We start from the raw sequence: 144,179 nt of genomic DNA, 5'->3' as shown, positions 1-144,179 counted from the left end.
TTCACAATCAGTTTGAACATGTCTTTTTTTTTTTTGACTGAAGAAAACCTAAGAAGATCAAATGCCTCTGGTTTAGCTACATTTTTGCAACAAATGATGACTATGAAATATACCTTTTCATTCTTTGGTGAAATAAAACACTGTGGCTTTAAAGTGTACTTTATCAAAACTTATTGCATGAGCAGGCATTTCTTCAGAATTTCGATGTGTGTCTTGACTTCGTAGGACCCATAAGTCTTGAGCATTTAAAAATTCATTCTCTCACTCATTTTTTCATGTCTCTGGGCAGTAGGGAGGAAAGATTAAACAAGCATTATGGGTTGATTTATCTGATTTCCATCATGACATAGATCTCTTTCACAGAGAATGAGGAGGAGCAACTTTGCCTCTAAAAGCAAGACACCGTATTTATGACCACTACAAAGGGCTCTCTGACTGTCTCAGGGAGTAGGAGCAGAGACTTCACAGAGCAGTGAATTTCTTTGCAAAAAGATTAAACAAAGTTAGCTTATATTGTTCTGCAGCCCTTTCTGGGGCTGATGTATTCAAAACCATGACTTGAGCTGAAGAGATAAAGGGTCATTACAGCTTACAAAATATTACAAGTAGAATCAAGACATTTTCTTTCTGAAAAGAGCTGAGCAATGCAAACGAGCTAATCACATAGATTAGTTGGCTGACCTCTAATTACCCAGAGATTGTACAAGAAAGACTTGATAGTGTTCCCTTCACAGGTTCAAAGGCACTGACCTTAAAAACTCATCCCCTGCTGATTTTGAGAGAGCTCAGAGTCTGCAGCACACCCACTGTTGTAGGATGCTGCAGCTGCAGCCAAGCTGCTCTCTCCCAAGCTTCTGCTTCCCTTTCCTAGTCATGAGGTTGCAGGATTAAATGTGTAAGAGATGGCTTGAGGATTTATTTTGATTTTATTTCAGGCATGAGGTATTCACTGTTGTAAAGTGCATGACCCCAAGGAATGCTCCTTGCCACTGCTGTCAACCTCTATGCTAAAAGTGACAATACAGTCTGTAAACACATTGGAGAGTAGATGCCTTGTCAGAAGAGAACAGGAGGCTTTCATTTTGTAAAGGTTCTTCATTTCCAAAGGTCACCTTTTGCATACCATTTGTTTCTAATCCCTTGGTTGCTGGTTTGGAAACAAACAAGTGGCAGAAAAGAACAAGGAGGCAGAACAGTTTGAAGGGAAAAGGGCAGAATGAGCTCATGCACCTAGAGCTGGTAATGATTTCTGGTGCTGAGTGGTTGTTTTTGTGGTTGGGGTTCATCCAAGTAGTTTCTGTAGAATGGAGAGACATACAGTATATTTGTGTACCATTCAAGCATCCTGTACATTCAGAGCAAATGAAGCTGAGAAGGCAGTTCCTCATAGATCTGCTTCAAATGTATTGTTTGTGACTTTTTCCATGCTTGGCCAAATAACATTATTACACATTGCCAAACTCCTCAAAGCCTTTACTCTTCTGATGTAACAGAAATCTGGAAAGCCTCCTTAATGCTGGCTTATAATACACCCCTATTTTAACCTGGAGGAGGCATTTTTTCACAGACAATTGTTTCCTGTAATTAGTCTCTCTGCCGAGACTATCAGAAAGTGAATAAAACAATATTAATTTTAATGGTCATTTCTGTAACATAGGTACCTCCCCTGCAAACAGAGGGTGAAAAAATGGGAAAACTATAAAATGGGAATGAGAGAAAGAGAGAGATGTACATGTGGAAGAACAGCACACAGTTAGTTCCTGTGCATGTTCTTTCCTCAGCAACAAATAAGAAAATTAGACATCAGGAAAAAAAAAGAATCTAAAATACTCTCTCAGTGTGATTTCCTCTGGCTCTTCAAAAAGAGGAGTGTTGTTTTGCATTCCCCTTTGGTTTTCCATCTATTTGATTTGTGTGAAATTTGGGACAGAAAAGTAACCTTTCTTTGATACATTCTTCACAGATGCATAAGCAGTCACAGGATCAATGATGCTCCTTCTCCAACAAAGAGCTTTTTTGTCCCCAGGTTTCCAGTTCAAGGAAAATAATTCACAAAAATGAAAACAAGGGGCAAAAGGTATTACAATATTGCTAATGAAATACTTCTCAAGAGAGAGCTTAAGAAAAATCCAGCATCTTTAGCATTGGGTTTTAATTTCTCTTTGTAAGAAGGATTGAAAAGCAGATTCTGGATATTCTTTTTGGGCATAAAGAGAAATGTTTGGAAATTGGGTTGGTCAGTTGCTGATGCCAGTAGTGAGCATTCAGGACAGTGATTATATGGTCTAGGTACATGTAAGTGTCTTATTTTACGCCTGTGTACCAACAAGTGAATGATAGCACTATAAGAATATAATCTGTATAAAATATTAATGAATTACATAAAACATTTTGTCCCAAGCAGATTACATGTAATTACATGAAGAAGTGGAAGCATCTGCATGTAATCTACAGTCCTGTGAAAACAACAGGGGGTATAGGAGTAACTAAAATTTCTGAAAAAAAAACAAGGAAAACACCTCCTAGAACAATTCAAAGTTTACTGATGTCCATGTTAAGACACATTCTCAGTGCCTAGGACTAGCAAGACTGTACATCTGGGATCCTGCAGACAGACCTTTTCTGCTGTTTTAATTCTGGGAATTACTTTATTATCTCCTCACAAGTGAACTGCTCAAGACTTCTCCATTGCCTGCTAACAACTGCAACAGTGCAGTGTTCTATGTGCAGTGGCCACAACTGCCACAACCCACTTCCAGCAGATGTAACCCCTCACTGGTTTTAATAAGTCAGCTGTTTGGTTTAACCCTGTCATCTTCTTCTGCCCTTTCATCTGCTGCAGTTGTAGTGGCCATTCACCTACCAGCCCTACCCAAGAGCTGGCACTTTCCTGCCCACAATAGACAGCAGAGAAATCACCTTCAGTATCTTTTTCTTTGCATAGTGGAGTCCCACTTTTGTGTGAGAAGTTAATGAGGGGAGCCTTCAGGTTAGAAGTTGTTTCTCCTGGAGATGTAAAGTCTCATTTTCTTGTTAAGGCAGGAGGAGTCCTTCTCCACTCTCTGAGAACTTCAGGACACAAGTGGGTCTGTCTGCAAACTGCACACCCATCTCTGCATTGAACAAAAGTGAACCAGTGAATGTGAATACCTTCTCTTGAGCTTAGAGGAAATTTACTTTCTGATTGTCCTCACAGTTGTATCTCTAACATGAATTTTCTGAGGCATCACAGTGTACTAAGGGCACCATGGCATGTAAGATAGCTAAACCCTACAAGCCTTATTTTTCATGGTCATGTGACATCTTTGTAGAAACCTCCAGTAATGAGGTTTGAGGCAGTTCCTGTTCCTTTTTATATTAAGTCTGTAACCACAAGATGTCAAATTCATTATTTTCCTATGATCTGTCTGCATATCACCTATAGGAAACAGCTTCCAGCATCCTCATGTGATAGAGATAAGCAAGGTGTGAGTGGACAGACCACACTTTCTTAGGTTTCCTATGTCTTTCTGGGAAGGAGAAAGCTCCCTGGATTCATGTCTCTGTTTTGATATATTGCCCTTAAGATGATAAGTGGCAAAAGAGGTATAGCTGAAAATTACTCTAAGGTGAATTGACCGTAGCAGCTTTATTCTCTCGGGTTACCTCAGAATGTGGATAAAGGTTTTTCACACTTACATTGCATTTTTTAAGCCAGTTCAGAAGGAAATGGAACCTTGTAGTTGAATATGCCTTTTCTCACCAATGACAGAAGAAGCCATGAGAAGCATAGGCTGGAGGAAGGAGATGCAGGAAAGTCTGTGTCCAGCAAGAAAAGACAGAGAATTGACAGGTGCCAAGGGAAGAATGGTCTTGGCCACCTGGAGAAGAACCCCAGAAACAGCCACCCTTGGGACCATGTCACTGTGATTTCTTTTTGCCTGCATGGTAGCACAAGTTACCTTTGTAGGTTTTTATGAGTGGCAGTGTCTTTTCAGTGATGCTGAGGTTGACCACTCTCAAGTTTATTGACCAATATTGAGGTTGACCACTCTCAAGCTTATTATTACAGATATTATTTCAGATAAATTCTGAAACCCTAGATGTATTTTCAATAAAGAAAAGAATTTGCACATTCATTATGAAAAAAACCCAAATGCTTTGACTGTCCAAGTCAGGGAGTATGTGATGTTAGTCTGTTAGGAGAGAGGTTTCACATGCTGACTTTCGGAAGACACAAGGGGAAAATGCCAAACTAGAATTCTCAAGAGTACTTCTCACCCTGATAAGAGTAAGAGATACATATATTGAAGGAGAAGTCACTGTTATAAACTGTTGTCATTCCTCTATGACTGTTTGCAATGTTGAGCCCTTATTAAAACAAAAACAAAAACTAATTTCCTGGGAACACTCAATTAAAATAGCAACCCAAGTGAGAAAAAACCCCTATATTTACTTCTCATAGTGACAGAAACTCTTGCAAGTGTGTGGCCTCAGGGAAACTTTAAGATTCAAAAATCAGATTATATACTAAAAGAATAATCTTCATTATTACTATCTTTAATATTAACATTATCATTATTTTGAATGTTGCTGCATGTTTTTTAATGTTTGAGACTGTCAGGGCTCTATTTCTATGGATTGCATTGTTCTGAGAGAGAAGAAAAATTTCTATGTTTATAATTTAAAGTAATCAGAACAATAGCCAGAAAATTATCCTGACTGCAAATCAGGAATGAAATGTACCACATAAAGTGTTTTAATTTAAACCCCTAGAGCAGGTACAACAGAAAAGATAAAACCCATTCTATGAAAAACTAATTCAAGCAAAATATCTGCTTTAAATTGCTTCCTTATTTTTCTTCTAGAGTTGTTCCTAAAACAGGAAAGGATTTTTCAGTGCAGTGCGTTCATCCTGAGTGTCCTTTTTAATCTCATTCACAATACTCATAGCTCTTAGCTTCAACCAAGCTCACCCATATAGTTATTTCAATTTTAGTGCTCTTCATAGAAATATCTTGTTCTCCCAGCATCACAGCCACCAATAACATCAAGAGCAATCCAGCTTCATTTTTAGTAAAGGAAAAAATGTAAATCAGTTGGGAATAATTTTATTTGGTACAAATATCCTCTGGATTCCAGTGCCAGGTATAAGCTCTAGATCAACCTGTAGAAGAACAAAATGGGAGAGAAATTAAAATTCAAGATCTTCATTGATCTTGAAGTTGTCTGGTACCAGTCACCATGCTCCAGATCTGAGTTGCCCGTGAGTGCAGCCACCAGGAAAAAGAAATTAAAATCACCATGAAGCTGTTAAATCTGCTCAAATGCCTCACTTTCAATGTTCAGATGTGATGTTGTCAAAGGTTTAGATACAGACTCGTGATTCTAGAAGACCCTGTTGCACTTCAAAATGTTATCTTTAAGAACACAAAAGAAGACAAATCTTTCATTTAGCACAATGGATCATTTCAGTGCCTACAAAGCAGAAAAGAAGTTTCAGAACAATGGTTTGCAGTATCTGCCTTGTCTGTCAGTTCCATACCACTCTCACATCAATGCATTTGCTCTTTCCCTGCGGGTGAAGTGATGGGCATTTAGTACTGAGATAACTACGACTTCCTAACCACATACTGCATGAAAGTGAATCACTGGGAGCTATTGCCCAGAGGCAGTCAGACCATTTTGACAAGCATAAATTCACAATCTCAGACAGAAACTAAATTGAAGGCAGATATTTGTCAGCTTTTCCCTTTTCTCCACGCTTTTTGACCAGCTGTGCTATTGATCCAGGCTCCCTGGAGCTGTCCACAGCTGCATTTTCCACATTGCCTTTACCTGACTGATATTTATGATATGCCTTGGGACTACTGCTTACCAGAGGGAGTGATTTAGCAGACTGTGTATGGCAGGACTGTAGACCACGACAGGTGCACTCAACACTAGGTGGCTTTCTTACCAGAACTGATTTACTACTAAGTTCATGACTCTTTAATGAATTCATTTTAAGGTCTCTTTTCTATGTCATTGGACAAGTGCAGCCTTGTGGACAGAAAAACTGGTGACTGAAACGTTTCTGAGGGGAGCATTTTTTCTTACATGAGGGGCAAAAGCTGATATCATGGACCTTGACCTGTGCTCTCAGGAGAATGGTGGTTCACAAATGTTCAATAATACCCCTCTGTCTGGGCTGCATTTCTGCTGTACCCAACACCCTTTCATAAGTCAAAAGCCATCTAATTTTCTCTGGATGCTTCCCAGACACCAAGTCCACTTTGAAAACGGCAGTCTACAAATAAACTTATAAATAGAAAAAAAAAAAAACAACAAAACAACAAGGACCAGCACACCTGCCTTCAGAAACATAGCAGCCATCCAAAACACTCCTTGAAATGTGTAATATTCAGCCAAACCTCCAGACACTATCAGATTGGTAGCGAATAGAATATTCTTGATAACCCCAGTGACAGCCCCTAAACATTCAGCAAACAAAGCTACTCCTCCACAGACAGAGATCACAAATACAAATGAGTCTCCTGAAGAACATATGCAAAATGCACTACAGTAAAAGAAAAACCCTATTAACAGCATACTTAGTTATAACATTTCAAGTTAGATATGAGTCTGTCCAGAACATCCTGAAACTACCCCCTCTGCTAGATGATGATCATTTGAGAGAAATTGTCCTCAAAGTTTCCCTTTGAACTTTCCAAATTGCCTTTGCCTCACCAAATAGTTTATTAGAAGCAAAATTTCTTATGGCAAACGTATCCCAAACAGAGCTAGGCCATGCCAAAGCAATAGATTTAAAACTTGCTGACACATGTACATACCCTATAGAATAAGAGCCCCATTCCTATCCAAAAGAAACCATCAAAGCTTTGCATCCTAAATGTACTCATTCCAGAACATGATCTATTCTATCCAAAGCACCAAATGCCCTTGTGGAAAGTATGTGGGGGAAACCCCTCAACCACTGTGCACCACAACATCTTCATGCAGACATATTGTGAAAGACAGAAACAGCCATTGGTAGAACATTTCTCAAAATACAAGTACTTTCTGTTTGACTTCTTAGTCTTGATCTTCAAAGGCATTCCACAAAACACCTTCAAAAGATGAGCTTTGGATGTCAAATTCCTACTCCTACTTCATTCTTGAAATCACAGCACAATGATTTTATGTCACATTTTTTTCTATGCTACAGCCAAAGCACCTCCCATCTCTCTCTGTGATAGAGAAAATATTAACTTACCACTTCTGTTAACATATCTTTCATTTGCATAGGTACAAAATACCCTTGGATCACCAAATATCAAGCTGACTGTCACAATTCAGTCCAAGCTGCAAAACAAGTTTCACCCATCTTTATTAGTTGGAATGTTGCTTCTTCAGTTTCAGGCCCAAGAAAGGCCTGATCTTTGTTTCTTATCAGTTGCTCTAACCAGGGATGTCATCTGTCCCTGCAAATCTCTGCTTGCTTCTTTCATCAATGATGGTGTTATTGTAGCTGTGGGACTAGTCCCTCTATCTAAACAAACAAAAAGCAGACATGTAATAGGCTCAAGTCAATCTGTTTCTCTGCAAAATCCATTTATCACAGACAGCTCATATTTTTTTCAGAGGCTAGTTCAGTCCTTTGTATCCTTCATAGGTTTGTGAGCAAGAATGCCACTTTACCCAGAAATCTTCATCTCCAGTGGATTAACATGCCCCTCTAGAATGGTAAAGAAGGTATCCTTGCTGCTAGACACCAAAGGCCAGATTTGAATGAGGGAAGAAGCGAGAACAAGTGCAGTGTCAATCCTAACCTTCAATGATGCTGCACCACAAAGTAACACCTCTTGCTTAACACGTGTTGGTCAGTGACAACATAAACTTTCATTTTGTTGCTGTTTCCATTCCCTGTCAACATCACCTCAAACTTACTGCAGTTTTAATAGGACAAAAGAGGGGAACATAACTAACCAGAGTGACATTGATCCATTTATCAACACACAGAAAGAGAAAATAAGGCTGAGAGCAATTCTTGTGAGCTGCAGTTTGGCTGGACTAATGAGTGATTACACTCTACAGACTGGAAGAACCAACATGACTAGACTTTGTGGAAAAAGATGGTTTTAAATTATGCTATTTTGTCACGTAATCAGAGAGCAGTCTGCCTGTGTGGGGGAATTATTATGAGATAATTCTTGGAAGCTTGCTAATCATGTCATTGCTTTTCAGAATTCAGCTTATGCTCTAAACCCTCATGGAATTTATTAAGATGGACCACTTTTATGCTTCAGGTTCCCCCATTCCAAGGCAGACATGGAAATTGCTACACCAGGGAATTCTGACAACCTCTCTCTTTTGATAGCTTTGTTATCAAAAAGCAAAGAGTGGCTGGATGATTCAAGGGAAAGCATAAGCCTCCCAGTACAACACTAACTATAGAAAAGAAATTTTTTGCCAGACCATCATACATGCTATGTATGCTGCAGCATGAGGCTGTGACTCACTTATAATTTTTCTAAAGCATACAAAATGTAAAGCCTAGAGTGTTAGACTGTAAAGGACGTCTGCTTTTCTTCTATGTGGGCCAGCCAGGACCCTTCTCAATGTGAGAAACTGGGCAGCTTCAACTCATGAATGTCAGTGTCTTCACTAGGACACCTGAATCACTGGCTATTTCAGATACTTCATAAGCCTACGGCAAGGGTGGCTGCATAAGAGGGTGTCCCTTTCCAAAAACTGAATCTTGACGAGTTTGACTAGTCCATTATCTGTCATAAATCCTCAAAAAGGGTCCTTAGAGCATCCAGAAATAATTCTGAATCTGCATATTTATACAATTGGTAGGCACAAGCCTCTCCTCTTTCCTGTGGAATCATACATCTCCATTCTACATGGATAAGGTGTGTTATTCCCATTTAAGAGCTAGGTGAAATGAGAAAGAAGAGATCATTTGCCCCAGGGAACTCAAAATTTCCAGCTAAATATAATTTGTCCCCTTGAGTTGCAGAACTTCGTGGGTTTGGTTTTTTTCCCTCCAGGCTTGGCAATATGACAGAAAGACTCCTACATAGAGCAGAGCAGAGAGAACAACACTTTATTCTCCGTCCATTGCCTGCAATAAAGATAACCATTCAAGCAGAGCTGTCTGCACATAGAGAGGGATTTTATGGCCTCAAGGTCTCTGCTTCTAGCAGGTGCAGCCCAGGATACTAGGAAGGGTAGGAAGGGTTAAAACAGCACTTGGTTCTGGAAGATGTACAGGAATTGGAGAAGACAGAGGAATTTGCTGGATCCCGGAGTGCATGAATTTAATAACTTAAATTATCCCATTCTACCTAGAGAGGACAGGGCTTGAACTATTCACATGATAGAAGGGGGAAGAGATGAGTTACCCCAGGCTCAAGTGGACAAAACTGCACTGGAGAATTGGAGCTGATCTGGGGAAGTGTGCTAAGCTTTTCCTAAGCCCCAGCTCACCCTTGACAAAGGAAATCTGAAAAATCTTCTGCATGGAAACAAAACTTTTTCTTCCCTTGCAACAAGAGGAAAGTGAAGAGAGCAGGAGGATGTTTTCCACTCTGTCCCTTTCTTTTGCTCTATAGGTTTGTGTGACTTCAGTTTCATCCAGCTCAGAGGCAGAGATTATACAGAAATAAAGGCAACTTTTTCTGTTTCCTGCACACTGCAATGAGCAACACAAGGTTGTAGAGAGAAGCCCCATGAGGCTATTACAAAAGCCCAAAAGGCAACAAGATTTTCTGTGTTATTAGTTACTGTTTAGTAATTTTCTCCTGGGAACAGGAAAAAAAGGGCAACAGCAACAGGTCCTCACTTGTGAGTCCAGAAAACACAAAGGAACAGATCAACTGAATTAAGTTTGGGGGATTTTTAATTATCTCCAAATTTTTGGGGGTTAAAAGAAGCCTAAAGACTTGTGCATCCAGCCTCTCTCTAAACTCATGCTCAGCTAATCCGTGTCAGCTGCATCTTCCCTTGTCAGCTGCATCTTCCCTTGCCAATACAGAGGTGAGTGTGAGGAATTTCTGCATGTTACTTATTTAACTATTACCTTTTATGGGTCTCTCTGTCTCCCACTGACTTTCTGGCAGCAGATGGGTTGGCAAGAGGAAAACCTGAAACAATACTTTTCTGAAAGCTTTAAAACTTAGGCAGAGGGAAAGAACAGAGTCTGACAGAAGCAGCAGACACCTGTGAAGTCTGTGATTGGACATAGGCTGTTGCTTTCAGGGCTGCAACTAACACAGGGTACTGTCTCTGTTTAAAGTAGTGCCTACTTATCTCACTGGAATTTGGGAATCCACTGATCTCTTTTTCTAAATTGTGATTTTTTTTTCAGTGTTTTTCAGTCCTCACTTCTATGTTTACTGTAGGATTTGCCTGAAAACAATGAAAAAAATATTTTTTTTTTCCATGTAGTGGTCAAAACCAAAGATGGAAACAGGTCCTGCTCTTGTGGAGACTGTCTAAGCAGATGAAGAATAGCCATGAGTGGGGTACAACAAGATTCCCTCTTCATAGTAAACAGTGATTGTGCAGAGAGAGGCAGGGAGTGAGGTGGTCAATGATCAACTAACAGACAAGAGAACAATCACAGCATTAAGACAGGATCTGGGAGAGTGGATCTGAAGTGAACATACTGTGAGGGAACTGACTGGCGTAGAGGATTCAGTTACCCAGCACAGGACAGGGAGAATACAAAATCAAATTCTCCTTGTACCTGAAGCACCTAGCTATGGCTGGAGCATTTGTTGGCTCATTGTACAGCCTTCTGCACATGCACATGAGATAGTCCTTGTGCCGGGCTATGCTCCTCCAGGAAACCAATTAATGCTCATGGATTCCAGTTGTGCTTGTGAAGTTGCTATCAAAGTATTACTGCTGTGCTGTGAATGCTTATTTGCTGGTGTTTATTAACCTTGGCCAAGAAGCATCCTTCAGTCTGGGAACAACGAGAAGTATTTCAATTTAATGATGGTGATGAACAAGCTAAGGAGGTGATTACAACGACAAGAGCCTGATTTTTTGCTTACTCGAAGAAGAAGGGTTTGGAGCAATGGAAAGAATGAAAGAAGTCTCAGGTTATAGGAAATGTGCACATGGCAGGGAGGGAAGAAAGAACTTCACAGAGAGCCGTGTCAGAAGGAAGAAGTGGTAGACAGTGTTATTTTGCCATGGAGAACCTGGATTAGCTGTGAGACAAGCCAAGTCCAGAAAAGAAACCATAGGAGACTAACAACAGATGAAAGCACAGAGGAAAACCTTGAGTAGAGTCAGGAACTACCAGGAAAGACACTGGTCAGGAAGTTCATTATGATAGAAATGTTAAACATTTGATGGTCCTTGGAAGTAAAGAGCAATGCTCAGTTCTGAAACTGTGTTCAACAGATTTCCATGAGCCCGTTTCCTTGCAGTTACAAGTGGAAAGGCAAAACACAAACTTAGAATTTCAGTAGTAAGGTGAGATTCTGCAAAAATGCACATTTCAAAAACAGAGGAAAAACAAAGTTTCTAATGGGACAAAGAAACCTGACAAATGAACCTCAAGAAGAAAAATAGAGACTGCTCAGACTCTAAAGTCATAAAGATACTTCTGTGCCCCACCAGCAGGACAGCAAGGACACTGGAGGAAGCTCCTGCAAAATACCTTGATTCTTCCGATCTCCCCTCCCTGGCTGCAGTGAAGACTTCTGAAAAGTCCTCTCATAGCACTCCTTGGCAAAGTTGACTCCAAGAAAAACACCCACTTACCAGATCTGGGACTTTTCAGAGCCATTTTAACAATTCAAGCTATTTCAGTGTTTTAGGATGAGTTGTCTGAGGTGTGAGATTGTATCCAGCACAATGACTCACGTGGGTTACAACCAACACATCCTCCATGTGGGCCAGAAAAAGCCATGTATTTTCTTCATTGACAGCAGCTTGTCAGCACAACTGACACCTTGGTTACCAATCCCAGCACTGAGGCAGAAAGTTAACAGGCCAGTGACTGAAGCTGCAGATACCTGTCTGCATGGGTCTGGGATCTGATGTGTGTCCTTGGTGAACAGGTCCAGACCATTCTTCTCCAAGGAGGACAAAACACAGTTGTTTTCCCTATGAACACCATCCTGCCCAACACTTACACACCTCTCAAAAGGCAAAAGTGTCTTAGAAAGTCAAGGATGGAGCATGGTGAAAAAATAAAGATGGCTTTCACTGATGTTTCTGTGCCAAAAAGTAAAAGCAAGTGTTTTGTTTAGTATAGAATTCATTGATCTGATGCCATGGCTGCACACATCTAGAAAAGACTGCACCACTCTTGACATTTTATTTTAATTCAATGTGCTTACAAAAGGAACTTCTGGCTATTTCTGTTTTTCCTGGAGTATCCAAGCAGTGAGGAAATTCAAATGTGTGGAAGCACACCCAAGAACTGACGATCTCTTGAAGCAGAGATTGGCTAGAAAACTGGAGGCTCAGTTTGGCCAAACCTCATCAATCAGACTTTGTTTTTGCCAAACCAAACCCCACACCAGAAATGGGTTTGGAGTCAGTTTCCATTTTCTTGAAGCCACTGAAATCCTGAGGTTATTCAAAGGTCTCTCTATCACCCATCTTCAATCTAAACCTTTTTTCTGGAACATATTTTTTGCAGATTCACTCTATATGCCAACAAAGGGTGAGAGGCCAAGGTTGCCTGCAAGTTTTTCAGTGTTCCTCAGTTCTGGATGTGCCCCAGATGCTTCAGGAATAGCCTTTCAAGTGGTGGTTTGGCCCTTGTAGGCACAGGCGGCTCTGGGAGGAAGAGAGTCTCATGTTCGTAGAAAATAAGATTAAGAAACAAAAATATTGAACAAATGGCTTTGAATCTGGAAAAATATGCTCAAGTTGGGGTGAAAATTTCAGTTGTTTTTAAATGAGATAATTTGTTCTTTCCTGTACATCAAATGTAGGAAGAAAGGAGGAAAAAGAGAATAAAACAAAAGAAGAATTTTACTTTTTAATCTGACAGTTGTTCCTTCTGGAAAAATTATGTTTCTGTACTTAAAGTGTTAGACTGGAATGTAGAGGGCTGGGTTCAGTTTGCTGATGTGCCATAAAATCCCTGCATGACCTCAGGCAAGTAGCTTAGCCTTTCCCAGTACCCTTTGCAAACACTGGACCTAAGACTACTTCCCTCCTCCTTTTCCTATACTCTCACTGCAAGGTCTGTGGAATGGGCCTGACTCTTCTTATACTTCTGCACAACATTGAGCAGAAAATATCACTACGCTTCTAGTTAGAGCTCAGAAGTGAGTCGCTGATCCAAGTCATATTAATATCTATTACAAATTCTTCAAGGTCCAATTCTGGACTAGTTTGCAGCCCAGGCCATTCATAAGGCAGTAGGGGATTATATCTTATAAAGAAGTCTGTAGATGTCACTCTCCCCAAACAGGCTTTCCCTCTCTTCGCTTTGAGCTGTGTTGTTGGTTTAGGCTATTGTCAGAATGCACTTGCTCACACTTGTGGGATGTGTAGTTTAAGAAAACCCACAGGTGGCCCCAGGTTATTTTGCATTCAGAATATTTTGCACAAAATCCCAAGGATATGAAAGGGACTGTCTACCATTGTGATTTCACACGAGGTACAGGTCAAGCCATTACCTGGAATTCAAGATTTACAAGAAAGTTTTTTTGTGTTGGTTTGTTGGGGTTTTTTCGGTAAAACACTTGAGTGTGAATCTGGAAGACCACACACATGCGCCAGTTCCTCACCGCCCATGATCCAACATGCCACTAAACCCTTGTGGTTTACAATCAGCACTCACCACAGTGCTCAGTGAGAGCACTGAGTCTCTACTCATACTGAGGAAAAAAAAAACCCAGGGAATTCCCCAGCTCATGAGATCTTGCCCATCAAAAGTCGAGTGAAGGACTGGAGTATTAGGTTTTAGTAATGGATAGACTTCAAGTGGGAAAGAAGGTCCATCCCTTTCTGACCCAGAAGCCCTGTGTTTTCCAGGGCTGTCTTACAAACCCAGCACAGCCCAAAGCAAGAGACAAAAAGGACCGCTGGAGAAAGCCAACCAAGCTTACCAGCATTGGTGATTTTGACAATTCAGGACCAAGGAACATGAGATAGAGTTGCTTCAGTCATCACAGCTGTTCCTTATCAAACACAGATGACCCAGGGATGAATTTTATTCTAGGAGTGTCCTCTGACCATTCACTGTGGACAGACTTTTCACAGTACCTTTTAACAGACTGCAAAAATTCTGATTAAAAGGCCAAAAGACACAGGGGTAGACTATGCTACCAGCAGAAAGAGGGAATGATGGTGACATCACCAACCATCCCTGCAACTGCAAAGAACTTTACAAATAACTGTTGTAAAAGCAGATGAATCTGAAAGCAGTTCTGTGGGCTGTGCTGGCATTTGCCCATTGTTGATGCTGACATCACTGGGATTCTCTTTTCCAAAGTCCATATTGCTGTCTCTTTAAATGGAAGTTGCAATAGCAGTGAAGAGACTTCCTGGAATCTTCTCCATGAAAGGTCTCTTAGGACTGCTGGTCCAGAAACTGCTATTGTTTCCCAAGTTGCTACACACTCCAAGGAGAAACACATAACAGTTTGGACTTGATGGCCAGCAGTGTTCACAGCTAGGATTTACGTAGTCCTTGGAGGCAAGAACCTCATTATTGTGAACACAGAGGGACCTTTCACTGATATTGTTGGTGACAGCCAGGCTGGATCTAACATGTGTGTAAGTAAATATTAAAACAATTAAACACTATTAGTACAATTAAAAGTGAGTACTTAACATAAATAGCTGTAGGACTCAGCCCTCTTTGTGTCAGATCATGGGGAAGCACAAACTTACGTCCCAGTTTCTTGACAGAAGTTAGCTGGTCAATATCTGCAACTTACTGGCTCTTACACTCTGGAGATATTTGAATGCCCACGTACAGCTACCAGTGAATAAAACACAGCTTCTGCTTCAGCCTTTCCTCCTCTGAGTGTCTATCCAGTGCAGCAAGACTGACAAAGAGAGGCAATGTCTTTACTGAAAATAACCGACATAGCTGGGAAGAAATCCACCATGCTTTCAGGCTGGCCAGCCCTTCATCATTCTCCAGTGAGGTGGACCAACCTAAGCCTCTTGAAGATGCAAAACAGTGAAAAAATGAAGAGTGCACTGAACTTTGTGGAGATGCAAGGATATCATACTGATGTCAGCCAGGGGTGTTTGGGACTGGAATATGACGCTTTTTATCTCCCTGCCTGGTTTTACATTGGGTGGATAAATTAGCAGTGGCTCAGAGCTGTTACAGTGAGATCACTTAGCAGTTAATCTTTTATTTGGAAAGCTGTTCCTTCCCACAGAAGTAAACACCCACCTTATCAGGCATGCCATGGCAAAGGATGTTGTCCAGCTCCCCAGCTGCTGTCCTTCCTCTCATTAGTGGCTTCCCTCCCTTCGCAGCCGTTCCCACCCACCATCTGCCAGAACATGCTGCACGCCCACAGCCCCACCAGCGATGCTCACGGACATGGTGTGGTCACACCAGCCCAGCCTTTATCAGGAAACAGCCTGTTCTGTACAGGGATGGGAACATGCCTGGCAGACATGTAGTATGTCTGAGCCCTCTCCTTTGTGGCAGTTCAATGTCTGGCCACTCTCCAGAGCCCTTGGAGCTCTGAAAGGCCAATGACGAAACCACAGGTGATTCCTATTGATCACACAAGGAAATTACAGAGCCTCTAGGCCAGGGATAGCCTTTCACTGTCAGAGGCAGAACATATTTTACATGTCCCCTTACATTTTCATCTCCACTGGCAAGCCCTTTTTCACCATCCTTCATTAAATATTAAAGGAGCCTGCTGAGAGGAATGCCCCTGACAGTTATAATTCCTCTTCTTTGCAGGCAAAAGTCTAGGGCCTGTTGTTTTTTATTTGGTGGGTGCATCAGAAAGGGCCCAGATGCACTGGTTGTGTAAAACCATGTAAGTCCCATTGAAATGGCTTCCTGTTTGGATCCAGTGAATGCACAGAACATGCCATAGTGCTGGGTTTCCTTTCCTGCTGACTGCTGCAGACTATACAGCAGGGAGATTATCTGCTAGAAAAAAACCCTTTCTGACAGCGAGGTCCAGTGATGTACATTTTCTGAGGATCTGCCTCAAAAATTTCAAATCAGAAAGTTCCAGCAGTGACTGCACTGAAAAATATGACAGATATTCTTCATGGTCAGCAAAGGTAGTGTGTGTTATTAGGCAATATCAGTCATATAATTCTGTATATAATCTCAAAGCACCTTGCACAGTAGATTCTGTGCTTGTCTCACAGAGGGTCTACCACAACATTAAGCGTAGTGCTCAATCCCTACTTGTTTATAGTCAGTGTTCCAGCCATAAAGGAGACCCTCTCTCTCACTACTTAACAGAGTCCCAGGCAATATAGACACAATCCAAAATCTGTCAGAACCACTCCAACCTCTTATTTTTAGAAATTCATGTTTCTTTCCTGATATTTGCATCCAACTATTTGCATTTTTTTTTCCAAGGCAGAGGCTGAGGCAGGGAGTCCTTGTGAGGACTTACAGACTCTGCCACCGTACATGTCTCTAGGTCTTAGGAGCAGTAAAGCTGTTTTTTTCCAGTGACATTTTTCCATATAAGCCTCATATCTATGAATCTGTGTAGATTTTTTTTCTCCAACTCCTGATTTTCCTTCTGTTTCCTAAAGTCCTGCTGAGATCATTGTATATTCTCTGTCAGGTAACATACAAAATCCCCCTTCATCCTTGATTCATCCCAGCATAGAGGGATAAAGTGTTCATCTCAGTAGTGAAAAACAGAACCTGGCTCATTCAAAACCTTCATGGGACTCTCAGGTGCAACTGATATCGCTGTCATTCCTATCCCATATGACAGAGAGAGCAACGTACAATATGACTTACAGCATGCTACTTGCTCAGTGCTGCTGTCTGTGCACCAGCAAAGGCTGAGAACCACTGATCTCAGTAGGACAGTAGCCAGCTTGTGGTAGCAATACACAGAATGCAAGAAGGAGTAACATAAAGTTTCAGCTCCTCCTTTCCGCAACATCTTCCCATGTGGGACTACATGGACTACAACTAAAGCAATAATTAATCTACTGAAAAAGTTCCTTCTCAAACATCCCAGCCTGCCCATTTCCATTGGTAAGCAGAGCTGTGTCAATGAATTTATTATGTGACATCAGTCCCACCACTCAAGTGGCAACTTTTGTTGTTCAATAAGCTGCTCATTTCCCTTTCTCTAACCCAAACTTTATTAAAATTGGAAAGATGCACTCAAGTGTTTTTCCAGAGAAGACTTGATACTGAAAAGTAATTCCCTGTAGTAAGGAAATGAAGAACTGCAAAGTGCTTAGAGAGACATATTTAATGCCTTAAGCTCTTCTATTGAGCTAACAACTAGCATGGTCTTAACTTTAGGGAAATAAATTTATTCTTGGGCTCCCTTATTTCAATAATCCCCCAACAGAAACTCAGCTGCAACTTTTTCCTTTCCAGCAGATGATACAGGGAGGATTGTTTGTTTTAATTAGTTTATTTATTTTAATGATGGTGCAATGGCTACAAGATACCAAGGTGTTTTATGGAAAAATGTGTAGAAGAGCATCATTGCCCTCATGAAAGCACATTGATGAGCAGTGTACCATGAGGAGAAAGCCAAAGGATATAAGGAGGCTATTACTCCCTTAAAGGAGCAGTTATGATGCTCAGAGAAGGAGAGCTGGCAGAGCAACAGACAGCCACAGTGACACAACAAGGCAATAGGAGGGGGAGAGAGCAGGGATGGATATGACTTGGGAGCATAATAAATCAGACAGAGGTAGTGGGAAACAAATTTTTCATTTGCATTTTTCACATTTGCATTTGCAATGTAAATCCTTCAATTTCTAGTCCTTTCTTAAATGATCCTGGGTGTGAGGGAGAGCAACTAGAACCCAGCCCTGCGGACACACGTCCATCACAGGTGATGTCCCTAAGCATCGAGCTCATATACTTTCCTTACAGCAAAACCTGGCACCAGCCACGTGAACAGCCTCAATCAAGCTGCTCCCCTCAGCTGCTTGGAAGCAACATGGGGAGGCCAATGTGGTTGCTTTGTTCCTAGGCTTAGTAGAGCACAGAAAATGTGTGAGCATGCCCTCCACCAGCTACATATGCTCTGCCCTAGCAGTTCAAGCCACATGTTTGGCTTCCAGATGCTTCAGAGCACACACTTTCACAGCCTCCAAGCACATGCACATGAACTGATGCCTCCAAAGTCTATTCAACTCTCCCTGGCAGGGCTCCCCACAGAGAGATGAGCCTCTGTCTGAATTTTAGAGTCAAAAAGAAAAGGTGCATCTCTTTCTGGGAGAAGGCTCCAATAGTGCAGAGGGAGTAGATGGCACACTGGCTTTTACAGACTTGCCTTGGCCAAGGTCCTGACCAGTATCTCACACTAGACATGCAATGGGGCTTTGAAGACTGGACTGCCACCAGAGCTACCTTTTAACATCTCTAGCAAAGGAGGTTCTTCTCTTGACCATGAGCATATGTTTACTCATGCAACAATGATAAGGTGGAGAAGCCAAAGAGATAGCAAGATTTGTGCTGTCCACAGAAGATTATTGAAGGTTTAGAAAACAGTAACTTTGAAAACACTGAGTTCACTTAGTTTAGAAAAGAGAAGGGATTGTGGGTTTTCATAAAAAGTTGCTGCAAAGAGGTTGCAAAAACGCTTTTCTGCATGTCCCTGGCAGCATTGTCAACTCAGGTTAGACATTAAGAAATAAAAAAGTCTTATTGCCAGGAACTCTGAGTAGACATTAATGAGGAGGAAGGTGAAAATCAGAGTGATATCTGTCAGGAGCAGGTTAGGGAGGGATAATCTGGCCGCAATATTCTGTACAGATACACTGTACAGCTTTTTAGGTTCTGGTCAGCCCTGTTTCCCATTTTATTCCAAGATTGTGACGTTGCCTAGCTGTATGTGGAACAGCAGGAAGGTATCACAGAGCCTTTTTTTGTATCAAGCTCCTTCCTGCTTCAATCCGCCCCTGGACACATTCAGAGGCACCTAAGTAAACTATGCAAAGCTCAACCTTAAGGCTATACTTAATACAGATGAGGATACTTTGAGGAAGAACTGGCATAGTATAGAAGCAAAAACAGTCACCTTTGCCTGAAATAGATTTGGGGAAAAACTCTGACCCTTCATTTCTGACTGCAACATGTCTGCACTTTTTCTTACTGCAGGTACAATCCACCCTTTCAGAAAAGCCAGAGACAGAGATAAAACATGGAAGACTTGCTCCAACTTGCTCTGTTTATCTTGCTCAATTTGAAAAACGTTCAGATATCTGAACAGAATACATAAAGGACAACACTGGCAATGGCTTTAGAGTTTTACTCACCCACAGATATCAATCTAGAAGGTACACAGGGAGTTCATAAATAAATAACAACAGGCTTCATACTCAGCATAGATACAGATTTTATACCAGGAGTGAAAACAAGCAAATAGGCATAAGCTAAAGTCAACAAGGGCTTAGAACAACTGAATAATTATAAATTTTAAAATCAGAAGGGCACCTATGAGCTCTCATCTGAACATCCCATGTAAAAAAGCCAAAGAATTCAAATGAAGCTTTTAGCATCCAGTAAGTAAATTCTATTAAAACTAAGCCAGAGATTTTAAGAAGACATTCATAAAATATTCCAAGTTTGGGAAATCCAACACAAGTTCAGAGAATTTGTTGGAATGATTAATCATCTTCCATTGTTTAAAAAAAGCAGTAATCTGAAATTTATTTCTAGACTAAATCTGTGTCAAATTTACTTCCAGCTGCTAAATCTCATCATGCCTTTTCTGCTAGACCAGGATTATCCTAAGTCAATTGTGGTCAAGAAAGCACTCAACAGCTTAATGGGGCTATACTGTAAAGGAAAAAAAAATAGGTAATTCTAAAGAGAAAAATAACACACCTTATCCAATTCACTTGTTGTACCGCCTGTGGTTGCAAGCCACTCCTGGGGTCTTGACCAGCTGGGTGAAATACCATGTATGGTCAAGCGGAAGTTGCTCCAGAATGATTTGTAAATGCCAATTGTTTCAACAACACCGCATGTGATGAGCTCCAAGTTGGCTGCCAGTGGACTGTGCTTAGCTGGTCTGTTCTATAGTTCCTCACATCCAGGGAAGGAATCACTGCTACAGCATTTTATAGCTTTAGAAATGTCATTTCCCTATTTCCCAGCCAAGAGAAAATTACTGTTCAGCTGCAGTGATAACATTATCAGGTGCCCCCTTAAAAAGTTGATGCAATCATCTCTTAGGAAAAAATCCCTTGAAAGCACTAGACAAAAAAGAGGTAAGAAATGACAGTTGGGTGTAGTATAAAGTGCTGGTAGTGAACTATCATTAACACAGCAACAGTGGTAGAATCAGTGAAGCATTTTCCCCACTAAAGGTGTCTGTGTTTAGAGGTGTGCCTGTTCTGAGCTCCCACACAACACTGTCACTGGCTGCCTGCCCCAGCTTCCCTGCAGGGAGAAGTCCAGCCAGCCATCCTCTAAAAGTATCAGCTGATTCCCTGAGATGGATCATTTATTTCTCTCATCAGGAGGCAAAAGAAGAAGGAATGAAGCAAGAAGGCTAAGGGAGAAGATAAAGGGTATTGGCTAATCAGTGTTTAGAGGATCATACAAGCAACTAAGACAGAAGATTATGTTAATATTTTCATTTAGAAAGACAACTGCTGGGAAAGAGAGGAGTTTTTCTTCTAGATCACGTGGAAAATTCATCTTCCCTGGTTGTCCCATGGGATAAGAGACTAACTGGAGAGATCTATCTTGCTCCAGAGTTTGGCATATATCTGAATACAGCTTTGGACTGTGCTGATCCCTGCCAATGACACTTGAGTCAAACCAGATTGAGCTCAACCTATGCCTCCCAAAACATAGCTCTCTGCAAAGCCTATGAGCACTCATATTCTGACTTGTAAATGGAACAAATTTCCTCTAATATCATGAAGAAAGAAGAACTGGGGGTTGTGCCTGACTGCATCCCCTTCATGTCACTTTAACAGAGTGGCTTTTAAGAGCATAAACACCCGCTCAAAATTAGTACAAATGTTTCCTTCATCGTCTTCCTCTGACACTAATGGGTAAAACATATTTCCACAGCGCACATCCAGCATTCTCACCGTACAGCTCTCCTGTCACTAACAGCAGCCGATGCATTCAAATGAACAATTGGCAATAAATAAAACTGACAAGAGCAAATTACAAAAGCAGGAGCTGTGGCGTGGGGAATACTCTCAAGCCAGAGAGGCATTACAGTCCTTTCGCCTTTAGGTCACTAGCATCCACTAACACCCAGTTTGTCAAGCTAGGCTGACTCTTTCTTGTCCTTGGGCCTGGAAGATTCCTACAGAAATGCAGGGCTTGGAGCCAGCAGGACATCCCCCTCCCCTTTCCATGTGCTGGTGTTTATTTCTTTCCTGCAAGTCTACTCTCCACTCACATACTTTTTTCCTCACAGTTTTCTCATCTGACCTAAATTGTGAAAAATGGAATGATATTCAGTGCAATCAGCTCTTGAGCAACTTCACAGTGAAGTGCAGATTACACATATCTATATGGCAATATTTCTAGTTGGTGGTATTTGGCTTTACATGTTAATAAAACTGTAGTATCTTCCAGTACTCTCTGATCAGCATATTAACCAGCAGAACTTTCCAATCAGTCCTTCTGAGCTCCATGCAAAAACTATCCAAAGCTGCAGTAAATGGAATGTTGTCATAACAGGACACTTTAGTTTCTATGGTTGTTTTGAGCATTGAGGTGTATGTAGAAGATCAGAACAGATGTACTCAATAAAAAGTTTGGGCTCAGCTTCTTAAAGAGGATTTGTCACTCTGGGCCTGTCCTCAAGAACCAAGGTATTCCTATCCATCCCTCCACTGTAGCCAGCAGTTCCCAGAGAAACAAATAGTTTGTGTCATCTCAAAATAATTGGCTTTCACCTGCATATCCCAGAATCTGCTGTCTCTCTAACTGTCTTTGGGGAAGGAACCTCTCTGTTGAGACAGCCTGTCTGCACTTCCATCCTTTCTGATATCATGTAAGTGATAATATCAATAGTCACAATGCCAGGGATAAACTGAGCACTCCATGTTATGACTCTACAAGGTCATTTCTTAAATTCCTTCAGGTTCATTATCATACGTCTCCCTTTTCATAATGCATACACAAACATGTGAATAGCCAGCTGACACACGAGAGATTATTATCTATATTAAAGGACCAATATCATCTATGTATCCTTTCTCTCTTTGGAAAGTCCAATTGTCTCTTATAGAAGATTATAAGTTTAGGAGTATATGCACTGATTTGTTTTGCTTTCTTGGAAAAAAAAAAAAAAACCAAGGCTCTGTGTAGCTCTCTCAGAGACTGCAGTGTGTTATCTGCCAGAGACAGCAAGAAGAATAGTAACAGGTAATAAAAAGAAGCTACTAAGATCCAGACTCACAAAAACACAAGTACCCTTATTTAGATGAGTATGTCAACTAATATTAAGTACATAATTCTAGCCAGAACAGTTTTAAGACAAAACACTTTAATGAAACCTGATATCTGGAAGTAGGTTGTTGCTATTTTTAGGGCAAAAAAGAGAGAAAGATAATCAGAAACCAGATGAACCAGCCTTGAATGCAGTTACTTATCAAGATCCCGGTGGAAATTAGCTTTCTGTTCCTATATCTGTGTGAATCACTTGACTGCTGCATTCTACTAAGGCAATGCTGAAGTAATTTTAACTTGTCAAATTTTGACATAGCATTTCAATGACACCAAGTAAGATTCTTCAAAGGCTAATGTGTCTTAGTATGTCTTCTGCACCAAAGACTTGTGGTTTTTAATTATACCATATGCAGAAAAATCTTCCAAAAGAAGTGTGAAAATGTACTAATTAATAGGGGTGGAGGGAGAAAGATAAACAGTTAGACAGAAGATAATACCTCTATGTATCAATTTATGTTCCAGGGTAAACGATTTCCTGCTAAACTTGCAAAGCCTTTATAGGGGTTTATTTCACATCTAGGAGGTGTCACTGAGGCCTCAATGGAAACTGTGAAGGGATGAAGTCAAGAAACATCCTAGGAGGCTAGAATATGTCTAGCTTCTTCACAACCTGAATTCTTCCTGGCTTGAACAACTCTTCCTTGACTCCTTTCTGGGAAAGGGTTAAAAGGAAAGATTGAGTTTGGACACATTTATTATCATACCTTGAAAGTGAACTCACTAAGCAAGAAGCAGGAAGAAGGGAAGACTGATTTGCTTTCAAAGATTCTTGATTAGAACAGATATTTTCAATTACATGTGATTGTTTTATCTGAATATTATAAGGATCAAAGTCATTTAATCTGTCAGTCAGATCAGGTCTTCATCTCACATCTGGAAGAGGAAAAACAAACAAGTGAATGGAAGGTGCTGTTCTCAATTACAGTCCTCTAGGCAAATAATAATTATTTGGTTTGCTCTTGTTAAGGGATAAACCTCAGAATGATCCACAGAATTGGTCTATTAGAAACACCGGTTTGTGAATTTAGGCTTAGGCATCAATAAGTTACCTTTCCTAAGAGAAACACCCTGCCAGAACTGCTGGTGTTCTCTTTTCTGGTTTTAAATTTGCTTCAATAACAACAACAAAACAAAACAAACAAACAAAACCAAAAACCCTCCACCAAACCTCATAATGTCTTTTTACTCTCTACCTCTCTATTTTTATTTTTTTATAGAGGAAACAAGTGTTTCTAGCAGAAATCACCTTTGCAATTATCTTTTTTTTTTTTGGCAATAATTAATTTAGAGTATTTGATTCTGCTTAGTAAGTATAACTTTTAAGAACTTTTGAGACATGAATCTTCAGTGCACCAGAGGAACTTTTAAGGGCAATCTTCAGATTTCTGGGTTGTAACTTAATTTCAGCTTTGCCCTGATCAGGTGTTAAGATAATAGGATGCGACTGTGGGCATTTAGAAATGGTGCCAGCTTACAGAAACTATCTTCTACTATATTATATAAGAAGAATGAAAACTGGCAAGAGTTGTCAGCTAGCAAGCACATACCAGAGATGAGCTACAGCACTGAACTCTAGAGGAGGAAGGAGTTTTATGTTACTTTCACAGCACTTAAAAATAGAATTTAATGAAATTGAGTTTTTTCAGGCTCTGGCAATTTTCAAACAACCAGTAGATTCAATGGACAACTTTAAAGAAATCAACACAACAAAACTACGAAAAACTACCCATTATCACTAGATTTAAGTAGCTATCTGGAAGCCTGTACTAGCAAGGGAAAATATGCATGAGCTCACAAACTCATGAGGCTGAGAATCTGAGCAAAAGGCTCTTGTTTCAGAGTAGAAGAAAGTGCAACTACTGAAGTTTCATCAGTCACATCTCACACAGCCAAATCCCTCTGCTTCCACCTTTTCCATGTTCCCAGAGCACAGATTTGTCTGGACTGCTGTCAGGCTGTCAGAGATCTTGTCACAAAATACTTCTTTCTACCATGGCAGAGATCTGCTGAGCGACCTTTTCAACATGGGGGTGTCAAAGCAACTCTGACAACCTCATTTGTCTGACCAGGAATCCCATGTCAAGCCTTTGCTTTACCCTTGCCTCACTGGAATTAACAAACCAGTCCTTGTTTCTGCATAAATTACCAGTATATTATGCAGGCTCTTGGGAACACCCATTCTTCACATCACGCAGCCCTGCTAAGGACAGCAGCCTGGTGGAAAAGAAAATGAAATCAAACACTCCACCATCTAGTGAAACTCAAAGGTTTCAATGTGCCCACCCACAATGAGGCCAGTCCAAACTTGTCTGAATTCAGGATTGATGTTGGACTCACACAATGAGTAGGTAAACTTGGCATCTTGCTACTTTCCAAAGACTTAAGGCAATCAGCTGGATATTCTTCTTGGGAGACCATGTAGCCTCTTTGAACTCAACTATTGGAGCAGAGGTCACCTTGATGTGTAAATAGCCTTTCACTGCCTTTCAGAGTTTCTCTGTCCCAGCTTATTTAAATGGGAGTTAAAAGGTCTTTTTTGATCAAATATTTTATTCCACAGTGGAACACAGGTTGTTCAGGTTCTCTGTTGCTTCTTCTGTCAAGCCCTCTAACTTCATAACTGGGCTGGCAGTTATTAAACTTTCTGTGCAGATGACAAGTGATGTGGATTTATCACATGCTTTGGCATATAACTAACTGCTTTACCAAGTATTCTAAGGAAAGAAAATTGGAAAAAAAAAACAAAACAAAAAACCCAAACAACAAACAAACCAAAAGCAAAAACAACAAAAAAACCTCAAGAGCAACAAAAAACCCCCTGCAACATAATATTCACATATTTCTGGCTTCTGTGTCTGGGAGTGGATCCTACAATTTCTTCAACTCCTCAGTTACACATCCAATTTTTCTGCCTGCACATCTGTTTATTGGCAGTGCTCAAGGCACCCCTTAATCCTTTTTTCATAAAGTAAGTAAAGTAAGTTTACCTAGCTCCTGTGTTATCTGCCTGCAAGGCATATTTACCATGTATGAAACTGATACCAACTTCATACTACAGGTATAATGGTCAGTGTCATCAGAAATTAGGCCATTCATATGAAAGATGCTTTTAATGGTTTAAAATTGTGCCAGATTTAAATAATGACACAGAATTAAAAAAAAAAAAAACAAACCCAAAACAAAACAAAAAAACCCAAACAACCTCAAACTGCTTAGCCATGTAGATTCATTCCTGTGGCAAAGTTTGTAGGAAGAGGTAAGGTTTTTAATTAGACCAACTGATATTCCTGGAAAATAGCAAGCATATGCTTCCAGGCACATGAGCCCTTTGTCAGGTCTGAAATACAAAAAAAACACTTCAGGCTAAATGCAGGTTGAGAACAAGCTGCTTTGAGTTAAACTTTATTATGTTAATCAGTCAATTTGAGAGAAAGGTGTGCTTTATGTTGTAATTCCTCAGCTCATTACATGTGGAAGAGTTCTTAAATTCCAACATGCTGATATGCTTATTTTATTGTACAATTTGCTCATCGTGCAGCCTAATAAGGAAAACACCCAGGAAATGAAACTGAGTAAGAGCAAAGTGCACTTGATGCCTATCGCAGTGCCTCAGTGTCTGGTGGCTGACACTGTATTTGGGAATGTGGACCTGTTCAGTGACTAGATACCTCCTTTTCCCTCACATAACAAAACTGCCTTCACTGGAAATAGAGAGAGATAAAGGAAACTGTTTCATCAAACACCGGTTTTGTGATAATCTACATGGACAAGCCAAAATTCACTTCACTGGCTCCACTGACGCTTATTGCACAGCAACACAGTCCATGTATTTTAAGGGCAGGAAGACCCATTAGATCATCTGCTCTGTCCTGCTGCAGAGCTGCATGTTGTATTATTTAATAAAAACCAACTGTACCAAGCAGGTGCTCCAAGCCAGACTCCTTCATTTCTCAGTCAGTTTCTAAGCTTCCCATTCTTTTCTAATGCTACTTAAAGCTTTGCATATTGCTATGCTGTACAATATGCAGACAATGCCCTGACCTGAACTCCTTCAGGGTGTCAGTATCAGAAAAGCAAATATTTATACAAATGGTTGTGATAGTTAGGGTAAATAATGAAGAAATAACAGTGGAGCAGAGATATTTCCTAGAGGTTTAATGCCTAGCCAGGAAAAGCTGATGCTCTGCACTGATTTTGGTCAGTTATTAAATGTCTTGCTATTGTCTATAAATAGATTATTATTGCTATTGTTATGTAATGAAAACAGAAAATTAAGTATACATTTAGAGCCCTGTGGCATATGACTTTCTTTCTGGATCACCATTACCACATACATCATGCAGCATAAATGTTTGCAACCCTGACTGGTTGAATCATTTCACTGGAATCCACCATTTCATGTCAGAATTCCTCTTTGGCTCATGAGTCTCTTGTTTTGCATGACCTGTTGCTTTCCTGAAAACAGGAAAAAAAGGCAGCTGAGGGAAAGTTTTTGTCTTGAAGTGCCATTTCTGTCTCTCTGAGTAATGTTACTGTGGGACCTACAGGTCACCTGGCAACATTATGGGAGTATTTAATTATCCCTGGGAAATGCTGTGTCCCATTGCTGTGGCACTGATGAGCAAACCACATAAAACTCAGAGATGAATTTGAAAAGCAAACCCTTAAAGACTTGTACATTTCTATGAGTATAGTCTGGAGAAATCTTTTGTGGCTCTGCCAGCAAAACTGTTTCACAAATTTTCAGTGTTCTGCCTGCTGCTTTGATCTCTTTTTCCCCCACCCCATCCCTGCCTAGTCTTGCTGGTCACAGGAAGCAATGAAACAAAAAAAACACATTATCTATTAAAGGGCCAGAAACCACAACAGTTATAACTCCCCATTACACTTCTAGATCTAGTGCACTCTTGCACTTCAACTGAGAAGCAGTCTTCGAAAATCTGATAGCTTCAGGTCCACTTGGATCAAGACTGGGCAGAGCTCTCCCACACCTTGACCTGAACCAATACCACACATCACAAACTGGAAGGACCAGAGTCCGTTTTCTGCATGATTTCCTTTCTTTAGACTCAGACCACTGGAGGATCTGTGTCAAAACCAGGCAACTTTGAGATCATGTCTTATCCTCTGCTTTTCGCCAGAACTGGCCAGTTCAATGTAGTGGTTCAGTGTAGCTGGCACACTCACACCCCACCCCACCACCCAGTGGGATGCGGAGGAGAATTGGAAAACATGGAAGGTAAAATCCCTGAGTAGAAATAAGAACAATTTTAATAATTTAAATAAATTAAAACATAATAATAATTGTAATTAAAAGAGGGGCACCAAAAGAAGAGAGAAATAAAACTGGAGGAAGACAAGTGATGCACAATACAATCACTCCACAACCCGCTGACAAATGCCCAGCCAGTCCTGGAGCAGCGATCAGCACCTCCCAACCAATTCCCCCACAGTTTATATACTGAGTATGACGTTCTATGCTGTGGAATATCCTTTAGGTCAGTTCAGGTCAGCTGTCCTGGCCATGCTTCCTCCCAGCTCGTTGTACACCTGCTCACTGGCAGAGCCTGGGAAACTAAAAAGTCCTTAACTAAAAGTAAGCACTACTTAGGACCAGCTAAAACATCATTATGTTATCAACTTTATTCACATACTAAATCCAAAATGACAGCACTGTACCAGCTACTAGGAAGAAAATTAACTCTATCCCAGCCAAAACCAAGACATTCAGCTCCAAAGCCCAAAGACAGAAGCAGAAGAGATGGAAAGGAGAAGCAGCCAACACTCATCTCTCAACACTAAGTCTGGATTCTCAGTTTAATTTCAGGATGGCACAACAGAGCTCTCAGAAACACATATGTACCTATCCTGTGGACACAGAGAGATTTTTCATTTTTATAGATGGCTCAAATATATCTGGAAGCTCTAATGCCATGGTCATCCTATATCAAAGGCCATTTCATAAGAAAACACTGTAGCAGTCTATTTATAGAAACGGCATACTGCACTTTGACTGCTGTGGGTAAAACCAAACACCCTCTCTGCCTTCCTAAAACAGTAGAAACAACACACCCTTTCTCCAGAAGGGTCATTTCCATAAGAGAAATAAAATTAAAGAAGGAAACACTGTCCTGAGGGAAGAAGTTGGGGGCACAGAAGCGATGTTTCCAATCCCAAATTGTCACATGAGTGGGGGGTGAACAGGAGAAGGCAGCAACCAGGGGAATACTTCGTGGCTATGTAATTTGCTAAATTGAGGTGGACACAAGGAAGAAGGTTGAGGGAGGACAGGCATTTATTTTAGAAAGGAAATTTGAATCCCATTAGAATGACCACAGTGGAATGAATCCAGCCAAAGGAAGTGGAATGGAGGTCATAAATAACAGAAATCACAGGTCAAGCAGCAAGGCACTGCTGCAAAACCCATCTGAATAGTAGATGGAGGGTTCTAAAAGCACATAACTGAGCTCTCCAGACTCTCAGGACTACCAAGAATGCCTCTAACTATCTAACTTACTCTCAAGACACTACCTGACATCTCTTCCAGCTCTTTCTTCTGGTCTCCTCATTACATCTGTGAATGTCAGGGCTGTCCAGATCTGCCTCTCCAGTGTTTTACACAGCTGATACCACACCTTGCCCATCTCTGCAGGATACAAGCTCTTCACTGTACTCTCCTTTCCACTGTGAAAATTCCATTCACACAACATTCTCATTAGATAGCAGTTCTGAGTACATTTAAATATGACAATTTCATTCTCCACGTGATACCCAGCAAGGAACCTTCTTTATTCTCTGGTTCAATCTCCTCTGATGCAGGAAAGCACTTCTTTTTTTGACAAGCATTAAATATTACAGCATCATAATGAAACTTACCTAACTTTATAATACAGACAAGAGAAAGTATGTTGAGTAATTGTACAGATACATGAAACTTTAACTGAATTAGTTTTCCCAAGTGCAGTTATACAAGTTTATTACTTCTGTACCAATCCATTTGAAATTTTGTGGATATGGAGTTGACCAATTAATTTCAAGAAGATTTATTCAATGAGATGCCTGTTGGCATCTGACTGCTGTACTGCCTTCATGTTTACATGAGTGAGTCTACTTGGTCCCCTGCAGGAGGGATTCACTGCAGAGCGTCACTGATAAGAGTGACAATCATATGTATAAAAATAAGAATATGAACATGTATACTATGTGCACCATTTTTCCAGATTTCTCTCTTTCACATGAAAAGATAATGTAATAAAGCCACTTCTCCCATACCCATGGAAAAAATAAGCATAATAAATATATAAACAGGTTTGACTGTAAAAAAAATAGTGATTTGGAGGGCATAAGATAGGTGGGTCTGTCTACCCCCACCTGTTTTTCTAAATGGTTCATTATTCATCCATTCCTAAGTCATAAGAAATATCATTCAGATCATATCTCCCTATAACAAGATTTGCCAAGAATAAAATTAAGCACAACATAGGTTTTCTGTGGCATCTTTTGCTAAGAGATGTTACTTTTTGAAGGAAACCTAAACTGCTAAGGGCCTGAAAGGCATTATTATTCTTACAACAACTTTCAATCTGAGAAGCCATCCTTCATCTTGGGAATTTGTTTCAGATGGGGACCAAGAAATAATTGCCGTCCTCCTCCACAGACTTGTCTCATAATAAGAAACATGTGCACAGCTGGAGGGGTGTGAGGTTGGGATAGGACTGGCAGTGGAGATGTGCACGTTCAAGAGCAGATGGAACACTGCTTTTTATTAAGAGAGAAGGAAAAGTAGATTCAAAACACCTGGCAGAAAGGTGCTTGCTTTTCCCTTCAGTCTCATGAAAGCCATTGTGACAGTGGAGGCACTTATATGTAAAACAACTCAAAAGTAAGGGGAAGGAATATAAATAGAAAAAAAAAAAAAAAGGAAAAAAATTAAAAACTGAAGAACTTTCCATAATAACTGTGATGGAGTGGATAGTATCAAAGCAGAAATGATGCTTCTCAACTGCACTGCAAATATGTCGTTTTGAAACAGAAGAAGTTAAGATTAGGTTTATTTGGAAAAGGTATCAGATTAGTATCTTGGAAGTAATCTCACATCATTTTAGAAAAATCCATTAATCACTGTGGAGACTACAGCTTACCAGTGTCTACACCTACAGAGTGACCCTGTTTATCACTCCATACACCTAGAGACAGCTCAAAAAAACATAAATATGAAACAGCCAGTTGGCTAATCTTTTGCATACCAGAGGTTTTGAGAAGCTGTGCACCATTTCCTGAGGTAGAATATAATTTATCATCAGAAAACAGAACAGACTTTTATCAACTATTGAAAATAACTGGGAAGCAGTTGTAATAGAGATAATGAGCTCCATTCAATAGTAAAGGCTGATTCAGAAATTCTCACTTTTACAGAAACTTCTGTGATACAAAGATTTCTGTAAAATGGCAAACACCACCCTCAGAGGAAGATTGAGCAGAATCCCTTTGATGAAAAAGTAAATTATAGAAAGCAAAAAAATATATAAATTCTTATTTTTTTCCCAAGTTTTTCATCAGATTGCCTTGATTTTTTAAAGATCTACTCTGTTGTGAGATGATCCCCAAATACTGACAAACACAAGAGCATTACAAATAGAAAACATTCAGCATGCTTTGATCTTACCCTTTTTCTATCCTGGGTGGAAAGGCACACACCATAAAGAAGCGATGACAGTAATGACATAAGATTGTTTCAGGGACAGGTGTGAAGAATAGATGGATGTTGCTCCCACACCAACACTCCTGTAACCTCAGAGCCAGTTGCCTGAGCTAACTCTGGTTCACACACTCATAACTTGCTGTGATTGATATTGCACATTTCTTTGTCCTTATTACTGACCAAGGCCATAAATCCCAATTATGGAAGACAGTAGAGTTCAAGCTGATGCCATATTTCACAGCAACACTAACGCCGGGGTTACCAAAGGTTGCCTTGACCAGAAAGTGGGACTATAGCATAGTAAACCTCTATCTTGACTAGTCAGTTGCAACATCTTTCAGGCTGATTGAGCTTTGATTACCCTCTATCAGACCAATAAGCCACAGTCTTCTCTCACAACCAGGGACAGAACCAAGATATGTGATCTGCCTTATAGGTTGTGGCAGAGTGTGCGTCAGCCCCTTCTCCAGAGGCTAAATGAAGTGGCAGCCATTTCTACCACTCATATAGCTGAAGGATGAGATGTGATAAGGGAAGAGAGAGCCCTCTGAATATATGATTCAGCTCAGCAGTCATCCTGTACAAAAGAGGACTACAGATTTTTTGGTATTACTATTTAAAAATATATAAATAATTCCCTAATTTTATGCAAAATCTGAAGGCCTACCCGTTTAAATGCACCAAGTCTGTATTGAAAGCTTGATGTAAAAACACCAGGGTTCTGGCTAACGATAGATAAAATTGCCTTGAGACACACCTAACAACTCACAACTTTTACACAGTTGTTGCCAAAATATAGAAAGAACACAGCTTAAAAGAAAAAAACAACCTACATTCTTCTACATCTTTCCCTTTTGGGGTATTGTCAGCACCATGACAATATTTCAGAGTTTAGTGTCCACCAGGAGACACCAAAAAGTTTAGCATGTCCTAGCTTCACAGCAGCCTCAGAAGCCAATTTCCCTGATGGCTGTGGGGAGAAGATGCAATCCCTCCATTTGCACTTCATTATCTTTCATGTGTACACATAAAAGGGATGTTACCAATTCTTTTATATTTTCCAAACACCTCAACAAATGTCAGTCAGTATGCACAGGAGAATGCACACATGCAGTTTGGAAGGGCTTCTTCCATTAGAACTAGAAACTGCAAGGGCCTCCATGCATTCATATAGGCACATTCCATAGACACTGGCTGCAGGATGAGTCAAGCTTCTGCCTGGGAATTCTGACCAGAAATATAGGATGTACAAGTTTGGGTTTCATATTATGTGATATTCAATGAATTTCAAGTGTGAAGTACCTTCTTACTAGACAGAGTCCAGCCTAGAATTGAACGTCTCAGATGAGTAAACCTTATAACACATTTAATAGCAATGCAGTGGAGTAAGAAATCATCTCCCTCTCGTGCCCAGGCACACATAGAATGTATGATCTATAAAGGCTTTTACCCTTATAAATGAGAAGTTAAAATGAATCAACAAACAAACATGCAGGCATATTACACACCTTGGATGCAGGATGAATAAACTTATTTATTAGGACATCTAGAGCCCCTTAAGTGAAAAACTATAGAGGACCATGCCCCTGCCTTATAGATTTGACTGGTATTTGAACTATGTATCCCATCTCATTTCGTCCCACTTGCTCTATTTATACCCCTTGAAACACAAGGCTCAGCATGACCTACAGTCACTAGAGATGTGGAGACAGGAGGGAATATTCCCTTAATTATCCCATATCCCAGTGGTATATGTCACAAGCCAAAGTGCAAAAAGCTCCTGGCCTGATTACCATTCACATGCTGTGTGGAATTTATTAAATTCCTTATCCCACAGCCATTTAATCAGTGGTATTATAGGAATGAGATATTTACCCCACTGGGTGGTAATGGACTGGGGCAGGAAAGCATGCCAGGAACAGCTTTGCTGATGCCTATTTATAAAGACAGTGTAATTTTCTTTCCCCCTCCCATTGCTCAGTAGAACCAGTTAGTTAGAGCTCCAGCAACAGAGCAGGGTTTATTCCATGTCTTGTTTTCTGCAATAAATCTCTACTCCTGATGTGTTTTGATCCACAGCCAGTTTAATCTGCCTATTGACTATTAAACTCTGTTTATTGTTTGCACAGAATCTTTGAGAATTAAGCCTTTCTTTCTCCCTCTCCCAGATCCAGGTTGGAGTTTTTTTAAAAGGGATTTGGAGCTGGGCTGAATACCTAAGAAAGCCATTTCCTCCTCAAACTAAAGCTCTCATGGCATCACCCCATGGCCACTACCCCATGCCTGTCTGGCTGCATATACTTTAGACAGAGCTTATCATTCAGTCTCCTTGCTTGGACAATCTTCAGATTCCCATTCAGTCTCCTCACTTGGACGGTCTTCAGATTCCTTGCTGAGACTGCAAATTGCAACCAACTATTGTTCTTATTTACATTTCAACCATGCCCTTAACTGTGACTTGAACCCCAGAGCAATACAAATTGTTTCTATGCGTAGTGAGTGACAGTTTCATTTCCTAACACTGAAGGAATGTGTGTAGGTGTTCACCTACTAAACACCTAAAATAGAGGGGTAAGTCATGTGAATCATTCTTTCTCCCCACTGATATGCAGGGAGCCTGAACGGCTACCTTAAAGTTGATTTTCCAGAAAGATGTCCCAGCTCCATTCCCATTTATTGTAGTCTAAATTGAGCCTCTAGAAGTAAGTAACATCTTTACCCTTTTTCCCTGAAGGACTTGCATGACTATTCAGCTTTCTGCAGTACGCTGTTTTAGATATGTCTCCGTCCTTGATAGATGTCTCGAGCATGGCTAAGTTGTTGTCCTGAGTTCATTTACCTTCATAAAACCATAAGGGAACAGTATGGAGTAATAGAGGGATGAAGAAACATCTGGTTACCCAACACATGGGCCACAGGAGTAATGAACCCTGCATTTTAAAAGGTAAGTCTGCACCTGCACAAGATTTCCAGCTTCTGCACCAGTAACAGCTCCAGAGAGGGATAAATAATTAAGACAAGAAGGCTGAGGTGGAAAATGGCTGTGATATTTGCTTTTCTTAAGAGCACATTAGGGACGTGCACAATATCAGACACGGTCGAGTTTGCTCTAACTGAACTTTGATTGACCCCAGAAGCCCTCTTAACTGAACAGACCGGTGAATCTACCCTCTGTAATCTGAAAAAGCACTGATTATTCTTTGGCTAGTCCTAAGACCTTGTGACTCTCTCTTATTTGAAACACAAGAACCCTAAACCCCCGTGATTCCATGACTTCAAGCTACATGGGGCCATGACCTCTATGTTACACAGCCATCCTACCAGGGCCTGTCATGCTCCTATGGCTGTTTGCACACTGAGGCATTTGCCAGTCTAGAATGTAAGGACAGTGAAATGATGACTTGGATCTGGGCTCTGGAAGAGCCTGGTAACTATTGCAGTAAATCAGACACTATTCCTGTTGCTCTACTATATTTTTAGAAAAACTTCATCAGTTTTCCGCTGAAATAGCTTCCCCCATTTGAAAAATGGTATGGCTGACACTTAGCAATGATTAGGTGGTTGACATCTTCAGTTTCAGATGCAGGTAAGTTTGAGGAGAGTCAGGTCTAGGGGAGAGGGTCATGAGGGATATACAAAACTGCTTGCTGAAATGCACACTAAGATTATTCGAGTTTCCCCAAGAACAATACAGTATGTTGTATTCCAGGAGTCTTGTTCAATTTGAAAACCAACTAAAGTCCTTCTTTGCTTTCTGCGAAGGAAATTTGAAGTTAAACTTCTGACCCTCCTGCTGTCAAAGAGCCCAGCTGAGAAAAAGCACATCAGAAGCTTATGGGCTTTTCACCAGTACTCCACATCCCTTTGTACAGAGACACAAACAGTGATCAGGTTTCACTCCCTTAAGAAACAGGTTGGAAGACATTCAAAAGCTCAGAAAAGCAGTTCAGAGGACAGCTTATTATAAAGGTGCAGTGTAGCTGGAAAAGAAACGATAATGACCTCTCAAAAACTGTTCACGCTATTGTAGCACTTAGCATGCCTTAATCTTGGGCCAAAATCTCCTTGCTCTGTGCAAACACAGATGAGAGAGTTTATCTACAAGGAGTCTAGCATGAAAAGCAACAGACACAAATAAACAGGGAAGCAGCACTAAACACAGTATCAGCCCTTAGCTGTAGTTCCACAACTACCAAGAATGCCAAAAATAAAGTAAACCTCAGTGGTCTGTCTCAGTGTTTCCCAAGCAGAGGAACACAAGACCTAGGCTTTATATGACCCTCTTCCATAAGTAGGTAACATACTTTCATTTCAGGATCTCTGGCTCTATTTCCCACCCTCAGCAATAATTATGCATGTGATGGTGGACAATTAAATTGCTCTCTGTCTCCATTTCCCCATCTTTGAAATAGCTTCAGGAATAAAACTCAGAACCACATTTTGCACACAATCCATTGCATATGTGCCCTCATCACTGACAACAACGAAGAACATACAAAATAAACTAACCAAGCTCTATCCCAAACGGAAGCAAAGCAGATAAAGCTTACCAGAGTATGAAGTTAATTTATCAATCTTGCATTCACGTTTTAAGAAACTCAGTGTACTATTGGATCTTGAAAAAAAAATTGGTACTCAGTATCACCTGTGAGATAAAGAAAATAACAATAAATAATAGTACTAATAATAGTAATAGCACACTATATAACATCTCCAATTTCAAGCAAAATAGGGGAGAGTATTTAAAAGAAGCATCTATACTCTTTCCACCATTATTCAGGGTACTGAAGAACTAACTTAATACCCTCCTGAAATTTCAAACTGTGCCTATTTTGGTGAAACCTTACTAGGAAGGTGTTTATAGGTGAAAAGAAGATACATATTTGTTGTTTTCAGCTTTAAGATTTACAGGATGGTCACATCAGCCCTTCACATTCAACAAGGGGCAGATTTTTCTGGAGATTTTCCCAATACTTTTACTGTGCTCTGATAAAATGTATTGCTATGCCTTCCAGGCTGTAACAGACCTCTTTGATATATGTTAATGAAAGTCCAGAGGTGTGTCAGTGGCTGTAAGTCTATTGCACCAATGAAGTGAGAAATATTTTCTTGCTTGTTCACAAGCAACAAAAAATTTTTCTTTAAATGCTGCGTGTTTTCATGAATATTCAAATGGCCAAGTAAGGTTTAACTACCAGTTTCTAGGACTAATGCTGCTGATTCTGTTACCCCCAAATAATAAACTGGTCACAGAAATTATTCATATTCTTTACTGCAGTTTTTGGACTATATTTGCTGAGGGAATAATTGTAAGCATGTGTCCTGGTAGGTCACTGATTGATGGATCCACAGTAAACCTCAGACATATTTACAGCTGAGGAGGTTTCCAAATGTAAAATGGTGTTCCGGGAGTGAACAGGCTGGCCAATTGCTTGTGAGTCACAGCTGAGAAATGCAGTACAGGTATGAGCTCATAAAACCTTGAGTGACCTGCAGAATATAGACGTGGAAACCATATCACAGAAAAACCCCAGTGCCACATAAATGCTGTTTGAATAGCATTAGCTAATTGCAAATCAGAGCTGGCCACTAAGAGAGGAAGTGTCTTTGTACGGTACCACTGTGTGGAAATGAAATGGAAAACTGCAAGCTGTGAGGCTGAATAACCTGCATACAGAATCACCATGGGAGCACTGCTTCTGCCAAGAAAGGACAGGAAGGAAAAGGTGGCCTTGCTTTTAGGATGAAGTTCAGATTCTGGAAGCCCATGTCTGGGTCCTGGTTTTGCTGAAAGATTTCCTAGGTCTGAAAAGGTTCTTCTGAGATGACATGTGGGCACAGTCAAAAACAGGGCTTTTCTACCTCTGGAATACACTGCTGTTCAGGTTAGAGAGAGGCTTGAGCATCAGGGCACCAAGACCAGACAAATCCCATCACATTCAGACAATCCCCATGTTCCAAAACTGAGTCAAAAGTCTTGGCTCTTAAGCAAAAAAATGTGCTTGCCAGTCTGTTTCAGCAAAATGGAAACCTTCAGAGTGAGGCAGAGCTGGAACTAGTCAGTGAGGTGTGAAGGGAGTTTGTAAACATGTTCTCCCTATTTTATTGTCATTTACTGAGAGCCTAGCAGAGTGACCTGGGTAGTGGGGCAGCATAAACACATATCATACATATTATAAAAGGACAACACTATATTATGAAATGTCAGCTAGGACTAGGAAACCCAAATTAGTTTCATATATTTCTTTCAGAAGACTTTTATAGCATTCAGCTCTGATACCCATATATTAATAATGAACATCTCCAACACTGATCTGAAATGTGTAAGGCCTGCTTAAAAGTGAAAGGTCTTTTCCTACACTGTGGCTTGATGTCACAGGATGAAGACAAGAACATGAGGCATTAGGACAATATCAGAAGACTCCTTCTAATAACTCAGTTATTAGAGTTCCAGGCACAGCCTGGATGTTTTCTACCTTCCACCACTTTCCTGCTCCTCCTCCCCTCCCCACCACTTTGGCCAAACTAGACCTGGAGTGCCCTAGTTTTGTTTTCTGTTTTTCTATCAGGGAGGGTCAAGCATTTCACGGCTACAAAGTGGTTGATTCTCGACCCCTTGAAACCATTGCACAGAGGTTAGCTGTCTCTGTAACAAATGTTTCTCAACTTGTGCATTGCAAAACCAGGGGGAGATAGGGGAGGAGAAGGGAGTGAGGGGTCAGAAAGGCAATCAAGGGGGTTTGTAAGGCATTGAAATATTATTAGAATCCAGGGCCAAGAAAATCCTACTATTCTCCTCCCTGTACCACCACCAGCTCCAAGGTCAAATATTCCCTGCCAAGATCTCAGAAAACCTGAGCACAAACACTTTAGAGAGACTGCACCATGTTATCATCACCAGATTTTTTGCTTTTACTTTTATGGGGAGTCGCAAAAATGATTGACTTCTAAAAAGGGGTTGTGACCTAAGAAGACTGAGAAACCTTGTACTTGTTGGACTAGAAATTAGGGGCTAGTCTGTGCCCTAACTCAGTGAAATGCCATTAAATAAGTCATAGAGATTTTGCAGCTGAAGTATTAATCCCATATTTTAGCATTCACATAAGTTTTTTACAGGACTAATCGCTGAGATGAAATGGCACAGGCAATTAAGTAGTTTTCTGAATCAGTCTATTTCTTTATTGTTGGATGTTTGTTTTTTTAAAATTTTTAATTTATGTACAGCATTCTTAGTCATACCAATGTGAAAACATGGACAAAGTTCTCCTAAATGTAAATGGAGATAATAGAAAGTATATATTCTTCCTTTCTAAGCAACTGAAGGCAGGGACAGAGTGGTATAAAAACTCATATATTCTAATTTAGTAAAAGTCTACACATTCACAAACAGATGTTGCTTGGTGGCATCATCCCATTCTGACTTCTAAGAAGTCTTGGAAATATGTGTCTAATATACACGTCACAACCCTGAATGTATCATATCAAATGCAAATGGGACTGGGAGATCTGCCTCACCTGAGCACCATTCTTAGGAGCAGCAAGTGAAGAAATTAAACAAATCTTCACAGATTTTTTTCAGAATTTGTGTTTGTTTCTCATGGCCCTTCTGGTTTTGTTTTAATTATATGGTGATCCATTTTTGGTACACTGAATTTCTTAAAGAGAAGACTGTGAAGTAGCCTGAAAAGAAGTACATCCTCACATGGATGAAAATGCAGCTTACATTGTTTTCAATACATACTTTGCATACCACACACAGCAATGCACATGATATCTTTCTACCTACCTGGCATTGCCAAGAATCTTTCAGGACTGCTTTCGCAGTTGTCTCTGTGCTCACAGAGATGCTCTGTAAGTCCATTTCTTGACTGGAGCAACCATGAAGGTGGAGAAAGAAAAAACAAAGTAGTAGAAGACATTCAAGACTCTAAAAATATAAAGGGGTGTAGAGACTTAATTGCAGGCCAGGAGCTGATTGGGTTTTATCCCCTGTTAATTCTTGATTGAAGTGTGAAAATGCAAGGCAAGGTAAGAGTGATCACCTCCTCCACTTCTGACAGTAAAATTTTTGTGCAGAGTATCATTTTCCTAGAGGGATGCCTGGTTCTGGCAGGCCTCCATGGAGCATTTCAGGGGTCTTTCCACAGCTATGCAAGGAGCACTGTGGGTCATGCAACCGAACCCCAGAGCTGGCTAAAAGTGGAAAAGGTAGGAATTTTCAAAGGCTTTTTCTTTCTTACTTACAGCTTCTCCTCCCCCGAGTGTCAGTTGAGAAAATTTTACATGCTACTCTGTTATTCCTTTTGTGAGGACTTAAAATAGTCTAAAGGGCTTGCATTCAAAGGTGGCAAGAGCACTGTAGAGCTTGTTGAACCTCTACCTCAAAGAATCTAAACCAGCAGTTTAAATCAATTAAGACTACGAGCCTCTCCCAAATCCCACTCCCATTCTTCACACCACTTTCTACCCTTGAGTCAGTCCAGTTTCCTACTCTTCATGCTGATCAATTCCAACTTTGGAAGAAAGGGAAGGGATGCCAGACATGGGGGGCATTATTGCTTCCGTGGATGGACAGCTGGCACTTTCAGAGAGAGAGCTCGATACACAAAAGATCATGGTGGCATTTGTTGTGGCCTCTGCTTCAGCAGCCTTTGGGTTACCCCAGATTTGACAAAATAGCACACCCTGGGCCCAGAGGTGACAAGAGGTTTTTTTTCCATCTGCTGAAACAAGGATCCCTGTCTGCTTCCCAATCTGCTGGTCTTTTTGCAGAATTCCTTTAGAAACCCGCTGCACATCTGTGTGGGGATGCACTGAAGTCATTATCAGCAGACTGGAAAATGTGCTAAGGCCAGTATTGTCTTGTGGGCTGCTGCTCCATTTTGAGTGATTTGTGCTTTAAAGAGCCGGGAGGCTTCTTGAATGTGTTCATCTTTGTAAAATTTTAAAAACTGACTGTGCAAAGACAGGCAGAATGATTTCATAAGGGCACCGCACACAGTAATTTCCAGCTGCATCCAGCAAGTTACCAAGGATTGGTAAGAGTATCAGGTGAGTCCCTCCATTCATTATTCCAGTATCTGCAGGTCCTAGCATGAGTGCTAAAGCATAGCCCAGCTCTTTCCCCTTCAGCCTCCCTGAACTGATACAGTGAAGTAGTCCTCCCTTCTCCAACCTGTAAATTGCATCCATTCCCTTTCCCTCCCAGCCAAGCTCGTAAATTGGATGCTAACTTGTCCCTTTCTCTTCACATGTTGTGACCCTCTGGAGAGTAGCTTTGGGCATCTGCCAGTAACCATAAACTAGTTGCTGTGTGAATTTTCTTGTAAAACTTAACAGCACATTATCTCTGTAGTATTTACTATCAAATGTGTGACTCTCCAGGTAAACATGGGCCAAATCCAGGCCCTTTATCTTCTGTGCTAGAGGTAATTTTCAAAGAAGGGCTGTCAGAGTGTCAGCCTCACTGTCAGTTTTTAGCACCTGGAATGGAGACAAGGGCAGGAAAGTCTGGTGTAATGGAAGTGCTTGGCAACTTGAAGGAAGTTTGCTATACACCAAATCAAGTATCATGAGCAGTAGCATTTGTCTTCTAGGCAAAAATGGGCTGCAGAAAGAAGAACAGGTGAATTTATTTCTTCTGATTCAATCTATTTGTTGTACCTGCAGCCTGAGGAGAACAAGCTGATGCCACTGCCTTTGCTGATTTCAGGATTACTACATGCTGGGAAAGATGATGGCAAAGGTCTGCCTTAGGGTCATTCTCACATCATATACTGTTATTTCTGTATGGCCAAACTTCAGCCATGAAGTGTCCATCTTTGCCCCTCAGGTGCAAGAAAAAAAAATATGAATAGAAAATTATGATTAAGATAGAGTGTCTGATATCCAGCAGCATTGGGAACTGCCCAGTAAAACTAAGTTCCAAACAATTAAATAAGACTCCGACAATGAAAAGGAACATAACCACTGAAAAGGGATTCAACACAGAGGAGGGAATCAGCCAGCTACAAACACCTTATAAACATCCAACTGCAGTGAGCAAAAGTGATAGGGGAATTTCTTTTTGCCTAAGGAAATTTGACCACATCCTTTATTGATACCTTCAAATTTCACAAGTCCAAACAACAACAACTTGTGTTCACATAATGCTTTTCATTCTGGAGGAACTTAAAGAACTTTACAAGTGACTTAGCAAACTATACAACAGTATTCACCCCCTCATTCCCCTAGAGGTTGAAAACTCACTGCAGTTGGCAAGCTTTCCCTTTTGGTTTCCAATGTTCCATGACTATTTCTCTAGGCCATTGCTTTTATTTCTTTGTTTTGTTTTAATAGCAAATGTGATAGCATAGGGAAAAAGGCAGCTATTTTCTCAAGGACAGCTGAATGAATGTAATCAATTTTGAGGGATCAAGAAAGAAAAAGAGCAGTTTCATGTCACCCCAACACAAAAATGTCAGTTTTTTGCTTTCCAAAAGGGGGAAAAAATTCAAAAACCCCTCTGAAAGAAAACATAGAACATTTTATTTGTTGTGAAATAAAATAATTTCTTAATGTTTTCTGAGGACTGAAGTTGACTCAGTTATAAAACTAATGAGATTTAAGTTGGCAAGTAGAAATGAAAGATTTTGACTTTCAAAATATAATTTTTCTTTTGGACACATCTGTAAGAAAATAAGAAAATCCATCTCACCTGGTGTTTTTGTTTGCCAGGAACTCACACCAGTGCTGAGGCATAGCCTAAGGAGAGGACAAGTGCTTCAGTTCCCTCTATCTTTTCTTCACTATCCACCCAAACTAGCAGCAGCACCTTCAACAGCCCAAGATAGATTTTTTCCTGCATGAATTCACTCAGTTCAGCTCTCTTCGAAATTGTGTAAATTTTACTGTTCACAGCATCCTGTGGCCATGGGTTACACAGCTTCTGCATTGTGCACAAAAGTAATTTCTTTTGATTGTTTCAGTTTGCTTCTTGATAATTTGCTAGAAGCAGAAAGCATTCAATGAAAGAGTGCAAAATCATTTCTTATTCAGCATCACCATGCCAATAACAGGTTTTCCCTTTTCACATTGTCTCCACTCCTGAAGAGGTACTGAGCAACTCCTTTGGCTCCCTCCTTGCTCTTGAGAAAGTATAGTTTTGTAGTAGACTAAACTTGTACAAGGGGATCCTGTGGCTGAACATATTCTGTTTGTGCACCCCAGACTGACCTTCCCATACCACTGGAATGGCTCAGGTACCTAATACATTGACAGGGATCAGACATAGGACTTTATTTCACTTCCTACAGTAGGAAACACAGCCACTTGGGGATCATGGATAGGACGAGGGACTACAGAGACCTGCACTTCAAAGAAAAGAGCATCCAAAATGTACCATATGTCTACATACAGGCACATGTTTTGAACTCTGGTAGTTTCCTCTTAGTATAACATCTGAGTGTATCAAAGATGACCATATTTTGTCCCCTTGCTATGAACAGGACTAATGAAAATGACATTCTCCAGATGAATTCCTCTGGTGAACGTACAAGAGACTGCAATATACCTTAAAGGCTTGTTGGATCACCAGATACTGACCTCAAGAGATGCTTCCTCACACTTCTGGAGCAGAGCTGATGAAAGACAGCTGACCTATAAAATGAAGAGGAAAATCCCATCCCAGTTCCTCCTTTAAAAAAAAAAAAAGAAAGAAAAAGAAAAAATATTGAATTCAAAGGTGTTGAGAAACACATTGAGTGAAGTGCGAAGAAAAAACAACTCATTCATCCAGCCTTTACAAGCAGCTGGGTTTGAGCTGAATGGGCTTTTGCTGTGCTCTCTGTGTAATAATATATTATAAAAATGTTATTAGAAGGCCAAATTTAGGTATAGCAGGAGAGAGAAAAAGTCCTGAAACCTTGAAAGATAAATCAGCTTCTTTGGGAGTGAGATTTTAAGCCTCTCCTTGCACACTGATTTAAGGTTTTGGATCTTTTCCTCTACTGATTGGGCAGTTTAGGGCAACAGGAAAAAGAAATACTAAGACAAAGCAAAAAACCCACTTTAATTCATTGAAGTGCAACATCCTTTTCTAAAATCAGTGCACTCAGATAGACCTTAGTTATAGGGCAGTAGGAGCAGGAGAGAGCTAGGTGCTAGAAGAGATTCTTCACAAAAAGGTTTTCCGCTGACTTTGATCATGTTTTATATTGACAGAGAGTTAATAAGAGATTCAGTTTGAAGAGGGATCACCAACACAAGACATAAGCTGAGAACATAGAACTCCAAAAAGTGCTGAAAAACAGAAACTCTTTTTAACCTCAATGACAACTCCTTTAAGTCGGATGCAGAGATGAAGGAAGGTCCACTGGTTAAAGCTTTATATGGCCAGCTTAAGACACATGCCTTTGTTTTCACAGATGTCAAATATTCAAAGGCAAATCAGCAGCTATGGTGGTTAGGGGATTAAACACAAATCTTAAAACATTGAGTAATCACTGAAAACCCTAAATTACAGGTAATTCAGAAAAACCTGAGTTTCATTTCACTATTCCCAGTACTTATCTATCTCAAAAATAACAATTATGTTAATTAATTACTTTCAGCTGCAAAACATAAGTGTTAAGTGAACTTTTCCCAAAGTGCTGCTTTTTAGAAATTAGCATGTCTACCATGCACAAGCATAAACCTGGTCTGGTTACAAAGCATGGAGTTACTCAAAACCTCTTGTTTCCCTTGAGCTTTTGTCTTGGTGGCAAAGAGGCTTTGGTGGGTGTTTCAAGCTGACTTGTTAACTGAATTAAGCCTCTCTTTCATGAACTTCTGTGACTTGAGGAAAAACAGATCATTATTTTTTTTCCCCTGAAGTTAGAAACAGAGATCTCGGGTGGATTGCCTGGGTTACCAAGCCCTGTCTGTGATTATGGCAGCTCTTCAATAGCCTTTTACTTAGGGAGACTATAAATCTTCTATTTCTGATGTTCCCACACCACAGAAGCTGGAGGATTCTCCCAATGCATAGCAGAGTGGAGACTGTAGGAAAAGCTGGGAAGCTGCAACAACAGCAAACAAAAGCCATGAAGGTCATTGCAAAGATTCCATTCTAAAAAAGAAATTTGTCATATGATACTTGGAAAATAGATCTTGTCCCTTTCTACAGAGGAGCACAAATGAAAATTTGATCTGGGAAAAAATTCACCTCTATCCCTAGTCCCAGCAGTTTGATTAACTGTAAGCATCTGGGCCAGGCACACCCAAAGCACAATGAGACTGATACAAACAGAGCATGTACATGTGCCAGGAATGTTCTCTGGCACCAAAATCAACTGACACCAAAGAACTGGACTGCTGCCTCTCTCAGACCCTCAAAATAGGCTGGCTACCTGAAAACTGCCTCCTGTGAAAGGTTTCTGGATCAGTCTCTGAACTACACTTGGAAATAAATTTTGGAGAGTATTAGCTGGCATAGAAAATGCTGACAGGTATCATGTAATGTGTTACACTGAGCAGTGTAAGAATATGGACAACCACTTTTCAATGCCTGAAAATATTTCCAATCATTCTTTACTTCTCTGGTATAAATGTGGTCTAAGTGGACTTTAGGAAAGCTTTTAATGGACTTAATTATTCAAATTATTCACCCTATTTAATTTTGTGCAACTTATTAGTAGACTTTTTTTTTCTTAAACCTGCTCAATGCCAGTACTTGAGGTCAGAGTTTCAAGCTGTTATTATTCAGTATATAGGTTTTATGGCAGTGCTTGTGTGTGGCCCATAGGATTAGCCACCAAACATAAACATGAATAATCATAACAAATTTTCACTCAGTGGCTATTCTGCAATATTTATGTAAAATTTCATTGACCTATAAAATGTTTCGCAGTAAGTAAAATTAATACCTTTGAATATGCAGGAAGTAGAGCTCAAACAGAACTGAAGAAAAATACAACAGCTAAGTCATTCAGGCACCTCTCTGTAGTAAACACCAACCAGTTCCTTGTGATTTGGCCAATTTCAAGTACTTAATATGGCTCAAATGAGACCAATATGGATTTGTCACTGACTATGTGACCAACATGTCTGTCCTTGAACAGGCAGCAGTCACGAGCATTGAGGCCATGCTGCTGAGAACACAGCTGCGCTGGGCAGGGCACATCTCCAGGATGCAGGACTACCGCCTCCCTAAGATCGTGCTCTGTGGGGAACTTGCCACTGGCTGCCACAAGAGAGGAGCCCCGAAGAGGAGATACAAGGACTGCCTGAAACAATCCCTCAGCCTTGGCCATATTGATCACCACCATTGGTCTACCCTGGCCTCCAATCGGGAGGCCTGGAGACACACCATCCATAACGCTGCTGCTGCTTTTGAGAACACACGCAGGATCACTCTCGAGGAGAAAAGACAACGCAGAAAGAATCGCGTCTCGTCGGTATCACCTGGGGAGTCTTTCTGCTGTGCCTTCTGCAACTGGACTTGTCTATCTCACATTGGCCTTTTTAGCCATCAGCGCGCTTGTAGCAAGCGTGGGTAGAGCCCTTCTCAAATCTTTGTTCGTGAAGCCTAGCCATGATGATGATGATGATGATTAATTCCATACTCCGTAAGACTTCAGCAAAGCCATTTTCAGGCTCTGCTCTGGTCCATATGTCTTGTATTCACTTTGACTCAAAGACTTTGTGACCTTCAGACTTTTAGTGTATACCACAATTAGCAAAAAAAGAGCTCTTGCCTAGAGACTTGCCATTGTCAGAATACCAACAGCAATAGCTGCTAAGCGAGCCTGGAGGTTTCAGGATGGGAGTTCCCTGAGAAATGAAAGAAATAATTTGGTGGGTGCCAGATTCAAATAAACGGCATTTGATTCCTTCCAGGTGTGTGTCTTACACCAGTAAATTCTCCTTCTATCAACTCCATTTGCTCCTTTCTTCTCCTCCCTCTCAAGACCCCAGAGTACCTTCACATTGTCACATCCTTGAAGTCTATCACACCGTCAGGTTCAGCTCTATGTCTCTTCCATGTGCCTTCATCTTCCTGCCATGCCTTTTAATTACCAATGGGAAAAATACCAATATCTTGTGAATGGTTCTGAGTATGTGTCAACCAACCAGCCAGGAAAAAAATGGAGAAAATACACACACACACACACACGCGCGCGCACACACACACACACACACACACACAGTAACTAGTGAATTGTATTGCAACCTTTTTTCATAACAGGAACTTTAATTAGGGTCTTGGCTATACACAACAGCAAACTTTCACTGAACTTGATGTAACTGCAATCTCCACCTCTGAAAATTTTCACAGAAATATTTTAACAGCTTAAAACTATTGTGAGAATATCGAGGTGAAAAGACAGACAGGCAGACCAAAATAATGAAAAACTTGTTCCTTTATGGTTATTAATTCCAAAGCTTTTTGAGATACTAGATAGAATTTTATTTGTCAGAAATTCACGAAGTAAGTAAAAAAGTGGTAAGAGGAAAAGCAACAACCAGACATCATTCATGAATTCTCCAAGCAGTATGTGTGTGTGCTTGTATGCATTCACACCCACTGAGGGACACACTTATCTCATGAGTGATGCTAACCTCTGTGCCCAATGGAAATTGCAGATGCACTGAGAAAAGTCAAGCTCTACCATATCTCTCTTTTCCCTACTGTTATCTCTATCTTCAGTTAACTCTGGATGCAGCTTCCTGATATGTACTTCTGGTTATAAATTACAAACAGAAGTCCATTAATTTTCTGGAAAGAAAAATATTTTGGATACAACAAGAAAGCTCAGTGAGGAGATGACACGCAAGTCACAGACAGACTTCTAGCATTTGCTGTGACAACTTTCAGTTGCCTAGGTAAGATGAATAGGTGTTTAGCCAAGCTGTTTAGCCTTTGCCTTTTTTTAGCCTATCTCAAGATCATAAAAACAGCTTGAAGCTCCTTTTAGGACTGAATATCCCCCTCTCCTCTCTAGGACAAACTGGGATGGTATCATATCTGTTCTTAAGGCTGACCCATAAGACCTTGTCATCACTGGGACTTGCTCCTCTTGTGTGCAAATAGGACAAATGAAATATAAAACAGCAGTCTTTGAAAAACATCATGTATTCTCCTAGTGAACAGTAGAGGACTCTAGTAAAGTCATGAATCTCCCACGCCCCCAGCTTTCTGCAGGGGTCTTTCACTAGCAGGCATTGTTGAGAGGCAGGCTGGGTTGAAACCTCTTTGCTACAGAGCAGTCTCTGTAGACTGATCAGTTAGTTGTGCCTCAGGTTGCTGCTTGTAAGATCTGGTTACATTTTTCCATCAAAACTGTTGTTTGCTCTGTGAGAAAATGCAGGGTTTACCTCAATGGAAAACTGACTTGTGAAGGAATTGTTTGCTTTCCATAGAGGATATCAGCTTTTGTCGATAGCTGCAAGCCCACCATAAGGACATTTTCAGAGGACAGCCACAGCTTCCAACTCAAAACAACATATTTCCACATTCCTTAAATGAAGCTTTTTGTTTCATTTGCTTTATTAAATTTTCAGCTACTGCTCTTCAGCTGCCATGGTGTCTTTTGAAAATTGCAGTTTGACAGCTTCACACCCCACTCTCCCCTTTCCAACACACCCTCCAGGGAGTCCATCACCTGGTGCACCTATGACCAGGGCTGTGCCAAGATAAAAGATGGCATGCACCCTGAGAGAGACAAGGTGTTGATAAATGGCCTCTAAAATACTGCAGATATTGTGAATGCATCTGAACCAGCTACTGATGTGACATCAGCAAAAAAGTTGCACTGAAGTCTCTAGCTTATTATCTGCAAACCCCTAAGCTGCTCAAAAATGTCTTGATTTTAGAGCAGAGATGGAAATCTCTTTTGGGAAGAAGCTTCCAGAAGGCAATACCCTCACTTTCCCAAGATGTCACAGTTGTAGCTCTGTCTGAAAAACTGGGAGAATGAAAGGAAACTGATACTGAAACCTTGAGAAAAATAATAATGCTTCTGTTAAGATGTTCACAGCTTTACAATCCAAATATCTCTTCCTTCTTTTGACAAACACCAAGCTTATGAGACTTGCCACTGGTGGGTGTTACCTTCTTTTCACACACTACTGCACTGATTAGATACTAATAAAATGAGTGATGATCTGCATCTTTATTGAGTGGTTCAATTACAGTCCCCCTTACCACAGCTCTCCTACACAAAGAGAACAGGATATGCCAAGGCTTTGACTCTGTTTTTCAGGTTCACAGGGGGTGGGAGGATTCCTTTTCTGAAAGCAAAAATATGCTCCCTCCCCTGAAAAGAAAAAATTTCCCCTTTTCTGAGCCAATTCTGCTGATTTTTGGCTCAATGCCTTGTTCCATTTGGAAGCCATATTGCAGTGTGAGCAAGGAAACAGCCAATAAACAAGGGCTCTGGTATTTGCTTTTCTGGAAGTCCCAGGCAAGACCCATAGCTAAAGCACTGTGATCAGGATCCCAGAAACATCTGCTTTTTTTTCAAAGATGAAGTTTTTTTTTTTACTTGATTTTTTTGCTCCCCTCCACCCCCATAAGCACCTATGTGCCAGGAGGAAGCTGTGGAGGGAATGGGGGAGGAAGGGAAGCTCTCAACTATATAGGCAGGGCCAAGTGAAAACTGAACTCTGCAATCTCTAGATAGTTATGCCTGGTACCTAAAGGCTAGGGCAGTAATCCTTACATTTCTTTCACACTCCATTGACCGATGGCGTGCCTGGGGTGTGAAGTCTATTTCCCGTTTCCCATCGCTGTCCAAGTGCTGGAACTGCAGGATGAGTTTACTAAAACTCAATCCCACTTACCAGATGTTGGGTTTTTTCCTTGGTTTGGCTTGTTTGTTTGTTTGTTTGTTTTTGGTTGGTTGATTTGGGTAGGGTTTTTTGTTAATATTAACATATGGCTTTAAATTGAAGGGCCACAACGTGGTTATGGAGTGGAGTGCAGTTTTCAGGCTGTGTCCAAAACCTCTTACATACATTGACCTGGCAAAGAACAGCCACAAGCTTAAGATTAGGAACATTTTAGGAACCTGAAGAGGTGTGTTGTGTCAATAATTTCAACTGGTTTAGTGAGTTGTTGTCAGTTTCTAAGTCATTTATGTGAGTGTGCCTATTTAGATACAGTTTAGACATCTACACACATGAATACCTAGACACAACCTGTAAACAACAGGGCTTGATGAAGGCTTCCTCACCATCAGTTTTGAAGTCAGGACTGAAATGATTTTTAAAATGTATTTTATATGCTTGTTCTAGTTCAAACAGAAATCAATTTCACAGCACTCTTGACTTGTTTGAGGGGCACAAGGATTATAAAATCAACCACAAAGGTCTCTTTTGGCTCTGCACTTTATGATACTAAGGAAATATGTGTTCGTACATTGATACATATGTGCATGAATCTATATATTTTGACGTAAAAGTCACATTGAAAGCACACAGTTTGAAAGGGGATGTGGGTTTCACCACATTCTCTTGCTAAGGAGAAGTTTCTAATTAATCTAGTTTTAGGAAACAGTGACATTACAGCAATGAGATGGATAATTTGTACATAAATAAATAAGATTTGCTATAAGGAACATTGCAGAGATGACTCTTTGAAAGCAACAAATATGCACAACAATCATTTATGTTATGTTTCCACCCAACACTTGCCCACACCATGTCAAACCACAGGTATAATATTGTCAATTCATGTTAATTCAAACATTAAGAGACGTATCTCTACCTCACTCCAAAATTTATTTTTATGCTGTCAATAGTTTGGACATTTGTCCTGCTGATAAATCTGAGGGATTGTTCCTGAATCTGCCTTGTATAAGAGGACACAGTATTACATGATGGATTTCTGAAGTGCAGAAATTATCCAAAATGTTGGAAGTAGATTCACAAAACTTAACTTCAGCTTAAATAAGTTTTAGAACTCAAGTTTCAAGAACTGCTTTATTATTATTATTTCTCAAAATACATTCTGGGGGCTTTAAGAGGAAAGCAGAAAGAATTTCCGTATAGCATTTTTTTTCCTCTTTTGGTCTAAATTTTCCAGCTTTTCAAGTGAAAAAGTCAAGTTTCAGTATTTTTAAAACATATTTGTCATAGAAATATAGAAGGTTTGGATTTGGAAGGTTTGGTTTTGGGTTTGGTTTTTTTTGTTGGTTTTTTTTTGGTTTTTTTTGGAATTAAAGAGGATTCTAATGGTTTTTTTGAAAGAAGCCCATGGACAAAGAATTCATGGAGTGAAGTTTTACAGAACACTAAACCAGTAGTTTCAATCAGAACCTGGAACTCCTCTCCAGATAGGAAGCAGGAAGATATACAGAAAAAAATTAATTGGCTACATTCAAGGCTCAAACACTTAAACACTACAATAAATACAGATATTAAATCAAAGTTACACTGCATTGCTTTGGGTAAACTGAGACTATACTAAAAAACAAAGCAAACCAACCAACCAACCAACCAAACAAAAGAAACCAAAATAAAAAACCCCAATCCTGAATCAAAAACCCATGGAGTAGAGAAAGAAAAATGACAAGGGAGAGTTCCAGCACGCTTTCTCCTTAACAGTGCCCTGACATTGCTATTCTTCTTTGGAAATCATCACTAAGATGAAGCTCAGTGTCACTGCAGAGCTCTGAAGCCCAAGGAATGTAGGTTTTTATCTGACCAGAGGTTATCCCCATCAAAAGCACCTCTCTTACTTCAAATGTGAACCCCAGACTGGAAGGATGATGTAGCTGAAACTGTACCTCTGAACAAAGTCTTAGGTGACCATTCCTGAGACCATCAAATGGCAAGAAAGATGGAGATCTACCTTCTGTGAGATGTTTTGCCATGGCCTTAGTCTCAAGGTTATTGAAGAATGAAGTCAGATTGGCTTTACAAGTTGGTTTTCAACCAATTCCCAGTGGCTTTTATTAAATACCACTCCTCCCTGCTAGAAACCCAGTGTTTACAGTATTATTTTCCTCATGAAATATTTGCTGCTTTTGGATTATAATTATAGCTAGTCAGAAACCAGAATTTCCTTTCCTTAGGATACTCTGGCATTTGAAAGAGGAGTGTTTGTATTCCAAATTGGAACAGAAAGCCAATATTGTGACATTTCTGGTGAAAAGAACACACTGAAAGTTTCTACAGGGGACCACTGAAAGTTTTCATTGCCATAAGATCAAAGTATGCTGTCCAGTAAATGAAAACACATTTCAATAAGGAAAAAATGAAAGTTGTGTTTCAGATGAATCATTTTATGCATCTGGACATTCATGTAAATATGATTGATTAAGCCGAAATAAATAAAATCTCACATAAACACTTTATACAAATTGAAAGGGAACAGCACAGTTGTCATTTATAACCACCCCAACAGAAATAACCATCTTTTTTCCCATGACAATATGCTTTATGAGCAATCATTTCCCCTAGGTTGAGAGGAATGTAGAGATCATATCTCTCTGAATTTCTCAAGGCACACTGGATTAGCCTCAGTGCACATCATCTCTTGCCAGGTGGAAAGGACATAAGAAACATGAAGTTATTACAGAGGAGGTAGAAGAAAGGAACATCTGGAAAAGAGGACACAATTCCACAGGAAATCTGACCTCAATAGTTCAGCTCCTCATGCAACAAGTTATTATTTCTGGAGATATTGGCTTAGCATGAGAAGCCCTGTCAGGGGTGTTCTGCTGCTCTAAGAGGTGATGAAGAGGGTAGGAACAGTTATCTTTAAGGTTAACACCTGAAGTTGGCATGCCAATAAAGTAGGAAGATTGAAGGAGACCTGGAAACTGCATTAACGTAGCATTGGAAAGGAAATTTTGCCTTCATTATGAGACTGTCCTGTGCTCTAATAAGTTCTAGCCATTTTAAGTGTCCTGTGGAGGTAACCAAGAAACTCAAACCTTTTATGAATTCCCAGACACTAATATCAAATTTAGACCCCAGCTGTTTTGGGAGATGGGGTGTCTTTTGTCAGACAGGGTATAATTGGATGAAAAAATCTGGTTCTGAGCTTCTGTACAGATTTGATTCTGATTGCAGTGAAGGTAAGCCTGAGGTTATCTATCAAAGACACAAGGACAGGTTCTGTGTTTATTAAATAAACATAGTTTCTGTGTTTATTAATACTGATTCCAGCACTTCATTAGGAAGACTGTTCCAACCAGCAAATTATGCTGTGTGGAAGTTGTCCTCATATCTGTAGTTTGTGGTTCCCAGAACCTTGTATATGCATACTCTGCTTCCCTGTACCAGCAGATCCGTGCTGCCTCTTGACACAGCACAAATCTCTAAGGTTTTGAAGATCAGTATCTCTGTCCCTTCCACTGTCTGCTCACACAGCTGATGTCTAGAGAATTGCTGTAGATCACATGGATCTGGACCAAGCTGAAATGGCTGTAGCACACCATGGGGTAGAAACTTTCTTCTCACAAGCCATCAAAAATCAGAGTTGAACAGAAAGACGAATGACTTACAGATTATGCTTTAGGTCAGCATATGCTCTGAGACCAGTCTCAAGTCTCCAAACACCAGCTCCTCCCCCATGCTCCTGACCAGCCAATGCTGTGTTCATGTGCGGCAGATGTTACCTGTCCTCAGAGCCCCAGAAGGATGGTTAGACCTCGAATGTTCAATATGCTTCTGCATTTTGAAGCAGGATGCATTCAAGTGAGCCAACAGCTACACAGACAGCTCCCTCACTGGACCAGTAGGTTTGATGGAAAGTTTAACTGATGGAAGGAGCTGGGTTTCTTCATGTGGAGGTGTTACAGACAGGTGTCAGGTAACTACCAAGAGGATGTGAGGGAAGAGACTGGGAAATAAATCTCAGTGTCTTGTGGTCCTGTATACACCTCAAGCAATGCCAGTGGCTTTGCCTAATTGCTGAGGAGTTCATCCAGAGAGGTAAGAGCACAACTCAGATCACCTCCTGAGCCTTAAGGGCAGAAATAAAATGCCTGCTAGTCCAACCAGGAAGGGACAGAGAAAATACATTGGCATATTATTTCCTTATGGCTGTATTTACAAATTCTTTTTTTCTTTTGCATTCCTGACATTTTCACCTCAAAACATCACATTTTATTAACGCTTTCCTTCTCCCTCCTTTTGTCAGCTGTCACGGCAAGGAGATCTTGTAAGGGCCTGGTCAGAACAAAGTAAATACTGTTCCACTCACACCAGAGGTGTGTCTGTATATGCTGATCTCTCTGTTATCAAGCAGGCTGCAGGAGGAAACTCTGCTAATCATCATGACTTGCAGCATCAAGTGCTCAGTGGGCAGGCTGCCCGGCAGGCCGAGGTGTGCCTGTGCGCATGTCTCTGTGTGTGTGTGTGCGCTCTTGCATGCACACATTTCTTTGCCTGCTTAAGATCACGTCGCGAGTTGCCATGCAAAAAGATCCTACACATTCCAGAAAAGTACAGCCTGTTTCCATACATACACCAGGGAATGAAAAATAAAATAACACTCCTTCTTCCCTGCCTCCAAAACCAGGGAAAAATTGCCCTACTAAATAGGACTCAGTCCTCGGGTGGTGTAAAGTGGCATCACTGCCTGGGCTGCTGTGGAGACTTCAGTCGCTGTCTCAGCATATGCACTCAGTTTCTGATGTTGTATCTGTACCAAATCTCTGTCTTTCTGAATAAATTCTGATTGAAAGCAAAAACAGCAAAAATGTGCACAGGGCTGAGAAAAGAACAGTTGAGGAAAGCTCACACTGGAGAGCTGGGGACACAGGGAGGTGAAGTGGTTTTACACTGGCAAGCAAATTTTCACAAAATTTTTTTCATTCTCTTTTGATCTACCTGAGCCAATTTAGGTGTGCAATTGTCCCATATTCCTTCTACAGGTTAAAGGAGAAGAGAGACACTTGCAGTGGATGACCAAGTCTACTATCAAACTAAAATATCTCTTTGGATCTACTCATCTCCCTCTCACAGCTGTTGATGAAAGTTGCCCTTGGTGGGTCACTTAGTAAAAACAAAGATTCACTTTCCCTCATTACATTTGAATGTCGTATAATTAGAGCAAAGGCCTAAGGCCAGATTCCAATCAGTCGTGTAGACCAGCATATTCCCTTTGGCTCTACTTTCCTCTGTTATCTCTCTGCAAGTGGAAGCAGATTTCAGGACTGCGTAAGCTAGGTTCTCACATGATGCAGCACACCAATGATGTGGAAGAACAAATTTTTGCAATTTGTTAATTTCCTATGTACACACTAATCCTGTTTCCTGGAACAGCAATTGTAACAAACTGTATGTGAGCACATAATTCACTGTACCAGGATCTATAAGTGAGGAGAAACGCTCCCTCTTTCCACCACAGCAGTGTTCAGTCATCTTTTAAAATAGCCCAACCAATACCTCATCTACCACTTATCTCCAGAGACTGTTCTGCAGTCTGGCACATCCCACAGTTAGGAAATGAGGCAACACAAATGTCCCTTTCCAACTTACACTTTTTCCACATCGTGCCCCTTCACAGGTTCAGTTTTTAATTCCCTTCAACTTTTTAACTAATGCACATCACCAAACACTGGCCTGAAACTTCAAAACCTAGCTCTGAATGTTGCCTCAGAATATCGGAGATTTATTTTTTCCACTTGCTATAGATCTGATCAAGAGTGCAGGGCTGATGCAATTTTCAGGGCTAGTTTAAAAATTTGACACAAACATGACAATTTGTCCATTGCTCTTCAAATGCCTCTCCAATGTCTGCAGTGGAAAAGAACAAAAATATTTGTCTGTAGTAGTCTATCTGAAGCTCATCTTTTAAATGGTTTTCACTATGGTGGCGAAGTTGGAAAAGTTAATGTAGCCTTCAATTAATGCAGTTTCTTTCCTGTTGGTTTTCTTTTTTTTATTTTTTTTTTTTTTTTACTTTTGGCAGAGACCAGGGAATACCTACAAAATAATAGTAATGGCCTGAGTCAACAGTGTCCCTCAGTGAATTGTAGGTCATGCTCAATGAAAGCTTTTGCCTGGGTCGTCAGTACATGGTGAAAAATGATAGACCCCAACACAGATATGCTGGTAGTCCCACAGTAACAGTTGTATACATACACAGATGCTGAACTGTTCAAAAAGACAGTGTGTTTTTCATTTTCCAGCATTTGGCAAAGGAAATCATGTAGTAGTTATGGATTGGGTAACTATCACCCTGGTCAGCGAGGCAGGTATGATTTATTTATCAGCTTTCCAGCTTTCCACAGAGGATAAGGGGGAGGGGAAGGTCTGAAGAGGGCTGCAGGGGGAGAAGATGAGGAGAGTGGGGGAAGGGGACAGGGAAAAGCAAGATTTATATCCAGATGGGAATGTTGAGACAAGGGTGGGAGCCGCGGCAGGGAAGGAACGTCCACAATGAAGGCTATTCATCAACCCTTGCAGCAACACAGCTCTGAAATGGAAAGGGCTAGAAACTATTTCTTCAGCTCCATCCCGGGGGGGCCTGGGGTTCCAGCAAGGAAACAGCTACACGCCGGTAGCTGCACATTTCAGGCTCAAATATCTCATACTGAGATTGCATCTGACTTTGAGGATCACAGAGAGGCTTTTTTTCCTTTCTTCAGCTCCTTGTACATCAGTAAGAAAGTACATTCAGCATCTCTTTCATCATCTGTCTCTGAGCAAGGTGGGCTGCAGGAAAAGCAACAGAGTAATGAAATAAAAGCACAAGAGCTACAAATGGTGCATGGTACTTAAATTTTTAGGATCACAGAAACACAGAACAATTTAAGCTCAAGAAGACCTTACAAGGGCTCTGTTCCAATCCACCTCAGTGCCTGACATGAGATCTCCCTGCTTTAGTATCACAGACTCTGTTCCCAGCATGACAAATTACCTTGTTTTCTGATATTGTGGTTCAATTTGGCTGTTTGTTATCACTAGAGGAAAATTTGGCCTAGCACCTTTGAGGATTCAAATCTTTCTTAATTATAAAATCCTGAACCAAATTGCAGTACAAGAAAACCAAACTGAAACAATATGATATGAAAATCATTGATAGTTGTACTTTGGAGCAAATCTTGAAGTTTTCAGAGGAAGATACAATTCATCTGGAAAATCTCCTAATTTATTGTCACTGTCACCATGTGTATTTGCAATGCAGGAACCTGTGGGAGCTGAGATATGTGATAATGAAAGTTGCCAGATCTACATTTTGCCAAGTGCCAGTAAATTCACTCATTTCAGTGGGATGAGGCCAGTTTCATAATCAACCAAACATCAGGTCCAAATTTTCTATTTCTCCTCTTTTCTTTTTCTCCTCTAATTAATTTATAATCTGGCCAGGCTAGTGAGAAAGTAACGATTTCCAAAGAAAACAGTTAGTGACATAGAACAATAATCTGGCACTTGGAGAACTCAGAAGTTTATCATTTCTAATAGCACCCAAGTGTTAGTATGTATTTTTAATCAAAATCCTGCCCTGTTTGTATAGGCTGGGATTTCCCTTCCTATGCAGTGACATAGCAAATGCATGAGTTGTGTAGAGTGCTGGAGATTTCTTTGTTTCCGTGCCATAATGCTTGGTAATCATACCTCCATTGCAAATTTTACTCTTCAACAAGAAAATCCTACCTACACTCCTATTAGTGTCTCTCTTTAAGTCATTCCTCAGTTTATTTCATCTTACTTCTATGCCTGATAAAAGCCAAAATCCCCATGTAGGCCAAAATCTTAACGAACATTTAGAAGGTTTCCCACAGGTATCCTGGTAGCACTGGTAGAAGCAGTGCATATGACTGCATCATCTGATGTTGTCAGTGTGCTGTATCCGTGTAGTTCTTACAATTTATCTTGGGTTAGCCTCCACCTCTATTAACTTTTTAATACAAGCTAATGGGATCCTGTTCACAAGTGTCCTTCTGCAGCCCCACAGGAATGTCCATGACTGTTCCATAGCGTATGAAATCTTTTTATTTCTTATCTCCTTTAACGAAATGTCCAGTCTGAACCCCCAAATGGGATACAAATGTGCCAGTATCATTTCAACTGTGATAATACCACTTCTCCCTTTTCCTTGAATTTTCTCTCCTTCAGAGACTAAGCTATTTGACACAAAGACCATAATATAGATATGATGGTAGCTTATCTCTGATAACTTCTCTGAGAGTCACTACTTTCTAGCATGTAATCCCCTTGAACAGGTATCTTTTCCCACCATGGGCAAGGCTTTGGTTTCCCTGTTGCAGTTAATGCTAAATTTCTGTTTCCTCTAAGTATTGTGTAATTCAACCCCAAATCCTCAGTTCGGTTAGAACAGCCAGGGCATGCCTTTCTCTTGAAGCATGGGTAAGCTTTCTGCATATAATACTAAGTTTAAAGGGTTTTGTCACTTTCAGTATGGTATTATATTATCAGACTAAGCCTTCATGTTTCTAAAGAGCTCTCTGAGGAAAGGTGAAAAAATGAAAAGAACAGAAAGACTGGCTGGCCCGAGTCTTTTGATGGCAGGATTGCTGTAGGAAGTTTATGTTTTTCAGCTTTATCTCATAATGCACTAATAGATCCAAGGTTAGGTAAATCACTCAGGTAGGCTCCCTGAGAAGTCATAGGAAGAGATCATTATCTTATTGTAATGTCTCATCCCAACCTGAAACAGGCAGGTTTATTTGTCCAACTGCAATGCCCCGTAGATGAGACAGATGAATTGCCCAGAGAAAAAGCCTGAGGAAAGCATTCTCCCCTTTACAACAGTTTTCTTATTCTTCCATCTGTCCATGCCAGCCCAGAAAGACCAACTGCTATGCCCCCAATCCCTAGGCTCAGTGCATTAATTCTCAGTGCAGCAGACATTGGCTAGCACTGGCATGACCTTGCACTAAATCCTAAGGGCCTCTGCCGGGGGAACAGGAGGGTGTCCTAGGAACAGGAATAAAATCCTCAATAGATGATGCACAGTCAAGACTCCCCAAATGCTCCCATAAGGCCTGTAAAAAAAAACTCAATAACTTGGAACAAAAGGCTTGAGTTGAAGACATCTGAAGAGCACTGTGCTGTGACTCAGACCTGGAGACAACGTGCTAGGCCAGGGCAGTGACCTCAGCAGAAGAGGAGGAAGAGAAGGTCACCCGAAGCACACAGGGCCACCTTGTAACCTTAACTGTCTGTTACAGATTGCTCGTGTGAATGCTCCCACAAATAATGACAGCAGATGGTTATCTGTCGTTGAAGAAATGGCCACTGCTTATTCAGATACAGATGAAATATATTGATCTGAACAAAAGTAACTGAAATTAGTAACTTTATTTTTAATATTGTCTACTTTTTGGACAAGCTGTTTTAGCATCATTTATAGGATGAATGCTATACAAAAATCCAATATCAATCTCCAGTGGCAGTCTCTGTTTTAAAGCATTGTTTGAGGATTTTGCAAGATAGGTTTTAGGAGTATTTAATTTCTATACTGTCTATAATCAGAGTACATATGGTATTTTTTTTCCTCAAAACTCTCAAGATTTCTAGTTTTTCCCTCCCACTCTGATGAAGATAAAGCCAAAATTCTTGTGTTCAAAAAGCAATTATTTAAGAAGTATTCACGTGGAATCAGTTGAAACATTTCAAAGTTGGTTCTGCTCCAATTTTAAACCTTGTTTTTCTTTTAATATATAAAAAACAGCTCATCCAGAGAGTAGTTCGGAACCAAAAACACCTCCCACCTTCTTTTCATTTCAAAAATGCTGGAATGAGATATTTCAATGCAATCTCAAAAGTAGTTTTCACTTTCAAATACGGAGCATAGTCAAAACCAGCTCTTTCCCTCCAAATTTATTAATTTGAATGAATATACAAATAAAAATAGCAATAAATTCTTTTTAGAAAAATCCCCAAGAAGGCTTTCCTGGGTTTATAATAAACTTCAGAAGTATTACAACAATACCTCTCTCTCTGAACTTGTAACCAAGCCCAGCATAGGGCTATGTAGTCCTTGGGTCTCAGGCTCAACTATGATGTGAAATCCTAGAAATTTTTGTTTAAAAGCAGATTCTAGCTGCTGAACAGTATCTGATGATGGTATCTCTTGCAGTGGCACCTCAGCTTGAGTCTTCTTGTGGCATTACTTCTCGAGTTTGCTCGTGAAGGCCAGGCATTCAGCAGTGGTGCAGGAAGAGCTGAGCTCTGGTTTCCCTGTTTCTGGAGAGCTGCATGAGATGCTACTAGATCACAAATGACTACATTGTCTCTAGTTAATCCCCATGTGCATTTTCTCCTACAAAATTATAATTCAGTTAGTTTTTCCAAGAGCTGAGCTTCCTGATTCCTAGATGGAATTCCCATAGGGGACATCAAATGAGGCTGGAAATAGAGTGATTTGGGCAAACCCAAATGAAATACCTCACTCTTGATATTTGTAAAACTGTGAATTTCTCTGTAACTGCTTTTGACACTTTAGTGAGTTATGCTCAGGGAGAAATAGGTACGAAATCTAATCACCACCTAGTATTTTCAACATCCAAGTACTAGAATGCAAGGAAAAGGTTGGCTCCTCCATTTCAGTGACTAAATCTGAGAGTTCATTTAGGCATGAGCTCTAAATATGTTTAACACAGAAAACAGAACAAAAGAGTGAAACTAGTTGTATGCTACCACCCTTTCTTTGAAATGAGAAATCAGGTGCCACAGGAGCATTCCAACAGATTCAACTAGGATTGGATTTGATCCACTTGGCTGGGGGTCCAGAGTGACTCTGATAATGACACCAGGAATCTTCCATTCCTTATGATTGTTTACAGACTAAATATTAGACATGAGGGCTCACGATACTGTCATGGAAACGAAGCCATAACTCTGTGAGGAGCCCTACTGACTTAATGTTTTCCTGTCCTAGGAGCTCTCATATACCACTCTTCATGCTATCAGCAGACTTTGCTCCAGGTAGTAGTGAAAACTGGGAGGGACATGGTGCTCCATTCAACTGCAAGCACATGAGAGGTTCCTCTACTGATAGTCACCTGGTTTGTCTCCATCAATCCACCCATCTCCTAACCTCCTCTTTTCCCCTGGAGAAATGGGTGGTAATATCAGCCTTTATTATCCCTAAGGGACTCTTTCAAATATCTCTTGAAAAGGAAGGGAGTTCTCTTCCGGAGTTGTAGATATGTTGCAGATGCTTGGCGAGACATTGATTACACATGTCTTATGCCTTACCTCTGTAAGAGGCAGGAACACATGGCAAAGTCTTTCATGTGTTCACAGTGCCTGTAGCCCTGGGTGCTTTAGCAGTATATGGGCATCAAGAAGACGAAAAAAAAAAAAAAAAGAAAAGAAAAAAACCATCAGGCTCAGTGCCATGCATTTCCCCCTTCTACCTATTGATGAAGAAGAAACTTCAGGGTGCATCCAGCTGCAGCAGGTAACTGCATCAAGAAGATAAATCATGGAAAGCAGATGGAAAACTAGACAGGAGTTCTGTGTCAAATGAGTCATTTCAGGTTTAAGCAAGACCTTGTGATGGAACTGAGAAGGTAATAAACCTGCAGATGGAAGCTGACTCCCAGACTGTCACTGAAAGACTGTTAGTAACTTTCTAGGTCATGCTGAGTGATCTGAAGATCCACGGGATCCTGTTGCGTTTAGTATGTAGTGAGAAGTTTGAAAAGATGGTTCATGACAGGCCAAATGAAACTTTGAGTGTTAACAAGGATCCATGGCCAGCAGCTGGGGATGCTGGAATCATGTTACTTTCCACTGACCCACTTAGTGATTATTTCTGAATTCTACATTACCTTCACATAAAATGTTCAAATAAGAAGTTTATTGGAGGAAAAAAATCACACCATTTCTGGTAAGAGAAAGCTATTAATTCTAGTGATTTGTGGTGATAATTCCCACATTTTTTCTGTAGCACCAGGACAAATGAAAATCCAATCTCTGCCTTGAAGAGTTTATAAATAACACTACGCTAATCTTGTGAAGGGCATGAAAGGGTCAAGGAAAGAAAGGAATTGCTTAGGGTAGCCCAGGGAAGCAGAGCTCCTACTGAAATGGTAAAGCTAAGAAATGGAATTTGGGGCTTAAACATTATCATGGTGTTCTTTGATATGTATTTGACCTTTAAGTGGTCTTCCAAGAGATAAGAGGAGATCTTAAATGCTTCGAACATTTCAGTTAGATTGGACTAAATTCCTAAAATTTGGCAAGGAGTTAGCCTTCAGAAGAGATAAATGAGCTAATTAGCTTTTTTTCCATCTCCAGCTACCGTGGCTTTGTGTGTTGCCAGTGCTGACCTTAGAAAGGAAAGTGTGGGACATATCTGTGGTGATGCACTATACATAGTGTTGTATTTCCATGCACAGCATTAGGACCTCTGGCACTGAGTTAGATGCAAAAAAAAAAAAAGGTACTCAAAATAAAGTACTTAAGAATAGAAAGAAGAAGACTAACCTTTTCAAAGGGGGCTGATGCAACATCATTCCTCGGTCACCAGTATGTCTGATTCCTGAAATGTGATTAAAAAAGAGTGACACATTTTCACCCTATTAACTACTACTGGTTACAAGAATGATCCCAGCATATAAGCACTTGGTAGCCTAAGAAAATATGGAAACACTTCACATGTGATATCTCACTGTTGATCCCTCGCTGTTTGTCTCACAATACTCTTCACACAATATATCATCTTGCCTGAAGTGAGTCACCAAAAAATTCCTCTGTCCTCCTTGCCCTTTGATATGTTTGTTCTTAAATTTCTGAATGGATCCAGGATTAGAAGTGTAGACATGGCCATGATGATAAAAAAATAGTAACTTCAAAAAGTGATACTGCATGACTTTTGATTTATTTCTTCCCAACTCTTTTCAGTCCCAACCTTCCCATCTCACATATCCAAAAGGAGGGTGTCTTCATCTCCAAATGTCACAAAAAACTGAACTGCAGTCTTCATCTGCCTTGTCTTATTTCTAGTGAAGAGGCATGAGAATGTTGCCATTCTAGTTTTTTCAAGTATAACTTGTCAATCTTTTTAAACAAAAATTGCAAGACCTTAATCTAAATTTGCTCAGTCCAAATCCAGATCTGAACCCACCATTTCAACACCTCTGAATTCACACTTGGATGAATCTATCCCAAAAAACAGGTTGTTGAAGATGAAACTAATTCAAGACCAAGCTGAGGGCAGGAAACAAGAAATAACTGCTGTTTGCAGCCTCCATGATGATTTTCTCTTCCTGAAACTTCATACTGACCAATAAACAACTAATTAGAAACAGTTTGGAGCCCCTGGTGGTCTAGTGGTAAAGGCGCGGCGCTATCACCGCCGAGACCCGGGTTCGATTCCCGGTCAGGGCCACTCCCGGGCAGGTGGGGCTCGTTAGCCCTTAAAGGCAACCCACCTACGTCCTAAGGACCTCGCTGCCACTGTCCAAGCTCGCTTGGCCCCGGCAGATGAACCTTAGGATTAAAGGGTGGGCTCAGTTCCGCGCACACTGTGTCTCACCTAAAAAATCCAATGCGCAGGCTGGAAGGTGTAAAGACCTTCCCCAGATCTTCGCTCGCGAAGACTGGCCATTAGAAACAGTTTGGATAGACAGGCTGCAGTCTTCATGAAGCACAAACATCAGTAATAGTTTCAAATGTTAATAATTGTTCAGGAGATGCAAGCTGCTGGCAGAAAACAACCAGGTGCTAGGTATTTATTCTTGACTCATATATCAGATGGATTGCTTCAAAAATATATCCAATATACCTGGGTATATAGGCTTCATGGGTTTGGAATTTTCAGACAAAAGAAGTTCATCTTCTGGATGTGCTAGCCATTAGCCTTTGGGAAACACTGGTATAAAGTAGCCATTGACCTGAACAGTTGGAAATGAAAACTATAACCATATCTTCAGAAATGTTGATGTCGCAAGCACCAATAGGATATGCAAGTTGTTTGAGCCATTATTATGTGCTAGTCAGGATCGAATAAGCCTTTAGGTCTTGAGGAAAAATGACGTTCACAAAAAGAAAATTGATTATGTTGGTACTAGTCTTTATGTGTCCCCTAATACACTGTTACTGCCTATGAGATACTGAAGTCTTAATATTGGCAGTATGCAGTTTAAAATATGATTTTATGTATGTATGTTATGAACCAAACAAAGAAGGTCTTCTGGAATCACCATTTTTGGTGTACAGTAGAATTATGGATTCTTGCTTTCCACCACAGATTTCTAGGGTATTTTGTAACTCTCCCTGGAGGACTGGGGCTGAGAAGCCAGACATGTAGCATCAGGGAGTAGTTATAGTTGGAAAATCCCTCCCTCTCCGGACATATCTTGTCTCAATGATCTTCTTTTGCCATCACAGCCATAGCAACTCTATTAGCAAAAGATGAAAGATATCTGACAACTTTGTTTCTCTGGAACCACAGAGCTTTCTACCATAAGGATAACTTTCATGTGGAAGAGACACAGAACTTTTTCCGGGAGTGGGTCCAACACTTTGAAACAAATCCTCATAGGATAGGAGAACTCTCCCAAACCTCACCACCTTCGAGTCTATTTACACATCAAGTGATTTCCTTCTTGCCTCCTGCAGTGTAAACACACAGAAATGCTCCCATATTTGTTTAAGCCTTCCCCAGCTAAGATATTCCACTACTCTCACCCCTCTTTCTGCTCTTTGCAATGCTTAATCATAACTGGAAAGTGTGCCAGCATTTATGAACATTATGATGAGTGTAAGAATAAAGAGGAGACAATAGGAATATGTTCTCTTAACTCAACTGATGGTAGGAATGTGGGAGGGAGAGTGGAAAGAAGGGAGGAAAGGAGGCAAACTTCATGGCACATCAACCCTCAAAAGAAAAAAATGTGAAAATCAGCCACTGAAGATCTAGTTTGGTAGGGCAGATTTATGCACAGATTAAGCACTCAGAACTGACACTACCATGAAAGCTGAGACAAGGGCAAGTTTGACAATTTTCAGTAAACCACAGTCCAAAAGCAAAAAAGGGCCCCTTCCTCCTTTGACAAAGAAAAGAAGAGGAAAAATTATCAGCAGGTCTTTGGAAACCAAGGCTGAAAAACAAGGGTTTTACTTCTTTTTAACCAGGATGTATTCTAAAGAAGCAAAAAGTCCTTGGATGTTAAGAAAATAGGGCATTGGGTCTGAAACCAGGGAAGATGAAGCAGTGTAGGATTAAGTCAGCACCTACTCTTCTTCTGACCAAAGAAATACAGATTTCTTCCAAAATTACTTGTTCTGGTGAAAATTTCAACTACATGGAGCATATCTGACTCTTTTTTATTATTATTCTGTCTGTGGAGTGTTTGACAGCTTATTTTACCATTCTAAAAGACAATCCAGACACTTTGTGAATCTACAGTCTAGTCCATGGATACTTGTGACCTGCTCACCCTGAGTACAGCCTGTTCACAATTTCAATGCTACGCAGTGTCCTATTTTTTCTCCCTTCACAGATTTACCAAGAGGATCCTCAGAGCATTGACAGCCATGATCTTTCAGAAAACCCTTATCCACAAACATAGGAAACTGCTAGCTATGACCAGCTTGGCTTGCAGCAGGACTGGTACTAGGAACCATGGGGAAACTCATCTGGGATGACCACTGTTCAGGGTGGCTTTAGTCATGCCAGATTTACTCAGCATCCAAGTCAGGCTGGAAGAACCACACCAGGCTTTCTGGTTTCTGTTCTCCACCCTGTGAGAGTGCACATATTCTGACCAGTCCAGCATATACCTGGGGTTTTTATTTTTTATTTTTTATTTTTCCCAGAAGTTTACAGCTGCACCTCATACCATTAAACCTTACCTCCCATTGGCAATGGTTCCTTCCATCAATGCCAGTGTGGGCAGGAGGGTAAGTGCGCATCAGCCCTGTGATGTGAGTGGTCTTTAACTGATGTCAGGGCAGGGTGAGTGACTGGTACAGTCGGGAGCTCCCTGTACTGCACTTATCCTAAGGAGCTGAGAGCTGGGGTGCTGCAGATAGGAGCTGGGAGAGTGCTGAGTGACTGTGCAGCTGAGAGAGAACAGTCCCTGCCTTATCCTGAAGTGGGAAGTTCAACCAAAGGGGATTTTACTGTTTCAAATTACAGGCTGGTGGCTCCAGGCAAACATAAAGGGGGGTGCCATCTCCTGAAATAGCAGCAGCAAGGGCAGCATGTTCAGATCAGGAGCACTGGGGTGATATTTAGGAGAGAGGGTTGCTGCTAGATGGCCTTTGAGTGCCAAGATCACAATGCATCAAAATGCTGCTCATCACTGCCTGACCCTTCACTCCATCCTCTCCCCACCTTCACCAAGAGCCAGGAGAAAGCCTGCAGGGGCCAAACCCCATTGCATCGAAAACCAAGTCAAATCTTGCAGTCAGAATTCCTTCCCTTCTAACAACTCCCCGTTTTCTCACTGAATCCAAAGCCTTTGGCTACATGGGAGCTTAAATATTTTGTTGCACCCTGATCACTTACAAGGACATAATGGCTGACCCTAACGCTTTAATCCTCCCATTGTCTTTAAAAGCTTTTTATATTGTCACCAATAAAGATTGCCTGTCTCAAGGGTTTTCCTGCTTCTCTGGCTGGGTTACAGCAGCGGGGTGGGGGTAGAAGAAGGGGGGTATGGAGAAGGGAAGAGGGCTGGATCATTGCCAGGCTTTAAAAGGCTGCTTAAGCATTTTTCTGTGGCTTGCAGGGTTTTACTCAGTAAAGTCTCCCAAGCCACAGAATATGCCTCTGCTTGTATAACATTACAAAGTCAAGATGATTAGAGTGTAAGCCTCAGCCCTCTGGAAGCTGCTCTTTTGTCTCTGGGGTGTAACGATACATTGTGTGTCCTTGTCTAGTTCTTATCTTATTAATGCACTGTGTTATTTCTGCTCTCCCTCCCTTCCCTGCTCCTGTACACACACCTCTCTCTCCTGTACTTCAGTGAATGGAACAAGTGTGTGTCTCTAACCTTTTTCAAAGCTCCAGACTGTAACAGACTCTGTGTGTGCACTGCACATGCATGTTGCAATGAAGACTTCCTTCACCTCATCCTACCTTTCCTGATCAGCTCAGCACACTGTCATCCCCACCAGTTGCAAAATTGCAACTGAGTGCTGCAAAATTCCCCAGCACTCAAGGTCTGTGCTCCACTGGATAGAGTGTCCTTAGCTCAGGGCTTAAACCCTGTCTGTTCACAGAACATGGATCCACAAATCATCAATAATACATTTGATTTGTTTTTGGTTTTTCTGCTTTTCTCGACTCCTTCTCACAACATGCCATTGTTCTGTTGTCCCAGGAATTGCCTCCATTTTCCAGTATGTTCAGGATCCCCTCCTATACCTGTGGCACAGTGAAGAACTAAGCTAATGAAGGCGGCTTAGCACCTCTGCGTATTTTCCTGCACATGAGAATCACTTGCAAAGGTTTGGAAAGAGGATGGTTTATCCCCATAGGAGTCACTGGAATGGGCCAAGAATACTACACAAAGTGCTGATCTGGGGAAATGGTTCCAACTGAACTGAAAAAGAAAATTTCACAGCTTCAGAAAAGTTAATTATTATGGTTAAAAGAAATTCCAGGATGTAAGAAACTGAGGAAATTCACTTAGGAGTTAAAACAAAAGGAGGAGTGAGGGTATCTAGACTCCGCTTTTAGCTCTCCCACTGGCTTTTATTATATCTTTGTGAACATCACATCCTCCCAAGTATGATGTTGAGCAACATCCAACATGTAGTTCCCTGGTTTGTGCTTACTCCTTGTCTATCTATAGAACATCTTAACCCTTGCCTTCTGCTTCAGTCATAAACCCCTTGGGGCCTGATCTGTCTTTTTTCCTTAGAATTTCTACAGCATCTGGAACACAATGGTCCATGGCTGAGCACCCTCTGGGCACTCTACAAATTCAAACCAGTCACTGTAATAAACAGCACTGCAGAAAACAACAGGGGTTAGGATCTAAATTTTCCTCATTATGCTGCAGGCCCTGGCCACTAAACTGGAAAAGAAATGGTGGAGCCCATCTGCTGATGGGCAGTGATGTAGGATGTCAGTGGAGTTTGCTGACTGGGTGAAATGCTCCAGCATCACTTACTAGAAGTGCTGGGAGTCAGAGTGTTCAGGGACTACAAAGAGACAGTAGATCATGCTGCTGTCCTCACTCCAGTCCCTCCCAGATGCTTCCTCTGATCTTTAGCGGTGGCATCTCTATTATTTGACTCCCAGAATTTCCAGGGCTTAGTGTGAGGCCTGCAAACAAGGCTTTGATTGGTATAATTAACATTTCTGAGGAAGTGCTGCCGATTCCTGGCAATATATCCCGCAGAGCACCTCAGCAGGGAGAGAAAAGGGGGCAGGATGGCTGTTTCATTCTGCAGGCATGCAATGGAGGACAGAGTGAGGGTGTTTGTGACAGATGAGCTTTAAAATGCACAGTAGAAACATGTTTCAGAGCAAGAAAGGGAAAAAATTTGTCGCACAAAGAAAAAGCAAAATCCAATCAGGGTAAGCCAAAGGAATCTGTCCCACAAACTGCTTTCCTGGGGCTGCTCAGTGCTCTCTCTGTAGTAACTGAACACCATTGGCAGGAATCTCCTCACAGTCTCTCTCTTCCTCTTCCAGGAACTATTACCCTCTTCCTGATTTCATTAGAAATTATATAGTCTTTATTTTGTCCTGACTAGGGAGGAGGGAGAAGAGGAAGAAGAATTTTACCCAGTAAGCAAAAGACTTTTTTTTTTCTCCTTTTCCCTCCACTCCCCTAAAAGTTAACTCTTGAAGTTTCTTCTCCTCCCATCAGCAATGGTTGCAGGCTGGTCTAGGGGCAGGTTGTAACACCAAACAGGCACAGCAATTTGCTCAGTCAAAATCTCAGAGCCTGCTCTGTTTCACTGCTCCTTTTCCTGTAAGACTTTTGGGACATGTTTTAATAGTACACGAGTGTCACCAAGACTCAGTAAAAAAAGGAGGAAAAGCTTTACCCAGGTTCTTTCCCTTGGTTTCAGCAGTTGGCCAATTTCTAATATTCCCAGTTTGCACATAGACCAAATGCTGTGTAGAGCAGCAATCACTATTATCTTCAGTATCTTGGATTATAGCAACACATTGCACAAGGGAAAATGGTACAGAGAAGGAGGCAAGAGGAAAAAAAAAAAAGTTTGAAACAGATCCTTAGTACCAGCTCAAAGAAAAGGAGCATTTTTTTATTCTCCTCCATAAAATCTCTGTAAATAACAATGCTAATTTTAATATCATTTTCATACTGTAATGTTGAGACTCCACAAAACCCAGGCTAAGTCTAGATGCTCACATTTGGTTTTAAAGGTAGTTAATGCTTTCGGACAGGTATTTAATGCTGCAATTACTGTAACGGTTTGCACATAGCAAATGTTTAGCAGAAGTGGACAGAGTACATTCAATTTAATTTTTTCCTTTAGCATTCATAGAAAAATGTGTCTCATGAAATTAAAATACTTGACCTCTGAACATTTTTAAATATATGAGTTCAATATATCACTTGGGAGCTAAAATATTGCTGGTACTAACTTATGCTATAGCACCTACCATGGATAGATCTCACGGTGCTTTACAAAGTGAGGATCAGGGTTCTGATGTCCCAGATGGGGAAACTGAGGTCAGGAGAAGTACATGTGGGCATTAGTAGAATTAAGAGTAGAGTAATCATTTTTGAGGGCCAGGTCTCTGTTTTACTCATGACCTCGATACACTGTGATTGCCCCGGCAACTTCACGATGAAAAACAATTCCTCACCTGCAAGTCCCATTGCAATTTCAAGCACTTCCTCACTTCGCTGTTGAGAGAAGCCCTGAAATTTCAGCTACAGATCCTGACCCATAAAGCCCCTTGTACCAGCCTCCACTGGTTATATGCCTGAAAGCCAATTGCATCATCAATGGCTTAATACAATTACTAGGTTGTCTGCTGAATGTTTATATGCATTTGCTATTGTTTCATTCAAAATCTGAGCATTGGGAAGAAGGATTGAAGCTACAAAACAGCAAAGAGCCCAATGACTGGGCACAAAAGGGCATACTGGTGCCTGTGCCTTTACCTTACTAGTCTAAATATTTTCCAAACTCTATACTCTGGTATCCAAACTGAAGGCAGGTGACTCAGACCTAGAAACAGTTTGTTTGCAAAAAGAAACATAGCCACACAAATGTATGATGCAAATGTGGCCTGATATCATCATCTGTGTTTGCTCAAGGTAAAATGTTCTTGAACTTTTCATAAAAGCAAAGAAACAAACATAAATGAGTGTCTCAGGAAAGACTGCAAAAGTCCACTGGGCACAAAGCTTTTGCACCAAGCATTCAAACCTGTCATCAACACCAGTCCAACCAGAGACCGTGTGTGTGTGTGTGTGTGTATTTGGTTGCTTAGACAATAAAGGACAGATTTCCTGGCACTTACAAAGAGGGGTAATGCTGACCTATGCTAATCGGCATCATCTGGTGAGCCTATCCTCCCTAGCCATTTGAATGAAATCCCAGTGGATTTGTCGAGCACTGTCCTCCATGTGAGACAGTCTGGTTTCAAACTGGTCGGTTTGCTGCAAGCCCACATTCTGGTTGGCAGCCAGTTTCAGATTTTGCCAAGAATTCTGTCTTCCTTCAATGCATTTTTCCCTAGCTCTAAAATGAAAATCTCAGAAGAGAAGGAAGCGGTGGGGGGGGGGGGATGGTTAATTGCATCAGAGCTGAGCAAAATATTTCAGGCCCTTTGCTAACTGCACTTCAGCCACCGAGTAGGACTGCAGCTTGCAATTCACAGTGCTTGAAGCATCCTGTACAGTTCCCAAGCCTCTGAGGCAGGTGTAGAAACTGATTCTTGCCTGCTTCACAGGCAGCAGGGGAAGCCATGACCTCCTGCTAGCTGTAAAACACATCTTTCCTGATGGATGTGTTAAAGATTGCCCCAGCTTCTCAGTGCGCATGAGTGGCACTTACTCAGCTGCAAAACACCCTTATGCTCACCGGAGAGACTCGTAATGAGGCACAAGGTCTTAATTAACCACTTGTTGGATGTTAGAGTTAATTCCCTTGCAAGGCAGTTATATGAAACCCAGAACTTCTGGGATCAGTAAACAACAATTAGTCCTTCTTCTCCAGAGGGAGGGTCCTATTTTGCCAGCCTGGCCTGTTGACATCTGTTTGAGACCAATCTCCAGCTTCTGGGAAAGCCAGAATGGAGACTATGTGTAGGAGAGTTTGGCTCTCCTCTCAAACTCCCCTGAGAGCAGGAGTGCAGCATGTGTTGTGGGGGCTCATCACAGCACGTCCAAGAGGAGCCGGCAAAGGCACATGGATGGCATCTGCTCCCTCCCTTTTCCTCCTTTGTGATCCTTCCTCCTTGCTCTGGGCAGACTTTGTATTTCCACTCCCTCCCATTTTCCTGCTGAAAGCTGCTGGCTTATGCACAGGGAGAAGCTCTCTGGGGCGAGGATAGCTGCCCTGCAGGGGGAGCTTGCTCTACAAGTGACACTGCTGTGCTCCCGGCTGATCTAAATCTAAACGCTTTCATGCATCCAGAAGACAAAAAAAGAAGCAATCCAAGGCTGCACTAATACCACACCTCATAAGAAACACTGTCCTAAAAGTTTTTACCTTGTCAGCAGTAGACAACAAGGATTGGACTGCAGACAGGCAGTCATATCCCCCTTCCTTATTGTGCTCCTGCAGATGCGTGGATGAACTGTGCAGCAGTCACGGTAAGCCTCGTGACATTTGACTGCATGGCGAGTACATCTTCATAATTTCTCAAATCACGAAAGTTATGTGGGCAGCAACACAGTAAGACCTTATTTAACGACAGACAGTGCTGGGGTTCATGAAGCCTCCCTGGGACGGACACACACACACACACACACACACACACACACACACACACATACACACAGAAGTACACACACACTGCCTTGCCTCCAGGAATGTGATGGCAAATTGCAAAGACAGAATCCCACTGGAAGATGCCCATTTGTTCTGGGGTATAAAAAGTGACAGGAGAGGATGGGTGAAAAGATAGGATTTCTTGGGCTGACCCGTTCAGGAGGAAATTCCCTCTTCTGGTCAGCTGAACGGCTGGGAGAGGATGTGTCTAGGGCAGTAGGCTGACAATTTTGTCAGTGATGAGACAGAGAAGATCTCCCAGGCTAGTCTGGGACAGAGGCAGGTGGGGGGACACACCTGCACTAAAAGCCCTCTTTGTTTCCCCTGAGTGTGGGGCTCAGGTTTGCCAAAGTCACATCATTTAACTCTTTTCCACTCAGGGGTAGGAGTCAGAGTTTTGCAGGTGACATTCTGTTGTGGCACCTGGTGAACTAAATTAGCATGAGGCAGTGAGGGAACCACCACACTAGCGAAAAGGACAAGTAAGGACTTTGGAGGGTTGTAACCTGCAGTCCTGGGTGAATCTAAGTCTGAAAATAGCCTTTATGCTGCAAGAGCTGCCTTGAGGCACAAGGTCACCTTCACAAGGGCTAAAACTTCTCCCAGATCCAGCACAGAGCCAGGCCAGGCTAGGCTTGATTTGAAACAAATGAGCCACAGAGACAGAAGTTTCCCACTTGGCTCCAGAGAGAAAGTCTTCTTAGCCATCAAGCGGAAAAACACTGCCTTGCCTTCACCTGAATCTTGGAAATCAATCTGAGAATTGCAGAAGAACTGGGTGTATCCCTTTGTTTTCCTTTTTCAACTTGAATCACCAGATAGTGCCAACTTTTCCCTCAGAGGAGGAACCCTTCAAATCAAAATGAAGGATGCAAATCTCCTGGCGATGGGTGCCAAGCCCTCCTTTCCAGAATCCTTCCAAGGGCTGACACGAGGGGGAAAGTGAATGAGAAGCAGATGGCAGGAGACGCATCCCAGAGGAACGATGGATATTTCTGCTGTGACCCACCAGGGAAAGGTTTGAAAGCGCTGACACTTTTATGGCATTCTGTTTTATTGTGAGAGCATTTTTTTCTTGTTAGTTATATTTTGGCTTCTCTGGGCAACAGGCTTCTAAAGGGCAAGAGACATGTACCCTACATGCCCATCTGCAGCAGCAGAGACACAGACAGCTGGCAAGGAATGTACTGGACATTACCTGGCCTAAATCTCTCAACAGAGAAAATACCAATCTTATGCTAGAAAAATCACCAAAAAGAAGGCCCAAGGATCTCCATTTTCACAGCACAGGCATGTCTATGATAAAAGACTGGCATGCCCACCTGCTATCTGCTGTCCTGCTCTTCTAATAGCATGTTGTATTGAACACTGGCAGATCATCCTTTCATCATCAGATTTGGATTTTACACCAGTTTCCTCACTGACTGATTATGTGACCCTTCATGAACCAAAAGTCACATTCTATAAGAAGCAAAAGACTCCCAGGACTTCAGCTTCTTCCTTACCCCTTTTCTCATTCCAATCCAAGGACATCCTTAAACCATTTATCTGAAGACATCCAACAAACAGTTGTCCTCTTCTTCTTCAAAGTGCCACAGGAAAAAAAAAAAAAACCAACCCAAACCCACATGTATCTTTGCCCTCTCTTCCCTTATTCTCTTTCAGAAGTCCCTTAATGGTTTGTAATGACTAAAGCAGAGTGGGGATACCCTTTACCTGAGGCCATGACTTCTACTAAAATCCAACATAAGATATAGATGTCAGAGGTGCAGACCTGAGAAGAGAGATGTGCAGAAAAGCTCTCAGGGTGCAGAGCACCTGGGGAGCACAGCACAGCAGTGGAGAGGTCAGGACAGAAGAGAGTCTTGGCATACACCTCACAGCCAACATCTGCCAGTGACTTTGCTAATTCATCAAAATAGCCAGATGAAATCCAGGGACTAACCTCACTGTACATAGTGATTTAACAGCTCTCTGAAAAGAATGAAATAAACACAACTGCTGCCTTTCAAAGCTGTTCTGGTTTTTCTCCTTACAAAGATGATAAGGCTTCCAGGATACTAGAAGGGATACTTACCTCCCCATTTCTTTTATTACAATGAGTTTCCCAAAATATAGACAACTGCATAAAGAGTAGAAGGACAGGCTATCTTTCTAATCATCCTGTTTGCTCATGGGGTATTTTGGTTTGGCTGCATACCTCAATAGGATCCTGCATGTTACCCATCTAGGTGAATGTGGAGATACTAGCAAAGAACTCAATCCTCTCCCTGTTGTTAACAGTAGCTACTAAGCTCTAGCAATGCGGACAGGTTACCCATCTCCTCTGGTGCTGTGAGAGAGTCAAATTATCTGGGAAAGTTTTTTCAGGGTGTCTACTGTTGCAGGCAACACCACAGTGAGAAACTGTGGCTCTGGGTAAGCATCACATGCTCAGGGGACAAACTCACAAAGAGGCAGGCACAGAGCAAGTGTGTCAGGAATATGTGTCTACCAAAAGCATTGAACCATCTGCTTTTCTCAGTACTCAAATGATGAGCTGTCACCAGTGGTTTAGAACAGTATTTTCACCAAGTTGTGCAAAAGAGAAGAAGAAGAAGAAAAAGCCAGCAGTTTTCCCCACTGCCCAATTGCAAAATATTTCCACTCTTGGGTTCCAGCTGCTGAATACCAACATCAGGTTTCTATGGTTTTAAAACTGAAGTGACTCTGGAGTAAAACAGAGGCAGTTGCAGAGGTTTCATTCACATGGGTAGCTGATGCCACCTGATAAGACTTACTGAGATCTCCAACCTGCAGGTCATGCTCCTTTCCTCTGACATCACTGAAAGCATCTCTAAGTCGGGGGTTCTTCCCTTCCTACCCCGGTGACCCAGAGGCCTTCTGGCATGACATTCTTGTCACCAATGACAGGCAGCCCTCATTAATGTTTACCTTCACTGCTGTGGGATCCCTGTCTTGTTCAAGGCCTTTCCAAGAGCTATCAGAAATGCACATTGGTATCTTTTGAGCCCAACCATAATAAATAAAATCTGTAAATAATCTTGAGTGCCAGTCAGTTATTGAGGGTTAATTAGTTATATTTTCTATTATTATCTTTGATAAAGAACATAACCATGAACACGTCACTTCTGTGCTGGCATTCAGTGTGTGGGCTTTAGTGCTCACTGCTGAAGAACAATGTGAACTTTGAAAAAAGATATAACTACAGCAAAACAAGCCTGTGGGATACAGTTTGGACCTTCTCAATCTCACCACTATTCCTTTCCAGAGGAGCAGCATTACTACCCTATTTGAACATGAAATCCAGCCCCCAAGAGGCAAGTAGGATAGAGCAAACACTGAAATTGCACAATATGGAAAATATGGAAATATACAGCGGTCAGGATATGGACATGGGGAAAAAAGCACCAGAGGATATATATATCTAGTCCATTAAATATAGTTTATTTGAAAGTATTTTACATTTTATTAAAGTAAAGCAGACAGGATATAAGGATTATAAACTTTCCCCTGAAAGTAAGCATTGCTGGCATTCCACTTGCTGAAGTTATTTCTTTTTCAAAGGCTGATTAATCCTTGCCCCTCTTAGTTAAAAGAGGAAATGGTATGTTGGGTGTTTTACTTCCCAGGCCAAAACAAAATGATGCTTTTGCAGGACTGGTAGAGTCTTTCTCTGGTTCTTTTTTTTCTCTTTGGGAATCTATCTCTGTGTTCCTGGCACATGAATACATTTTTATTCATGGGCAATATCTCTTGTTTGAAATCTCTTCTGACAAGTCACATTTTGCATGAGATGCGTGATTAAAGAGACTAGCTTTTACATTTTATTACAGAAAGTTAATTGCCACTTACTTGTCTCCAATGGACTGTAGGGAAGAAAAAGCCCCTTAAAGAGGATTTTGTGATTTGAAATGAAGAATGAACAGGTCAACAAGCAGGAAGAATAAAATAGCAAGAAATAGGAGTTTTTTCATTAGGAAATGCCATTTTGTCAAAACAGACATGCTTTGCTGGAATATATTTTCAGAGAGGGTAAATAATTCTGAAATTAGACTTTCATTTGGACTTCCTTGGAGCATTTAATGGAACTTACAGTTTATTTGAACTACTTTTTTACAAGCTAATTTTTTTAAATAGTGCTAACATGAATCTTTGAGCCATTTTTATGTCTTTCTATAGAATGTGTTGTGTTACATTTGGACTATGCCAAAACAGAAGATTCCCTCATAGTTACTTTGGTATTTTAGAAGTCAAGAAATTCAGAAGTTGCATTCTATAAATCATTTGAGTTTTTAATCATTTGCATCAATCCAAGATAATTGATTTAATTCCTCTCTGGAATTCTGACAGGATAAGAATTGCATCCTTAAAAAGTTCACCTGCAAAGTTCACAACTTATTCTGAACCTGGACCCAACTAAAACTTCACTCGTGCTCCAGACCACAGTTTGGTCATTCTGTTCCATCACTGCATCCAGTCACATTATTGGAAGTTCTTCAGCTGTGCTCTTCACAGAAACAAAAACCTGCTGTGTTAATAAGGTTTTTCTCCTATGGTTGATATTTTGGTGTCCTTTTGCTCTCTACTAGGAAATCTATCCAAATGAAAGGTACTGGAGGGGGAGGTCCCCAGCTGGCACAGATACTGAGTCTTGGGTTTAGACACTGGGTGTCGGGTGCGGGAATGGGGACTGGGAGAGGAACAGAGGTGCAGAAGGAGGGGGAGCAAGGAAAGGAGAGATGTTGATTCCTCTCTCCTGCAGGCCTGAGATGTATTTTGTGAGGATAATGGGACTGGGGCATTACAGTCAAATTCCTCTTTCTCATTCCTGGTAAGGCACGTTCCTGGCCTGCAAGCCAGCAATTCTCAAGATCAGTCAAAGGTAATGGCAGAGAAGTACACATTAGCTGCTGTACCTCAGTGTAGTCACCACAGCTTTTAAGTTGGCCGTTTTAAGAGTCTGGGAGCCACTAGTGTGAGTTCTATTGGCTAACTCTGAGCTAAAAAAAAATTAAAAAAGAAATCCTTTTCCCTGTCTCTGCTGCCTGCAGGGCAGGTGCAAGCTGACAGCTCCATGACTATAAATTGCTGCTGGAGCCATTGAAGCCTTCTTTTCAAACCAGATGCTCCTCTTTTCTGCATGAGTAGCAGAACACATTCCCTGACCGTCTCCATCTATTTTTAAAATATGGATTTCTTCATCGTTTGTTTATAGCTTTATATGTTGAAAAAAAACAGATTTAACTTAAAAGAGGAAAAAAAGTGTCGGTGAGTCAACAGGCATCCTCTGGAGGCACTGGAGAGATCTGGAGAATTAAAAAAATATATCTGGTTTGTTGCATGAAAACATAAAGCCAAATTAAAGAGTTAAAATTAAAAAAAAAAAATCCTAGGGAGGTTTTGAATTAAAAGTAGAGAAGAATGCTAACAGAAAAGAATCTGACCCAGTAAAAAGTTTCAGGCCATTATCCCGCAGCTGCAGTTTTCCTAACAACAGTCATATCACGTGTTCGTCAGCTATGTACGAGCTCAGTCCTTGCCGGGTCACTCCAGGATAATGTCCTGAGACTTTGGACTCCATTTTAAGAAACCATTTCACAGGCACCATCCTTCCTACCGCAGACTCATTCCTTCAGCTTGCCTGTGAAGACGCCCCAAGTTTTGCATCTGTAAGGAAGAAAATGAAAACCAGAGGAAGCCCCCATTGACGGCCTGTCACGAATCTGGGAGCTCTGATACAAACAGCAGCTCCCCAAAGAAAGAATGACAAAAATACGGTTCTCAGAACTGGAGAACTTCCTGTTGCTTTTTAGCTCTCCCACTGAAGAGAGAGGAAATATGTGACACTGCAATATAATTATTCTTTTTCCGCTGTCAGGGACCCAGGACAACCACATTACTCATACGGAGCCATGAACAAGCTGCACAGGTCCTCTCAAACAAGCGGTAATAAAACTTTACTCCTGACAGTGCCATCTCCAGAGCTGATGACACATCTTTGTTTGCTTCCATTCAGATTTATGTGGGTTTCCTAGGCCTCTCTTCCCTTTCTTTGATGTTAATCACAGACAAAATGATGTCACTCTTGGCCAGAAGCTGGCACCAGGCACAAATGAATTTTATCAGTAATTAATGACATGCTGGCAGTAGATGGTTGGCCCTGGTAACCTCTTTGTCCAGGCCTGTGACCAGGCTGGAGAGAGCAAGAACTTACAACCAGTCCCAATGTACTTCATTCACTTGTACTTCATTCATTACTATTCAGTCCCATGTTGCCACCTGTCTTCCTGATCAGTCCTGTACAGCCCTGAACTCCTTATGTAAGAATACATAAGGCCTCTTATACCCACTGTTTCACAACACCAAATATCTGAATCATGCCTACCTGTCCTGATAGGATAGACAAAATAGATTATTTTAAAATCTGCCAAAATCCGGAAATACTTTGTCTGTTCAGGTCAATCAAGTACAATCAAGTACGTTAGGTATGTAACTGCTCCCCACCATCAGATTCTGTATTCACATTTGTCCTTTCAATAGTTACTAAGAAAGCTATTATAGTATCTAATATAAACCTTTTGAAAAAGTGTGAGCTTCATTCTACTAGTGGTATAGAGGAGATCTCAGCATTACTGTATCACAAAGGAACTTTAATTTGTCATTACTCTTGCACCCAGCTTTGAATGCCTGGGCATTCGCCCAGAACCTTGCACTTTAAAAATAAAAAGGAACAGTACTGGGTGCTTACTTGTCCCACTGGGGTACTCACTGGCTCAGTGTGTCTGTGCAGCACTGCACGTGTTCTGCAGGCAGAGGGGTCCTCCCATCTCCTGCAGTCACTGTGGCAGGTCTCAGTCCAGACCAAACCGTTGCAATCCAACCAGCTTCAGGACTGAGTTTCAGTTGCTTCAGCTCACTGGATGGGGTCCAAGAGCTTGTCACGCTGCCACAGCTCTGCTGGGGAAGTTGCATGTCTTCTGCTGTGCCAGCTTTATCTCAAAGCTTTCTTCTGCATATATTTCAGTGATTTAAGTGGATGACGTGGAGGCACAGGAGTTGGAGTACTCACATGCTGTGTGCAGCACCAGTGGATAAGAAGGGAATGAAGGAAGTGAGTTATCCACCCACACACAATCAAGGCAGAGATTTTATTTCATTGCCTTTTTTTAATCTTTTTTTGCCATTGTAATTAAACATTTTTGCACTACCTTGATCTCCAGGTCCCTCTATCTCCTTCTCTCTGTGTGTCTGTGTGGCTCGGTCCCTTGAATGTTTATTCTGCTGCAAAGTGCAGTGATTTCTGGGCAGGATGTCCAAAGAGAAATCTGGCTTGTGGCAAGAGTTAAAAAGATTACAGTGAGGCCTTGTTTACAAAAGAAAAAAATCAGCTGCTGTTCTTGGAGTTTGTTTAAAGTTTTTTTTTAACCATCCTTCTTTGTGTTTAGGTTTGTTTCCCTTGTTAAATAAACAACTGGTAAGGTCTCCATTGATCACCTCCATCCTCTGTGGATGTGCCTGAGGAGAGGAGAGAGGAGATTTCATAACTTTCTGGAAAGACCAAAAAATTTCTAGGAAATCTTTGTTAAGCATCAGGGAATAGCAGAGTTAAATGCATCCCAGGGCCAACCAACAAGGTGGAAAAGGTGAAAGAGCAATATACTCATGAACATATTCACACCTTAATTTTTCATCTTTCTGCCTTGGGTCCTTCCAGAAGGTGGCCTGAGCAGTGACAGCTACTGACCTGGTCTGCCAGTGGAGCCACCTACCTCCTTCCCAGAACAGTAGGCCCAGAATGGACCGACCAGAACAGCAGCAAGGTCTCTGGCAGGTAAAACAGCCAGGCCAAACTCAAGGGTCTTCCCTGCCTTTTCATTCTTGTTATCCTAAAGGGCTGATAAAGAGAAAACAGGGATGAAAAGGAAGCTAATGCTGACCTCTGTTGACAAATCAATAGAAGAAAAATTCGAAGACAGCTTCTGGCTCAATCAGCCGTTAGATCACTCCCCAGCATGACTTTCCATCCTCCTGCATTCTTCTGTAGGTTCACACTTTACAGGGAGTGACAGCACTGCCTGATGTTTCTTCAGCTCACAGAGTGGTCAGCAGTGTTGCCTCCACAGGCACATCCCACAGCTCTTCCATTCATTGCCCTGGATGTATGGTGAAGACAGACTCATGCTCTGGGGTTCAGGCCAGTTCTTTGGGACCACTTTGAAACACAGAACATAGGATCATATGTCCCTTCCCAATCATGGAAGCCTTTTTCTTACAACACACAAAGAAGCTGTTCTGGAAGATAGACCTATGATTTTACACCGGAGAGAACAAACTTAATCTCAGTGCAATCCTGTTTGGGGAATAAAAAAAGTGCTTTGCTTAGCTTGGATTTCCTAAAATAAAATAAAAGCAAGGTATGAGGGAGCAGGTGAATAGAGTTCATTTTAGTAGTACAGTATGAACACATTCAAAGGTGAAGTAGATGTTGTTTTTCAATAAAGCAGTGATGTGTTTCAGAACCTTGAAGGCTGATTCATTCTTAAAACCATAATTAACTGCAGTGACCTGAATGCACTCTTTAGTATATCTGACCTCTTTACCGATACTTACCAGGAAATAATACGCAACAGGGTTTAGGTCCGAAATGAAACAGAAGCTGCCACCATTGAAATTCCTTTATGCAACAAGAGCTCCATCTTCAAAGAAAGACTTCATTCTGCCATGCCTCTCTCTTAAAAAAGACCATTACAAAAGACCATTCTACATTGTCCGGACTTGCATTAAATTTTTTGTGAGCTAAGAAGAAGATCTGACAAGACTGGGAAGATCTTCTATAAAATCGTCTGGTCACATAACAAAGCAAGATCTTTAAGGCTGACAGTTTAAACCATGAGAGTTAATGTGCTTCAGTCAAGACCTTCTTTCATTCTGAGTTAATAATTTGTTTGATTAATTAATTATTCAATCATTCAGGGCCTGCAATAGGTATACACATTTTAAGTTTATACAGGTAATTGTAGCAGCTTCAAGTTGAGGAAATAGAAGAATGGCCAAATATCTTGTTATGCATTCCTTGTGTAGCCTACAGACAATTTTTTTATCCTATTCTATAATGTCCTTGTAATGGCAAAGTGGTCAAATCAAGACATGCCTTAAGTGCCACTTTACAGTCATGGCACTTCAGATCAAGTCTAGCATCAATAGAAATGACATTTTCCCAGGAAGCCTAAATATATTTCTATTTTCCATGCTACCAGAACTGAATCTCTGCAAAGTCTTTAAAAGGACTGAAGCAACATTTGCCTCATGCCAGCCCTTCACCTGGGCTGTTAGTGTCAATATCTGGATTTCCTCATTCAGTGCCAGCAGTGACCAATTAGTTCCCTATTTGTGATGTCCTTTCAAAGTATTGCCAAGCAGTTTTTAGACCACTGCTCATGAGGTCCATCAGAAATACAGTAGCCCAGGTTTTCCAGCTCCCCTCCATCCTTTTTTCCCCATAGGTTAGGTTAAGCATGGTAGGGAGGCAGATGCCCGGAGGACTTTCTAGTTTTCTGTCTCTAATGGCACCGTAATGAAGCTGACAGAACCATTAGGATTAGTTTAGTGCAGGAATTAAGCATCTGGACAAAAATTGGATATGATGGATTTTCCCCATTAAGGTTTTTGGTCTGAGCCCAAGATAAATGATTATCAGTGTAATTACAGGGTGATTATGCTAAGTTAATTAATGGCATGTAGCTTTATTTACAACATATTCTCTTTCCCCAGAGACTCAGAGAGTGCCTTCCCCTCCTACTCCTCCCCTCCTTCAGCGGAATAGTTCTGCAGAGACACTGGCATGCTCCAGAGGATTTAATCAATTGCTTACTTACAGAAGCTATAAGCAGATGTATGGGCTTGAGGATTCAGTCATCTGGTCTCTGATCTGGAAACCAGTGGGGTTGTATCTGCTCAGAGCACCTGAGGATGTGGTCCTGAGGCATTTCTCATGGTGCAGAGCTGATCAGCATGTAGAGCTCAATGCAGATGCACTGCTGATGAGGACAGAGATATGTCATGACCCAGGCACCTCTTTCCCTATCATAGGAGAGAACATGGATAGTCCCAGGCTGACAGGGGAGACCTAAAGACAGTATGTCATGATGATACCCCATTCCCCAGTAAATCTGTTCTTTGTGTAAATATGAAGAGGGAATAAACCAGACATGCAAGTCAAAGTGTTCAAGAGGGAAGAAAAAGAAGAAGCAAACCCAAACCATAAAACCCCTGCTGCAGTTACTCCCTGAGTATCCAGGCCAGCAATGTTATGCAAATTAAGTTTGAAAGATAGTTGCTTGCTTTCTCACTCTTGCTTCTTTCCACTAAAGGGTATCCTACCCATCAGGGAATCTTACACAAAACGTGGGTTGAGAAGGCAGCAGGCATAAAGACACCTCCTGTACAAACACACTTGTGCACAGAGGAGGCACTAAGACCCCCATTTGCCTCCCATCACAGGAGAGTGAATTCAGAGTGCCTGTTCCCACTGTTCACTTGGGAAGGAAGTGGAGACTAGTCTGTGCAGGTAACCTCTAAGTTCTGAAACAGTTCATTTTAGGACAGGGTGATGCAGGGATGAGAAATGCCCTCTCTTGTGAAGCACTCTTCTTCCCCCTTTTTTTGATGGCTTGTACTACTGATATGAGCACCAGCTCATACTTTCAGGCTCTTACACATAACAACAGGAGTCTTGAGATTGACCTTTCTCAGGCACTGACTTTACCCTTCTTCGGGTCTTGGTGGATCTCTTGCCTCTTTTCAGATACTAATGACTAAAAGCAGTCAAATACATGCATAAATATTTACCTCATTTCGCTAAGGAGACAAGACTTACATGATTGAACTGTGTCCCCTTGAGTCAATTACTAGAGACATTGAGCAACTGAAACTGGTGAGCAGAGGTCTCAAAACACTTTAAGCTGAATGCAAATAGGTGACCCATCAGAGAAGAGATACTTAGTCAGTGCTAAGATATGTAAGCATAACACTGTATTAGGCATCAGAAAAGTCACTTGCACAAACAGCATTCAAGTTTGCGAAAGAGATTATGTCATGAGTCATGACTTCTTCGCCATGCACATTTCCTGGTATCTAGTAAGGGAGTTGGCAGCCTGTCATTACCTAGCTGTTACGGAAAAACAAGCACCACATTAAAAGTATTAAAAAATAAACCTTGCTGGAGGTTCATCAAAGACCTTCTGCCTTTAAAGGCCACTGAAACGGTTTCAAGCCTTCAATCATCCCAGTCCATCATGCTTCCCTAGAAAAAGTGTGAAGCCTTTTTTTAGAAATTCTCTTCATACCTTGTTGCCTTGGGCTTCTTCGCAAAGCCTTTCTGTCAGCTGCCCCAAATCAAGCCAGCTCCCATTTTAAATGAGTGGGGATGTTGCCATTTTGAGCTACTTTCTCTCCTCCTTCATTCATTGCTTCTGGAAATCTTAGCTTAAATTATTTGCCTGCATTTGTGGCAAAACCAGAAGAGAGTCCCAGGGGTACCACCTAAATGCTCGCCCTAGAGAATCATGCATCCTCTGTGGAAGTCAACAAATCCCTTTCCTGGGCTCCAAAATGATGGGGTATTCCATTTGCCTTTGCATTGTCCAGAAGCCTGGCCCCATTAAGAAAAAAATTTTATTAAAATGATAATCTAGTTCAGATCTGAAGCCACAGTGCCTCCATCAGCTGCTCAGTCAGCTTTCTCATGAGTGTGTTATCTGGCATCTGTGTTCAGACAATGTTCACTCTGTAGCCCGCAAACATTCAGCCACTTCTGATTTCTCCTGTCCTTGGGAAACTTCCAGATTTCCCATGTAGAGTGAAGCAAAAGCACAGTCCAGAGACAAGGGAGAAATGAAGTACTCTGCTCTACATCATTTTCTGGATGCAAAGATCTCAAAGGTCTCTAGCTGCTAGGAACATGCAGGGGGAATTATACCTCTTGTCAACTTGGATTTGAATAATTTCTCTTACAGAAAATACTGGAAATTGTGTCCAGTGGTGTTGAACACAAGGAAGAAGCACAAATCTCTGAGCCAGGCTTTGTGGCATTAAAGCTGAAGGATTTTATGTGGGAAGAAAGGAGGGGACAGACTTCACAAATATATCTCAGAGAATGGCAATCCTGTATCTCAAGTGCCCCTAACCCAGGACTGGGGAAAGAAGGAGTTCTCTGCTTGGCAGAGCTCTGTGTCACTTAGAGGAACTAATCCATTTCCAGTATATGAGGATCTGGTTTGATTTTGTGCATTTAGTTCAGCCTCCTGGAGTTACCTCTGCTGTGCTGCATTGTTCCTATCTCTCAGGGAGCATCCAGAAACCATTACCCCCAGATGACTGAGGGGCACAACACAAGGGCAGAGGACAGGAATAGCAGGTGTGGAAAGGTGATCTGGAGCCACCTGAGCTTTGGATAGGGAACCATGCTTCATGCAATATTAATTTGGATACAGCAGATTCCTGCAGGGTGGATGACAGAGATTGGCAGAAAAAAAAAATCAGTATCTATTGAAGGACTGTGTGAGCTATACCACCCCTTTGGATAGCCAGATACATATCCAGTATCAAGTGTAACTCTTGGATGATGAAAACCATTGAGCCAGCTCCAGAGAAAAGAGCAAGGTCTCTCAGGTTCTTCTGGAGTCAGAGGGTAAAAGTGGACTTGTTCCTCTAGAAGTGTGAAATACATAGCTTTAGTATCATACTGCTGCTATACTTTTCCATTGCCTGACTTCAGCCTCACCCTTTACTTCCTTTCCATCTGAAACGCATAGCTGGGAAATATTTCAGAGCACAAGACAGGTTGATGTCTTTTGTGTGCCTCAGATCTCCTTTCCAAACAACCCACACGAAACAAACACCTCTTCCAAGAATTAAGTCCTAAGAAGGCCAGACATTTCTTAAACCTACTTGACAGGTCTTTCTAGAGAGAAACTATAAAAGTTTGAATGGTACATAATATTCTGATCTGTATTCTTCTGGATATTCATGCTAATCTGGAGAAGTACTACATCAGACCTTAAAAACCTTGAAGAACCCAGCTAGATATGTGCATAAGCAAGCATAGAAGACAAGTATACTGATTTTATCTATGAGTTTTTCAATTTTCACTGAATGCCTCTGCAATTCGTTGCTGCAGGTATGTGATTTTTCAGATATCTTCCTTGTTCACAGGCAGAAATGGCACACTTGTCTGGAGGCTGGAAAGGCAGGCTGTCTAATTTCAGTTGAGGATGTATCTTAACATCTGGACCTGAGGAACTTCCTAACAGCATGTTTACCAAGGGGCAAGGAATCGAAGTTATTTGTCCTGTTTCCAGGCTGTCAGTCTCAGCAACAAACAGTCCTTTCTCTCTCAGGGCTCAGGAGCATAATTATTACCAAGGCTCAAATTATCATGCATCAATAGAACCATGGTGATGAACCCCATGAGCACCGCTAGGAGCAGAGAAATTAGGACTGTAATGGACCTCAGGAGGTCACTACAGCCAGCATTCTTCAGTCTTTGGTCCATGGTCTGGTAGGCATCAGGCAGTAGCCAGGAAACTTTGTAACAACTTAATTTTCCAGCATATACACTCATTTCCACATGTGGGAGCAAGCAAGGAAGTCGAGGTGGGGGGGCTGGAGGGAAGTGGGGATGATGACAGTAACACAGTTCAGTGTTTGCACTAGGCTGGAAGTGTAATCTATTGTGGAAACATTGCACTAAGTGAACTGTAGTTCCTCCCGGATCAGAAAGGTGAAGTCATCCTTGGATGAATTGGTAGAGGAGAAGCAAGGGCTGAGGAACACCAGTTGAGTCCAATCCCCTATCCTAAGGCAGGACTCAGCTCTATTAAAGCATTTCTGCCAAATACTGTTCTAACTTCTTCTTAAAAATTTCTAATAAAACAGATTCCACCCCTTCCCTAGGCAATGTATTCCAGCATTTAACTATTCTGACTGTGAAAAAGTGTTTCCTGATGTCTAACCTGACTCTTTCTCAGTGTAATTTAATCCCATTATGTCTTGTCCAATCCATAGGAGACCCAGAAAGCAATTTATTCCCTGTCTTAGCCCCAGGCAGCACAAGGTACAACATGTCAGTATAAACCTCACTAAAAGGCATAGGGTACACAATGTAGAGAAGCTCACAGTATTTAGCCCAGGGAAATCTGTGTTGATGGGAACACAAAACAACATCTTTCTCCTGTTCAGCAAAGACAATATATATGTTTCATGATAAAGAGGCTTAAACTATAAGGCCCAAGACATCCTTGACCTATTCTCTGAAATCTTCCCTAGTGAAAAAAGCCCACCTACTTGTTCCCAGAATGTCTTACATTTAAAAAAACCAAACATACTGAAGGCAAGGTATCCCCAAGAGAATCCCACTGTCTCTAGAGTTCTCTTTTTCCTTCATTGCTGTGCCAAGAAATCAGGAGAACCAACAAAAGAGGAAAAAAAGAAAAAGAAAAAAAGTCTTAAGAAAGAAACCTTTGTGGCCAGCTGTTAAAGAAGGTTGAATGCTTATTTATTTATTTTTCTATGGGGGAACATTGATGGGAAGAGAGAAAAACAAAGAATTGCTTTTGGAGTAGTCCAAAAGCTCCCTGCTGACAGGTTGGCCCCACCCTCCCCTCTCGTGTGCACAAGGACCCTTTTCAAAGAGAATCACCTGGCCCATAAATTACAATTTATGGTAATTTAAGAAAACAAATGACCAACTCCAGCCTCTGACAGTGTCTAGGAAAGGCAGGATTAAGCACAGCGATTAAAAAAGGAAAGCATTTCCTTGCCACTTGACTTTGCAGGTGGGATTTCCTCCAACCCCTTCACTATGCAGAGCCTTCAAGGGGTTAAACTGGCACAGATGGGGAGGGGGTTGCAAGCACTGTTCAGGCTGGAGGAAGGGCAAGAGGAAATTAAGTGGCTTCTTTCTTTCCACCTTCCTTTTTCTAGTTATCTGTACCAAGCCCTCAGAGCACCTATATTTAGAGTAGGATATATAAAGAGGCACAGATGCACACTTGACACAGGAACATTTCCCATTTTCTATTAAATTGACTAATTTTTAGCTTCTGCATTGCTTTATTCAGTGATCTGGGATTTGGCCAAGGACAAAAAAAAAAAGGCTTTTTAGGGCCACTTACTGAATAAAGATCTTGCCCAAGACTTAATTACAAATGTGGTGTTCCAGATTAGATAGGCAGTGCTGTTGGACTCAGCAGGGAGATGCTTCAGAAGCCAGGGCCAAACACTTTGGCTTTGTGGGACAGAAGAAGAGAAATCATGGGGACATTATATCTATCCCTTCAGTCCTCCTGGGAACACGTCTTCTGCTCATAAGCATGCTATCCTCTTCTCATAGAGGAGAAGACTCTACCAGAGGGCAAGTTGAATCCTTCATCCCTACTCCTCTTCTGATGAGGCCAGAAGTTTACTCCTCAAATGGTCAGAAACTCTCTCCTTTCCAGTTTTAGTTTTTTCCTGGCCACGTTTATCTTTGTGCCTTCTGGTATGAAACATTTTTACTTCAGCTTAAATAGCTCTTCCCCTTCTGGCATCTTACTTTCTCTAACCTCAGCATAGGCACGGAAACTTTCTTGACCCTTGTTTTCCTGCAAAAAAAGCAAGCAAAGTTCCCTGGCTTCTCTTATGAAACAGGGTCTCCAATGCCTTTTTGCTTCACAAAATCCTACTGTTTTATTCCTGGGCTAACCTCAGTGTTCTGTGCGTACAGAAAAGGCTTCAAGTCTGGTCATGCAACAGAAACTGCTACTATTCAAGACCACAGCACCAAGACTGAGGTATCATGGATGACCTCCCAGCAAGTCCTGGGGAAAAAACTCAGAATGAGTTTCAGTCTGTACACATAGTGTTTTATGTGGGTCTACATTGAGGAACAGCACCCTGAGCCTGTTGACACATGCCTTCCTTGGCTAACATCCCATGTTTCTTCCAAAGCTCCATGGTGCATACCAGGACTACACATCTCATCTAGCCATGTTAGCATGGCTTCCCTAGCAAGGCAATCCCATGGGGCACCCTTTCTATAGACACACACAGGTCAGGAGTCATGTGGGGATGATTATAGCTCCCCACACCAGCCAGCATGACTGTGACATCCACATCTTCCTAACCCTTCCCCGCTATGGATACCTGCTCCTACGCTGCCACCACATCAAAGCCCAGGAGTTTGTTCCTCTTGCTGTATTGTGTCCTAACCACTCCTGGCCCAGGCTATATCCTAATTCCTACCAGTTTAGCCTCTCTGGTCTTCAGACTGTTTGGTCTCCCCATCCCAGGCAGACTGAGCAGGTTCACTGGAAGCATTTGGGAAGCAACCAGCTGGCCAGGGTGGAGGCTACAGGAGAGGGTGCAGTCAATGCTTCTTGATGCTGCTGTGACTAAGGTGGCAAAGGAAAGGTGTGAGATTCTCTGAGTTCAGAAATACTAGACAATAGTGATGATGCATTACAGAAAGTGCCGTCTGGCCAAGGCTGAGCTTGCCATAGCAGTACCCTGACATCAAGTTTCCATTATGTTTTTGTTGCCATTTCCAAGTATAATCATCTTTTTCCTGGGAAAGAGGAAGTGTTGAATACATAATATTTTTATTTCCCAGCTAGAATTTCTGTGGGGTTTTCTAAAAATTGAAGGAATGGGGGGAGAGATCTGCTTGCTTGCTTCCTTGACTTTCTTTCCTTTCTTTCTTTTGTATCTCTCATTCTTTCAAATACAATTATTTTTTTCACTGATACATATCTCTCCCCTCCCCTTTCACTTCCTCACCAGATCTGACCTGCATTTTCTTAGGCACAAATGAATAATTTAAGATGCCCAACTTAGCCTGCCTGAACTGAGTCTATTTTCCAGAAGATAAATGTACAGCACTTTATGAAAACCCAGTTCCTGGGTTCTCTCTCTCAAGATGTCCTACATTAATTCCTTTGTAACAGAAGAGTCAAAATCTCAGTAATTTCAGAAAACATTGGTCATTATCTTTGCATAGTGATGGCAGGAATCTGAGCTTTAAAACAAACAAAATTTATTCCTAAAAAAACCCCCATAAACTTGAGAGATGCCAGCATATTTATTTCTAAACAAAACTTCTCTAGCTCAGCCCTGGACTTCCCAACAAGCAGTTTTGCAAGTGAACTTTATAGTATGACATCAGTGAACAGATGGCAGGCAAAGCTGTTGGCAGAGTGATGAGAAAGCTGGCCATTTATAATGGAAAATGTCCTGATAAAATGGAATGCACTTATTTTATTCCACGGTAATGTTTATAAAATTCCTTTCCTCAGGCTTCTTCGAGGATCTTTTCATCATTATTGCATTATTATTAATAATAAAACATATAAAGGAAAAAATGTGCAAAACAAACGACATTTTAAATACCCCAGAGGGAAAGGGAAAGGTTTTCAGCACCGGTAGGGTTGATTGCATTGTGGTGATTTGTTACAAGCTTTACAGTTACAATCCGTGATGGCACAGACATTTCTCCCAACAGGGTTAATCGTATAATAACACTTCGTAACTGGCAGGCCTTCACCCTTCAAGGGAGGACACTGGACTGTGAAGGCATGCACAGCTGCTGCCAAATCTCTGTACCTTGAGAATCTCTGAATGCTGATGTGCCTCAAGTCTTTCAAAGGCAGGCTTTGAGCTGGATGCAATTCAAGATGGGTCCATTATGTGAGTGTTGGGGAACAAAACTGGGCCTTTAAAACAGCCTGGTGCTGTTGAGGAATAGTTTTTGCCTTGAAAAGCCAACTCCAAGTATTGCAAGCTAATGTAAGCAAAATTCATTCTAATAAAATTTTCTGGAAATCTCTAGTGATGACACAGGACACAAAGCTGGGAAGGAAGAGAGTCCTCTTACACATAACCACTGGAAATTCTGCACTAGTGCCTGACAGGAGGAGACACAGGATGTATTGAGGGTGGGATTCCTTGACCCACCACAGTGCTGAGTCACAGCATAGAGAAAGGAGACATTTCTTCCCACTCCTCCACATTCCACCCTATTTGCCTTAATTCCAGGAGCTCAAAACCAAATAGGCTTTGCTGAGCCTAAAATTTCTTACAAATTGATTTCCCTTTGATAAGACAGGATGAAGACATGTGGTTTGGATTAATCCCAACACGTTGCCTTCATACACAACCCCACCAAACTGAGAGAGAAATCAGTGACAAGGTATAAAAGTAAAAAAAGCAGGGGAGCAATTAATGAGAAGAATTAAAGGGTTACTATCAGGTAGTCCTTATCAGTCCTTATCTCCCAGCCATTTGTAAAAGCAGTTTATATCATTTTTGCCATTGTATAGACCGTGAAACTGAGGTCAAGGGAGATCGAACAATATGGTTGCCTTGCCAGGCAGTGGTAGAGTTAGGAAGCTGTTCAGTCTTTATGTGTTATATTTTGATACAATGCATCCATCAAAATAAAAATCTGACAAAATAGAACTTGTCCCAGGACAAAATGATAGGAATCAAAAAGTTTGTTATCTTTCAGAATAAAACTACCTGGGTAGACAGACTCCGTTTCCAATCTATTTAGCAATAAAAAACAGAGAGGGCAGCTATGATCCCATGCTATCCACTCATGACCAACAGGCAGTGACCTTCTGATGTGTTACAGCAACATAGCTAAACAAACAACTTGCTGTTCCAGCCCCCCTCGGGGCAGATTCCTTGGCGGGGACAATCTATTTCCAGCATTTCCATATCTAGATCTGGAAGTCATTATATCCACCTATTCCTACAGTGAACCACCATGAGTATATCTAAAGTCTCTATCTCATCCTGAACAACATGCCAGAGACCAGCTGTGCTGGAGGAAACTTGTTTTCTAGTAGAGTCAAATTTTCTTAGGCACGGAAGACCAGCTAGTCTGGGTGAACTGGATGCTGAATTCACAACAAGCTCCAGGGCCATGCCTGAATTCCGCCATATCACCATTTTACATTGCTTCCTGCTTCCCCCTTTTCACAATCCTGAGATGTCCTCAATTTACCTGCAGATACATTAAGAAAGCTCTTATCTTTTGGGCAAAATCTCAACTTGGAAAAGCCACAGGAACTATAAACTATACTTCAGCAAATTGCCTTAAGCTCTCCAGCTCACTGTGGTTTGATCCCCTGCCTAGTGGACCATTCCTAGCCCTCAAATTCATCCGCAAAATATTTTTTTCCAATTTCCTTCCATCTGCAGCATTTTCTGTTCCACCTCCTCTATACAGCTCTGCTGCCTTGGGACAACAATTGTAACAACAATAAAATCTCACAGCAACAACTGTGTGTTTAATTTCAGGCTCTGCTGTGGTCACTTCCCTACTGAACAGGGTAGAGGGACATGGACACGGGCACTGGGTTCCATCTCTCTCTGCTGAGGATCCAATATCCTGTCCTCAGCTCATACATTTTGTATCTGCCACTGTTTCTGCCAAAAATAGCTTCGTTTTACAGGAGAGGAATGAGAAAAAATAAGAAAGGAAGAAGATGAGGAAGGAAGATTTCTAAAGGGCAGCCAAGATAATTCCTTCTGGATGTTTTGATCTTTTTAAATAATTTGTTCTTGAAGAAACTAGATTCTGGTGGCCCTCTGCAAGAGAGGGCCTACTGGAACAAAATCTTATCCCTATAGGAAAGAAGAAGGTGCATGATGATATTATTCTTTTCTGACTCTAAAAGCAAAGGAATTACTGGAAGAGAAAAGCCTACTAAGAACAAGAGGAGATTAATCCTTTTTCAGATCTATTGCAGTAATTTCTTTCAGAAATGGGCAGATATGGAGGAAATACCAAAAAGTTTCAAAATTGGGTTCAGGTGAAACAATCAACTCTGGATCCAAAACCAGCCACTAAAAATCATTTTCCCAGAAACTCCCTCTTGCTTTCATCTCTACAGTTAGGAATCATGTCACCAATTCAGGGCACTGCAGCAGCTCCACCTCTGTCCTCTGCTTGCTGAGATCTACCTCCAGCCAGCCAGTGTTCATACCTAAAAGCTTCTTTGTGCATCATCCAAATTCAGTTAGCTATCCCCCAGAGGCATGGTCCTCTTCTGTCTCCTTCCCGATGGGGTGGGCATGCAGCTCTAGAGCTCAGTAAACAAAGCTTACACCTTTCAATACGAAAAGCCAACCACGAGCATGACTTCCACTTTGTTTGCCAGGGTGTTCCTAGTCTGAGCCCTCCTAACTCATGCCAGTGTCAGAGACCTGCTCTGGTATGCAAGGAGGTAGCACTGAGATGCACCATTTTGAAGATCCAAGTAAAAGTCATAAAGGCTCTTTAACACCATAGCTTTCATGGAGTAACTCCAGGTTTGCATCAGGTTTGACAACAACAAATGGAGCAACTCCTTCATTTTTGTTTCCTGAATTTAGCACTGTTTCCAATTCATGTTCCCAGTTTGTACCCTACTAAAACTCCAGACTTTTAAGTTTTGTTTTCTGTAAAGCTGTATTATTTTCTCCACACCAGTGGGGACATTTCTGTAGAGGTCTATCTTGGCTTGTTACCATTCTCCTAGTTCCAGTTTGTTTTGGATGTTGAAGGTCTCAAACCATGAAACTCATTCTGGGTTATAGAAAGCTCAAAAAATTTCTTTTTATGTTTGGTGGGTTTCTAGAATAGATACAGGTCTCATACCTATTTTTCCAGCTGAAGTAATTACTCAAATGTTTTAGGTCCTACAGCTGTCTTGAATTTGACCTGCACTGCAATGACAACCTACAAGAAGAATGGAATGAAATAACAATTTTGAAACACACTGATTTCTTTATCTTTGGTGAACAGTTCAAGTGAAGTTCTGTATAACAAAGAGAACAGCAAGAATTCTGCATAAGTCTCAATAGGCACTCACCCTCTATTACCATATAGTTATGCTTAGAAGATCCCATTTGGTGTTGTACGGCAATGGAGGACATTTAATATATATTCTGACCACTTTGAGACTGCTTTATTTATTACGACAAGTCTAAAAATGTTTATCCAGAAAATTAAATTTATTTTAAAAGACCATCTTTACTGAAGCAGCTGCTGAAGAGCCTGCAATCTGAACAGCATCTACTGAAGCTGAAAAAGCAACAGGACTGTGATTTTGGTCACATTACTGTGACAGCTGAGCCAGTAACCAAAAATTCAGAAATTAGCGTAAAATGGTGCCACTAGACTATGAAATTCAACTATTGTGCTGTTGACATTTTCTTGCCATTTTGATCTGAAAAGAATCAAAATGCCTTTAGTCATTTAGACTGTACTTTAAACACAGCCCTATTTTCATTTCAATGTTGTTGATACATGTAGTTGTAATATTCTCCATGCATGTTTCTGGTCAATAAGATTAAGAAAAAACCTATTTATAGATTTCCCCTCTTAAAAACTGCTGCATAAAAACTGAGTTGTTTGATCAGAATGATAATACAAATGGCTGCGCTCCCCAGCTAAGTTCTAGCTCCTAAAAATCAAAAGCCTAACTCTGCAAAGCTCAGACTCCTAGCAATAATATTCTGCTCTATGCTTCTGAGCATACAGCCAGCACTGGCTGGCAATGCCTGACATAGCCTTATTTAGGCAGAGCACAGGAACAGCCTAGAGACACTCATGCCCCCAAGTCTCAGACCAGATGAAAGGTTCTGATATGAGACTTTGCTACCCTGGGGAGCCCAAGTAACACAGCAGTCACTGCATTTGGTCAGATTTGTATGCCTTGCACGGCAGATTAACATTTTGTCTCTTTAAACAGGGATCTGTTTAAACACTGTTGTGTTATTTCTTGGCCAGGTAAAGGAGCTGTACACCAGGACTTTATATACATAGTTTTTGACCACTGGGACAGAGTATGTTTGTTATTTGTAAGCAAGCATGCAGATGCTTATCAACAAGATTTAGCACAAAATCTAGTGCCCTGGCTCTCTGGTTTATTGGAGCAGACAATGGATTATCCACCAAGTCATACAAAAAAAATAATTTCCTTTGCATCTTTTGGGATTGTAGAAAAAATATAATTGTTTTTCTAACAGTGATTGTCTCCTTCTCCATGTGAGACTGCAAAATGCCTTACCACAAATAAAAGCATGATCTATTATATCTCAGTTCCTTCAATTTTCCTTCTACCACTTCTTCCTAGAGCTATTTTTCCCCACCCTGGCTCCAGTGATGACTTCATCAGATTTGTATTCAGGCCTTACATGATTCAGCCAGGTGTTACTCATATGTCTACATCAAAGCTACACAGAAGAGGAGTTAAATCCCTACTTCTCCAGAGAGTGCTTTTATGCCCCTTCCACCAAATTAGCACTGGCAGAAAAGGGAAGGCAGTGACACACTTGACCATACTGTTCTCTACTAAGCGTGTGTCTAACTCCTATTAGAGGATTTTGCCCTGTAATTACAGCATGACTTAATCCAGCATTAAAAAGCTGATGTGGCTGAAATTAAGACAGGACTTTTTTGAGTCCTAAAGGATTTTATCAGTGCACAAGTTTTCTTAGTGGGCTTCAGGAGGTCAAACTCAAAGAGACAAATCCATCACTGGAGTTGTATATTCATCCCAGCTAGATGCTGAGGAAACTGCTTCTCTATCCCATCATTCCACTACTACATTCTGGGTCTATATTAATAGGTTCAGGCAATACAGCCTTCATTTCCAAGGGGGATTCTTGTTTGCATATTTGTCTCTGTAATTGCAATATTCCCAGTTTTATGCCAGACTGTATAAGTGTGGTAGATTATTTATTTTGGAGCTCATTGAGTTTGATAGCTCCCTGAAACCTCCAAGCAATGTTTGTTATCCCCACATGTCCCTTTCTAAGCTATTAGCATAACCTAGCAGATATGGGTATTTTGGGACTTCTACAACACTGTCTTGTCTTTTTCTCTTATCAGTTTTCAAGGTGAAACTTGGACAACATCCAGCCTTTTCCCCTTTAAATTTATTGGAATAAAATGGATTGTCTATTCCATTGTTCTTGCTAATACTTGAAGTGTTCCTCCATCCCTCAAACAGCTTTGATGTCATCCAGCTCCACTTGAAGGGGAAAGAATGTGTTTGGGAATAATTAACAAGCTAAAAATTACTTTGTCAGAACATTTGTGTTATTGAATTACTTGCAGCTACCAGCTTTAGAGAGCTGAGACGGTGGCTGTGTACAAGTAGAGCCCTTTAAAAGGAAAAAAAGAATAGCCTTTTAGAGAAGCACATAAAGTTAGATTTAACAGGGGCAGGGTAATCTCCTGATTTTGCCTCAAAATTCTCATGTAACCTCAGGCACATCATTTAGTCTACCTACACTTCAGCCCCTCACAAAAAATCCCCCTGCTGATCCTTGACTCATTATAGCATAAGCAAATATTAACATTGCAACAGAGCTGTCTCTTAACCTGCATTCCTACCTCATCCAGCATGAGAGTCCTGTATTTTGTCAGTGCCTCTAAGCACTACTTTAGCACAAATAATACGCAACTCAGAAGTCTTTCTTTCTTCCCTCTTATGTAGAGCATTGTTGTTTTGAGGAGATGCAATAATAAAACCACCAGCCTTTATAACAAGGACTGTGAGCAATCTAAAAAAAAAAAAAAAAGTCAACTAACATATGGCTCTTTTTTCTGCCACTACAAAGCAGGAATAAAGGCACTTCTGTTGTCCCTCCACAACTTATTTAGAAACTCAAATCACTTAGTCTCTTGTTCCATAGGGAGAAAAAGCAAACATATAGAGGATTGCTTTAAAACTACACTTTGGTATGGGATAATTTTATAGAAAAGAAAGAGTTCTGGCCTTAATAAATTGCATTTTATGCCTGGCTTTCCAAGCAGTTGAGCTATCTCACCCCTGTAACTAAGATAGCTGTTCCATCAGCTGTGCCAGGATCTAGCCTGAGGCTCTTGGAGATTTAACCTTTTCAAGCCACAGTGAAGAACCTAAGATCAGATTTAGAAACCCAGTCTACATTCAGCTCTTCAAATTTTTGCTCCAATGGATCAGACTAGCTATTCTGTGCTTGAACAATTGTACAGACAAGAGCCTATATATACAAGGTCACACTCAGTAAGAAATTAGGCTTGATAGTAAAAAAGAAGAAGCTAGAGAAATAAACAAAAAAGTCTTTTTGCACAGCCCACTGTCCTGTAATACAAGCCCCTTGAGCCTCCCTTCTCTTCAAGCCCCCAAACCTCCCCCCTCTCTACTTCATCCCTTTTAAATCAAAGCTAGACCTGGCAACATCTGTGGCTCATTAATGTTATCTCCAGTGCCTGTGGTTCATTGCTAATATATAAACCCTCATCTTAGGCTAGCTTGTATCCTATGAGATGCTTTGTCAGAGGAAGGTTGGTAGTACTTTAGAGGGAGGAGTAGTTCTTCACTTGGGAAGAAAATAGTGAAGTGTAAAAATGTTTTTCATTTCTACAAAGCTCCTGTTAATGGTCTGTTGTAGCAACAGGAAGTGTTTCTGTAAGGAAGCTGAAGAAAATCAGGTCTGTCCTAGATGTCTGAAACCCTAGGTAGGCAAATTTTCTCTATTGTTGTATTGCTAACTTAGTCTCTGCTGTATGACTCCTAAGGGGGAGTTACACCTAGTAATGGAATGATTTCTTAGAGTAGTTCTTATTTCCTCACTAATACGTTTTATTACAAAAGCTGTGTTGTACCTTTTCATCTTATGCCTTTTTAGTATCCCTATACTTTCAACTGATGGAAAGGGCAGAGCATACAATGTGAAGAAGCAGCAAAGATTAAAAATCCTTAGGAAGCCAGCAAATGAAGGAGTCTTTGGTTGCAGTGGGTGGAGAAGGATGGGTTGTCCTTGACAACTAACATAGCCAAGCCTGGCATGTGTGAGAGCTATTTGCTTGTCTTTCAGCTCCCCAAAGGAAATATCTGGTGTTTGGACTGAGAGGCACCCAAAGCCATGCACCATCATTCAGCACCCTTATTTTATTGTCTCTGCAGAGAACCATAGGCTCTGAACACAGATCATTCTGCTAAATGAGTTAGTATGTGTATTAAATCCTGTATTGAACACACTCGTATTAAGCTCAGCTGTGTTGTATTTATTCTGTTGAAAAACAAAAGAATGCTGTGCCTTCCTAAGGAGTTAATCCACTGCCTCTGACCCTGTGGTCTGCCTCAGAAGCTATAGTTAAAGCTCTGCCTTTAACCACATCCTCTGTGTGTTGTGTGTTGAGTTTGTGCTGCTTTGTGTTTCTTTCTCTCCTGACTGTGAGGTGAAAAAAAGGTGAGAGGGAAGCCATTGGGAAGTGTGGCTAAGGAAGGGAAAATACAACATATCAGCCAGACCACCCAGTTGTCACTAAGATGGAAGGTGTCAAAATGTAAATAGAGGTTGCTGTCACTGTGCAGGCTTAAAAAAAAAAAAAAAAAAAAAGAAATTGGAAATTCAATTTAATGTGTAGGGGGAAAAAAATCTTGATGACTTGAGTGTGTGATGAGATCTCAAAACTTTGAGGGCCAGACATTGTAGCAGGATGCCTAAACATGAATTTCTAAATAGCATGTGTCAAGTGCTGATGTCCTGATTTGAACTCTAATGCTAGCTGAGGAGGTAGTACAAGATGTTTGCTTCATACCCCCAGCCTACATGCACCCCCAGTGCCCCCACAGCCTGTGCATGGTTGTTCTCTCTGCTTCAGTTTAGAATTCTTCTTTGAACTTTAGTTCTCATTATTTTTGGACTTGTCACTTTGTTTGGAAAGATTTATTTCCACTGTTCCTTCTCTGTTCTTTCGCTGCCTCTTCTCCTCTGGATGCTTTTTTGGCAAAGCCCACTGCTATTTTTTATGACTTTGTGTACTGTTTCAAAACAGTAAAATGTTTTTGAAGCAAGATGATCCTGTGTTGCTATGTTCATGCAGTAGCTCTTCCACCTCTGCTCAGTTTTTAAAGGCTTGAGCTAAACTTCTGGTTTTCAGTGCTCATTAAGAAAATAAGTCACTCCAAATTGCAAAACTTAAAAAAAAAAAAAACAAACAAACAACCAAAAACCAACTTTTCTGTGTGAGTATCATAGTCTTACTGAGGTTTTCTTACTTCCCTCCACAACAGCAAGCCAGACGTCTTTTTGTGATTACACACTTTTACTCACACATACGAGTAAAAAGGAGCAGTCCTGATACTTCTACCTGGTGAAGTTGGCTTAAACTGGTGGTGTAAGAGGAACAGGTGGCCAGTGTGATTTCTGAGTTGCCACTTCCTTTGGACAGCAAGACTAAGGCTAAAATATTTGTCCCTGTGTATTTTGGATCATGTACCATTCTAGTGACAAGTGGACTGATTTCACTTGGAAGCTGGAGGCAAAGATCTAAAGCTAATTTTAGTAGCTCAAAAATCATTCCGGTATATAAATATACATGTAAATAGATTTGATTGGTTGAAATGGTTTTCCTTTAGTACTCTGGGGTGAGGCTTGTCCTGTGTCTACAGGCTCCAAGAAGCTCTTGAAAACTCTTCATTTTATTCAGTACACTAAATGACAGCAATAGACTTTTATATCAAGATTATTTGGAGAAGTTGTCTCTGTGTACTTAGCCAGTCTAGCTTGAGTGTTAATTTTGTATTGGGGTGGGGAACAAAGCTCAGAATCCTGTGCTTATAATGGGAATAAAAACAACTATTAAAGTTGGATTTTTATTTCTTCTCAACTATTTTTTTTCCTAAATTGAGGCATCAGTAAAAACACTCTTTCTCATTTTTTCCAGTTGATTTTTTTTGTTTACTTGTTTGCGTGTTTCTTTGCAGAACTGCTTTTTGAGGTGCTGAGATTGCTGCACAATATTGGTCTGTGTTAAAGGTTTAAACACAGATAAGGAAGATGATGCATGAATAATAGCTAAATTAGAAAAATAATCATGGGATGTGCTCTTCAATGAAAAAAAAAAAAAAAAGCTGTAAGAGAAGTACCATTCTGTTTTATACTAAGGGATAGCATAGTCTTACCTGCCAGGAGTGTAAACTCACCACAAATATAAGAGGTCCATCTCTGATGAAGCTTTTCCTGATTTTGAGCCTCAGTTTTCCCATCACAAGAATAGAAATATCCTAACCTGTATTAGAATGGCCTCTTTCAGTACTGCATCTTCATATTTTATGTAGTGATCTAGACCTTTTTATTTTTGATGTCAAATTTGCAAGGTTAAAGAGGAACTTTCTACTGATGCTGCATGAATCATGTTAAAAAAAAGTCTCTGGATAAATGTCCTCCAAGAAGTTCAAATTTAGATTAAAAGACTCCAAAGTGGTGTGGACTTCCATTTCCTTTGCTGAATTTTTTGTATGGCTATAGAAAACCCCTTATCAGTAGATAAGGTGCACCTAGGTGCAGTCTGCTGGCTGGTGGACTGACAAGATGCTGGAAATACATATCTATAGCTTTCCAGAGATGTGGAACTGAGGGACCAGTGTAACTCTTTAAGGAGGGTTGCAACAGCAACCAGAGGAGGGTAGCTCCCTGATTTGAACTGGATATTAGCGAAGGACAGACAAATGCCAAATTGAGGACCAGGAAGGATGGCGGGTTATCACGTGTAGTTATCTACAGAGACCATTACCCAGTCCTACCTGGGAAGATCTAATGCTTCTTTCAAAGGTAACAATTTCTTGTATCTTTTCTGTAAGAAAACTTTCAAAGGACCTTATTCTTCTCAGTTATTCAAAGTTTCTCTGCACTTTCCACCTGAAACATGTGAGACAGTTTATCCTTACACCTTTCTCTGAGTCAGTGCTAGCTGCAATACCTTTTTTTCCCTCCTGATGAATGACTTCCATCTATTACTAAAGAAAAGCTTAATTCCACCAGTAGACCATCTCCTGCACCTGCTTCCTCTTTGTTGAAGAGCATTAGCCAGAACTATATGCTAAGGTGTGACAAATATACAATCTAAGAAAAGAGGATTGTGGACAACTCAGGAGGAAATGGTGAATTCATCCCCTTTTGGTGGAAAGGGACATCCCGAAATGAGAGCAACTCTGTCAACAGTTGTAGTGCTGTTGCAATTTGAACCAGACCCTTGTACATCTGCAAAAATAATTTGTGCAGCAGTCACTGGAGGGGTAATAAAGACTTTTTTTTTTTTTTTTTTTTAATCCAGTCATTGGTAGAATGAATGGATATTGTCAAAAGAATCCCTTTCCTGTTTTAAAAATAAGCATATCTTGCTTCAGCTTCTGCAAGACACAAATGCCCCAATCACTTCCTCTTCCTTTCTGGACCACAGCTCCGGCCTTCAAGGGCAAAACAAAGAAGTTCAAATTCTAGTGAGACCTGTGGAATGCAGCTCACAGTGAGTTTTATACAGAGGGTCTTCAGGAAACCAGGAAGTTTCCCTTGGAAAGTGAAAAACAAGTCTCACCTGAAGAAATAAATCTAAATAAGTTGAAGGTGAAAGTACTGGGTTTTGGAATGGGCTGTGTTAATGGTCTACAGGGACAGGAGCTGTGAGAGAGGAACTGCTGTCCATCACTGTTGTTAAGGCATTCTCCTGTTATTTTGCCTTGTGTGGAGTTTGCAGCTCAACCAGCTTCAAATCCAAGGAAATGTCTCCATTCCCTGAACTAAATAGGACTAGTTATGTTTTTGAGGGAACCTGTGGCTGCCTGCACTGAAAGTGAATAACTAGAGTGAGACTAGGCAGGGGCACTGTCTGCTATTTCACATGCTTTCCACACAATACTCATACCTGTCACCTGGGTTCAAAGGATCCCCAGAGCGAGGGGAACATGTTTGCTTTATCCTCAGTGTCTCCACTGCATGAGCTAAAATTTTGAATCTAAATTCACAGTTTAATAATTTCAGAGATCAGGTTTGTGGTCTCTTCAAAGGTTTCTATTGCAGAGGAGATGTAACGCTGGTCCTGAAGAAGGCTTACGCTTGTATGCAGGTCACAGTTTGCCTCTGAACACCATACAGATTGTCCTGATCAGTTTGGCTTTCTCCTGTCTGTGTATCCCAGAAGGGAGGAAGGTGAGACTTAGCAGAGCACTGTTGGGGATCCAACATCATCACTCAGGTCTTCTAACTCTTATGTTTGCAGCACAGGAAGCTGTCATGTTAATACTCTTAACAAGCCCCAGAATAGCAAGATAGTGGATGATTGGTAGAAATGGTTTTTTAAAAGTTTGCTATATATCAAAGATTCTTTGAAGAAGAAAACAATTTCCTGGGAAGAATGTTTTCTTGAGCATCATATGCAAGTTATTCCCTGTTGTACTGTGTTTTGAGCTCTGTAGAAGGTGTGAGGGTTTGCCCACATAACCTTCAGCTACGTTTGCCTTCCCTGCCCACTCTTTCCTCTACTGTTCAGGGCAGTGTCTGCCATTCTCCCATCTGGTCACTGATCCTGCTTTAGACACTGTCTTTATTTCTAACCAGTTGCAGGGAGAAGGGAATCCTGTGTTTGGCAGAGCTTGTTTCAATTCTGTTTGATTTTGCTTAGCTCTCATAAAGTTGATCCCAAAGGGCCCTCTCCATTGCATCAGCTTGCTGCTTACTTTCAGCTTCCATGCTTTTGCTTGCTTGCAGGCAGTCACCCAAGAGCAAAGTCAAACAAACTAGGCTACCAGGAGGCCAGCCAGAGGCTGTTCTTGCAAAAGAAATTTCACCCATCTTACCCAGAAAAGGGTGGGGAAAGAGACAAATTCCCTATTAAACTGCTGGCCAAGGGACACCCTGAATATTCCCATCTCCTTTTGAAACAAATATCAATAATTTATTTTTGTTATGGGGGTGGAGGGACCTGTTATGGACACAAGGATTTTATTGCTTGTAGTTTCAATCTAAATTTCAGCTGCCAGCATTTCAGGGCTATGTAACAGCCAAAACAGAGAAAAAAATAAAACGACCACAAACTTAACAGTAAAGCTGCAAAATTGAAACGCTCATAAGTTAAGGAAAGCCAGATGTAAAGGTGCCATAGTGAAGCTCTGTTCATCTTTTTTTTGTTGTTGTAAGACATTAACGCAGCCTTCACCTAATGAAATAAGGAACACTGTCCAATTTGCATTTCTCTAATATCTGGAATCTGCTCCTCTTCTGGTCTGGGTAGATATTAAAAAGAGAAGAAATGGGACCACAGGAGATGATGTCTACCTGCATCAATATAGTGCCACAATGTTCTCCAGCATCTGGTGCCAGCAAGCCCTACTCTGCTCTTGGCACACAAAGCAGGAGCACGCTGCATGCACAAGAGCAGTGAGGGAATTGGACTGTGCTCCTTGCATGTCGAATATAGTTGCCAAACAGTGAAAAACTTTCTTTTAAGCCTGTGGGGCTTTTTGTAACTTTACAACTTGACCATATTTATGTAGATTTTTGCTTTTCACATTGATGGTATAAGGGCCATCTATGAGACCAGGGCAGTCCTTCTGTCAAATTTTGCATTCCTATTCTAAGCAAAGGCATTACAGTTTTTTAATGGAATTGTTGTTTAATTCTTTTTTCACTTGGACAAATAAATGTCTTTCTTCAATTTTCACTGGGAGAGGAACTCTCCTAGATGAAACTTGAAAGAAAATAATTCTGAAGCAGTGTCATGGAAAACTTCAGGTTGAGCTATTTCAGAGTGATAATGTTAAATGATAAAACAGAAGCTTTTCTTAAAGAAAAAGAAATTAAATTCTATCTGCATTTCCTATGTTTACAAAACATGGAATGACAGGGCTGTTCAGGGACCCCCATGCAAATTCCCATTCCTTGTGTGAATAGCACCAAATTCACCTCAAATCCTGCCACTGATTTGTATGGAGGGTCAAGAGTCCAGAACCCTCAACTTCTTCAGGGGTACTGGGTACACTTAAATAGAGACAAGGTTGCCTGACGCCAAGTACAGGAAAGACAAAGGTCTATATTAATCCTTCCGTTCCCAGGAGACACCCAAGGATGGTGTCAGCATGAGAACACCCAAGTACTCTCTTATGACCTCAGCTGTGTCTTGATGACCTTCATCAAGTCCTGTGAAAGCGCTGTGCCTGAGCAACCTCTGTCAGCAACCCAGAGCTCTACACAGTCCTGCTGTCTCTGCTTGGAAAATTTCCTTGGCTTTGCTTCCTCAGCAACTTTTAAAAGCTCCATAGAGACTGTAACTCCAATGGCTCAAGTCAGCAAAGCCACACTGTTCATCCATTCCCAAACACATTGCTCATTTTGAGAAAAAAAATGGAATTAAAAGCCTTCTTTAATACCTGTGTATATGTATATAAATATAATAAATAAGGAAACAAGCATTTGAGGCAAGCTGAAAATATTTTTTGCTTTTTATTGCCTCTACTTGAATCAAACCATTTAGATTAACTTTATTCTTTCCAATAAATTATGAGTGTGTTACTTCCATGGCTCATTTATGATGTGGGAAGTGTGTGAGGGGCATGTGCCTCAGAGCCCACTGGGTCTGTGCTGTTCGGCCCAAAGAAAAGGCTACCAGCCATTATTTTTGTCTTTATTTTCATGGAAACAGAAAGTGGATTTGAGGTGAAACATCTGGCTTGTTTTGGGGAAAAGTTATTTATCTCTTCTTTCGCCTTGGCTTTTCAATTTTTTTCTCTTTTTTTCCTAAACTCTTGCCCCTTTATAGAGTAAGAACCTTGTTTGAAGCCCATTGGATTTTTCCATCAGCTTCAGCAAGACCTTGGATCAGGCCCTAGATACAGATATGGATTTCTTTCCACTCTCCTTTTTAACTGTCTTCTTTTGATCCCTGGTGGAAATGCCTTGTGCATTTGCTGGAGTGTTTGGTATATCCCTGCCTACTGCATGTGGAGGTATGTTTCTGTATTCCTAAATTTCTATTTATGCCAACATCCTAGATAATATACAAACATTTTGGGTAGTTCAGAAGGGAGGTAAAGTCTCTTCCACAGGAGACAAGATCATGGTGAACTGAGGGAAAAGGCCTATGACACTGATTCTAATGCATTGCATCCCTGTCAGGGACATGTCAATTGTATATGAAAATAAAAAGGAGCCTACATTTTATTCAAATCTCTACCAGACCATTAAGAGCTCCAAGTATGTGAGAAGTTATGTCTTCTAAATCTGCATGTGATCTACTGTTTGAACAAGTTCCCCAAGGATGTGCTCATGGTCCAAGTGACCAGGAAAGCAGCACTACACACTGCACTTCTTCCTTCCTAAACAGCAGGTTTTGGACAGGAATTTCGAGTTTTAATACCACCACTACTGGCTGACAGTCTCTGGCATGCAATATGCATATGAACCTAGGACTGGAGAAATTTTTCTTTTTCTTCAAACAGTGGCATCCTCTACGTATTAGCAAAAATAAATCTTGCATGTCTCGTATTCAGAAAGGCTTTCTACATCCAGTATTTCTACGGGAAGGCACTGATTCTACTTAGAAGCTAGCCTCCAGCCAAATTTAGCTTACATTGGCCTTGGTGTTCAGTCAGTAATGGAGTGAATGGATGTTTTCTTAGGCATATATCACTCCAACCACACAAGAATACCTTTTTTTTGTGTGCGGGGGAAGCCTTAAAATACAGGTGTCTCACTGGGTATGTTTGAAACCCATTCTTGTTGAGCCCATTTTGCATCTTGCTCAAGATTTCCATCTGACCCTGTGTACATACACTCTAACATCTCACATATTGTGTCAGCTTTGAGACAGAATTTATAGCTGAGCAGTTCACCTCTGCCCATCTGCCCTCCCTCTCTTCCTAATTTATGAATCAGCAAAGTGATCAATGTTATTTAAAAAATCTTGCTACTTGACATTGTTTATGCTAATTCTTTCTGTATCTGAGAATTGATAACCTTGCATTATACACATTATTCTTATTCTGCTTACATTTCATCAGTGCACCTTTTCATTTCTGTGTTCTTTCCTATTAGTCAGGTCCTCCTTGTCTCTTCTCCCTGAACACCAAAGCAAAGTGTCCATGTGATTTCTGGTTTCTCCTGACCTTCAGAACTGACCTGGGGACAATTTTCTCTAAATTAATAGAATCAATTGTCAAAATCAGACTTGGTTTCTAAATCAGTTATTAAAATTCTATTCTAAGAGGCTTTGCTCTCTGTGCTGGTTCTCTCATGGTCTCTCTTACTCTTTCTGCTTACCAAGAGTAGCTCTGAAGCTTTGATCCCCACTCCACCAGGTCCAGCTTTTAGCCTTGTTTCTGTATTCCACACCCTCCTGGTAAACCAGTAGATACTTGTCTGATGTACAACCACGCAGGGTCTCTCTTCATTTGTCTTCACATGATGCCTCCCTTATTGTTCCTCTTTATGTAGCTAAGGAACCATTTCTTATCATCTCTGCTAGCCTTATTCAGGGGTTTAGCCTACATGGTTTCTCTGGAGGTTTGACTAATCAGAACTGTCTTTTGTAGCCTTTTTTAAAGCTGCACCGGGACAAATAGCCAGTAGGAATACTTGCACAATATTCTTTGGTTTCCTACAGCAAGGTCCTGTACCCTCATGGTCCCTGAGGTGGAGCATCCTCAAGAGTGCTCATGAGCATCTGGGTTTAGGAAACTAGTAATTTCTATCTTGTTGATCCCAAACAACACACTTATTTTTAAATAACTTCCTTTTTTCTTGACTTAAAGTCCATCTGCTTTTGTTTCCTACATTCAAAGGATCTTATAGGAGGAAGTGGGTGGTCATCCAGCTAGAAATATCACCAAGCTCTCACACCATCTGGCTGTTTCCTAAGATCCTTCCAAGCATATTGCCCAAAAGTGACCTCCAGACTACTTGTGAACTGGTAGGGATTAAATGTTCAGACAAAATATGTGAGCAACAGATGAAGCTGTATTGTAAGAAGCTATTCATCAAGGAGATTCCTCCACTTGTCTCTTGACAAGGTCTGAAACAACATCTGGACCAGAATTTTTGTCACATGATTTTAAATATGCTGACATTTGACTTCAGTGACACATTCTGATACCCTTTCAAAATAAGCACCTTCCAGATGAGGATTTAATTTAGATTTAAGATTGTATTTACTGTCTATTAATAAAGTACTACATAATAACTCAAACCACATTTATTGAGACTGCTGTTATTATGTAATAGGATATTATGCTTCTATTTCTTAGCTGGCACCACTCAATTATATATGAATTAAAGAAATTTTCTAGTTTACTAAGAAGCCAGCAGTTGTTCTTAGCATGGATTTGGTGTTGGTAACCAGAGCAACCTCACATTGTGCAAATTAGGTTTCTCCTAGGTAACAGCTGCCCATAATTTTGGCTCACATTCTCATTCTTGACTTGTACAGATCACCCTGAAAAAGGAAGATGAGGAAAGGTAGAGAGCAGGGTTTCAGGAAGAGGAGGCTAAAGACACTGGCCCAACATAACAGCAAGTTCGAGGTGGACCAACATGTGACTGCAGATCTCCTGAGGTTATACTCTCATTTAATTTACCCTTGTGCTGCAGGTGGAAATCCTGCCCCTGCAGCTATTCCATACCCCAGGGGCATCTCTTAACTCTCCAGCAATTGTTCCCCTGTGGTGTGGGAGTCTGTTTTTACAAAAGAAATAAAAAACTTTGAAAGATATTTTTTTTTTCCCCACCATAATGTAGAAAGGGAACATTTATGAAATCTCAGTTTCATGGGGTGGAAAATTGCTTCCCTCTCTACTCTAGAGCAGATTGATAAAAGACTCATGATAGCTATTGAATTCGGGGGGGATTTTTGATCTGTGCAGCTGTGCATAATCCTTAATATTTTTACAAGTCACTGGAGGCATTTAGAAGGGTCAACATGGTATGAAATCTGGACCTGAAAGTGAAACACAGTGTCTGTCAGAGGGGCCAGATTTTAATTGGAAACTAAATTTCATTTTAGAGGAAGAGGAAAATACCACACTTCTAATGAGATCCAGGGTACTCCAGAGTGCAGCCTGCAAAGAATATTTAAATAAAAAAAAGACCTGTTTAGAAAGACCTTTTGTAAATTACTCCTTGATATTGTAGGTAGATAAATGCACTTGAGTTCATTTCTCACAAATTAAAAACCATATATAAAACATGCTGATGACTTAAAGTAAGATTTTGAAAGTAGTTTTAACTTCAACTAGGAAAAGTTGCTCATTATTTTTCAAATTGCTCAGAGAAGCTAAAGAGTTTCTTTTCTTAAATATTTAAAAGGGGATTATTTTTATATGAAAGTGGAAAGCAAGAACCAAATTCCTTGTAAGTGAAAAATTCCAGTTTTCATGAGGTGCTTTCAATTAAAGGATGAATTGAGAGGGTGCTGCCTTTTTTTTTTTTTTTTTTGGTTAAGTTTAGATTTCTGCACCTTGAAATAATTCAGGGTATTCAAAACATAGTACAAATATTGGTGCTTATAAATGAGCTTTTAGGAGTGGTAGTGAGGATTTTGTTTCAGTATTTTGCTCAAACAAGGTGAAACCTTGAGCTCAGGTTTTGATTCTTAAATAGTCATTTGATGAGGATGGAGTTTTTGTACTTTGTGCATTGCAACAACCAGAGGATGAGGGCCTAGGAAGAAAGGATGGTGGGTTCCTGCCTCTTCCAGCATGCAAGACCCTCAGAACAACCTGGGAAATGCAGAGAGAGATGCAATGATCCTAAGAGGACCAAAGTCAGGGTTCACTACCTCAAAAGCAAAACGAGGCAAAGGCAAGAGGTTTTACTTTCCTATTTCACCAAATGTACTTATCTTAAAGAAGCTGAAAGTTTTTTTGGTTGAGGAATGAGGATGACATTCCTTCCTCTCTCTCCCTCTATTATTCTTAACCCATGGCCTCAACTGATTTGCTCAATACAGCAGAGCCTTGAAGTCAGAGATCTCAGCAGAATAATGATGGCATGTGAAAGGATGTGGTGTCCTTGTGTGATAATTAAAACTAAGGGCTAAAGAGATTAGTTACCAAATCCAAAAGGAAAAATTGGGTGAGGAAGAGTTAAAAACATCTCTTTCTTTCCCTTTCATGCAAGTGCAAGGCTGATAAAATAACCAATTGTGTTGAAATCAGACATTTCAGGCCAGAGACTGGTCATTCCCAGCTCTCTGGGGAATAAGAGCAATACCTGTCGCCACAGCACACATCAGGCCACACATGGATTTTTTTAGTTGTACTACCCCTTAGTCAAATTTGAGTGGGTTATCATCATGTGAAGGAGCATGGCACAACCCCAAACCCCCTAACAAATTCATGGTAACTTCTTTTGTAGCTGGGTTGACTTTGTCTGCACTCTGGGTGTAGAGGGAGAGGAGAGGAGAGAAAAAGAAATGATATAAGAAAAAAACATATTTTTGCCTTCCCTCCAGCATATATCAGTGGATAATGAAATTTTTGAACTGATTAGATGCCCCATTGGTTGGAAAATTTGGAAGCAATCATGCAATTATATCACAAAACCTCAGAGTCATGTACATTCAGCCAAGTAGAGAAACCAACTATTAGCAAAAATAGAGAGAGAGAAGAAAAGAAAAAAAAAAAAAAGACTATTTATATTGCAATACTGGTCCTAAAAAATGGAAAAGAAAACACAATGGAAACTTTCCTGCAAACAATTAAAGGAGGGGAGAAGGCTCAGGATGGGCCTGGTGTTTCAGGATAAATATAGGATTTATAACATAGTAAGAGCTGTTTTTAGTGGGCCTTAATTGAAACTACATTGCTTACCCCTCTACTTCTGCATCCCGGTGCTACAGTCCGTGAGAAAAAGAGAGACTGGGTGACTTTCCTAGTAAGGGACTGATACATCTCACAGAGAAAACAATGATTGGCAATGCTCATTGCAAGCACTTGGGGCACTTTTCTAAACAGGGGCATGGACTCATGCTCTGCTCCACACCACAGTGTCTCTACTGACAGGCCCTGTTCAGCCCCCATCTGCTTCAGGAGGCATCAGACACATAGACTTCTGCTAAACTAAGTAATTTGCCTAAACTAATACTTCCTCTAATAGGAGGGTTTCTTGCTCCTCTTGGTGGCAGGATGAAGGGAAACATTGCTCTTGTGCACACTCAATCATTTAGATAAGGACTCAGAAATGCAATGTTTTAATTGGTAGGAAGATGGAGCAATTTGGATATTTTTGGCACATACGAATGAGAAAAAAAGTTGAGGTGAGCCAAAGCATAAACTGAACCTGAACTAGCCACTTGCCTGATCACTTTACCTTCTCCCCGTGCTGATTGTGACAACTAGTTTCTTCCCACAGAAGGACTTCATCTCATAATCCCTTCTGGGATTTGAAATTCTCCACTAGTTTTGATGTCTCAGTACTATTCTATTAATGGAAGAAAAGTGTCCCTTCCCCTTGGCAATACAGATATGTTACATTCACGAAAAACTAGAAGTGTTTTTATTATTTAATACCATTATTTTCCAAGATTAAAAGAAAATATTTGGCAGTTTCATGCTTGTTGGTACTGTGGTTTGATCGTGTTCCCCAGAAAAGTGGGAGCTGTTCTTTGGATTCTACCAACTCTCCTGGGGTGAGAGGAAATTGGTGGCTCTTTGGGAGCATCCTGGAATGTAAAATGTCATTTAACAGTGGCTTTGTGTCCTCAGAGTCTTGGGATCTCTGGTGTCTCAAAGGCCTAGGGAATGCCAGAGAAGGATGGACAGTTAGAGGGGTTAAAAAGGGGAACTTATTAGAGGCATATTCAGACCAGAAATTGCAAGAGAACAGTTACATTCTTTGCCTTATTCTTTACATGAATTTTGAGAGCCAGTGGAAAAAACACAAACTGTCACAGGGCTGGATCCAGGCCTGGTAGAGGCAGGGTTATGTTTTTGTTTTGTTTTCCACCAAAAACTCAACACCTCAATTTTTTCTTCTTCTCTTGCAGAGAAAGAAATTTAATTCAACAAAGAGCTCTTCACCCACCAGCTCTCACTGTCCCACTGAGTCTTTTACAAAATCTAGGTGCCAGCAGGAGTAGGGCTTTTTTACAAGAATTATTTGCCTGGTCTTTGGATGGTTTTGCATCAAATCTGCCTCACAACATGGGAGATGAATGCTGATCTCTAATTTGCTCACATTGAAGAACCAAGACCCTATCAGACAATTGATTGGTAGCAGAGCAAGGCTTACAGTGAGAATAGTGAGAAATGGCAATCTCAGGTACTTACAAACAAGATGCAGTAATGGTTATAGCCATCAAGACTGAACAAGTTTTGCAGGGAGATCAAAATGACAGTGTTTTTCCACCTGTTGAAGGACCTGACATTGTCCTCTGTAACTGTATGAGGCTGACCTTAAAAAGACCTGTTAAAAAAAAAAAAATATTTTCATGAAAGCACAAAAATGCTTCCTGGTCTGACAGGAACTAATTTTTTTGTACACAAAAATCCATCATTTTTTATAGGAAAGGAGAAAAAAGGTTATTTTCTCTTCATTTCTGTTGAGTGGATGATCTCCTGTGTTTCCTGTATGCTGGTCATTGCTTTTGTCTCCCCTAAGACATGAAGGATCAACTTGAGCCAAATTCTGTCTAGGGAGCTCATGAAAATCACTGAGTTGTGTTCGCTATTTGTATCATGAACTGAGAATAAACTTTGGCCTCCACTTTCTGGGCCTAGAAGTTTCACCCCTGTGCACAGAACTGCATGCCATTTTAGACAAATGTTATAGGCTTGGTTATTGCCTGTTCATCCAAAAGAATCCTCATGCCTTCTGATCTGGATGGGGTTTTTTTCCCCACTGTTCTTCTCAGTACAGTGACTACTTGCTGCAGCTGTGAAGGGGAACCCTTGCACAATCCATTAAGTCCCAGATGAAGGTCTGTAAACTAAGAGACTGAGGGTCAGTGTTCTGAGCCTGCCAGTTCAGCTGCTTCACCACTTTGTCCTCAGCATCTTCTAAACTGGGATTATTATAATATCTGAAACTCAGACTAGTAAAATGAGAGGCCTGAGAGAGAACTGGTGAACTTTATTAGCCTATCTTGCTAATTTCTCAATCATTTAATTCTCTCTGCATGATTTAAACTGTTGATTGGAGTTTGAAGGAATATCAGCTCTTACAGCTTCAAAAGTTCTTTCACATCCCCTGTAGAAAAGGAAGACCTTCTACGTAGATCATCCTCAGTCATTAAATTTGTCTCCATTTCTGTATCCCTGAAGGTCTCCAGAGAGCTGATCTGAAATCAAGGTTATTTCACATGAAATCAAATCTGAAGTTGGAACAGTTTGGTTTGGGGACTTCAGACTCATATTAAGCAGAATGGGAATCATTCCTTTAAACTGTTTGAACCCACTGGAATCTTTCTGGTGATCAAGGGGGTCAATTTTGCCCTATGGAAACTGATCTTTAGAGGGGAAAATAAAACAATATGCCTGCAAAAGAGAGAAAAAGTCCTACAACTCTGCGCACACATAATGTTTCTCTTTATATATTAAAAATTTAGTCATGAAACCAGTCTGAACTGACAATTTTGCACAAGATGCCAGTGCCACTAATCACTTGCAGCATAAAACTAAAATAAGTTATAGAGCAGTCCAGAGTCTGTTCTGTTACAGACTTTGGTGGTTCTTTTGTCCATTTACATTGCTTTTTGTGGGATCACTTCAGCACAATTAAGAGCACTTCCTTTGACCTATGCAATTTATATCAAAAATCTTTTGGTTATAAAAACAAGCTGAGTACAATTCTACTTTTAAGAATTAAATCCTTCAATTACCCATGTACAAATCCTCAGTAAAGGTTTTGGCTTTACTGCTAAAGCCTTTATAACCCACAAAGGAGAGCCTGCACATAAAAACCCATGAAAATTAATGAACATGGACTTGCAGCAGTGAGAAAGTTGGAATTCCTGTTCCTTGGGAACTTCCAGTGTGTCAAAACTTATTATTCTAAGCTGAAGCAAATACTCTCAACATAATAAATTTTCACAAAAACTGGAATTTCTTATAATTTCTGTTAAGAATTGCCAATACTTCCATTGTTCTCAAATAGAAATTATAATGGAGAACTACCTATATTGAAATGTTTCCTTTTGTTTGCTCGATTTGACACACATGCTCCATTGGCCTGAAGTTCAGTTAATACTGAACTTCACATTTTGTGAGGGTCTCTATTTTGGCTTTGTATTTAAAAGGCCAGAACCCCCAGATTTCCCTACAGGCTAAACTTTTCTGTCCAAATTGCATTTCTCCTACAGCACTAAAGTCACATGAGTATCCAACACAGTACATAATTCCAGCCAAGCCAAGTGCATGTTATTTCTTGGGAGCTGAGTTATCCAAAGGACTATGGGGCCATAGCAGAATGAAAAAAAGTTGCCAATTTAAACTTCCACAAGGCAATGCTCAAATAATGAAATTAAACTGAATGCCATGGTGAATCAAGACAAAAAAATTCAATTATTTTGTATAAATAAAAAGGAAAATCATTTTTTTATGAACCTGAATGCGTTTCATTTGGATTGCAACACTTCATTTTGCATCATTCCCATTGTGATTTTTAAAATTCTTCACTTTGAAAAATTAGTTTGGTGGAAATTGCCATTCCTGTTGGAACCTCGCACCACTGTAAGTAAGGACCATCTCTGCTGTTGGTAGATACCTCCTCCTCTCTGGCAAGATCAAGCACACTCCAGCATTCTGGTAAATCAACATTGGCAGGAAAAAAGAAGCCAGAGGAAGTTAGGCACTGTAGCCAAATATCACCAGTAAAAGTACGTAGGGCTGTTAGTCATCTAGAATGACTTCTCTTTGTCCCTCTCCCTGCCAGCCCTATGTCTTTTCTACTGACAGATAACTGCTATCCTAAATGTTGTGTTACTCCACAGCACATTAGCAGGAGTTTGATGTAAGGGGACGATCCTCTCATGTAAAGAGTGAGGAGACTGAAACCAGAGACACTTCTGAGAAAGAACTGGTCTTCCCAGTTGCTCTGTTACAAAGCAACACGCTGCAGTTGCAGTAGACACATATACGTATTTTAGCCAGAATTTGAGCTTCCTGTTGCAGCTCAGTGACAGTCTTGGGGCCAGATCCCCAGTGGGTACAAGACAAAGTAGTTCCTGCTGGTTACACAGTTTGAAACGAGAGAAGAGTCCCCTCTCCTGTGGCACTCATTGCACTTGTTCCTATTATACATTATGCCCACAATACATTAACCATCACCCTAAACAACACCCATAAGGCTCCCTGTCCTAATCCAGCCCACAAAGAGCTTGGGAAGCGAATAAAACCAACTGTACAAATGCATTTTGTGGGTCATGGGGAAGAAAAAAAGAAATCATAGAGCTCATTTCACTTTTCCTTGGTGCTTCTGGCAACCTTCTTCCCCTAGACATCACCATCGAAGAGACAAAACCCAGGCTCCCTATTACATACAGAAGAAAGGGAGACTCCCCTTGTGCTTTGCTGTGCTGCGAGCTGTAAATTTCTGAAGAGCTCTGCTATAATCTTTTACAGTCTGCAATCCCACCCTTCAGCTTAATGAAATGGAATGGTACAAATGCTCTCTGGACAGTTCACTGCTGACAGTTACCCAAGGTTTATTTCAGCTGTTACAATATGGCTATTTTTTTTCTTTTTTTCTTTTTTTCTTTTTTTTTTTTTTTCTCTAGTACAATTTCATGACTAACTATGTGTAAAATGGAAGGAATTTGACTATCCTTTCTTCATGCAGTTGGACACAAACTGGACTGGTTCCTTTAACTCACTTTTCAGCCGGCAGAGCTTGCTTTCTGTTTTCTTTTAAATGTCAGAAAAGGTTAAATAGGCTCTTCAAATCTGCAATAGATTTTGAAGATCTCTGGGGGTAAAACCTTCAGAGGAGAAACTGTTTATACTACTTCAAACAACAAACTCAAATTCTGAACCTGGAAGGCAAGAAAAACAAACCTGAAGCATGTCTCACATAAAAAAATCATAGGGTTTTGGTGGGTTTTTGTTTGTTTGTTTGTTTTTGCCTAATCTCACAGTATAGTGAAAAAAAGAGTTTAAATCTCTTTAACTGTCTTGTTAATTTGGGAGGAAGGGGAGGTTGTTGGTGATGGTGGTTTGTTTTTGTTCAGTGGGTTTTTTTGGGGGTGGTGTTAATTATTATTTGATTTATATTACAGTTATATACTACAGCTTGGAAATACTCATGCAAATCAGAGAGCTGGACATCCGAAAGTGACTCCCACCATTTACCTGTGTTTGCCTGGTATTCTGCTTGGCCACAGCACTTACAAAGCGATCAAGGCCCTAGCTAGCCTGCCACATCCCTTGCTCACTTGAAACAGAAAGCAAACACAAACACTGTGTCTAAAAAGCTTGAAAGAAAGTTGGCGAGGACTTTGGCTTTCACAAGTCACTGAAAAATTCAGCATTCCTCCTACCAGCGGAACACTACCATCCCAGCATGGGATTTGCCTGGCAGATACAATCTTTACCTTGGGTAAAGGGCAGGAGAGAAGACAGTAAAGTGGTGCTTTGATCCATAGAGCTGCCTGTTAGACATACCATCTCAAGCTACTTTAATTTGGAGGTCTGTAAGTTGGGACCTTGTACAGGACTGAGGAACAATTTGTAGAGATTTTGAAGAGTGATGTGTGTTAGGTGACTAAGGCCTTATACTTTCAAAGTCCAAACATAGCCCACACTAGCGTAGAGATACACTAATATCAAATTCCTGCTGATTCGAAAGTAGCTTGTCTTCTACTGCCAGCTAACTGCAAGGACCTTAGAAATTCAGGCGAGCACCGTTTTAAGGTTCTTTGGATTCCTGTTCTCTTGTTTCTCACTTCTAATATTATTCATGAGGAAAATTATAAAGTTTGTCCAGTAGGTGAAACTTCCTGTGCAAAGCAGCAACAAGTCTGGATTTGTTGCACATGCTCTGGGGTACTTCAAGTCAAAGACTCAGAACATGGCAGGCATCTCGTGAGGTAATGCTTCCCTGATAGCTTGACCAACTGCAAGTGTACCCCAAAGAAGATGACCTCTGCTTATGCTTCAGGTTTCCTGCTGCAAATAGAAAAGTCCAGGTGGGACATTAAAACTGGAGAATTCCTTGCTGCCTTCACTGGTAATTGAAGTTACAGGTAACTGATAACTCCTGCCTGCTCTGGCCTCATCTTGCTATGGAGAAGCCAACCCTGTGTCCGAGCTCCAGACGGGAGCTTGGGTAATGTGCAGTGGAGGAGCACAGGTGTGTCTGAGCAGAGAGAGATCACATTACTGTGGTGCTAAGCCCCTCACCTCAGCACTCTTGCTGGTGCCAGGATCCCTTCCCAGCATTCCCTCACTTTGAGAAAAATGTGAAAAGTGGTTTAATTGGCCTCAAGCCTGTTATCACTTATGACAGCAATGATTGGAAACAGGGTCCATTAACAAACCTAGTATTTAACTCTTACATTCACTTATGCGTAGAGGGTTCCCAGTCCATATGATTAATGTCATCTTAACATATTCCATTAACAAAAATATGAAGTGCTTTGATTTCCCCCTCCCCATGTGACTGACAGCATAAACACTTTGTCAAAAGCACTGAACAGATGGTAAGGCACTTAGGAAAAGTCTGCTACATTTAGAGAAGTCACTGGCCTTCAGTGAGTACTTAAACCATGAGTATTAATTGAAAGAAGGCAGTCCTTCAATTCCAGAGTAAAATGGAGTAAAACACAGTCACTCTTTGAGTTGTTCATACAACAGTAAATCTGCATTCCCATGATGGTCTCTAATGGTAAGCCACCCTCTTATCTGAAGTTGGTGGTCTACTGGTAGAGAATGGCAAAAGGAGCAGAGGATGGGTATCTGGTGTGGGATAGCAGCAGGAAGGGAGCAGAGCTCCAGTACATATAGGAGAGGTGCTTGCCACAGTGTCAGCACTTGCTCTTGAATCATTTACAAATGTCTTCTCCATCCTTCTTTGCTGGAAAGTATGCTTAACTTGCATTTTCTACACAGTAAGCCTTACATCCTCACCTGCCAGTATCCTTGGGTCTGGCTGTCTTGGCAATCAGACTGCTCTTTCTCATAATTTCCTAGAAATCGTTACCAGTTTCACCCTCCCCAGTGTCTTGTTTCACTTTTGGGTCTTTCAACAGCTTGAGTAATGAGCATTGATCAACATCAACTTCACTCCCACAACATGAATTAATTATTTCTGCAGAGACCTCTTACCATGAAGACAAACCTGCAGGGGACTTTGTTTTCCCTGCTACTACCTGAGGGAGTTTCAGATTTTGCTGTTCTCCTCATCTTCCTATGACATGGGTTGCCTTGTACAGCCTCTCTCTCTTGCAGCTGGTATTGCTTGCAACATATCCAGAGCTCAAAGCTGGTAGCCTTTGCTAAAAACTGGAAGGGAATAAGCTACTGTGAGAAGCCTGAAACACCCCTTCCCCACTTCTGTTTTTTACTGTGTAAGCTGAGTTATCCTCATTCCTCAAGCTTTACAATCACTTTATGAAGTTGGGCATCCAGAAGCTGGTTTGCTCAATTTCTTCTGAATTATTTCCCACAAATATTCTTGTCATTTTCTCATTCTATTACTATAAAGTCTTTATATATGACTTTTTAATTATGAATAATATTTGTTTGAGAGCTTTCTAGTGCTAATACATTACTATAATTTGTTTTACTATGTCTTTTTTTAAGGTAGATCCTTTATCCCCAGTGGACGTGGTGGCCTTTCATAAAGTAACTTGAATACTGCAGCATCTTTTCATGTGAAAGCAGTGTCCTAATAGGTCTCTTCCTTGATTTCTGCTATTGGTGAACTGCCTGAAACTGTTTCAGCCTTTCTGTTTGCCCTTCGATGGCTATTAACTCACTAAATAAATATTGATTAAAAAGAGAGAAGTTATATATAAAGTAGCTTAATTAAAGAAATATGGAGAAAATATCATTACAGTAAATCTTGGACACACTTTGAACAATAGGTCTTGTCAAAAAACTTGATACCATTCAGTAGGGTAACCTAGTAAGTCTGACTCTAATGCATAAGGTAAGCCAAGTTAGCTGAAAAATTATTAGTTCCCACCTACTTAACCTCTCATTGCCATCCTACATCCTCTCTTATAGCATGGTGGAAAAGATATTTGATTTGGTATTTGACACAACTAAGATCCAGGCATGGTCACGAAGGCTAGGGTGCGGGATCTCCAAAAATATAGGTATTGATGCAACAAACTTCCCCATCCTGAGAAAGGAGCCATGTTTTCATTGAGGACACAGAAATCTTCCAAAAACTTATTAAAACTTCTAAGTTAGTACGGCTTCTGCAAACAGCAATCACTATCCACTTACTGCTTAGCAGGCATTAATTAAACATAGCTCATTGGAAAGCTCTTAAGAAATGTATGTTTGGATTACTGTCATTAGTTCACTGAATTGTTAGGACTCCATATTTTGATTTAAAGTAAACAAACACTGAACAATATATAAAGCAGGAATTAATTAAAAACTGACAGATCTCAAAATTTCCATCCAGGGGAAAAGCCTGAATGACTTTATTTTTAGTGCTGCTGTTCTAAGATGAGGCTCATTTTGGATCTGCACTTTCATCACTGATTTACCAATGGGTATAAAATCCCCTATGATAAAGGTTACTGCATGACACAAGCATGTCACATAGCATGTCACATTGCTGGAGCAATAATTTATAATCAAAGCAATCAATTTATAAATTCAAATTAAATATTTCAGTAATAATTTCTGCCTAGGAGAAAGGCAGTTTGTCATACCTACAGAAAGACAGGTTCTCACCATAGATGTCTTAAGATAGAATTTAGCAAAGGACTGTTCATTCTGGTTATGAATACATGCTAAATAGGGCTGCTGATTTCATAGGGTACATCAAAAGAGAAATAATAACCTAACAGATGACATCATTACCTCTGCAAATGACATTTACTGATGCCAACTGGTTGCATCCTGTTCTGAATCCACACCTAAAAAAGGATACAAAGCCACAATATTTAACATAACAGAACCAGATGGTTATTTTGGGTCTGTAGAAATCCCCTCACCATGGGACAGGTAAAGAAATCAATCTGTTTAACTAATCATAGAGGCAACTGGGGAGACGAGAGGTGGCTTGATCACTATATAATTACCTTTCCAAGGAAAATATAGCAGTTGCTAAAGAAGTTCTTAATCCAGCAGAGAAATTCAGAACAAGAATCAGTAGCTTGGAGCTGAATTAAAACTTGGCGCATTATTTAACTGGGAAGGGATAAGAATCAGCTAATTGGAGTAATCTGCTTGTAGGAACAATGAGCGTGCCTTGTTCCCTTGTTCTCATGTCTTGTCTTCTCCAAGTAAGACCTGAGCATCTCTCCAGAAAGCACACCTTCATGGTTCAGGGACTTTATTAGGTAGTGACCAGGAGAAAAATTGCACCTAGGATTCATGAACCAGCCAGATCAGGTAACTCCAATGGTCCGGCGTAGATTCAAAGACTGTAAAACTAAGAACTGCCTGGTACTGACTGGGGCTATGTGAGATGTTTCATGGTAGTACAGTAACATTCTGAACAAATTGTATGTCTTCTGCATCATAGTTTAATTGCAGATAATCCTCTTGGGGAAAATGCTTTAAAAGGCATTTGTTGAAAGTTTGACTGCCTATATATTGATTGTGTTACTGGGAGTTGAACAGACTGAGGCAAAACTTGAAAAGTCTTCTAGTACAACAAATACTTATTTATATGCTCTTTTACTTCTTTTTAGGTGAAAAAAAAAGTCTGAAATGACACAAAATCAGCAGGTTCTGCTGTAAAATTATTCAAGTGGCACTGGAACACTGAACTGCAGTTACAATCGAACTTTTAAAGACAGTAATTAATTAGTTTCTTTATCTGCTGCTAAGAAGACCAATCTCTCACAGAAATTAATTTTTTTTCTTTCTTTTTTTTTCTGTTTTGACTTGCCTTCTTTTGGGTTGAGGAAAACCAATACCAAAGAATCAGCAATTTCATTGGCATCTATCCAGACAATATTCTTTTATCTGTCTTCTTTTCCCAGCTAAATTTTTATATATATGTATCCTGACAGTAGCCTCCTGGAAATGAGGAATGTGACATCTTGGATGTATCTCACTTAAGAAAAGCTGTATAATCTTCTTGATACTTTTGCAGTAAAATCACCATGTTAACTTGGCCCATGTTTTGCTGCCTTCTACAGACGCCCCTCTTTCCCATCATGCTAATATTTTTGGAAAAGTCACATTAGATGAACTTATCTTTACTATTGAAAACTTTCTTTGCATTCTCTAGAGTTTCTTGAATACTCATACCAAGATATGTGTGCACATCTCATCCCTAATATCCTCAAAGTGTTATTCATGACCTACTACTTTCCAAGGCATATGGGAGAAATATGATTTCACCAATGTTGTTCCTTCCTAATCCATTCAGAACATTTTGAATTTTAGAGAGGAGTTGTTTTCTTGAGCAATTTAGTTTTTTCTGGTTGTTTTCCAAAAACTAGGCAATGTTGGATAATCATTCATTTTCCAAGCACACCAGTACATGGTCAGACTGTGACCTGTTTCTCTGGAATAACTTGCAAGATTCATTGTACTATTTTACCCCACAGATGTGACACTAAGACACATCTTCCATTGGCACTTGTTTATGCATTGTGATACACAGATAAAACTAACCAGTCAATCACTTTAACTATCCACAGTAGTCATGTATGGATGTGTGGACTACTAAGCACTTGTTAGTTACTTCGTGAGGTTTGGAGCTAAGAATACTTCTAACATACAAAAAAACAAGTTGTGATCTCCGAAACTCTCATAGCTTACAGCTAGTGAGCATACTCCCAAACATTTGAGGCTTCTTATAAAGGTATGAGCTTGTGATTCAGAGATGGACAAAATCTGTCCATCCAGCTGAAGTCTGCATATCTCTTCCTGCATGATATGCATCCTGCCAGTGTAAAAGTTGTTTGAAAATACAGTATATTTTATACACACTGGAAGGGTATTCAATTCATATATCTTCTGCTATCAACACCAGTATCTCCACCTAGCTGTTAAAATTACATTTTCTTTCAGCCGAATGTTGTAGATCTTAGCATTCTTCTGAAAAGAATGTATCCAATTTTTTGCAAACTTTTCACAATTGTCATTGACTCTTTTTTTGTTGGTTTGGTACTATAGATTGCTGGAGGAGCATGTTCCAAAGAAATGAAAGGTATTTTTTGCTTTATTTCTCTGGAAAGGTCACTAAACCAAGGTAAAAATCTGTGTAGTTGTTTTGTGAAGAAACTAAGAGATTTTGGCCCTAAAAGACAACTGAACAGGACTCAAAACACCACAGAAGCCTGTAGCCTCAGGTTTGAAAAATATGAGCAGTCAGTTGTGCTAGAAAAGAATTCAGTGCCATGCTTTAAAAGGTAAAATCAAAGAATTCTGTGTGCCATATAAAGTTGAAAGGAAAGCAGAATCCAAAAGGGTTGGATGACCAGTTTTGAAACAGCGTTTGAATAAGATGGATGGATTGGAGCTTGCCATACTTGGTTTGCAGCCAGGAATAATCTTTTCAAAGCTAGAAGTGCTTTTGATCTTTGCCTACTTCTCCTCATCACTGTGAATCTCCAGGGATACAACCCTACCATGCAATACAAGGGAAAGAAAATGTGCTTCAGAAGAGACAGAGGAAAAAGGAGAAGGAAGCCAATGAAATAGTATCTGAGAACAACACCACTGCCTGTAATGACACTGACCTGCTGGTGCCAGTGGAAGAGCTTTGTAATATTTTTCCAGGTCTGCTCTTGTTTTTGATACTAGGCTGAGGAACTGGCTCTGTGACTCTATACCACTCTCCACATGCTTCCAGGGGTATTGTGAAAGGTCCTTTTAAACCTGTGACTTGGAAGTAGACCCCAAATGTTTACAGGCCAAAAGTCCCATCAGACAAAATTGAGCCAAGCTGATCTGACATCAGTGGGATTCGATACATAGAAGAGCAAGGGTCTCTGAATCACTATCTCTGTACCAGCTAGGAGATGGCTGTGTTAAGGTAGAATCTAATGTGTTCATAGTGTGCAGGAAACCCAGGGAATAATTTGGGAAGACAGAAAGGGGAATAGTCCATCAAATTAGTACAATAGGAGGCTCAAAGCACATATGGTATTGTTTATAATGGAATGCACATAGCTCAGATGGAATGACATCACAGCTCTGTTTTAAAAAAACTGACCGTCTTGTCTTTCAAGGACCATCAGACTTCTTAGCTGCACAGTGCCCCGAAAAGCATCCTAGCATTAATTTTGGTTTAGACTTTACCTGGAGAGAAGCACGTGTCCACAGAATTACTGAGACTGCAGACCTCTCCCTGGAGGTCTGCTGTTGTAGCCTGTAAACACTAGAAAATTAGAAGGTCCTGCTGGGAACATACAGTCATTTCTGGATGCCTGTTCTCCTCTACAGCTCAGATGCCATGAAGATCGAGACAGAATCACCACCTCCTGTTGGGTGGCATATCTTATGATGCATGGGAGATTTTAATAAGCTTTTTCTGTGAGTAATATAATCTCCTGGGACTGTGGATACAGGCTTGAGCCATGGAACAAATGTGGCTTTTTGGGCTTACACTCGTCCTGAGCAACATTCTCCACTCAAAACCGCACCCTGCGCTTGCTGGCGGGAGAGCATAAACAGTTAGTTGGAAGCTTCCACTGGTTTCTTCCTGTCTGATTCAGAAATCCCCAGTACAGAGGTACCCAGGGGCACCACCAGTGGTGACCACTGTGCAGACCTTTTCCAAAAGTCACCATGGTCATGGCTCCAGAGAAGCTGCAGTCTGCTGGTTTACCTGAAGTCCAGTCAGGGAACCAGGCCCTCAGGGTTTGTGGGGCTTAGCAAACCCAGCAGGGTCACAGATCATACCTGGCAACAGAGATGGATCTCTTCCTGTTGGGTGGTTGAAGGGCCACACAGGTTTCACTCAGAGCCCACATTCTGATCAGTTCCTTTGCAAAGCTGTTTTCTTTTGTTCTCCACCCTGCCTCACATGCATACTTACTCGTGTCATGTAATTTTTGGAGTGCCCAAGACAAATGTGTATTACTTCTCCTTGTTTCTCTTCTGCATCACATAGCCCCAAAATTCCTGTCAATTCACCTTCATCTATTATTTGCCAGAACACTGTTAATTCTCCAGAAATGGTATCCTCTAGTTTGGTATCCTTTTGTGTACAGAAAAAAAAAAAAAAAGTAATCTTTACTAAAAAATAAATGTATAAGGAAGCAATTTGTACAAATGGAAAGGTGGGGAGGGGGGAAGGGCAAGGGAGGGAGAGAGAATTAAAAAGGGAAGAAATCTTGCCTTTGCCCTCAAAGAGTTTTCTTCTAAAATTTTTATTAGTTTACTGACAATATTAATTTACTATTATCTCCTTCAGCACCCTATCTACTCCATAGAACCCTTATCCAGCTCTTAAAACCAAACTAAATTCTAGGGAAAATTCACAAGATGCACAGAGAAGCAAATTTCAGCTTGTCAAGCTTTACACTGATTAGTGATAGAGTAAAACAAATTCTCAAAGAACCTTCCCTCTCACTCTTCTTGTCAAAACCTACATCCTCCTATTCTGCTCCCTCACCACCACCCTCACCTTAAAAATAAAAGCAGTAAAAAGGAAAATAAAAAAAAACCCTTTCTAACCACTTTGGAGAACGAAAGCCTTGAAAGCAAAACAATTTTGTAAAATGATCCAAATGCAATTCAAAATAAACTGGTCACACAGAGTAAGTTCAGTTATAATATTTGGAAAAACCACTGCATACGTTCCTGCCCAAGGTCTGGTAAAGGGCAGCCACAAATTGTCTGATCACAAAGAAGGAATTTCCCCCTCACTGTTTTGTGGCAAGTGTACGTGAGGCTGGGAGTGATGTTCAAATGAAAAAGCTGAGCACATCTTCTGCGAGTGAGTGACCCTTTCTCGTTCTGCACATTCAGTAACAGTGAAATGGAGTCAGGAGAGAGGAGAAGACACAGTACCATAAGTCAGCTGAGGCAAGAGCCAGCATAGACACAATATGCTTAAAATCAGCATTTGAGCAGGAGGGAATACTTAAAAGATGCTTTTGAGTATCTTGATAGAAGCAGGATATTCAGACATTAGCGTGAAGTTTTTCATCCCCTCTATCTCTGAAGAACTAACTCAACAGAAGAATTCACAATGCAAGGCCCATTTAGTGTGCATTCAGATACAGAAGACACCGGATATCTTCAATCCCACTAAAAATTCACCATGTCAGGGAGAGGTCAGTAGTAAAAAGGAGACCCTCAGATTCTTGCAGAAATTATTGGTGTTGGTAACATTTATTATCTTTCAGGTTTATTTACCACATGGAAAACAGTAAAACAATTTGGCCACCATTCTCTCTAACAGGTCTCAGTACAACTCCAGAAGCCTTCTCCTAGAGCTTGTATAGGATCAACTGATAAAGCAGAAATGAAATCAAGTGAAACAAAAGCTGAGCAAAAATATCATATGCACTGCATTTGGAATCCTCCACTGTTTTGACTGCTAAATGGGAGGCGCTGTGATTAATCTGTGATTATGTGACTCACCATAATTATGTCTTGTTGAAATTGAATTTATTGAAACATGAATCATTCCACCCAAAGTAGAACCAAATTGCACCACTGCTGTGGCAGCCATTCAGGATTTAGAGGAGAGGTCGCTGTGTTGGGTGAATCCTTTCACTCAATTCAAGTAATGAAAAATTTCACCTTGTGACTTTTTAAAAGGATGACATTTATCTCTGAAACAAGAAGAAAAGAACCTATCCCATGAAGTTCCATTTGAAATTCTGTTAAATGGCCAGACAACCTGATGTTGAAAAGTTTCCTTAGGCTGAGAAGGTGCATTAATAATCAGTTTGTGTTTGTGACGCTGCCATCAGTTTTTGAATGCTGTATCACTCAAGCCACAGACCTCCCAGTACTTCACTGTTATTTCTAGGCACATGCTCACCACGACTCTTATATCTTCACAATAAACCTGTAATTTCATCAGTAAGACTAGACTAGAGAAAGATGAGGCTGGCACTCCTGCTTTGGGTGACACATGCAAGAGGTTGAAATATATGGTGTGTCTGTGGAGTGTCTCCCAAACAGTAGCTCCGTGTAACAGAGAGAAAACTAAGGTCAACTTGGATTTTTTCCCCATTTTAAAGAAGAGATCCACATTTTCTATTCATCTGTTGGATTTTTGGATGGAAAAGACTTCTTTCAAATGGGAATTTTTATGGGTAGACTTTTTGTTCTGTTTTTTTTACCAAAAAGCCACATTTAATGAAACAGTCTTTGTATTCAGTTTAAGAGGAAAAAAAAATTTACATTTTCTCCTCTCATGTAAAATGCATTCTTTTTCGTAACCAGACTTTAGTATAATTATTGCTAGCATACATGAAGGAGTATAAACAACGACTCTCAAGGGTAAGGATTTTTGTACAGTTGTTAAATTTCCTGCTCTATTTTTAAAATTCCTGCTGCTGCTAATGCTGCTGTCTATAACACAGCAGTAGCAAAGGCCCACGATAGCAGTCAAGGTTGAAAGGGGGATGAAAATTGCAGTTAGAAACAAAACCAAAGCTAGGAATTACTTTGCAATCCATAATGCCCAACCAGACAGCAGAATTAGGTAGGGAAAGGGGGGGAAATTTACACTTCTATTTCCCACTTAATGCCCATTCAGAGATCCATCATTAGGTTCTTGAATAAAGGCAACAATCCTGCCTCATATCACTCAAACTCAGTACTCTGTGTTGGTACTATTGTTTCCCTCCAACTATATTTAGCCAACGGGAAGGGGATGCAGAGGTCCCATTTGGTATAACAGAAGATGCTTCTTTGTTGGGATCACATCTGTTTTATGTTCACACTGAATCTTGGAAAGGAGATGTGGAGCCAGGGTATTTGCTTTGCTATTACAAATTTGTTACTTATTTCTAACAATGCACCCTTGAAAGCAAATATTCAATGCAAAAATATCGGCTTTATGGTCAGAGAAAAAGAAATATATATGATTTTTTTGAGAGATACTATATGAATGTGTCTTTCATAGGTGTTTTATTAGTTATCCCTTTCGAGAGGCTGTGCAAGGTGGTAGGTTTTCTTTCCTAGATCTGCCTCTCCAGAGAAGGTTTTCACTGACCTGTCAAAAAAACTCTTCAGTTTTCAGTCTGATACTAGAAACAATGGCTCTTGTATAGGTTATTCATGTTCCTTTATTTTTTTTTAAAGGCTTGACCTGTTCACATCTCTCTATGGTAGTCATTTTATTCTCAGGCTCCTGCAATCTGCTGCAGAAGAGATTCCTCTTCATCATGGTTTCTTGCAGGCACAGCATTTGTTTGCTCTTAGCTTTTTTTTTGAGATGGAGTCACTTCTTGTTTTTTCATTGCCAAATACAGATTTTTCAGGATAAAAGTAAATGACATAACTGTTCCTTTTGCATCCCAAGGTGACAAGAAAGGAAACCTTTCGCCTAGAACTCAAATTTCATTCAAGCCTTTGTCAATAACTCTATTCATTTTCTAAGGTCCATTCATTCATGGTACAAAAGACTTTTGAAATTAATCTTTGGCATGATGTTAGATCAGTCGTGTTGCCACTTTCATGTGTCCATTTCTGACTTGGCATTGCTGAATGTTTAATGTTTCAAAGAAGCTAGGAAAACAACCTTGCTCCAGGATGACCCATGACTTCTCTTCTGGGGCTTGGAAATGAGTCCCTGCAGTCCCCTGTGTATGGACTGGCACACAGTCCCTCTGAAAATGCACAGCTGGGACTAGCACAAGAGCAAGCAACAGAAGTAAGTCCCCAGGACTAGTAGGTACACACGTTCTATACCTTGACACAGCAATTAATTTTCTTTCTGGTTCTCTGCAGCTACCAAGTGGAGTTAGAGCTGCAGAGAGGGATGGATGAATGTGTATGGATGCACAGGGAGTATAACTGCATTTAACAGAGTCTGAGGGGCAAAGATGATAGTAAATCAGAACTTCTAAAGTCATTCTGCTACTTCATCCCCAAGCAGATTTGTGCATGTTTGCCCTTTTCAGAGTGAGAGGAACAAAAAAACAGTGACATTTCAAGGTCAAGGTAGACACAATCATTTTACCATGACATTCAGTGATGGCTCTGACACCACTAGAGTATGAGTCTTGTCCTTTTACTAGTACTCTGATCCACATCAGAAGGTTTGAACACTCAGCAGAATCAGTCATCACAGAGTCAGCCATAATTAAACAGACAAATACCATCTGACCAAGAACTTCTACTGTCTCTACCCTCACAGGAGTCAATCTGCTGATCTCCCAACCAGGTTCCAGTTATTTGCATAACTTGCATCCTTTCTATGCTAAAATTTTTTCTCTCCTGTGTCCAGGAACAAACTGCTAGGTTTACAGTTCTTGAGTTTCATGCTAGAGAAATGGCATCATGGGAGTCACGGAACAGCTGTTTGTTTGCTGGAAGCAAATATTTATATATTTTTATCTGTCTATCTGTGTTTCTGTCTATCTGTGTTTCTATCTATCTGTATTTGCTGAGAAATGTATAACCAGATATTTTGATGAGTGTTTTGCAGATTTTATCTGCTTTCCCTTTTTCTTTTCCCTTAAAATATTTTTTAAAAAGCATTTTTTAAAGGAAGAAAAACTCCCTCCAGAAGACATTTACAAACAGAAAAAAGAAACTTTATTTTCTCTTCAAGAAACCACTACCATTATTTATCTGAAAGTTGCTACCCTCCTCCCCATCATCTCTGGAGATGTCTCCATCAAATCAAAACTTTTATTCTGGAGCGCCTTCCCTGGGAGTTTAAAATGATCATGTTGTTTATGTGTCAACCCATACAACTTCCAGCTTTGTAACCTGACAGGCAGGAAAGAATGCCTAAAAATATTGTGACTATCATATTTCATCAAAATAAGCAAGTGGAGAAATGAGAAAGACTTTCTTAGTCAGGGATCACACCTTTTATTGAACACTAGAGAATCCACACAAGCGAGAGTCTTTGGAATGAGCTTTTGTTTCTTCCTCTACTTATGGAATCACTTTGTCTGTGGGTTGTCACTGCTCTCCCTAATTAAACCCCCCTCCCCTGGGCTGTATCACTTTTTCAGCAAGTGTGAAATACAGCCTTGGAACATATCGCCTCACAATTCACCTTGGGTCTGGCCTGGAGGATTGTGCAATTTCTGCGGTCTGCTCCAGTGCAAACAGGAAAAAGAATCTGAGCCTCAGTTTTTACAATGTGCAGCTTGCGTGCAGGAAACGAACCTGCTCGGCAGCATCTCTGGGATGTTTATTGCTCTGCACTCTCGCCAGCAAGGCCAGGGCCATTAGCTCTGCTGGCGAAAGGCTCAGAGCCGTCAGCATTCATCGGGCCTCCAGTGGCCCATCATCCTGCTGGAGGTCAGCTGGAACAGGCCGGGTGAGGTTCTCAGGAACTGCTTGGGGAAGAGGGGAAGGTTTCTTCTTTTTCCAGAAGAGGTGATGTGAACAAATGCAACCCCCCAACCCCAAAAAGAATGAGTTCCAAGTTACAAGCCCAGTCTATTCACCTGTTTTCAATAGCAACCCTGTGTCAAGTGGGAATGGCACAGCCATCCACAGTACAGTTCAGACCACAGGTGAATCCATCTCTGCCCAAGGGATCCCCTTTCTTCACCCACCTGCTACATTTTTCACCAAGTTCAACTGCTCTCTGGTCACTTTGGTCTTGGAACCTTAAGGGATGATTTTTCTCTCTCTAGAATAGAGATGGAGACATGGGGAACTCGATTGAAATCTTCAGCCTTTTTTTTAATTCATCCCATTTATATCCATGTGGGATGAAGCCCCATCCTCCATGCAGTGGTGTTTCTACAGTCATTAATACTGCACTAATCAATCCTACAGCTCACTAGTGAGTAGTTCATGCCAGCTAAAACAGACAAGGTCTAAAAAAGTCTTTCTCCCACACTTTTCATGTTGTTCAAATCCATCAAGGAGTAATTTCTTTTTCTGAATTAATTTTAATATCCACTGACATATTTTCTTCACAGTTAACTTCACTTAAAGGAGGAAATGGCCTAGTCCTTGTTTTTTACTTCAGACAAGGAATTTGCATTCTCTGCTCTAATTTTTCACACCATGAAAACAGATGTGTAGATGTGGCAGTGATATTTTGGGATTCCTCCTTCTAGTTTTCCGGACTCCATGCCCTGTCACTAGGTTGCTGAACTGGGTCACGCCCTCTGGAAAAGTCACTTTCTCCCTCTATAGACCTTGTTTTCTCTACCTTTTATAAACTGCATTTGGGTTCCTGTGTGAGAGAAGACCCAGAGAAGTCAATATGAGTAGTAGCACAAAGGGTACTACCAATTATGCATTAAATCCAGGAGATTCTTAACCTTCCCTTGGTTAAGGCAGCCTTCGTGGTTTGTGGTTTCCACCTTTGTGTTCTTTTGACCCTTAAGCAATGCTGAGAGATCCATATGTGTTGGGACAGAACACTGCTTTCAGCATTTAATTCAATCCTGAGGAGCAGAGGGAGCCACCAGACATATTTGTGGAAAGTGAGTGCCTCTATGTGCAGCTGCAGATGTGCTCCTGCCTGAGGGCAGGATCTGAAGTCCAGGCATCACTGTCCCAGGGCTTTAGGCCACACAGCAAAACTGCACGTCAGCCAGAGGGAATGAGCCCCCGAGAAGGGTTAGGAAGTGAGGATGTTTGAGACATGCAGACCCCTTCCTCAAATGAGCAACGAAGGAGCTACAAGAAAACATACAATCAGTGGAAGCATTAAGATATATGAGTCCTTGACACCCAGGATTATGGAGTAATTAGAGCAATTGCTAGAAAAGATGCAAGCTCTGCTCAAGGCCAAAAGAGGGGCAAGGTTTAGTGTGTGGTTGGGTTGCTTGCGGACCGCTTCATGTCACCGCTTCATTCTTACTTAAATAGCAGTGTTGACTCGAGGAATGAACTCAACAGATCTACCTTGATCCCCCTCTCCCATCCCAAATTTATGTACTGGATGACCAGAAGCAGCTGAACAGTAGCCCTGCATTACTAGCAGGGTATGACAGGCTGCAGTGAAAGCTTACCTGGGGTTTTCCACTGGGATACGTGAATATCAAAACTTTCTGCAGAAAAATGTCATTTTAAAGGTAGGAGGGAAATCTGACTGGGTTTCAGTTGCTTCAACTCCAGCCCAAATGTGCCCTCCTTTACATGATCTCAAAGTGCTTTATTTCTAAATCTGTGATGGTGTGTATCTTTACAGTACTCTGCAGAAGAGCAGGTGCCCATTCCCCCTTTTAGGAGTGCAGATTTCCTAGAAAACTACACATCCCACAAGACAAACAAAAGTTGGAACTTTTTTTGACACATGATGCCACTCCTATTTGGGTAGTTTAATGGGAGATGTAGTCAATCTGGTTACTAGCCTATAGAAGACAACACAGGCTGGGACAACAACTCCCAGAAGGCAGCATAATGATGAAGTGCTAAAATTACCTCAGAGGAAGGGATGCCTCTCAGGCTGTCTCAGGGATGAAGTGCTTTCATTATTTACATTTTAAATGTCAAAACAAGATGTTTTGACATTTACTACTAATAAAAAACACTTTTGACATTTTCAGCAGATTAGAAATTCTGGAATTTATTTTTTTTTTCTTAACCTCATGTTTGGAACCTAAAGCAAATTTTAAAATGTCAGATTTTCCCTTGGGATGGAGATTCAGAATTTTTTCTCAGCTGTGTAGTGATGCTTGGAATTACCTCTGAGAGCCAAAGGACCTGCAGTCCAAACAGTGAAACAGTCTGCAGGCTCAGGCAGAGGACAATTTCCTTTCTCTTTGTTCTATATTTTGAAACAGTGCTCTTTCTTAATTCCATGCCTACTTTTTTTGATATAGATTTGCAAAGTAGGCAATTCTGTCTAATAACTTTTTCTTTACTGTAGAGCAATCCCCTTGTTACCTAACCCTGCCTAAATCGTGCATGTAAATTTCTTATGGAAGAAATAAGGATCTTAGTGCTGCAGTTGGGACCCTTTGACAGTATTTCTCTTTTTACAGTTCAGGCTGAGGTTGTGTACACCCCATAGCTATTCCCTGGCCAGCCAACAAAGGTCTGAATTCTGAAGATTTCAACAACTTGTCTGGATATCCCACATCCCACCCCAGTAAAAGACCAGGAGCTGACTCTTGGTATCTGCCCTCTCAGCAGGAAGTGCATTACACCTGGGAAAAACTGAAAGGCAATGAAAATCTGCTGACTTTGCACAGTAACCAAGACATGAGACACACATCTTTATCCAAATATTCTGCTAATATAGTCAGGTGTCAAGTCCTTGTTAAACAAGGCTTGGGTTTGATACTGGAGGCCCAAAGGAGCTTTTATCTGACCAAACTTTGTGCTTTGAAAGGAGGGTGAATGAGAGGAGCAGACCATGTTGCTGGGTCAACATTAAAAAAAAAAAACAACCTATGAATAAAACATGGCAGGTGTTCCCTTGTGCTAGCAAACCAAGGCACTAAGCTGATCGCCTTTGGACTTGGCAGTATAAGGAAGGCATGTCTGAGCCTGTGCTCCAGACCCATGAGGGACCACTCAGGTTCATTCTTGTGCCTTTGCAAGTAGGCTGTTCCTCCAAGGTGTGCCACATAAAGTGTTAGTATAAATCACTATAGTCTTAGCATTGAACGTGAAATAAGACAGGCCACTCACACCCACAGCCAAAAGCTGTTGATACTGAGGACTGGTCTGATAATGCTGACCAGTGACAACTGCCCCACAATAAGTGCAAGAAGCCCCATGAGCAAAAGCCGTAAGTTATGTGGAGACTTTTGATATTCAGAATGGTTTGTATCCTACAGCTGTAGGATGCATTTCATTTTTGGATTTCATTTAGGATTCCCTGTTGCAATTCCAGATGCTCAGGCTCTTACTGAACATGGCAAAGCTTTGATTGACGATGCTACAAAAAGTCATGTCCTGTAGAATATATATCCTAAATAGATACCCTAAATAAATTAGGCAAGGCATATATATCCTACAGAAAAAGTGAGTAAAGGTAAAGCAGGTCTGATGGTATGCCAAAGATTGAGCAGGGAGTGAGAAAGGGTGAATAGAGGGACAAGAGCTGTCACCTTCTTCCCTTATAGAAGAGCAATGGCTGCAAACAAGAATCTGATGTGATCCTGATGACTACTTGATAATTTACTGGTGTTGGCTCCAGAGCACATTCCTCACAGGGTGTTAGCAGCAAAGGATGTTTTTGGACTTCAATAGACTGTCAGAAGCTCCTGTCATAGCTTTGCCTACACAGGGGCATGCAGCATTGTTCACTTGAATTAACCAGTGGGGCGAATGTTTAACTGATGTTTAAACTACATTGAATCCATGATTAGACTACTTCACTTGAAATTAATGTGGCTTCAGTTTGATTTACCTTAATTCACTCTGGTAGCAAAGTTGCTGACTTAAATCTTAGAAAGAAACTGTCTTTAAGATAGAAGTTTAATGACGTTAGGGACAAATGGACTTGTCCAAGTTATTTTGAGTTAAATAATCTGCTTGGAAAAAAAGCTAATTTGGATTCCTTTTTTTTTTTCTTGAATGTTTCTTTGCAAATAAATCTGTGCAGATAATGGTTTTCTCATCCTGTGAAGCTTTCTGAAACTTCAGAATTTTTTCATGTCCTACCACAGGATAAACTCCAACTCTTTTGTAGTGGTTTTGATTCATTTAGTTGGGATTTTTGGGGCTTTTGCTCTCTCTTCCTTTCCTCACCCTGAAAAAACAAACAAAACCTATCTCTCTCTGGAAAAGAGTCAGCTGACTAAAATAGCAAACAAATCAGCTGGAGAGTGAGACACTACCCCCATGAAGTCAACACAGGCTTAAGACAATCTTTCAACTTTTTATGATTATGAATGAGACCCCAAAACATCATCCTCCTAGTCTGAGAGATCTGGTCATATTTATTCCAAGACATATGTCCTCTATATTTGCAACTGAGCTGAAATCATTTACATTTGATCAGAAATTTCATCATCAAGCTGGGAAACCCACCTTTATTGAATGTTTAGATGATGCTTTCTTGTAAAAAGATGTGTGGGGAGAAGGTTGGAACAGAAACATTTTCTAACGAAAACACTTTCTGTCAGCAATGCTGTCTGCCTACTATAGAAGCTACTGTTCTCTGGTCTGTGACCTTTGTGTGCTGCTACTGCTTATCTTGCGGGCTGTGCTTACATGTTTGATTTTTACATCTCCTCTTGTTGCACAGCCTGAACAATCCCACATTCTGGGAGGTTTGGAAATTATCATATCCAAGGGGCTATACTATCACACTCTTCAACTGACCCAGACCTAAAGGAAGAATATAACAAAAGTCCAAGGAAACACAAGATAAGGAACTAAGTAATGTTGAGTGAGCCTAGACAAAGGTCATCTGAATCCTTAGGCTTGTTTAAGATTGTTCTAATTAGGACTTGAAGAATCTCATTCCAAATTGCCACTTATTTCTGCAGGACTGATGCACAAAAAGCATTTTGGGGTTATATTCTGATAGCAAGATTATTCCTGTCAAGGCCCATGTAGCCAAAAGAATGGTAAGGATTTAGCATGAATTTTATGCCATAAATGAAGAGAAGTAATATGGAGTCTAGTAATCAAACTTATTTTTCCAGCTACAGTGATGAAGAAAAGAACTTATGAGCATTTTAATTCAAAGATTGAATCTGTGAGTAATAGGAACAAAAAGAACATATCAATAAAATTCATGACAACTTATGACAAGTTGCTGATATAGTCTGGTGAGTGAGGTTGTAGAAACTCAGCTTTTTTCCTCAGTGTGCGTAAGGAAGCATGCTTACAAAAATGTAAGCATGCATGTCTAAGTGGCTCCTGTTGAGGGCTAAGAGCTGGACTTGATGATTCTTACAGGTCCCTTCCAACTCAGCATATTCTGTGATTCTCACTGAAGACGATCAAGGAGAGGAGATTGTCAAAGCCATTTCTCTTGCCAAAGCCAATAGCTTGAGGTTAGATGAGAACAGGGAGCAGGACAGCTCCTTGGGTTTGTGATTTTGGGTTGTTTGGATTTTTATCCTGAGGAATGAGTATTACTTCAGCATCACTACTTTGAACTGGTGGGTCTTTGTCAACAAGATTGAGAAATAACTAATCACTGCTCTGAAACTAGTTTAGTGACAGTTACAAATAGTTCCAGTAAAGAAAATCAGTCAGAAATTTTATCAGCTAGTACTTCCACTGGCTTTGAATAAAGTAGCAATGCCAGAACAGTGTTAATTAGAACTCTGACTTTTTACGGAGAGGAGGAGTTTGCAGAACAATGTGAATTTGCCAAGGCACCTTAATGCTGTTGTCCTGATTAGGTCCAGCTCCAGCTTCCCCATGGAGTTACACCTGTATGGTTTATCTTTACATACTATCCCTTGGTACTATGGGATAAAGCCCCTTCCTAAGGACAGAAATGGGTCCAACAGGAATATGGGTCCAAAGAAAGACCAAGACAACTTTGCTAGGGTGGCTTAAATAAAAATACTTACATCCCTGGTGAGAGGTTCACCCAGCCAAGAACTTTTCAGGGATGCAAACACATTTACGGTATTTCACATTGCACCATGTCCTCATTCAGTCATCCTCTAAATTAGCCCATGACTACATCCAGCTGTGTGTTTTTCTATGACTTTCCACTGGAAGAAGAGACTTTGGGTCACTGAAAATTCTATCAGAATAGAGCATGAGAGCGGCTGTACTCAGGGGGAAAACCCAAAGGCTCCCAGTATGGACTGGGAAAGGGACAGCTTGTTTTGATAGCCGGGTCAGTTGCTTATTCAATGCATTTCTCTGTGTCCATGGTCAGTTTGCAGTGTGCTATAAGACCCTCAGTAAACTTGATGAGGAAACAGGAATAGAAACAAGAGTGAAATTCCCAAGTAGGTCAGGGAGGGTAAAATTTCAATCTGCCTACTTTATTGGAGAACACATGAAGGGACAGGACAATATTCATGACACAGGCTTGGTAAATTAAGAGCCAAATTAACAACATAAAGTTTGAGAGGATTTTTTTTTTTTTTAAAGGAACATTTGGAGCCAAATTTCTAGGAAGGATCACAGTGAATTAGTCTTGCAATTCCTGCTAATATGAGTCTGGAGACCTTTCCACATGTACTCTCATCCTCTCCCCTAGGTCTATGTTGAAAAACCTACCCTCTGGGGGTTATCTGAATGCTGCTAACAGGAAGGCAGCTAAACATTTGTCTTGCAGCAAGGATAGAAAGAAAAATGAAGCAGGATTTTTCTTCTCCCCATAAAACTTGAGCATTCATACTCAGGGAAACTGCAGACAGCCCTGGGACCTGTATAAAAGACTAGCAACTGGCTGTAAGCACCATAACTTAGAGCACATTCCACACTAAAATGAGGAGAGCTTGGGAATTAACAGAAATAGAATAACAGAAAGGGCCTCATCAAGCAAATTCCCAGCACTCAGCTCAGGGAGAGGTGAAAAGTAAAGGCAATTAATTGAAGAGGATGGATTGAGATTTCTGTGGCCAGATGAAGAGAAAACATGAGGGGATAAAGTGAGTATATAAAAGCAGTTGAAGCTTTCCAGTAAATCTTGCAATGTTTGCTCCTCAGGAGCAGTTCTTTTCTGCACAGACTGCTGCTATCTGTAATCTTCCCGTTTCTCTTGATGCTTCCTGCTAGGCATGCTCACTGAATAAGCTCTTTTGTTTTCCATCAGCTTATGCTCATGGAGGAAAGCAAACATATCTTCCTTGTATTCAGTTATTGTGGTGGGGAAGGAAAAAACAGAGTATTTTGAGCTTTAAGGCGAAAGCAGCACATTTAGTATCCTACTTTGTAAGTGGCCCATATGAGACCTCTCCTGGGTGTACAATATTTGCTCAAGTTTACTTACATCTCAGGTGTTTGCCTGTTCCATATCCAACTGAACTGCAGTGTGAGATCGTGAATCATAACTCTCTGCAGTTTCAGCTCATGGAAACTGAAACCCATCATCTGAGAATCTGGTACTTTCAGATCAGCTGCAGTTTCCTGGGAGCCCATACAGCACACAGCTTTAAGGCTATCGTATTGAAACTTGTCTGAATTTCTAGAAGGAAGGGTTGGATTCAAGGCTGTGGAAGACTGACTGTACCTCATAAAGGGCATGTACTTAAAGATCTCAAAGGCGTCAGTGATTTGTGAGTGATCATTCACTTTCCCATATGCCGCTGATTTTGAAAAATAGATTATTCCCAGATTCTGTGGAAATTCTGCTATGAATCTGAAAAAAGATGCTCAGGTTCTGCCTAATGACACAACAAACTTTCAAAAATTGTCATCACAGCTTTTGTAACTGTTTGCCATAATCTGATTTTCTCTTTGGTTTTTCCTCTCCTGTGAGTGTGTATTCACCTGAAGAGCCTAAATGCAATAGCCCCTGCTATGGGTGCCCTCTCCCCTCATACACAGAAATACTTCAAGTCACTTTTCTATAGGAAACTTGCAATACAGACTTTTTCACCCTGCAGTCAGAGGCCATGCAAACAAATAAAATTTCTCAGCTATTATCACCTCCAGCTAAAATTATCACGACTGAATTATTTCCAATTTACTCAAAGGCAATGTTAGTTGGAAAGATGAAAAGAGTTTATTTTTGTCTTCTGGTTTTTTATGTAAATTTTTTCAAAGAATAAATCTTCATTTGCAGGGGTGGAAATTCCTTCTAGCACTTGGTTTAGAAGACACAAGGAAAAAAAAACACTCTTGTCTATTTTTATTTTTTAATAATTAATGTGGTTTGATTGGTCACTTCACAGGAATGCTTCAGCTTGTTTGATGCTGATGAAACTGTGGTGAGGTTAAAGAAAAGAAGAGGTTCAGCACTTACACAAACTGTCCAGTTTCTAAGGCATCTGGTGCTGGTATGAAAATTAATTATGGCTATCATGCATCACACATGATGGGACCCAGTTTTACTGTTGTGAATCCAGATGCTATAAACCAGACACATCCTGAAAGCTGCTTAAGCACCACTTGGTGAGCCCAAATCCAAAGAAGAAAACCATGACGTTGTCAGAGCAGGAGCCAGGCTTGTCTCGCATGTCATTTTTCAAATCCTTTTGAGTAAGGACTGATGTTGGGGGTTTCATTGGGCAGAAAAGGAACACGCCATTGCATAAACATGCAAAAATGCTTTTTTTTGTGTGTCATTTATAGCTTAAGAGTGAGGCAGAGTCAAGAAGTCATTGAAGAGTGAGGAAAAACATGGGAAAGGTGTATCTAGCACAGCCAGGTTGCAAGGTGGTGGGTCTGACAGACTGGTGTCCAGATGTGAGATGTGAGCCCTGTTCTCATGGGGGTGTGATGCAGCTGTGCACTATTAGGCCTGCCCGTGAATGTGTGCCCAAAGCCAAGAACACTTATACCCCAGAAGCAAAGTCTGGTGGTTGAACACCTCCAGATGGATCATTTGAGTAAATTTCTTCCAGTTGAGACTTGACCTCGGCCAGGTTTTAAGCACTTTCTTGCGTAAGCACAGTTTGCAAGCACAAATGTGTGGTTTGGGGCACACTGTACTCTGCTTGAACACATGGGTCTTTTCAGGGAAAGACCTTTTAATTGCTGCATTTCCTTCTAATGGGTCTGTTGCTTCCCAAGTAGCATTTACATCTGTGCTACAAACTCTCGACCAGAGTCCTCCTCTGAAACACTGTGCTTGTAGCAGGGCTAGAGTCTCTTCTCAGACAGTAAGCCAACAAGTCCTGAGAGGTTTTTAGACCATGCACCATTGTGTACTAAGAGGTGACAGATGCCACCACAGTCCATGAGGTGGTTTAGTGAGCCGGAAGGCAGAAATAGGTGCAATCTGAACTTTGTCCGTAAGGAAGCTATGTGGGTGAAAGGGATGACATTGTTCCCCCGATTGCTCTCTGAGCTCTGGCACGAAACCAGTAACATAGCTAAAACAGGAGAGGGGACAAGCTGAAAGCTGCCCACCAACCAATGGGGAATGAGAAGCTGTCTAAAATATCAATATGTGTATCTGCATCCACAGAAGCAGTAAGAAAAGCTGAACCAGACCTCGATCGATCATCTGTCTATCTTAATTTAACCCTGAAGGAATGAGCACTTAACATGTCATTTCAAGGTGCTACTCCTGATCTCAATATATTTTTCTTTAGTTCATCTTTTTCCTTAAAGTATCATCTATAAGAATCTAGTAATGGCAATATCATTTTGTCCAGTTAAGATATACTGAAAGTCTCCTACTGTTTAAGTAGGTAGTAAATTGCTCTGATATTCAACAGTAATTTTTCATCAGTAATGTCATTTTTTCTCATCTGTATGTCTCACTTTTTTACCCAGCCTTGCTGTAACTATACAAGACTCATTTATATTCTTCACTCTTGGGTAGGTGTGGTGGTGCATTTACCTTGAAAAATATCCCAGTATTCATGTAAGTCCAAGAGTGTTCGTCAGATTTCACAAAAGTGTTTTGGGTTTCAGGTAAAATCCATTCTTCCACAGCTTTCCAGTTCCAGAGATTATTTGTTTCAGTGCAGAAGATACAACAAAATAAAGAGCCAAGCCAACAAACAAAAATAAATATACTCCCAAACAACCTCCCAGGGATATTCCTGGAGACGAAGACCATCTAACCCTCTGGTCCTCTGATCTCTGTCTAAAACAGTCTTAGGCTCAAATGCAGTTGTCAGCTTTACTCTGCTGCAGTGACAGCTCAAGGATTTCATGTGGCATCATATTTCTGGTAGCAGTTTCCTGAAGAGTGGACTTAAGCTCCTGAGAGAAATGATTGCACTGTATGCTTGCTGCAGAAAGGGTATCTGTCAGGGAGTGATCCAGGTGTACATCTCCACTCAGACTCCCTGCTCCATAGGCAGTTGTCTCCCTGGTTTCAGAAGTTGAAAGTTGGATGGTTCCATGAAGATCCCGCTCTGTACACCTATAAATTAATCTCCTTTTGCCTCATTTTACAGACAGGTGTTACTGACTCTTCTGCATGGCTCACACATGCACAGTCCCACGTGACTGCCACTGGCCAGCCATCCAATATGGGCTATGTGGGATGTCCAACACTGGCTTCACTCACAGTGAACCCAGCCAGACACCTGCCTAGGAGTAAGCCTCCCTTCTCATAATCCTCAGGGCAATGGACCCTTGCCACAAAGGCGTTCAAAATATAACTTGGTGTGTGTTCATCTCTCAAAGGACAGGAAGGCAAATAACCACACTGACTTAGCTGACAATGGGTAGCTCTGTTACATGAATACAGCACTACTTTGCAGAAATGTTGCAGAACAGGAGCTTCCACCCATGGGATCCTTTCAGGACCATGTTGGAGTTAGGCTGGTTTTATGTGTCTGCTGTGAACAAAACCCATCCCTGTGTCCAAAACCAGGCTGCTTTTTTTGCTACCGTGGTAAAAAAAGGATTGTTTTCTTCCTGCAGCCTGATTCAATTTTAAACCCAATTTTTATAGCATCTATCTGTATAGGCTTCCAGTAAGACTATTCTCATCCGAGCAAAAACTGTTTTGAGGAAGTTTTACCACAAACCTTTAAACACTTTGATATGACAGTGTCCATTGCACTGACAAACTCAAGGTTAAAAATAGAGTTTATGGGCTTAAGTTTGGCCTTCAAGTTGACTGCAGTATTGCAAAGCAATTTAAAGTCAGCAAAATAATGTTTAACATGTCCCAGATCTCCTTGGAAGAGCAAGTAAAAAAAAAAAAAAAAAAAGAAAGAAAAAGCTAAACAACCACAACACTTGGTCAGATGGTAATTTACTGCTGCCAAGCCTCCTCCATACAAAGTCATTGCAGATGCTTCCTGGTCAGTGACAGTCTAAACAAGCAGTAAAACAATTACAGCTGTAAGCCTGCATGACTATCCAAAGCAACCTTCTGGAAAGGAAGGTGCTTGGTTTTAGAGAGGACAATGATAAAGTTAGGATCCTGTGGCAGAATCAGGGCAAACCTGGAGTTAAGAGAAAAGTCTTGATGAGGAGGTGCACAGGTCTTCCTGCAAGGGATGGTGAGAGTAGTTTATTGACACTTTTCTGGTCCTACTTGCACTGCTGCTTACAGAGGTTGTAGAGGACTTACATCAGCTAGAGAGACAGAAAAAATTTTATTTGCCGTGATTCATATGCCCACTTATGTCTGTTTTTACTAATTTTTCTCCCAGTGCTTTGCAGCTGAGATGTAACTAGAGACAAGGGTGTGGGACAAGCATTCTGGTGGTGCCAGAGGAGTGAGAATTTCCCCTGAAGCCCAGCAGGTGTGAGGTACTCATGCCGTCCAGATAAATCCCATTTCCAGATTTGGCTTTTTGAAGGATTTTTTTCCCAGTCCTCAGATCCAGCATGGATTATTTTAGAGAGATTTTGCTTTTCTCTATGAAGTAGGGGTATAGTCTGTTCTTCAGGACTCTCATCATAATAAACTCCTCCCTGAAAGTGAAGGTGCCAGGAGAACACTTTATGCTAGCTCTCACCCTGAGTACATGATGGTCCTCATATTCTTTAAGAATTTTACAACAAGGTCTTAAACTTCAAAATCACAAATGGGGGTTGTGCTGGGAGAAAAGCACCAGTTCTGAGGATTGACTACAAGTTTCTTTATGATGGCTTGAAACAAGCAAGATGGGTAATTTTTTCCACCCAACGTGCTTCTTTTCTGTGGTTTGTTGTGGTTTGTTGTGGTGGAATCACACCATCACTGAAAAGCTTCAGCAAAAATCAGGTTGATAATGTGCTCAACATTCAGTGACTTTATTAGTGACTGACTTGGGAGCACTGGCCACTTGCAAGGCTCCCCAGTGCTTCCTATTACAACACATGCTGTTTTCAGTTGTTTATGGCTTTGCCAAAACTGAATGTTTGGGTTCAGGTTTTCCATGCTGGATGTGTGCCTCCAAGCTGAATTGCTTTTTATTGTCCCTTTTCCACCCTTCAAACACCTTTCTCATCTGACTTGACAAATGTCTAAAAGAAGAAAACTCACATAGTCTCCATTTCTCAGGCCTAGATCTGAGCAATACTGAGAAGAGTGTGTCAATAAGCATTGCTGCATAGAAGAAATGAAACCACTTGGAAAACATCAGGAAGGAAGTACTTGAAGGAGCCAAGAATCACAATCAGGTTCCTGTAGCCTAGAAACTATGTCCTAAATCTCAGGATTTTGTTCCCTTTGCCCCTTACTGTAGGACTTGTGATTTAAAGGGTAGGTTAGGATGGCTGTCAAAGGATTCAGAAACCCTGGATCACTTGAGTAGGGGATCTTTATTCTACAAAGAATTTTTCTTGCATGACTTGTGTCAGAAATGTTTCATTTCAGAGTACAATATTTCTGTACACTAACCCTGTTCTCATTTGCTGCCCTACGGGCATCTACTATCCCTGTTGAATTTCTTAGCAATGAGTCCAGAGCCTGACCAAACAAGAAATAAATAATAAAACCCCTTTCACAGGAAAAAGTGACTTGGCAGCAGGTAGGGAACAAAGACAGAAAAAGGAAGGTAAGATAAGAATAGCTGTGCAGAGCCCAACACAGCACCTGACCTCTCCATGAAGAGCTCCAGGGTGTCCATTAGTACTGCCCCATGGTGTTTAATGTGTCTTAGGAAAACTGGTAACATAGACTCCATTGTTACCCTGCTTTCTCTTCCTCCATGCTCTGGGGATGGCCGGCTTGGACCTGGCCTTGCCTTTCTTACTCCCCAGGGTGACTCCCCAGCAATGGGGCAAAACTAAAAAACACATCCACAACCCTGGTGGAAGGTCTCAGGGAACTTCATGGGACCCACAGAAACCCCTCTGAGGTACAACTGGGGCCTCAGCCACCTGCACATCTAGATGGAGGACTTTGAGAATGGCAAAGCAGCTGCTGGAATGAGATGCCAAAACTTTGTGTGTTTCAGGAGAGAGATCTCTAAAACGTGAGTAAAATGTTGGCAATTGAAAGTTTTTCTGATGGGAAAGTTGAATAAAGCTGTTTAAAGTTTAGAAATCTGTAACGACATACCATCCTTTGAAACCAAAAAAGAAGTTTCTTTAAAGGATGATTCAGAGCAGGAACCTGATTTCTTGTGCCCTGGATCACCAGTCTCTCCACTGCATCTGACAGATGAAGGCAACAAGATGCCTGTACATGTCTGTAGCTAAATGCCGGGTCATGAATGCTCTGCAGGTTATGTAGGTCCTGTTCTAATACACTTTTCATCAGACTATGCTCTTCTTGAGGCTGTAGTGCCTTTCTCCTTCCTGCTCTCAAAAGTGATTGTAATTTACACAAATATGAAGGATAGAGGCAGGCGGTCAGCCTGTTTCAGACACATTAAATCAACCCTTTTCCTTGGGCCATCTCATTATTATTATGGTCAGAAAGCCTTGGGGACTCAAGGTCCATTGCACAAGAATACCTGAGTGTGTACATCACTGCACAAAGTGAGGAGGCTTTGGAGGGAACAAAGGATTTCACCTATGAAACCAGTGCAGATGAACTGTCTTATATGAATTTCAGTCTCCGGCTTGTTCCTTTTGCCTGGTACACCAAATCAGAGGGGGTGTTGAATATGTCTCCCTGTGATCTACTGCTGATGTGGCAACAGCAGCAATACGAAAGCTTCAGCCTAGCTCCTAGTCAGAATCACCCAGCACAAATTCTGCTGTCACTGAAGGAGTCAATCCTACTCCTGCCATGTGATATTTAAGACCAGAAAGCTCAGCCAATTGAAACTGAACTGCTTTTATACTTCTACTAGTTTTCAACCAGATCAGTTCCCTGACCCCATTCACCATGAGACCATAGGGTTGCCACTGTTGCTATAAGAGCAGAGAAAGGAATGGGAGAAATGTGGGGTAGTGGATTTACCCCTGAAGATTAACGCTGGCTTTGCTTACCCTGACTCAGGGTAGTAGTCACAGACAGACACATCTGAAATGCTCTACCCCCAGAACAATACAGTTCTGTGACATTTTCTTATTGTGAAAATGCACCAATGAACTCGAGTTCAAATTTAAAATGATATATAAATCACAGCAGTTTTTGGCTTAAAATACAATGCCTTACAAAAAAAAAAAAAAAGTTAACTAATCCAGCCAAGAATTGTAATAAACTGTCAACATTAGTCTTGTTCACTTCATTTTGGGGTCTTGATAGTCCTCACAGAAAGGTTCTTCAGCTATGATCATCAGGCCGGTGGTCTGTGGAGATTTTTCTGTTCCTGTGATTCTGTTTTTTCTATCTGAATCTGATAAACCTCATTAAAAGAATTCAGAACCCTATGGGATGAAATGTCAGGACTGTCTTCATGAAATATTGTGCTTTGAATTGACCCAACACAAGCCAGCTCCATGTGGGAACTTATGCAGTAATTTTTTGTGCATTGCTGAGCCCAGATAATATGTGCTTTTGAGAAGTAGGTTATATTAGTTGCCACTCAGCACCTTGTGATTGCATTTCCATGGCTTCTGGACCAGTTTGGAGTGTGGGCAAAACATGTCCTGCCTGCTTGCAAAAGACTAAGTGGATCCATGAGCATGTATATCTAATCACATTGATGAATTCTCTAGGAGACATGAAAATCCTTGCCTAGGAAGGATATAAGAAGCTGCATTGTCCTTGTCTTCCCCAAGTACTGGGGCTACTTTGAATAGAAATCTGAACATGAGAAACTTGCCTGAGGGAAGGCAGTGCTGAGTCAGGATATTTCAGAGCTACATAAGTAATATAAAACTGCAAGAAAGCCATAAAGATTTATGGACAGGGTGTCCTGTGTTCCCAGGTAAAGGAAAACAAGTACTTTCGCAAGAAAAGGAGAAGGAATGGGAAAAGTATTAATTCTTGCTGTAAATTTCACTTAAATGAGGGCTATGATATAGAGGCAGCACATGTGGCAGCTCAGCTTGGTTTTCACAGTCCCATACCTTGCTTGTTGATTTTGGTGGGGTTTTTTTCCTAAGATGCTGTTCTCTCCTGAGCCATCCATGCCCTAATCATACCTGTGACATAATGTTTCTATGTTAATCAGGAGTTTCCATCCCACATATTTTTGCCTGCTTCCTGCACCCTGCACCAAACCTACCTTGGTTTTGCTGCTACGCAGTTTAAGCCTTCACTCAGCTGCACCAGTTTTTGCCAGTACAACTTGTCATCAGCTCTAAGGTCAGTACCTCACCGACATCCCGTTCACACGTCATCAGGCAGCCATGGGCTCTGAGCTAAATCCAACCCTAAAAAAGAAAGGGCTTAGCAGTGCTATAAAAATTAAAGAGTTGCCTTTGTTTGTCTTCATCACCTCCCAGGTGACACTCTATTGAGACCAGCAGTTCCTGGTCTGAGACTCGTACCCGTCATGAGCTCTACGTGGCAGGCAGATCTAGTCCAGGAGGCAATCAGCCTGGAGTGAAAAGACCACACTGGCAGCTGCTGTTGCAAGAGACAACATTTTTGTTCAGGTTTTTTTCTTACAGCAGGCTGAGTCCCACCAGTGATATTTCATGTACCGCTTCTTAATTGTCTTAGGAATGTTTCAGAGAGATGCAGTTGGCTGCCAAAGAAGACACCAAAGCGATTTTCCCCTTGCCAAGGTTTGACTCCATCCCAGCAGACCTAATGTGTTGCTCAAAGTAAACACATTTTGTTTGCTGTTCCCACTAACAAGGGACTGTGGTCACCACAAGCTAATCTCTGACTTGCAGGAGCAGGAGAGGAAGCACCAAGAGGAGGTAGTGACAGTGAAAGTATGAAGTGTGATTTTGGTCAGAGACATCAGCCTCTGCAGGATGCAGTTTACAGGTTGAGGGAGTCTACAGTGATGTTTTCTTCCTGTTCGTTCCTACAGGAGAAATTATTGGTTAGAACAGACATTCAAATGACCACAGAGCACCAAAGGGTTTCATGCACTTTGAGACAGCAAATGGATTTTACCTCCAGAAGACTCCTACTCATGGAGTAGAGGGAGACACTCATTTCAAAAAAACAGAGGAGAAACCAAGGACTAGTTTGCTGAGATTTTAAATATAGATTGGGCGATAATTATCTCTCAAGGTGCTAGTCTTCCATGACCCCAGGACCCAGTATCCACATGTCTCCTTCCCCTGGTCAGCAGGGAGGTGTCCAACCTCTGATACTATATGCACAGTTCTAATGGGGTGCCAGTTCCTAATACCAACACCTCACAGGTCTGGCTGAAACAAGTACTCCACTGGGAGTGGCAGAGCAGCTTCCTCCTTCCTTGAGCCCCAGATAATGGAGCTACTGGCAGGGTCCCTCAGCTCAAGCCATGAAGAACCTATTTTGCTGCTTAGTTGTGATACCCCACTACCAGAGGTGCAGATAGTTCCTTCTGGCATGGAGAAGGGACTTTTACTCCTTACAGCTTAATCAAACATCACATGTGACATCAGCCCTAAAGATGAAGCATCTATTTTCAGGGTAAAAGACTAGAGACTTCAGACATGTCCCCATCTGGAAGCAGTCCCTAAAGGTGACCTCCTGCCATCCAGCAGCTGGTGAAATCTCACCAAGCTCTAGTCTCGGATGCTGTGCATATTTTTGTCACACAGACCTTGCATGCCTGTCCTGTGCAGTCCTTTCTGGCTGAGTTTGAAGGGTGGACAAACAGGTCTGACCTACTGAGTGACTCAATGGTCACATTTGGCAATGCATTGTGACTTCACTCACATACCACTGACCAAGTCACTTTAATCTTATAGGGAGGAGGGAGAGCAAACAACTTCTTAGTTCCCAGGTTTGCTTGGGAGTGATGTATAACTGGAAAACTGACTTGAGAACTATAGCAATCTGAACAAAATACAAGGCTCCACAACCTGAAGTAGATGGAAACTGGTGAATTAGACTCCTTTGTTCTCTGCAGAAGGGAATGGCCTCTTGCTGCTGGCTTACAAACACCAGTCTTCCACCATGCAAGGGGTTGTTGCTTCTGTGTGTAGTTGTCTGTCACTGCCGAGCTCGCTGTGGGAGTGTGACTGTAAACGTGCTGAAAAGCCTGCTTGTACTCAGGAAGCACAGGAATGC

This window comes from Myiozetetes cayanensis, unplaced genomic scaffold (genome assembly GCF_022539395.1).
Source record: "Myiozetetes cayanensis isolate MyiCay16 unplaced genomic scaffold, myiCay2020 scf9, whole genome shotgun sequence".
NCBI classification, from domain to species: Eukaryota; Metazoa; Chordata; class Aves; order Passeriformes; family Tyrannidae; genus Myiozetetes; species Myiozetetes cayanensis.
This window is presented reverse-complemented; position numbering follows the sequence as displayed.